Consider the following 114,600-nt stretch of genomic DNA (forward strand, 5'->3'; position numbering starts at 1 on the left):
CTGTGAAATCGCTGACTCCACGAGACACATCACACGTCTTCTTACAACTTATATTGTATGGATTTTTACCAGATATCGTCCAATTTGTTAACATAAAACAACAATTTGACTTAATTCTCATTTAAGAAAGACACCAAAAAGAATTGTTCTTCACTCTGCTCCTTTAATTTTTTTTAAATATATCAGTGTAAAATGTTGAACATGAGGGTAACAAAGAAGTTTACACTGTCAATTTCCATTAGTCCATAAGTTCTCGTTTGATTTTAGTGTGAGAAAATAAATGTTATTAAATGTGTGTAGTCGGTTTCTTCAAGCAAGAGCTTATCATGTGTTAAAATTGCTACTATTCTCTTATCTTGAATGCAGACGTTTGCTGCTCATTATGATGATAAAGTTCCTGAAGATTTAACGGATGCAAAATGTTATTGCTATAAAGTGATTAGCTTTTTGGAAGAACGACAAGATACTGGGCTACGATATCATTGGATCGAGACACATTTTCAAATGTATTTACTCTCAAATATCTGCGGCTCTAGTTTCTGAAAACTCTGTGTGCAACTTGAAATATCTGTGGACAGAATGTTTGTAAACTTCTTCCTCCTTTAGCCTTTTAGCATTAGTGCTAAAAAGCCACGTCCAACTGTCTGTGTATTTCTTTATTTATTTATCACAGTCATTAAAGTCAGCTAAAAAGAGAATTAAATCCTGCGAGATCCTGGCGATGACTGAGGGCGGGAGGATACAGGTAACTTTGGTTATTGCTCCTGATGATAAGGTTCCAGGGTTGAGTCAGTACTTGGGTGACTTAGGTCAGTCTGTCAAACTGAGCCTGAGAAACCTGGGTGTTGTATTTTTTTTTTTTTTTTTAGAATCCCTTATTAGTCCCGCGAGGGGAAATTCAACCATTCACACATACTGATGGGAGTAGGCATGCACACTTGCGCCAAGTTCACCATCAGGAGCAATCAGGGTGAAGTGTCTTGCTCAGGGACACAACGACACAAGCTTGTCTGGAGCTGGGATTGAACCTGCAACCTTTTGGACTGCAGGCAACCACTCTACCATCTGAGCTATGTCGCCCCTATTAAATAATGAATAATGAAAATAATAATTGATAATGAAAATAATAATTGATAAAGACATGTCTCTAGTTCAACACTGAAGAAAACTGACCACAAACTGCTTCAACTGAGAAAAATCTATAAACTAGGAGACTATGAAATGTTGTCACAGCATGATCTGGAGCTTGTAATCCATGTGATTGTGTCATTTAGACTATTGTAACAGTTTATTTTGTGTCTAAACAAGAAGGATCTGTCTCGCCTGCAGTTCATACAAAACTCTGCAGCAGGAATTCTGAGCCGCTCTAGTAGAAGAACTCACATTTCTCCGATCCTTAAAACTCTTCACTGGCTGCCAGTTTCTTTCAGGATCAATTTTAAAATTCTGGTTCTTACTTTCAGATCTATTCATGGTCAGACCTTCCATCATTGATCTGATCCAGACTTACACCCCAGCTTGGGCTCTGAGGTCTGTGGATCAGAATCTACCGATGGTTCCTGAACTTCCGGACCAGAGGAGAGAAATCCTTCCAGACTGTTGCTCCTAAGCTTTGGAACCATCTCTGTGTTTGATGATCTACTGACTCCTTCAAGAAACATCTGAAGACCTTTTTTTTTTGTTCAGGCTTTTCCTTGATTCTCTGAGACTCCTGTGTTTGTCTCGGTGTTATCTTGACCTTTTAAGCATATATTATATCGGGTATTGTTTTGATTGTTTAAGCGCTTTGTGACCCTGGTCTGGAAAAGCGCAATATAAATATTTCTTACTTACTTACTTACATTTTTGGTTTGAAAACAAATGAAAGCAGTTATGACTTCGTCAAGAGTCATGTGTTCTGTAAACAGAGTCAAGTACTATTGATGACATTCTCTTACTGTCTTCCTCTTAACTTTTGCAACAAATAACTGTTGAGAGCTTCATCTGTTGCAGTGCATTATGGGAATAGCATCTCAATTGCTTTTAACACATTTAAAATAGACATGCCAAGGGCTGTTTGTCATTTTATCAAGCGCCGAACATTCCCTGCGGTCCTTGGGTTTGACACTAACTCGAGGCTTCTCATTATTTACATTTATCTACGGTGGCCCACGGGGATGTGGAGCGTCTCTAAATATTATCACGTTATAATGTTTGCTTCCCAACCACATCTTCATGAAACATATACATATTTAAGAAGCCGCTGTTCTTCAGAACAACTTGTCTTTCCATGCCAGCAGAGAGAAAGTGTTCTTGGCCAGGTTGAGCTGAAACTCTTTTGGAGATGATGAAACGCTCTGGGACGCCGAGAGATATTTGTCTTATGTCAGTTGTCAGTCACAGCCCCTCCTCCCCTCCACCCTGTAAAAAGTTCTGGGTTCAGACTAAAATGATGAAGTGGGTCCTCCTTGGCAGCGAAGCTCCTACTGTTTTGATAATAGAGAGTGTTTTATAAGATTACACAGAGCTACGAGGAGAGCTTGTGTGATGTATGGATGCAGGCGCTGGAAGTTAAGTGCAGGGACGCTAATGTCTCCCTGTCCTGGTGAATTATTTGCATAATACACTTTGGAGATTATTAAGAAGTCATTGAGTCGAGGGTTGCTGATCCGATCATTCCAAAACAATATGGTGAAATGAAAAGAAAAGTACAAACTCTAAATACCTGAGCTAAAGCTACTGTATTTCAAGAGTTTAAGTCCAAGTTTTGCTACTGTTTATTCACATTTTTTAATCTACTACAACAACATACAAATCTCTGAGGACTGGCAACAATAATCAATACTAATCATCGTGTAGAGAATTGAAAAGGTACCTTTTGTTTGTCTTTTCTTTGATTATGTTCCCTCTACTGTCTTAACAAGGGCTTAGCAAAAACGCAGCACACAATCGATTAAGAAAATCAATAAACACTTGAGTAACTCAAGCAAAACACAAAGTTCTGTGACAAGGTCGGTGTTGGCTTTGTAGAAATCCTTTTCTTCTGCTTCTTTTTTGTTTTTAGCTTTCTACAGCATCTGAACTCAACTCACTATATCATCCGCAAACATTATGGTCCATAACATTTTTAAAAGCAATGATACAAGTAACCCCTAAAAAGTTGTGAATGAGAAATAAAAGTTGAGATACAAATATGATGACATACTAATACCTCCAGATACCAGTAAGATGTGATGATTATACCTCTAGATACGAGTATGATGAGATACTAATACTGTACCTCCAGGTACGAGAATGACGTGATAATAATACCTCCATATACGAGTATGATGAGAAACTAATACCTCCAGGTACGAGTATGACGTGATAATAATACCTCCATATATGAGTATGATGAGATACTAATACCTCTGGACTAATACCACCACCACCACCATAGATATGGATGGAAGGATGGATGGATGGATGGATGGATGGATGGATGGATGGATGGATGGATGGATGGATGGATGGATGGATGGATGGAAGGATGGATGGATGGATGGATGGATGGATGGATGGATGGATGGATGGATGGATGGAAGGATGGATGGATGGATGGATGGACGGACGGACGGATGGATGGATGGATAGATAGATAGATAGATAGATAGATAGATAGTTTTTCCAGCACACAGCAACACGGACGATAGATTCATAAAACAAAAACAAAGTGCAATTAAAAGAAAGAACAAGATGATACAATCTAAGTCTAAATCTAAAGAACCTAGATCAAAGAAAAATAACAAAGAAAAAAGGATACAAAGATTAACATGGAATAGAATAACATCACTCCACTCCTGCCCCCAAACTCAGAATTATACAATCTAATAGAAAAAGGAATAAATTAGTTCTTGAGTCTAGTAGTGTTGCATCATGGGAGGAGCATTCATGAACTCCATCTGCTTCTCTGCTCACTGATGACAGTGTTCAAAGGATGATGTCATCATCCATGAGAGACAGTAGTTTCTCCTCCTTGCAACTGTCCCCAATGAGTCCAGCTTCATCCTGTTATCAACCTTTTGACACTCATGGATCTGCATCTGGATCTGGAGGCATTATTATCTCATCATAATTGTTTTTTGAGATATAAAACAGTGCAGTTACATTAAAAAGATGCTGCACAAGATTTAGCACAATGCTACTTTACATCTGTAGTCCTCAACAAAGATGCAGACAGTTTACATAATACATCACATACAAATAAAGCAAAAACACAATAATATAGCAAAAATCATTATACTTTAAGCGTAGATTGCATTGTTGGAAAAAAATCTGACGAGATAATAATATCTCAAGGTACAAGTTTGACCAGATATTAATATCTCTAAATACGAGTATGACGACATAATAACATTTTTAGATATGAATATCGCTAGATACTAGTATCCTGAGACAAAAAATAATTACCATCATATCAGCTCCAGGGCTCCGTATGAAACAAAATAATACAATAATATATAATGATGGAGTCTACTTAGGTTAGGTTAGGTTAGGTAGAACTTTATTGATCCCTCAGGAGGTCTTCTTCGGGAAATTGTTTTTTTCCAATTAGCACACAGCAATACAGCAATTATTCATAAAAATTAAAATAATATAAGAACAAGAACAAAGATAAATAAAGAGAAAGAACAAGATGATACAATCTAAGTCTAAAGATAAAGAACATAGATTGAAGAAAAATAACAAAGACAAAGGATACAAAGACTAAAATAGAATAGAATACTTATTCATGCAGGCTTTTCCTTGATTTTCTGGAACTCCTGTGTTGTTCTCAGTTTTATCTTGACTTCTAATATATACATTGTATTGAGTATTGTTTTGATTGTTTAAGCGCTTTTTGACCTTGGTCTGGAAAAGCGCTCTAAAAATATAAATTACTTACTTACTTACAAATTTTTCACATTCACTAGTTGATTCAGTACTCTGCAGCGAGAATTCTGAGCCGCTCTAGTAGAAGAACTCACATTTATCTAATCCTTAAAACTCTTCACTGGCTTCCAGTTTCTTTCAGGATCAACTTTAAAATTCTGGTTCTTACTTTCAGATCTATTCATGGTCAGGCTCCTCCTTACATCACTGATCTGATCCAGCCTTACACCCCAGCTCGGGCTCTGAGGTCTGTGGATCAGAATCTACTGATGGTTCCTGAACACGCTTCAGGACCAGAGGAGAGAAATCCTTCCAGACTGTTGCTCCTAAGCTTTGGAACGATCTTCTCTCTCTTTGCGCTTGATGGAGTCTACTGACTCCTTTAAGAAACATCTTAAGACATTTCTATTTGTTCAGGCTTTTCCTTTATTTTCTGGAACTCCTATTGTGTTATCAGTTTTATCTTGATCTTTTAAGTATAAACTTTATTGAATATTGTTTTGATTGTTAAAGCGCTTTGTGACCCTGATCTGGAAAAGCGCTATATAAATAAAAAATACTTACTTACTTACTTACTTATTATCTCATCATTATCGTATTTCGAGGTAAAAGCATCCCAATACTTATATCAAAATATGAAAAATAATCATGTCACCTCCAGGACTCTGTACAGAACAAACAAAATAAATCGTACGTATTTCACATTAAAACTATCTCAGTTTCAGTTTCAGTTTATTTAAAAGGACAATGTGCAGTTATATTAAAAAGATGCTGCACCAGATTTAGCACAATGCTACCTTCCATCTGTAGTCCTCAACAAAGATGCAGACAGTTTACATAATACATCACATACAAATAAATACACAATACACAAATACACAATAATATAGCAAAATCATTATACTTTAAGGGTAGATCTCATTGTTGGAAAAAATTCTGACGAGATAATAATATCTCAAGGTACGAGTTTGACTAAATATTAATATATAGCTGTCATACTAGATACGAGTATGACGAGTTATCTTGACTTTTAAAGTATATATTTTATTGAGTATTGTTGTGATTGTTTAAGAGCGTTGTGACCCTGGTCTGGAAAAGCGCTATATAAATACAAATTACTTACTTACTTACTTACAAGTATTTCACATTCACTAGCAAATCTTTATACTTTGATTGCATAGTTGGAATAAATCTCTCTCTTTTTAAAAAAAAATCTTAATTACACGCTTTGCTTTTGTCAGACGGTCCCTGGGCCACAGTAGTTGATGCTCGAGCAGCTCCAGTCTCTCAGTCCGTCACCGACGCTGCCGCCGCCGCCGCTGCCGCTGCCGCTGCTGCAGTCTCTCTCTCAGCGGAAAGTCTTCCCACATCCACCGGACCTGCTGCTGCTGCTGGGGCGCTATGATGTCCGTCTCTTGAAAAACGACGCCCCGAGGAAAACACGCCGTGGACATGAGCACGTCTGCCCGGGCGCCCGCCAGGACGATGGGGAACCGGAACCGTCACTTCACCGACGAGCAGACGAGAAAAGGTGGTGATGCGGAGATGCTAACGTTAGCCACACACAGCTAGCGGGGGTTTTTCTCGAGCCCTGTCTGTAAACCCCCCTCCACACACGGGACTCCCGGGAGCCTGTCAGCAGGACCGGGAGCACGATACCGGGATAGCTTTACAAACGAGGCTCGTATTTCGACTCGAATTTTACGCCTTTTTGGCTCCTCCGTTGAACAACCATTAGCTTCCGTTAGCCGTCAGTGCTAGCTTAGCATTAGCTTAAAAAATGAACTTGGTATTCCGTGTGACGTCACATCTCCATGCAGAAACCCGGCGGAAAACTACTGGATTCCGGCAAGAAAAACGGCAATAATCGCGATTTATTGTTGTTGTCTAGGCTCGGAGAGTGACTGGTGTGGTTGATCTTAAGGTTCCCGTTTCGATTCCAGACACCTTTTTTATGTTACGTGTCTCGGAGGAACCTTTAAAACTCCGACCGTTATTGATGGTTTCAGTGGAGCATCTTCGACATCTTTATAAGAAAGAAAACATATAATTGTGAATTAAAATAAAACGTATTTCATCGCTATTTAACAACCCAGTCATTCAGATGTATACAGTTACTGCCTGGTGATCATAAACAAGAGGAATATGAAAGTGAATGTTCCTTTTAAATCCACCCTCTGCCTGACTTGTTATTCCAATCGCCTCTTTTGCAGGTGGAATATCAACAAGGGTTCCCGCGGATCCTTGTAAAGTCTTAAAGTGATAGCTCAGCCCCAAATTTAAATTGCACTTATTTTCTACCCACCTTCATGTCGCCTAAAGGTTGGGAGTAAATCTGTGTCTTTTTGGATGTATAGGCAGAAGTTTAAAAACCATATGAACGTTGCTGACTTTTCCTCCTCCGAAAAAAAGACACTTAAAAACAAATAAATACCTCCATAATTCTCGTCTACAACTTGCCTCTTTTATAGAAGCTCGGACATGAGGAATAGTCCTGAAAAAATTACACCGGTCTATATTTTAAGCTTGTTTTTAGTGGAAGATCCAAGTTTTTTTCAGAGTAATTCCTCTCATGTCGAGGCCTCAAAAAAAGAGGGACGTTACAGACGAGCAGTACGGAGGTATTTGGATGTTTATTTTTGTGTCTTTTGAAGATGAAAAGTGAGCATCAGTGGCGACCATCATTTGTGGTCGTACATTTCTGCCTGTAACACCAATTGGATTACTCTTAAAAAAATAAAAATAAAAAGGCGAGTAGAAATAAGTTAAAATTAATCCATTTTATTTTTTTTATTTGAATGCTTTATTACGATGCGTAGTTCCAAAAGAAAATAAACTTCAGACAATTAAACAAAACCAATGAGATTAGAGGAACAAAGATGGCGATAGTAAGTAAGTAAGTAAGTCATTTTTATTTGTATAGCGCTTTTCCAGACCAGGGTCACAAAGCGCTTAAACAATCAAAACAATATTCAATAAAGTATATACTTTAAAGATCAAGATAAAACTGATAACACAACAGGAGTTCCAGAAAATCAAGGAAAAGCCTGAACAAATAAAAACGTCTTAATATGTTTCTAATAAAACAATAATGATATGAACCCATAAGTCCGAAGATTTAAAAGTAATAAAATTCATGAATCTAGAAACAAGGCCTTAATTGATATTAAAAATGTCTTGCATCATTTTCTTGACGTCTAAAAAATGTGAACACATTTTAAATAAAGTTTTTGTTCAAAAAATCTCAAAATAACTGGCAAAATTATGTGTATAAATTGACAAAGAAAATAGTGGAACCAGCAAAATTTTGTAGCAACTTTTGGAAATATATTTGAGAAACAAGGAATGTGTAAATTTTATGAGAATTTTCTGTCCAACCAACATTTTTTCGACTTGTGTGAGACAGGAAATTGTGCAAGATTGTTTTTTCAAACTCGTGCTCAATAGTTGACGTGTTTTTTTTGTTGCAATTTTGATTGATCGTCGAGTTGGTCTTCAACTTGATTTCCATTAGTTTTAAAAGCCCTGAATTCTAACTTTCCTTAAGCTGTAGCAACCTGATCAAGCGGCTGTCTGATGGAAACTAATGTCCCGTGCAGTAAGACGGTAATACAAAAAAAAATCTGCTCTCATTACTGGGAGCAGTTGTTTGGTGATTGATGGAGGATGTTACACCGACGCTTGTACAACATGTATCATTAGGGACGCCGGCGGGACTGAGAGCTTATGTGACTTTTTGTTGCTATGACGAGTCTGTTCTTGGCTCCTTCGTAAGTGATACCTGTGGTCTTTTTCATACCTGTCTTTCTTTAGGGGAGTCAAATGTCACTCCTTGAAATTTAAGCCATTTAGGACTTGTTGCTGTCGTAGAAAAAAATGTATAGGACTGGAGGGATACAATATTTCACTCTTTAACACGTACGTACATCAGAACAGGTCCTTCAAACTGTTGCTATCACAGCATTTGTACTGATATAAGTTAGTTATTTGTTCATGGGTTCATTGATTGTTTTTTTCTTTTACACTAGGATTCTGTTAAACATTTACCATACTTGACTTTAATAGATGATACACATTTTTCTGCACAATTTATACTTGTTGATGATTATTTAAATGCTCAAATTAAACTGAAAAAACCTCATGTCCACACACCAGTCGTTTTGATTTTAGACAAACTGTATAATTTCCATTTTAAAACCTAAACAAACGAATTGACACGCATGCACACAAACACTATAATCTACATGGTAAAGATTTGTTAAAATGCAACCAGCCTGTACTGGTTAAACATATATTCAACAAAAAAAACACAAGAATCATTTCACTTAAGTCTGACACAATAATTTTTAGAGCTGTCGACTGTAATGCAATTAATACCTATTGACTCTACCTTATGACGGCACACTCGTCAATGTGTGCAACTGCCGTCTCCACATTAACACCCTAAAGTCTAAAAAAAAAAGTTTTTTAACCTGATTTTCTTACTGCTTGTCATTTGGTTCCCACAGCATCATCATGACTCTCTCCTTTCCGACGAGCCAATCCATCCTTGAGGGACCCCTGCCATTTCTGATCCGTGGAATACAGGACGCAGGGATGAGATAATATCGCACAACAACCAGCCGGTGCATGCTGCTACAACGTCACCCGTGGCATTTATAGACCCACCCACTCAGGCCCCTTGACCCTGCCCCCCCCCCCCAACCCTCGCCTCCTGGTGAAGATAATTTCAACGGTCACAAGATGACCACACCGGCTCTCCTGCCGCTGTCGGGCCGCAGGATACCCACGCTGTCCCCGGGGGCCTCGTCATTCCCTCACCACAGGGCCACTTTGAGGCTTTCGGAGAAGTTTATCCTCCTCCTCATCCTCAGTGCCTTCATCACGTTGTGTTTCGGGGCCTTCTTTTTTCTCCCGGACAATTCCAAGCACAAGCGCTTCGATCTGGGCTTGGAGGACGTGCTCATACCCCACATTGACCCGCCCAAGGAGGGGAAGCACTCGTCCGGACAGGTCGTCATCCACGGACAGGGGGCACATGATGAGCATAGACACAGGTGAGAAGGAACTTTCCTCAATAATCTCTTCGACATCCTTGTTAATGATTATTCTGTGGAGGATTTCTCTCGCTGACAACTGCTCATCTTTGAATTAAATCTGCTGAGCTTTAAGGAGCCTACGCTTCTGTGAAGGACGTTTAAAGCATGTCACTCACGTTTGTTCTTTGCTTAAAAGGTGTGTACAAATGGCTTCTTGGCAAACGCCCTCTTTCCTAAAACCAAGGATACAAACAAACAAAATGAGTCATGAGAAAGCATGATTTCTGTTCGCATTAGTCAAACCTTTTTTTGTTTCTCCATCTTTATATTACTGGACTGTCAGAAAACCAATACCTAGTTTATACCAGCTGTGTAAAGATGCACTTAAATATCGCAATGTTTTGTCCCCTGATCCCAGATTTTATGTCAACAGTGTTGAAATTAAATGAAATATCGGTTGAATTTAAACCTCCGGCCACTAGTTGGCAGCATACGCTAGTTGAGCCAAAAAAATGAATAAATTGTGTTTACTAAGCTGTGACAGTTTTCCAACAACTAAATTCTTTATAAGAAATTCAATGTATTGTTGTTCCACTAGTATTTCAATTTAATGCAATATATCATATTGTTGCCCCTGTATCGTGCTGCGTATTGTTGTCACAGTTTTTTTAGCATTATCATGTAATCTTTTAATAATCTTTTTGCGATAAAAAACATAATAGAAAGTATATAACTGTTCTATTAATATTTTACAAAAGTGTTGCTAATTAAAGTCTCACTATATCCAGTGAAATTATGATGCTTCATATTATTGTTGTTATAATTGTTATATTCTTATTATTTTAGTTTTCCTTCAGGTATCATGTGCAAATAGCTTATTGTTGGAAGATTTTCAATATCTCCATTTGCTCAGGCTTGATTATTATTGTTTTTTTAATTTCTTATGGAGCAAACGTTTGGCATGAAATTACCTGTGTGGGGCAAAATCAGAATCCATTTTTGATCATGAAAATGAGGTGGTTTTGAGCATCTTAATTTAAGAACCTGTCATGAGGCAATAATTAAAACAATAAATAATCATTACACACCCTCTGAGCACCAGCCCACTGGTTAACTTAGGATTTACTCATGAGAATCAGGAAGTCATGAAGTGTGTTTCGAAAACAAAATTTGTGAAGGGTAATGCTGGCCGCCAGCGAAGCGGTTGAAGAAACTTTTCCAGATCGGTCTCCTGCATGCATGTGTGGGAGGTCATTTATTTCACAGAGTGCTTGGCATACTTTTCGTCTCTCACTGTTTTACACCAGCAAGCAGCCTTGAGCTCCCATAGATCCTGTGGTTTGGTAAGATTTTCCAAAACAAATCTGAGCTTAAGACCTTGTACAGAAACTTGTGTGTACAAACTTGTACAAAACTCTGCAGCGAGAATTCTGAGCCGCTCTAGTAGAAGAACTCACATTTCCCCGATCCTTAAATCTCTTCACTGGCTTCCAGTTTCTTTCAGGATCAATTAAAAAAATTCTCTCACTTTCAGATCTATTCATGGTCAGACCTTCCATCAGTGATCTGATCCAGACTTACACGCCAGCTCGGGCTCTGAGGTCTGTGGATCAGAATCTACTGATGGTTCCTGAACACGCTTCCGGACCAGAGGAGAGAAATCCTTCCAGACTGTTGTTCCTAAAAGCATTTATTTTAGCTGTACATTGTTTTTGTTTGTTAAAGCGCTTTGTGACTCTGGTCTAGAAAGACGCTTTACAAATAACGTTTGCTTACTTACTTACTTACCTGCTTTGGAAAAAAGATGCTCTTGGTCCCCTGAGATGCAAATTGAGATCAGAGTGTTGACCAGAGCAGATTTTTGTTTTTCATTAATGGTGTCTCTAATGAGTTTTTTAGGGTAACAGATGAATTCCTCTTGCATATCCACCCAGCAAGTGTACACTCTGTTCTTTTTCGTGTGTGAAAGTTCTCGGGTGCAAATTGAGTCCAGTGTTGTTCAAATAAATGACAAGAGCAACGACAGTATTTTTTGAAAACCTCTTTCAACAAATAAGAACTCAGGGATAAACTTCTGAATTCAAGAAATAAAAATATGGACAGTTAGTTTTGACAGAGATTTCTGAATCTATGCTATGTACGAGTGGATTTTCAGTTTGTCAGTTTACATATATTGGTGATTTTCATGCAATCCTACACATCTTTTCTTAACCTAATCCTACAAGATGGATAAAAAATAGCAGAGAAGAAAAATCCTATTGTTTCTGCCCCATATTTTAACGTTTCTTTCTCAGTAAACAAAACATTTGCTTCATAGTTAGTTGATGTTTTGGTTGTTATTACTGACTAATGTTATGTTATTGGTTTAGGTTAGGTAGAACTTTACTGATCCCTCAGGAGGTCTCCTTCGGGAAATGTTTTTTTTTCCAATTAGCCACAGCAAATACAGCAATTTTTCATAAAAAAAATAAAAAAATAAAATAAGAACAAGAACTAGGAGAAATAAAGAGAAAGAACAAGGTGATACAGTCTAAGTCTAAGATAAAGAACATTGATCAAAGAAAATAACAAAGGATACAAAGACTAACATAGAATAGAACATCATGATACTTTTTCTCCACTCAGTGTTTTTCCCTAGATGTTGTTGTCTTTGCCTTTATACTATTTCCTAGTTATCCTTAACCAAACAAGTCCTGTCCTACATTGTCCCTGTACCCTTATTTTTAGGATAAGCACCCCCATAAACGGGGCACTAGAATTGAGTATTGAAGTGTAGACGTGTGTCCATGTATTGGTTATTTACTGCAATATAAGGAGTGACAAATACCAACCCTAGTCCAGAAGCACCAAGAAATTATTTATCATAATCTGGCTCCATACTGTGTATTTGTTGAGACACGATGCTTATGGCCTGAATAAATACATGGACTGTCGGTATCGACCACTTTTTAAGATGAAAGTTCACATTTGAAAAGCAACAATTGCCTTCAGTTCCTCACCAAGTATGAGCAACTTCGCCGCTGCTTGTCAGAATAAACGGATTAGTGGTTTAGTAGTATCAGCCAAATGAAGATCTCTGAATTTTAGGATTGTGATCAAGGTTTAGCAATTAATCCATCAGTAATGAGCATTCACGCTGGGCGCTCGCCAAACTGCCCCGCAGATTCAACAGGCTTGCCATCTGCCACCAAATAAAAAATGTAATTTGGTCGGTGGAATGAGGTTTTAATCGGTGAACTATCAGTCTTAATGGAGACTAATCTTTCAGAACATACTTTGTCGGCTCAGGTGGACAGAAGTGTTTTTAAATAAACAAGTTTTTTTGTTTTCATTTCATCAACACTAGCGCTGGTCAGGGATTATATTGTGTGCTATAATCCCAGATGAAGGATTAGCCCTTTTGCGGTATCTTCACAAATGATGTGGAAAATATCCCTTTACAGATGTTATGTGAGCTCAGTTATCCTTCTACAGTTACAAGTTTTTTTGTCTCCTGCCTAATTGAATGTTCTTTAGGATGAATACTTGAGGGTTATTGTGCCTTTCTCAGATATCCATAGACCGTTTTCACTCGGTGTAAGATTCTCTGATTTGAAAGAGGAACTCGGTCTCTAGGGTGACAAGTTTGTCAGCAAACTGAATACAAAATGTTGCAAGAAGGGGTTTAAATGTCCACCTGTCACGACTCAATACTTCGTCACTTCATCCTGAGGCATGAAATTGTTCAACTAAATCCCTTTGTGCAAAGGATTTCACTCTCGAATTGATGACTGACCCAGTTTTTTTTTGTTTATATGTAACCAAAGTGGGAAAAAGTGGACGTTTTAACAACAATGCAGGAGTTCTACACAAGCATATTACAGAAAACTTTGTTGTACTCCACCCAAATGCTTATTCCTTTAAAAGAAACAGGCATTTTTATAATTCCGACTGACAAGTTTATTTATTTTGTTGTATTAAAGTCTGCAAACTATTGTTACTATTGATTGTGCTTTGCAAAAGTCCACAAATGAGGGAAGTTTAAAGGATTTTTTTTAACAATACGTTTTAGTGGAAAGTATTTTTGCTTTAGCCATTAATTGTTTAACAAAGCTGAGAAAATCATTGTCTTCAAATCAACTTTTTCTCATGTTCCAGACCCTTCAGAAAAAGGATGGTATTGGGTTTGAACATTCATAAGAAAATAGGTTTTTCTTGACTGGGGATTTTTTTAAAAGGGAGGTGTTGAGCAATGGGGATTTTATGTAAGTAGGTTATTTTTATTTGTATAGCGCTTTTCCAGACCAGGGTCACAAAGCCCTTAAACAATCAAAAAAATATTCAATAAAGTATATACTTTAAAGGGAAAGATAAAACTGATAACACAACAGGAGTTCCAGAAAATCAAGGAAAAGCCTGAACAAATAAAAACGTCTTAAGATGTTTCTTGAAGGAGTCAGTAGATTGAAACTTGACTAGTGCTGCTTGCATCATATGAAGCTACATGTTTGTCATAAGCTCAAAGTCAAAGTAATGACAAACATGTCTCGCGGTTTCCTTTCAGATGTTTGTGCAGCTGCTGAATGACAGATCCTGCTTCAATGCACACATTCTACAGCATTATTATTCAGTTCCTTTTTTCAATTATCCTGCCTTTTTGTGGCTTTTTCTGCAGTTTTTTTTGCCCCCCCCAGGTAATTGTCTATTGTTGTATAGTAGTGGTAAAAACATTCTGTGCTGCTAAAATAATTAAATATATTTTTTAACAATTATTATTGAGGTAAAACAACATTTTTTCGTCAAAATTTCCTGTTGTTGTAAATGTAAGAAGAGAGCGACCAGGTTTAGTTTCCTGAAGGAAAGTCACAAATTCAATCTGATTAATTGTATTTACATTAACACCCAAAGCCAACGGTGTCAATTTCTCAGGTCGTGTCATTGTTCCGTTGTCATAGCTAGCATGTCGGCCATTAGTTTTGTAAGGCAAATCATTTTCCTTTCGCTCTTTGATAACGGCTGTAAATCCACATCCAAGGCGTCCGGGTCGCACCGTGCCTGCACCAGTGTCCCCTTATTTATCATAGTTAGATCCCATCTTGGATATAATTCTGAGCCTCCATGCTTCAGTCGCCTGCCAGCCTCAATTTGAATGTCTAGCACTTGCTTGTTGAGATGTATGTGAGACTTTACTCTCACAATCCCCAGGTGCTTTAGAAGGAGCTACTAGCCCTGCACAGTTGCAAATGTCAATCTGGATCAATTTGAATGGAAGCAGGATAGTAGTTTGTGGACAGCATGACTCGTGACTCCCTGGCTTGCTTCTTTTTAGCCTTCATGTGGTCAACTTTGCTCTCAGGATAATTAAAATGATGTTAACGTTTAGTTTTTATGCCTCTGAACTTTTATCAATTCACAATTATTGTGATTATTATGCTTTCATTTACTTAAGATTTTTACAAATTGTCCTTTAAGACATGCATAGTTTGCTTCACACACTTGAGATACTGATCTGGGAAAAGGAGTATCTGCATGACATTTACACAGTTTTGTAGGCAGTAATTTACGAGCCAATTGATGGTTTTCAAGAACATGCTGTACTGTGAACATGTATTTGACTTGTTGCAATTGGTTACAGTTTTAAGTTGACATTTTAACCACCAAGGGATTGTCTTCGAAGGGTAGTTTGTGAAAGGGATGAAAGAGAATATAGTTGTCCAACTTTATATCGAGAAAATGTTTTTATTGCAGGAAATATGTCAGCCTGAGGGACACTTTTCTGGACAACGGATCTGCTCTTGTTATTTTAAAAGCTTTCAGACAGTGTTTGGTTGTCACTGAAGCGGGTTCCGACCCAACCGTGGTTCTTTTGGCTCAAAGAAATTGGAGCTAATGTTTGTTTGATACAGGCTGGGTGACGGAAAAAAACGTCATTTAGTTTCGTGTCTTTAATCTTGCAAGAACCAGCATGGATGTTATTATGATTTAAACGAGGAAGTCTCTTCTATATTCATTGTGTACTGAACTAAGTCCACTCATGTTGTCATCTATTTACGATAAGAGGTACATTTGGTTTCCTGAAAAGAAATGTTCCTTTAAAATTCCAGGATCACCGTGTTCTCTATATTCTTTTCGTAAAATTTCACAAGATGAAGGGTTTCCATTCAATATCAGAAATCTCTCTCTGGGGCCAAGAACTGAAAACAACATCTATTGAGAGAAGCATTTTTGACATGTATTTTTTGTTGTTTTTCTGTCTTGAGCAGCCCATTGATATGAACTTGCAGTATGTCAAGGGAACAAATGGCTTTGCTGTGAGAAGTCTAGAGAATGTGATCAAGGCTTATCTCCTCATTCACACCGGTACTAAGATCTTTTCGCAGCATCTCATTTCCTTGTCTCTCGATCGTGTTTAGTTTTGTTTTTTTTAAATCTTTTTACTGGTGTTCCCGAGCACAGACCCAGCTGCAGCCTCTCCCACTTGCTGAAGATCCATTCTTTTGTAACCTCACGTACAATGGAGGAGATCATACGCGTTAGTGGCTCGGTCTTCTTGTTTTCTACAACTTTTGTGAGGGTTTGTACACTCTGCAGCCAGTGATGAAGTTATGAAGGTCTTAAGTATTGTGATTAAGATGAGTTGTATAATATGTTTACATCTTAAATGATTGACAACTGAGCACTGCTGACTCGTGCGGTGTCACATCTACTCTAGCAAACTGACACACTATAGAGAATGAAGAAGTGAAATCTGTAACAGTCTAGTTTTTAGCCAAATCCTTCCTTATAATTTGGTTAAATATAAAGTGAAACCGAACGACTAATCTAAAGACTTGTTTTTAAATAGACACAAATGAGTGTATGTTTTCCATCTTCACTGCCTGACTTCCAAGTTGGCAGCACATCGTTTCTGTTTAAAGCTGAAGGGCAAAGGATTTATTTAAATTAAACCCATCTGCTAATGCCGAATCATCAGGTTTTAAATTATTTATTCTAGACAAAGGCAACAGAAATGTGCTGTGGGCTAACACTGGGAACATTTAATGCAATTTACTGGTTATGAAACACTTGAATATCTTATTCAAAATGATTGGATAAGCTGATTTAAGTCTTTACCTGTATAGCTATACATCTCTTACTGTGAGAAGAAAGTGTTGAAGATGTTATAATATCTTCATAGACTCAAACATTTGTTTTTTTTTGGTGACTTGGAACATTTTATTTTGTATAGCTTGAAGACCAATATACAATCTCTAAACTTCATTAGAGAAAACACCATCCATTTAGAAATGATTCCCCTGTTAAAGTGCATGAATATTCACATTATGCTTCTTTGAAGTTGGAAAAGCGCTATATAAATAAATATTACTTACTTACTTACTTACAAAAGAGCACCAATGGCTGCCTCGATGATGTTGATAGGGAAGTACAAAGTAGGTCAGAAGGAACCGGATCGAGTAAAAAAGCCTATGACGGAGTTTCCTAGAAACTGTGGAAGTGTGTCAGTGTCTGAAGCAGCACATATCGATGCTCCAGACATCTTCAAAGAATAAAAACCTCAACATGTAAATGATACCAAATAGGAGATGGTTTGGCTGACTGGAAACTATCTGGTATCACAACAGTTAAATGTTTCTACTGTAACTACAGTTAAGGATAATCTAGCCTTTGCTAACGTTAAACGTCTCTTTCTTCGTAATTTTCCAAAATTTTAACTTGTTGTTTTAGCTTAAATACTGCAGCATAGCGACAATAGAGCACGCTAGTGATGCTAACAAGGTTGTCACTGCCTAAAAGAGTTGGTCTGAGCAACATTACTTAAAATGGCAGCGAAAGATCCAATATTGGCCCCGATCCTCTTTAAACCTACAAATGTATTTTAGATAAACCAGAATATTACTTAAAATAACCATCGTCTGTGAAGGTTTTTGACTTTCCATTGCACTGATGGATGTTTTTGTATCGCTCATTAAGTAAAGAATGCAAAAAATTTCCTTTGAAAGTTTATCACTTTATCAAAAATAAACCTTTACATTTGATGCAGCCCATAGATATAGACAACGTTTTCTGTTTTAGTGTAAGTATATAAGTAATAGTCATTTGTAAAGTGCCTTTCTAGACCAGGGTCACAAAGAACTTTAACAATAAAAACGATTTAACACAGTTAAAATATATACTTTAAAAGGCAGAGACACATACAGACAAACACAGTGACATCGTTTGAGTTCCTTTTTTCCTCCTCACAGGTTGGTTTGTGCCTCCGTAACTTTTATTTAAGTGATACCAGCGCAGGTCGCTCTCTTATGTGCGACAGGCAGCATTCTGCTCGACGGCTCAGAACACAACTGTCGTTCGAGGCAGCAGTGAAGCAAAGATGGTGGGAAAAGAGAATGACTTTTCAGTCGAGAGGCTTTTCATCATCTCTGCCGAGGGCTAGTCGACCCGGAGTGAAAACAAGTGATGTTTGCATTTGCGTGCGATGGAACAACAAAACCCTCGGCGTAAATGTTGACTATAAACGTTCACACCCAGTTGTTCACACACGTCCACGGAAACTCATCGAAACCACCGACCATGTATATTCAGAACACAATGTTCTGGATATGTTCATGTGAGATATACAAAATAGATGGGCAGTATCTATGAGGTTAAGTGTTTTTGTTACTTGCTGGTGATTCTCTTGTGTTTTGGAACAGTTGATACAGAAAGAATAACGTTTTTTTTAATCGAACTGTGTATTAATATTTTGGCTCTTTCTTACGCCGAGCAGTACTTTTTTATGTTTGACAAAGCACATCGCATATTCCCTTTTAGGTATAAACTGTCCATAATCCTGCATACTTCTGTCACTTTAATCTTGACACTCCTAATTTAAAATTGATAAAGATGATTAATTAAAGCCTCTCTGAGCTACACCGTACAACTACACGAGAAATTCCGCTTTATTATTTATACTTTTAGATAAATATGTCAATAAATAAGAAATGATGCATTTACTTGATCCATATGAAATGATCAATCCAAAGCTTTTTAAGAGCAGATCTTAACAGTTTGCTTCTAATCAACCAAACTTCCATTTTTCTTTCTCATAAATAATGTCATCATACTATCCATCTAGATACTCTTAGTGTCAAGAGAGTTCAACCTGGTGGAAATAATTTACACGCTTTTTTTTTGCCTGATGATTACAATTTTGCAGACAGGGCTGACATTTGTGCTACTTTGTTTTAAGTTATTTATTTAGTAGTATCTTGTGTCTATGCTTTTTTTTCAAGTCACTGTGTTTAACGCAGGACTTTTTTTTTTCTTTGAATGGTTGTATCAGAAATGACTGAAATGTGACAGATCTCACTTCACTGTGCCACAGTTAATGTAATAGTTTAAAATGCAGTAGTAGATTTCTCCTGCTCATACTGTGGCCATAGACGAACAAATGAATGACAAATATGCCATAGCAACAGAGTAATGGGTGAAAAAAAACTTGCATGAGGACATCAAATGAGTGCTTTGTCACCCGTGATGTTGCTATTGCACGTCTACTCTTGTTGCCATGGTTCCATTTTTACAAAGTCCTTAATGCCACGGCGTGTACCACCAGACTTGTGTTGCCACCGTTTCGTCAAGCAGTTGCTATGGAAAGACCATGACTGTGCAAAGCATCAGATACTCTTGTGTCGGCGACTGAGGAATTCTTTTGTTATAAAAGACGGTGGTCCTGCCATTAAAGCTGACTTTAACTTGTGCATTAATTATTCATATGATTAAATTACCTTTTACAAAAGTGCAAGTGTTATATGGTTTTACACAGAAATCGATCGATACCAATTTCCTTCTTGTCTTGTATCTGAAGGTTTGGTGCAAGACGATTTTAAAAGTTTAATTTACTTTAAACGTAGCTTAACATGAGGAAATGCTTGGAAATTAATTCTGGGTTATAGTTATTTGTTCTTTTAGACATTAAAAGGAATTTTTCAACGCCGATATGTACCTCATGCTGCTCTTTTAATAAACATTTGCAATGTTGCTTAAGGCTGGCATTTATGATGCAATTACAAACATTTAATTTGGAATTCAATCAATTAAAAAAAAATCTCAATAATGTAACGATAATAGTCTAAATACGGATATTTGCAAAAGCATTCGGAGGTGATGTTGAACAGAAGTGAGGAGCCCGAGGTGATCACATCATTGTTCACTTCTGTCTGTACTCGTCTTAGGTGGCATTTCAGCCGACTGGTAATTGTCATAATGACATGTTTGACATTTGGGGGTACAAATTGAATCGGCAACAACCCCAGGGTGAGACCGATAATGACTGGTGTAAATGGAAGACAGGGGGGGTGGGAAGGGCGAAGGAAGCAAAATGTGTCTTTCTCCGTGGATTTAGCTGGAAGGCATGTAAGCACTCAAACAATTTGAAGGTTACTGTCGGTTACACCACAGATTTACTGTTGTCGTTATTGTAGTACACTTTACTCAAAGCCCTTCTGTAGCCCCCACTCTTGATCCATCGGGGATTAGTGTGATGCTTGGATTGAAAGTTTGTTGTTGTGATTGTGTTTTGTTTGAGCTGTTGCCTTGAGTGGATTGAACAGAACAAGAAATCTATTCTTTATCTAAACGTCATTAATCTTGGATGACAATACCGAAATAATAGCCGAGGCGGTGGAAACAATAGATGGTATTGTGTATTGATGGAAGTATGTGTTTTGCTGTGTGAACTGAGAAATGTTGTAACTTGGGGTGTTTTCGAAAAATATTGATCGTGGTATTCTTCTCACAATACAATAAATTCAATTTTATTTTAAGTGTAATATCAATACAAAGTTATCTCAAGACACTTTAAAGTTTGAAAAAGACTTCATTGGAGAAAAGCCAAAACAATGGTTTCATAATTATTTTTCATATTTGGCTTAGAAATAGTATTTTATGTTGCCATAGTTCTTTTATGGTTTAAAGTTAAGTAAATTGTTTAAATGAAATGTATTTTATTTACAATTATCATGAAAATATTCACTCTGTTCATCTTTAGATTGGGTTTGAGTCCCACTCGTTGGATATTTTAGCCTCTAATTTTGATTAAATTCACATTTTTTATGTGTCCTTCCATAGATGAATTCAGTGCAAGTCATCAAACTTTCCGGTGATGACAAAAGTATTGTAATAATTGTGTTGTGTTGTAAAAAGAAATGTGTGTGGTTATGAACAATTCCCAATATATTTATAAATATATATTTCGATTTTTTGTATTGCCTTAAATTTCTCATTTATTAGTAAATTACATGCTGTAAAAGGTGTGAGTGGTCTAGAGGTTGGTAAATAGTACTATCATGCAGGGGGTCAAAGTTCACTAGCTGAGAAGGAACAATTCTAAATCACGGATGTTGATTTTGGAGATGTCTTGAACTGAGTAAACGCTTCTTTTTAGGCTACAAAATCAATTGGCCTCTTTTAAAGGAATGCACTTAATCTGTGCTCCAGACAGAAATATCAATGTTAAGAGTGGAACGATTTCATTTTATTTGACGACATTGTTAAGCCTCTCATAAATAAATAAAAAATCCCGGTGGCTAATAATGTCTGCCTCATTTAGACGAACACAAGCTGACAGACTATCAATGGCTGCAGACATTAGGGTCCTCCAAAATAACCATCCAGTCAACAGCTCAGTTGAACAGACTCGATAAAAAAATGAACAGTTTGCACGGAGGGAGGATTTATTCCCGGGCTGTTATGTTATGCTACATTAATTTTAAGTGAGTGTATATGCAGCACAATAATCACCCATTAAAGCCGTCTGTGCTGAAACTGTGCCGAGACTCGCTCACACCACCAGCACCGTCTACACACACTTTTGAACGCATGTTGCTGTGAAGCAGTTTTCTCACGCCATAGGTGTGCGGAACACAAATTGAACAATCGAAGAACCTTGCCAGCCCTAAATGGAACAATACAGCTCCATGTTACATGTGATGGATTAGCATTCTTCTATCGTGCAATCCGCACTGCAGGATTTGTTGGAAACCATTACAGTCATGCATGCTCGGCTGCATGAATATTTATGACGGGTTTCCTTGGTGATGTTGCGTAATTCAGAAGCTGTTTATTTTGGTCTGTTGTTTTATCCACATTCTGAAAGTGCGTTTGTGTCATGTTTTCTTTAAGGGCTGCATATTGAGTCTGGTGAAACGATGCGTAACACGACACATGGGCAACAAGAGGATTTGTTGTAATACTGTAGTTATAAAGATATATTTGTAGTATTGTCGAGTACTTGTGTGGTGCAGAATTTACAGACCACATGACTCTTGTCGAAGTCATAACTGTTTTCATTTGTATTTAAATTTGCATGCCCAAACATCAGCTTTAAAAGCTGCTGGAGTCCAATGTATCCTCCTGTCCTCAGTCATCGCAGGACTCTTTTGGGATTTCCTTGTTACTTTAGCTACTGAGGGCTTAATGCTGCCATCTAAAAGTTGAATTGCAACACAAAAATGAACTAACTGTGAATATTTGCATGTTAATTGCTAATAAATACTTTATGCACACTTTATTGAATATGAAGTATTAATCATAAAATAACTACCATCATTATAAAATATGATTTTTAAGGCCAGAACATTTTATTTTGAGGGATAAAATCAATTCGATATTGTCAAAAATATATTTGATATTTAAACGTTTAATATTTATTCTTATTTATTATAAAAGTATTAGGTTTTTTAGCTATGCAACTAATCAAACTGTAATCTTTGCGGGTGTGGACAGCTTTTATTTTGCAACCTTAAGATTCCGTTTTAAGGTAATTGTTTTTAATTTGAGCGACGTCTGAGTCACCGTGCAGCTCAGTGGAAAGAATAAATCACTTCCTGCACAGCACACCTGTCTTAACAGGTCATCTGCGCGCCGGGCTTTATTTAGCCGGTCTCGATTGATGGCCCCGTGAAGAGTCGCAGACCTGATACAAGCAGGAAGTGAGTTGTTAGTGCCAGCTCGCGACGGCTGATTTAAGTGCCCAGATCTTTTTTTTTCAAGCCAACTTCAGGTCTTGACAAAAGCTCTTCTTAAAGCCATCCAGAATGAGTGAAGATTATTCCTGCAATCCTTAAATGTTGTCTACAGGAAATCCACTTCAGCCCCTTTCAAATCCTATAAACTCGATCTACGAGTGGTGTTCATTGTCGCAAACATTCTAATGACACATTGTGTCGTGTGACTCACGGTTCTAAGCTTGTATTTCCATGAGGGTTTTGGTGTAATTGAAACAATTCTCGACTAGCGCTCTTTTTTTTTTCCTTCAGTGCCCCGTGGCTGGAACATTTAAACGCTGTAGAGCAGTAAGTGTAGCGACTTCATTTAATGCTTTACTTAAGCGATTAAACCCATTACGTGAAACCCTTTGAACTTCTTCTGTGTGTGGAACATGCTTTTTGATTAAATATGTCATGCCTGTTTACTTGCATGTTATTTTACATGTAAAACGTAAGCGTTCCTGTACAGTTTTGCTTCTTCTGTAACCTAGTTTTTTCTAACTTTTGGAAACGCAACATGGTCAAAGCGATCAGCAATTACCATATATTTGGTCAAATTCATAATATACTTGTCTGAAAAAATAATTGCATTTAACGTCAGCATTTTACGAAGTAGCTATTGTGCATCTGGAGATATAGAACCATTATTTACCGTATTTTCCAGACTATAAGTCGCAGTTTTTTTCATAGTTTGTCCGGGGGTGAGACTTATACTCTGGAGCAACTAATGTGTGAAATTATTAACACATTATTACCGGTATATCATTTCACATTTTCGACGTAGAAGAGGAAGCGCCGCATCTTCTACCTCCGGAGTTAGTTAGTTGTTTAAAAGTGACACCGAGGATGAAGTTTTCATTGGATTTTAGTTATTAGGAGTTACACGGATGGTTTGGTAAACTTCTTAGCATGTTGTTTATGCTATAGTTATCTGAATAACTCTTAATATGTTATGTTAACATACCAGGTTCTCAGTTGTGTCATGTAACGTAACATACAATTATTCAGCCTGTTGTTGCCTCTATTCTATTTTTATTTTAAATTGCCTTTCAAGATGAAATGTCTGTTCTTGGTGTTGGATTTTATCAAATAAATTTCCCCCAAACATGCAATTATACTCCAGTGCGACTTATATATGTTTTTTCCTTCTTTATTATGCATTTTATGGCTGGAGCGACTTGTACTCCGGAGCGACTTATAGTCCGGAAAATACGGTAGTTCTTTGGAACCCAATATAGATCACCGACATAGCCAGTGGTAAACTGGACAGAAATATGTTTTTGTCTTGTTCGTCCGGGTAACGCTTTTCCAAGAAGTTCCAATTAGTTTCAAAGAACTGGTCTCGTCCTCTCGGTCGCTGAGCTCCCTCCCGAGGAAATTCAAAAACATCCGCATCCAGGCTCAGGCGATGGTGACACCTCACTTTGACAGTAAGAGCTAAAGACACCTTCTACGGCTAATGACCCTCGAGAGGTGAATCACCCTGATGGGTTTCTATGACCCGCACACACACCTGGCCCTCACACACCACTTATTTGGAACTGAAAAAGCCTCTCGGTCGAGAGGTGGAACGTCTTCCCCGATGCTCTACACAGTCCCGATGCCCTACTTCGGAACTCCTTTGATACATTTATTTACCTCGAGGCGGCGCGTCTGTCGTTTTAAAAGAGGAAACCAACTTTATATCCAGCTTGGAAAGTGCATGTGTCAAGCTTTTGCTCCAGATGTCCCATTAAAACAGCTTTCAGACTGCAGCTGACAGTGTAAGATGCATATATATGTATAAACAAACAATCATGTGCAATAATCGGAACATGTTTTTTGAGAGTCTTGAAACAACTTTGTTCTGACAAGTAGGATTTGGGAAATAAGATTATATGAAAAACGACAATCTTCACTATGATAGATAATGTTTATTTTGTGAAATGTATGTATATTTTTTTATATTTTCTCACAGAAAATAGATGTAGAGTCTGGAAAAGAGTGTCCTAATACAAGATGTTTTTGGAAATATTCAATGGCACATTTTCAGTATATTGATAATTATGCTAAAAGGTTCCTTTTGAATTAAATACAAGTAAAAAAAAAAAGTCTAAAGCAGTTGTTGGTGTAATGATGAGCTCCTGCCATTACCGTGTGATTATTGCTGCTCACGTCTCACCAGTTGCTGGAATCAAATACAAATGTTAAATTAGTTGATTACTTTTAATGGCTCCCACCGGGCGTCGCAATGATTCATCCTAATAAGAAGTGCTGAGAGATAATTAGAATTATTATCTGTAAGGTTCAGGTGTGACTTTTCTTTGAATCCACATTAGTTTCAGGGAGTGAAGCTGTGATAAATAAAAGTAGCTATTGGCAACTAAGAACTCCCGGAAGTCAAAAACTATTCAGACTGTCAATGTTTCTCTTTTTATAGAAACATAATTAATTTGACCTGAACTCGATTCATCATTTTTCTGCCGTGACTTCTAGCAAGTGAGGTTTTTATCGCATTCCCTGAGAGGCTCTTTTTTCGTTCTTCACCCAGATTCACACGAGTTGGAGTCGTGTCAACAGCCAGCGGCATGTAACGCCATGTGAAACCACAGATAATGTTTCTTTATCTCCCTCGACTGAATCGCCTCTTCACGGTCTTCACCTGTTCCATTTCCTGCCGCTGAGAGGCCGACTCAAGACGTGCTTCCCCTCAGAGGCGGCAGCTCTTCTCATGATGGTTTTTGTGTCGGCAACAACAAGTCGAAACTTAATTTGTATTAATGCACACTTAAAATATTTTTTTAAATGCGACGCTGTTTATGATTGCAATGCGCACCTAGCTTAAGGGCTTGCATAGTTCAAAGCTGTAATGAAAAGAAAAATAATTTGATTTATCATGATTTTTATTATTTCCTAAGGTGTGTTTGATGATTATTTGTATCCACCTTTATTCTTGTTTTGAACATGGACCTAGTTTCAGATTAAGTCAGGTTTTAGAATTCAAAAGCAACATCAATCAATGTTGTGACACTTTATTCCCTCAACGCGATCCGTCTTGGTAGACTCTTAAAGGGCAACGGTGTAGAAAAAGGTCGGCCATAAAGTATACTGTAGTCGAGTGGCATAAAGTACAGTGACCTAAATTGATGTTTAAATGCCCCTTCATAAGGATACTTGATGTATACTATGTCACAGCCTTGAATTGTGACCTGAAAGCAATATTTTCTTCTCTGAAACTGATAATGACACGTTACTGTGTTTTTTCTTTTGCAAAAAATCATTAGAAATAAAAACTCAATATTAATACATGTAGCAAAGACTAGGAGTTATTTTGGAGGGTGATACATTTCTTAACAAGAAGGATCCGTCTCACCTGCAGTCAATACAAAACTCTGCAGCGAGAATTCTGACCTGCTCAAGTAGAAGAACTCACATTTCTCCGATCCTTAAAACTCTTCACTGGCTTCCAGTTTCTTTCAGTATCAACTTAAACATTCTGGTTCTTACTTTAATCTGATCCAGCCTTACACCCCAGCCCGGGGCTCTGAGGTCTGTGAATCAGATTCTACTGATAGTTCCTGAACTTCCGGACCAGAGGAGAGAAATCCTTCCAGGCTGTTGCTCCTAAGCTTTGGAACGATCTTCCTCTCTCTTTGCGCTTGTTGGATCTACTGACTCCTTCAAGAAACATCTTAAGATGTTTTTATTTGTTCAGGCTTTTCCTTGATTTTCTGGAACTCCTGTTGTGTTCTCAGTGTTATGTTGCATTTTAAAGTATTGTTTTTATTGTTTAAGCGCTTTGTGACCCTGATCTGGAAAAGTTCTCTATAAATAAAAATTACTTACTTACTTACTTACATTTACCACTCATTATATAGGTACTAGTACTATAACATATTTTAGGACACAGCCTTTCATCTTTTAAATATCTGCATTAAGTGCCATTGTGTCAAGAGAAGTAGATATGGACAGTGAGTCAAAAACAAGTTCACATTTATTTTATCTCATTTAAGTTCGGGACAAAGATGGATGACAAAGTATTTTAGAAAAATGACATGTTCATCACCAACATGCACCGTGTTAGAAAAGAGTACTTTTGTTCGAGTCGATGCTCTCAGATCTACCGAGCTCGGCTATTTTCGACCACCAAACGTAGAAGCTGAGGAGTAATGATTCTCCGAAAGGTCTGCTCCCGCTCTCAATAAATTCTTAATAACCGGCGACTGACTTTCACGCCTTCCCTCGTCGTGCGTCTGGACTCTCGGTGGTGTGCGTGCACTCGCGCTCGCTCGGCGTTTTCGCTGTGTTGTAATCGTGCCGCTTTGTTCTACCTGTCAATCCCACCCCCCACAGGGAGGAGGAGGAGAGCCTGAGGGACAAGATCCGGGCGGACCACGAGCGAGCGCTGCAGGAGGCCAAGGAGAAGCTCAGGAAATCACGCGAGGAGCTGCAGGCGGAGATTCAGACGGAGAAAAACAAAGTGATGGAGGACCTGAAAAAGAAGGACGCGGGGCCCAAGCCCTTGCCGCCCGTCCCGATGCCCAAAGTGGTCGGAATCAACGACGGCGAACCGGTGGAGCCGGGCGTCAAAGAGAAGCGGGACAAGATACGAGAGGTGAGACGAACGACGTTGTTTGTCTTGATCACAATTACACAAACCATTAAAAGTATTTATTTTTTGAGGTTCATGAGGTTTGCCTCATGAGCTGTAAATTGCTGTTCCGTGAAAACGACTTTACATAAATCAGCTAATATCATCGGAATAATAGCCTTTTAGTTGGTCGCGCTGCACTGAATATCTAGTGCGATCTGCTGGTGTCGGTGCCAGCTCTTATTGAAGGCAACAGAGGGCCAGACAGAGTGCCTGTGCAGAATGCAGATGGTGCTATCTCTGGTCCTGCTCTCCACAGGCACCGAGCCAACCTTAAGACCGTCTCCCTCAGTCAGCTCATCCCCCTCTTTTCGCTCCTTCCTTCTTGCACGATTGTCCAATACGATCAATCCACTCTTTTCATTCAAACCCAACTTTTGAATCTATTGTATTTTCTTATACCATGTAGTTGTTGTTGTACACAGTGAACTAACAGTATAACAAAAACGACCAGTGCAACAAGAATAACAGATATTTGAAGTGAAGTATTTTGAAGTTAGAAAAAAATTTATAAAAGTATTCGATATGTAAGTAAGTAAGTAAGTAAGTAAGTAATTCTTATTTATATAGCGCTTTTCTAGACCAGGGTCACAAAGCGCTTAAACAATCAAAACAAAATTCAATAAAGTATAAACTTTAAAGATCAAGATAAAACTGATAACACAACAGGAGTTCCAGAAAATCAAGGAAAAGCCTGAACAAATAGAAACGTCTTAAGATGTTTAACAAGTACAGATGAATATGAATTATGGGATGCCTACACAAAAGGCTACTTGCTGGCTATAGTTTTATTTTTCATCGTCAAATGATAACAATGGTCCTCAACAATAAATTAATGCTTGGTATTGTAGTTTTCCAATTGTCAAAAACACAGGAAGGTTGGTTCAAAATCAAAGTAGATTTTAATTTATATTGTGATCTACAAAAAGCCAGTGATTAAGCTCAGCTAAGGAACGTCTTACCTATAAGGTATTTGATGACGAGAAACATAATTGAGATAGATGGAACCTCGAAGAATGAAAATAAAAAAATAATTCTTCCTCTTACTACCCATATCCCAATTTTACAATACAGATCAATTGTTTTTGTGTGTCGGAGCAACAAGCCGTTGCCCTTAAGCGTCTGTCCTCTAAGTGTACTTTTGTGGGAAAGGTTAAAAAGTGGTTTACCCTTAAGCAATTCAAGAAAAATAATTATATTACACCGGTTAACATTTTCCAGTCACTGGAGACAAAACGATACGTAATAAATATTTCAATGAGCAGACACTCGACTAACCTTGATTTACGTATTAAGAGTCGCACATATATAATTGATAACATTTGAGCGTCGGATGGAGGGTAAGTGTGCGTAGATGGAGGATGTAGACCAGACCATCTGAGCGAGCATATTTATAAGCTAGAAAAGCCTGACCAAAGCACCTGCTCTCACTGAGGTAAACAAAGCCTTGACATTTTCAAAACCAAATTGAGAAGATGGTCATTAAGACCACAATTGAGTTAAGCATATCTGGTTCCTCTGTTTGAAGGTCTAAAGACTCAACTGGATTATGTTTGTGTGGGACATTGATTTGCTTGAAGCCTCGCAGTCCTAGTCCATTCACGATCTACTCACTACAAACTGTATTTATATTGACTCAAATCTATGGTCATTTTATGAATGAGCGCTGCATGAGCTACAAGGTTTGTTTTTTTGGTTGTTTGGCAGTGAAACAACGTTCCCTGCCTCGCTAAAGTTCAAATCTTCAGGATTAATCTGAGCTGTTATTGAGAGATACAGCCTCGGTCTCAAGGTCCACTTTTGTAAACATGACGAGCGACTCGTTTACATAAAAAGTCAATAAAGAGGCGCTAGAAGTGCAACCAAGCGTCGGACTAAATGGGAGTCGGAGACACAACATCAAGCTCTCAAGTTGAAGAAAATTCCAATTTGACTAGAAGTCGAGGCCCAGATTTGAAAGTGAAGTGTGCACGAAGATGAAGGGGAATAAACTTAAGGATCTGATTAGAAGTCAGTCCAAGTAACTCCTGAAACTAAAGTCATACTTCCACACGAGATAAAGAGCTACACCTCTCTCCATCTTAAGCAGATTCTCTTATCAGTTCCCAGCAACCACTGGGGTCCCACTGGTACGGTCAAGTCGTGTTTGATGTAAACACTTTTTAAGACTCTTAAAAACCTTTTAGAAAATTCAAAAAATAAACTTTGTTTGATAAAAACTATGAAATCGAGGCCTCTGTTTTCAATACAAGCATCAAAGGATGCATTGTGATGAAACATCTTATAAATTGAAATGGTTTGAATTTCAAACCTGAGCCGCCGTCCTCAAAAGACTCCCTCAATCCTTATTTTGAATTCTTATTATCAAGAATACAGTTTTACAATGTATTTAAATCCACAAGACTAAAAATGGTTTCCAATGACTTGCTTCTTTTTTCCTCGAAGTTTCTTTTTTAATCCAGGGATTTCTTTCTGCAAATAACTGAAGCACATTAAGGCTTTCTGAATCTGCATGGGAGGGACTTGAAGCTTGTGGAGAAAAACTGCTCCTTATGGCTCCAGGTTGATAATAACTTTGACCAATTATCCAAGACATTCAGTCCTTCCCATTCGCCGGCACATGTTTTACCATTAAAAAGAGTGAATAACACAAAAGAAGGAGCAGAATCTCCTCCTCTAGACCTTTTTAAATTCTTCATTCCATGTAGTTACTCCGGAGAAAAGGGTGACTCACTGCAGATAAAATGAGGTCTGCGTGTCTCTCCTGTTGTCCTAAGTTTATTACTGCTTCCAAAACATCACACAGAAGCACAGAAAGTTAATTCTTTGTCTTCCCATGATGCCACCACTTCAAGGACTCGTAATGTGCTTCTAAGCAGCACACCAGACATAATCACTTTACTTTATGATGCGACTTTTTTTTCAATCCATCCCACGCATTATGAGCAAACTTTTAGGAAAGCAACTCATTTATTTTCCCAAACAAAAACTCCTTTAACAGCAGGCTGTTCCGAGTGCCTTGTAATTGTTGCGGCTCAGCTGACACTTTTACAAAGTTCTAAGTGAAACAAAGTAAGATTTTACCCAGAGTTTCAAATAACTGTTGTTTTACAGGCATCACTTAGTTCATCATTTGTTCTTGAGTGTTTAGCCATGAAGTTTTGATTTGTGCTGCGTGTACAAACCATTTTGTCACCTGATGCACTCTGTTATTGCTGTTTATAGATTCCTACGATAAAACTACTTTCACATGCTGTTATGTTAACAGTAGAAAACCTGACCTAGAATAAGAAAATGCAAAGTATAATATATCCATCAAAATACAAATGTTCAATTTTTGTCCCTTAAAGCAACAATATGTAGCATTTTCTGATTATAAATGATTTCTCACATTTTCTGTACAGTCATGACTTGTGTAGTAGATAACTCTTGTTAAATGTACACACAAAAAATTGGGAATAAAAAACTGAAAACTGAAATTACATTATTCTGACACTGTGGAGTTGGATAAACGTATTTTGAATGGAATGGCCTTTGATTATATGTAATATGACAAGATAGTATAGTTAATATAGTTAAGTCATTAAGTAATTATTATTTGTGAAGAGCCTTTTACAGACCAGGGTCACAAGGCACTTAAACAAAACGTTGAAATGTAAAAAACACATTTTTAAAGGTCAAGACAGTAGTTTTTGTCTTGTAGGAAATAATTCTAACAGTTAAAAATGGAAACTATACTGGGAATACTCTGAAGTAGTAATTAGCACGACCGCCATACAGCAAGAAGGTTGCTTGGAGTTTGTATGTTCTCCCTGTTCTTGTCTGGGTTTACTCCTAGTACCAAAGTCTTCTCCCGCCATCCAAAACATGCATAGGTGGATTGAAAACTCTGTAGTATCTTCTTGAATGGTTGTTTGTATCCGTGAACCCTTTGACAGATTAGTGACCTTTTCAGGGTGTCCCCCCCCACCTTCAGACCCCAGCGAACCCGATAATCGGTAATAGAAAATAAATGAATGTGTAATACTAAACCCAACACTGCAACAGTCTAAATTAAAGGTAGGTTGGTGTTTACTTTACACTCTTTTAGAAAAATGTTGTTTGCAGAGGTCAGTTATGGTCGCCACTCATTATATATCATCTTGATGTTCGTGTCCACGATGCATAACATTAATGCTCCATTGACGTCCTTCCACATAGGTTTAGATCTTAATGAATCAAGATGCCCTTTAAAATGTCTCGAAGTCGATAATTTGGCTTCCAAAAAACACACCATTGAGATTTATGGAAATGTTAAATTTAATGGTGCAATATTTCCTGTGAGGAATAATCTTGACCATCTCACAGATTGTCTATTATAAGTACGATTTACTCTGCTTTCAGAGAGTAAAGTGCTTCACTGTTTGTGTTGTGTTACCCTTTTTTCCAAACACATTTGTTTTTTGAACGAATCCCTTGTTTTACTTTATTTTTTTAAATGCTATCCTAATAGCATATAACCCCTTACAATCTTGGCAACGCTTAACATTGTCCAATTTATCTGCATTACCTTTAAAGATGCTCCAGGTTCTAGACCCTTTATCGTAAAATTCTCCTGGGATTTCGCCTATTAGGGTGACACGGTTGTCCTGGAGCCACATTGTCAACTACACCCCTCCGTTGTCAGGTCTTGGAAGAATCCCAGTGGTTCTCGATTTCATTTGTCCCTCGAGACAAACGGAGATCGAGGCACTTTTCCCAAAGAAAACGAAGTAAAATTGATTTCATTTTGTAATGTAGATGTGATAAATGTTTTACATTTGCTTGTAGATGTACTGAAGTGGTCAATATCTGCGTAACTTATTTGACTTTATTTACCTGGAGATGCAATTTTGTGTATCTCACTTTCTTTGAAGACTGTTTGTTAATTTTGATAGAACGTTGAAGTGGTGAATTGAAAGAAGATAAGAAGTCACCTGTCAGAAAAACTGTTCACAATGTTTCACAGACAAATCAGTTCAATAGCAAAAGATTCAGAGTCACACCAGTAAGAGATTGTTTCTTCACTCTAGAGGAGACAGCCAGAACCAACGCGGAAGTTAGCTCGCACCGACTGTCCGACGAAGTTCCAGCGTCCCTCCCTTTTTATTCAGTTTGTTCAAAGCAAAACACATTTTGGAGGGGTTACATCAAAAGCAGTCTCCTCTGCTCATCCCCCCTCCCAACTTAGTTTGACCTTAGTAAGATTCATTGTGCAGGTTACATCACAGCATTGGCATCAGCAGTTCAAAACAGTCTTACAGATAACACTCAAGGTTAGGGAGCATCCCACAGTTATCTGCTCTTTCTCACCTTCCCCCTCCCAACTCGTTGCCTGTTCCTTCACTTGCCCTTGCTGACCCCTGATGGGATGTATCTTGTGAGGAGTTTCAAAACACATACACATTGTGCTTCAGGCAATCAGTGGTTTCGAACACATATGCATTTGTGGTGAAGAAGTGAACACATTAATATTGTGATAACGTAGTAAGCAGTTTAAGACACATTAATATTGTAATAAACCAATATTTCTTTCACATCACCTCAACTGTTGAGCGGCACAGATTTTCCTGTTTGTTATACGAAGAATTTCTCTGTGGTTTCCTGTAGATTATGAAAAACTCTTATCTTACTGTTACTTACTGTTAGTGTGTTGGCATCGCTGAATACATAATGCCTCGGTGGGTTCAGTGGTCAGTTTTTAATCAAAAGACTGGAGTAGTGATTCTGACGCCTGCGGTGTTATGCTAGGTTATAGCAACATGAAACGGATGAAGGAGTCCTTGAGCTACAGGAGGCTTCCAACCAAGATAAGGCATTGGCTCCCCTGGGGCTTGGCTACCTCAGAGTTGATGTTATTCATTGAAAGAACCTTTAGAGGTTGTTTTGTTCCTCATTTTGAATGTTTGAATTTTCCCAGGCAGGATCAATAAGGAGAATACAGGGCAGACCAAGCAGAAGTACTTTGGGCTGCGGATATGTTGGGTCCGTCAAAAGGAGAACCTTTAAATCTGAAACCTGAGAAGGAAAGACTAGTCTTTGAGACGGTGGTATCCTCACGTAAAACCGCTGATCAGTTTTTGGTTGAATCCTTTACCATATTTTCTGACTATAAGGCGCACTAGATTATTTATTTATTTCAAAATTAGGACAAAGAATATTCATCAACATGTCAGCATAAAACGACAAAAAAATATGGTAATCAGTGGTTTAGGGTTGAAGATTATAAATCGAAGAATGACGTCTAAATCTTGGCCCATTCATGACAGTATTTTTAAATGCCGCGTTATAGAACTATCTTCAAGGCTACACTTAGGAAAAAAAAAATCTGCTAAATTGCTTGAAGTAAAGTCGTTTCCACAAGCTCAACTCTGTGGACCTTGAAATAGCACTAATCATCCTGAGGTCTGACAAGCAAGACATCCTCACTTTGAAGAGGCACAAAATGTGTCCAGTCTTTCCGATCAAACTTCACATTTGTGGATTCACCTTCCACATTCCCGTTTTTTTTAAAAACTGGCCTACATTGATGTCTTTTACCTCCTGACAGACCCCACCTTTACAATAAAATGTGGGAGATGGACCGAGTGTGTAAAAAGCGAAGCCTGAGCCAGACGCGTGATAAATACATTTCCTCCAGCAATTCATAGATGGGGCGACTCAGAAATGAGCCAGTCGCTGCTGTAGAAGAATAATGGATGGACACCGCGACCATCTTTCCAGTGTAGCCGGAGCCAAATAGAGCAAGGAATGATTTATGCATCGTGATGGTAATGTCCGACAACACTGATGGAACATGCGAGCACGAGAGCATCTTTATGCATGAGTCTCGACTGGAAACTGATCGAGATAAAGTCACCTGTGACACGACTGCTGTTTGACTCTCTAGTCACCTTTAGTCTTGCATACCTCAGCCTCTTTTTCATTTAATCTGAAATTGATGTTGAATTGCAATACATATTATAGAATGATGAGTTCTTAAACAAAACCAAATGATATCCACAGTATGTCATTTCAATATAAATTAAGATGGGATATATTGGCATCACATTCCTGTGAACTACTTTAAAAAGCTTGTTTAAAGCTAAAAAGGCTATGTCCTGTACAATTACCCAATGTAAGGAATTTAATAAATACAAAAAACATATGTTCTTTGCTTATTTAGAATGGAGATCCAAAATTATTCCAACCTAGATTTGCAAGTACGGAAAACAAACTAAGTTTAAAGTTAAGTTGCAAATGAGAGAAGAAGACATTATAAACTAGGGCTGCAAATAATAGAATTTTCACCATGGGGGAAAAAAATAGATCGACATAAAAAAATTGTCTCACATTTTTGTTGAAATATCATTAATATAATATGTATGTTAATGTAAATAATTAACAAATATTTTTATATTGTAAGTAAGTAATATTTGTAGAGCGCTTTTCCAGACCAGGGTCCTAAAGCTCTTAAACAATCAAAACATTACCCAATAAAATATATACTTAAAAGGTAAAGATAACACCGAGACAAACACAGGAGTCTCGGAGAATCAAGGAAACGCCTGCACAAATAAAAGTGTCTTCAGATGTTTCTTGAAGGAGTCAGTAGATCATCAAACACAGAGATCGTTCCAAAGCTTAGGAGCAACAGTCTGGAAGGATTTCTTTCCTCTTGTCCTGAACTGTGTGCGTGGAACCATCATAAGATTCTGATCCTCAGAGCCCGAGCTGGGGTGTAAGTCTGGATCAGATCACTGATGGAAGGTCTGACCATGAATAGATCTGAAGTAAGAACCAGAATTTTAAAATTATCCTGAAGGAAACTGGCAGCCAGTGAAGAGTTTTAAGAATCAGGGAAATGTGAGTTCTTCTACTAGAGTGGGTCAGAATTCTGGCTGCAGAGTTTTGTATCAACTGCAGGCGAGACAGATCCTTCTTGTTAGGACATGAAAACCAACTGTTACAATAGTCTCAATGACACAAATGCATGGATTATAAACTACATTTTTATATATTTTGATTATTTATTTGAAAACGTTTTGCTTTTGAAAATTCCAATTTGGTCTTGTGTTTGAAGATCAGATCCGCATTAATGAAGTGACTATTGTAGCAATATCACGATGAACATTGTTGAACTCATCACACGAGTGATGATGCACAGGAAAGTCTGGGCACTAATAAGAGAGCCGTGCCGAAGGCTTATAATTGATGAATTTGGCAGCCATTGAAATTCATCTGACATTATTGAGCACCTCTTAATTCACTGTTGACGTAAAGAATGATGCCAATTTAATTTTCTCTAGAGGTCACCATCAATATGACGGATGGAGCTCTTAACTTGGTGTGGTCTCCGGAGCTACTTTCATCATTAAAGCGTTTTGAATTAAAATAAAAAACAAAGAAAACTTCCTGATTCCTCCTTCTATTGCCTGAAACAAGTGTTGGTTGTCTGCATGAATATTTCTAGGACTTGATACCCGATTAGTATTCCAAGGTTCTTTTTAAATAATCACTTGCCAACATTGTCAAACACTCGCACTGTTACATTCGTCCTTGGCGTGTGAGGCCACTTCAGAATGTGATGACTCGCCGACACAGATCTGACAGAGTCGTCCCCCCAGTTCCCTGCTGTGTATCGATTTGATTTAGCTCGGTGTCCAGGCGGTACGTCACGGACGGGCCGACGGGCCGGGCTGACATCGACTCTCCTGGCCCTGTCTTTATGAGCTTGGCTGTCGGCCTGATCCAAGGAGAGGAAGAGATTGAGGTGGATCCCAGCACTTGTCCTTACATGGCGACATAAAGACGCGAAGCAGTGAGACCGAGTCGAGCAGACAGACGGGTCGAGCGGACATTAGCCAGTGGAGGTTCAAGGTGAAAGAATGCTGGTGTTTTCTTCAGTGTTTGCTGCTGGTTTCTTTGACCCCTTGTATCTGAAGCATATTAGATCGGTTTATCCCATCCTTGACTTGTACTTTCAGCCGAACTTATGCAACACATTCTGCTTCAGCCACCTCCAGTTCTTCGTCCTTTTTAGCAAATAAAATCTCAGGACAAAGTCTAGAAGGCATATTTAACGGCCGGAACATTTTGCTCAAGTACGGTACTCGAGAAAGATGTCGGAAATGTTTGAAAAGAGGGTTTTAAATGGCTTTTTATAAAGTCAAAAGGATCATAGGATGGAAAGGTTCAATGTTTTATAAGCAACAATTTACCCAAACTACTTGAGGAAATATATTTTTTATGATTGTTTTGAAGTATTTGTATTATGCCTTTTTTGAGTTTATCATTTCGAAATCAGTTTCAATTTCAGAAATGTTTTGAACATTTAATGTTTAACTCATTACACTTAAGAAGTTTATATATTATATATATTTGTTAGAAAACAATATTCAGTGAGTTCATACATTTTCTCATCTCATAGACCCCTAAAAAAAAGGATTATAGTGGTACTTATCACGTGATTAAGTCGATTTTTCAAAACGATAGACATGACAGTTTCCCTGACAACATACTTTATGATATAGAGATTATTCTTTAGGTAAACTTGATGGAGAGCCTTGTGTTAAAGAGAAACAAGCTATTGCTGCTTAAAAAAAGCTTCCTTTCAGGCAGTATTAACCAACAACAACAGAAATTGTATAATTTAAAAAACGTTTCTCTACCAGTACTGGTCTAAGGACCGGTTGTTGGGAGCCACTGTTGTATAGAAGAAGTAGTACCTAGTAGTCCAAACATATAAAATGCATGATGAATACATATTTTATTGCTATGAGTCACAATTCCCTCAACTGCAAAAAAAAATAAATTGTGCTACTCATATTGTAGCAAGTTTATTTATCTTTAATGAGAGTAAAAAGTAAAGTTCCAAAAGTCTGATAAGTTTTTTAAATTCCACACAATATTTAAAGTTTGAACTTTATCATTTCAAGTCAACTTTTCTTTAAATTTCAAGCATCAGATAAAATGTCTTTGAACGGCTTTGTCTGCCCTTCTGGATATTTATTTTGACCAAGGTTAAAGCAAACTTAATTTAACCCGAGTCTAAATATGGCAGACACACAGTTGGCAGAGACGACTCAGGCCTGCGATGACAAAGATATTAAAAAAGGAAAATCCCCTGATCCCTATAGAATCCAACGGTGACACGCTGTTCCGTGCGGGAAGAAGATTGACTCCTCAGCGTCGATTCCACTCGAGTTAACACCGCAAACCGTCTAAAATTGAAAGTGTATTATCAGTCAAATCATCCTTCTGCCGTATCATCTCCTCTCTTTACCCTTGAAGCGAAAGTTCTCAGCATCAACTTATCTCGACTTATCTTCCCGTAGATCGGTTCCGTCAGACGGACTTTTGTGTACATGACAGGTGGCGACCGTTATCCAAAACGCTGCTTCGGTTTCATCGTGAAACTGGAGAGTCACAATGATGAATTGAGTTGAAAGTAGACGCACTTTCACACATGCCAACACATACACACCGAGACACAATGAGGGATACAATTTGCAAATGTTAATGCAGGTCACAAAACGGGCCTGAAATACTTTTGGCCTAAAGGGTTGTGGGTGTACTTCGACAAGCCTGGTCACTGAGAGCAATTGAAAAACGCAAATCCCTCTCATTCGTGATGAAATTTTATACAATAAAACACACATAAAGTCACACTCAAGTCTTTCACCCATATTCTCATGGATATTTTTGTAAAAATATACAAATGATTCAATGATGTTGTAGTTGCAAGTTTTCTTTTCATATGTATTTTATGAATGGGGTAAATATGTTATTATTTTCTAGGAATCATAATGTATGTATTTGCAGACTCTTTCAAATTGTGGTTGCCTGAAAGTAAGATCAGTTGGCTACTTTTCCATCATGCTAACTTGTTTATTTGCCTGTAAACATTTTTGTATTTGCAAAATCTAGACGTCTTTAAAACGGGTCAAATTACTAATATATAGTATATATAATTTTAGAATATTTTATAATTTATTTATTTTATATAATTTATTTTATTTATTTAAGAAATTTAATAAATACATTTAATACATTTTATAATTTATTTATATTTTATAGAATTTATATATAATATAATGTATCATTAAAGCGTCTTCTTTAGGCTTCTAACATTTCAAGTTTATTTTTAATCCACGTTGGGCTCTTGTTTTGCTTTTCCATTCACTCATTAAAAAGGCTTGTTGAATTTGTTGCACAGATATGATTTATTTCCGTCTGGTTCCTCAAAACTTTATTCCGAAAATTGCTACTTTACTGAAAGCGATGTTTCCTGGTTATCCTGATGAAAGTATTTGTTTGCTATAAAAGTATCCAGTTTATCATTCAATAAATCTAACCGTCTGTCACTCCACCAGATGATGAAGCACGCCTGGGACAGCTACAGACAGTATGGATGGGGTCACAACGAGCTGAAGCCCCTCGCCAAGAAAGGACATTCCACCAATATCTTTGGTAAGTCCAACACAGCCCTTCTCCTCCATCCTTGTCTCGACTTTATCCTCGCGTCGCCGTTAATCTCTCTCGTTCTTGCACGGCTGCACAAAGAGCCATCTTGGTTTCAAACAAAGCCTGTTTGAAAAGGTCACAGGTCACAGACGTCACTTTAGGGACAGAAAATACAGTGTTAATTGATTTGTAGTTGATTAGAAGCTGCCGTTTTTTATTCAGAAAATCATTCACGTGTTCAAGTAATTCCAATGTTCCACTTCTGCACGATATTGATCCCAGGTACATAATTAATGCTTACCAATATAAAGCCTTTCCGGTTGTGTATGAAACACACGATGGAGCTTAACCGTACAATAGAGTTTCACTCAAGGGAAAGCTTTCTAATAATAATGATAATCTCTTCTGACATGCTTGACTCGACTCAATGTTTAATATGATCCTGGAGATTTGTGTTCTATTGGATTGTTTGGTTAGCTTGGCTGCATGATGGGAAATTTTTACAAACTATTTTTCTTTCCTTTTCCTCAATTTGACCCAATCTCCTATAATTCACTACGATTATAGATATTTCCTATCTGATGATGTACTTGAACACACCATTCGGAGGTTTAAGAAATAATAAGTTATACAACACTTTTTCCAAACATGATCCGAAAAAGTCTTGATGTAGTTCTTGGTTTACTACAATGTCTGGGTGGTTTATTACTACGTGAATTAGCGTCAATGTCTACATGTGTAAACTGGTACACGGATATCAAATCATAAACTTTAAGAGAAATCGATAATCTTTTCCTCTTCCATGTTCATTTATGACCAATCTATTCAGGCCTGCAAGTGACTGCTTTTGACCAATGAGGCTTGAGCGATTTGGTCATGTGATGTGTTACTCCGAAGGTAGACTGTGGTTTCAATAAAGAATGTATTGACAGCCATGACTCGTAACATTTTATGTTCTGTTGTTAAAAGATAAAACAAGAACAACAATAATGTGTTGATTCTTGTAAGAAAAAACAGAATTGATACTTAAAAGAGATAATGTTAAATGTTAGAGATAATCTCCTTTGTGTTACCAGTTACACAACGGTTAGAAGCTTCGGTTACCCATGTAAAAAAAAAAAAGTTTAAATGTTGAAACTTTTAATTTGGATTAATGTTTGATTTTAGCGTTAATATGTTCTGTATTGGTATTGGTATTTAGTTAGCTTAAAGTTAGATTGTTAAGTGTAAGGTTTTTTATTTATTCCTCACATACTTTTTACTGTATTGTTGGAACTCAACTCTTAACTCCTTCTTATTTACAGTAATTGCACAAATGTTATAGCATGTTCTTATTATATAATATATACTGTATACTGCATATATATATATATATTTCTATTATTCCATTAACTGGAAACCGGAACACAAAATCCCCACATACTGCACATGATTTCATGACTATGATCTAGAAAAAAAAACTATGAATGACATTCTAGCTTTTCCATTTTTCCAAATGGCTAAATTTAAAAACTTGGTGCAAGCGATTCCTCACAGTTCAGGACTAATCTTTTCTGAGAGCAGAGGCTGGAGTGGGAGCAGAAAGTCCCGAGGCTCTTATTGTGGCACCAGGCTCAGATAACCTCAAGTTCAGTGTCATTCCCTTTGTTTTTTTCTCTTCCTTTTCTAAGCGAAGAATGTGAAGAAGTGATCTTAAGCGCTGATACCAACAGCCTTTGTCACAAGAGGAAGCCTGGATAACACGGAGCCTTGTTAAGGGGAGTTTGTGCAAAGTTGGTGAGGAAAAGTTCCCGTCACAGCCGGTGACGCCTCATTTAGCCGCGGCACAGACATGGATTGATAGAATCTCTTATTGTAGCGGTCCTCGATGTTCTGTGGAATGATCTGTGACAGGCTGGATTTAGACAGATTCACTTGGAAATGTGTGCGAGCGAGGCAGACACAAGGTGAAATGGTATATACAGTCTCTGTTAGACCTTATGACAGTGACATGTGAATCCAATAAGCTCTCCAGCGATTGTTAAACATCCACTTATCGTCGATGAGCAGAATTTAAAAAGGCAATTAACTATTTTCACTGTTTGACTTTTGACTGGTTGACGGGTTTGACCTTTCTATATGTAGATCTTGACCTTTGGTTGTACCCCATCGGTCAAGCAGCATTGACATTCAAAGTGTCTCGCCCTGCCTTTGATCCGTCCCGATGACAGACGGCGACATATGGTCCGTGAATTCGGTGTAATCTGACCCATTTGAAAATATCGATTCCCAGAGTCCTGGACGCTGAAGTGACTTTGTTTGTCGTGGACAGACGGAGCTTTCGCTGATATTTAATCACAAGATATTTATGAGTGGCTGGGGATCTGGGTCATTCTGTCAGGATTTAAATGTCCAATATACCAATAGTCAGATTATGTTTTTGGATTACGTTCCTAGATTTGAAGATCGTGGGCAGCATTTTTTACACAGTTGTGTACGAGAGAGGTTTGTTTATAGTTTTTTATTATTTTAATCTAAGATATCACAGCTTTTAAAAACTGCATGTTTATATAGAACTACACAAATAATATATAACTAACTGACAAGATGTGATAAAGATGCATTAACATCTATCGAAGTAAATCAGGGAAAAATGCTGTCAAGGGGCCACATTTGATGGTCTTTATGTGGACTTCATAAGGAAAGACTAAAACTAAGAAAGGGTTAAACTATTTTAAGTTTTTTTTGTGGACTCTACAGGTAAATTGCTCTTCATTTTTAGTCGGTTAAAACAAATCGAGAGGTGATTTAAAATATATATATAAAAAAAGAGAGATTTACTGTTATTAAGTATCTTTTCTTTACTTTAAGTCTTATATTAAGGGTATTTTAAGTTAACAAGTTAAGTTATTTTTCCAATTCTTTATTTTTATTATTCCAGTTTCCCCATTATATTAAATCAAATTTTCTTCCTCTCCCCTGTGTGTTTGAGTTCTTGACAATAATAAAAAATATTATTCAAATTATTGTTGAATGATTAATTCCTCATGGAATGATTGGATACAAATGCTATTCTCTGGTCCCCGCAAAACACACAAATGAATACATCAATATATCATCAGAAGCTTCTGTTTATAGAATTAATTGGTGGTATTCTACATTGGGAATGTCTTCGGGGAATAGAATGAGTGAACAACAAATTGGTTATTTCAATGGTACATTTTTTAAATTCACAAGAGAGTTTTTCCACAAGCTTCAGTCTTCAATCCTTAAACCAGATCCTCAATCTCTGTGTTTTAAACTCTTTAAACTCTCTGTTTTTGTTATGGTTACACCCTCCCTCCCCCCCCCTCGATCCTTCTCAATAAACAATATGATGGTGTCATAATTTAATCAGGTTCTGACATTGCAAAGCTTAAAAAAAGAATCTGGCGTTTCTACCGCGAGTCTCAAAGGGATGCGTGAGCTCCTCACAGCGGTCCAGAAATACTTTATCAGATAAAAATCTCCTCCGCCGTGAAGCTATTGAGTCACGCTGCCAAACACTCCTTGGCCCGGAACGTGGTTTTGATGTTGATAAAAATGTCCAGTGGATTTCCTGTTGGGCTTAGCGTGACCTTATAGAAGTGATTTTGTGTGTTTTTAATCTTTCCTGCCAGAGCACCACCACCGGTGAGTCAGAGCCTTGCTCCGCGTGGCCATTAGTGCTTTATTGTTTCCGTGCACAGGCTCCGCCGTCTGATTTTAATCTGGCCCTGCAAGTCCAGAGACTCTTCGTTCTCCCTGTTTTGCTTTCGCTTCTGAGAACAGCTGGACGCGCTCTCGGCTAATGATATCCGTGGCTGCCTCGGGCGTACAGCTGCCTGTTGGGAGAAGGTTGTGGAGATCACGTGGAGCAGAGATGAAAGGTATACCTGGTCGCTCTGTCGGGGTGAAAGACTCACGGCTCACACTCTCTGCTCAGTTGTGGCTTTTACTTCGCCTTTTTTCGCGATTGATGGACTTGTATTCATCCCACTAATTTCTCTAAGTCAGTTTTGTGTGCCTGTCTTTTATTTCTGTGTTCCATTTTGCAAGTTGGCATCCATGGATCCCGGGGTCTGATCCTATTACCATGATTCCCTGGGATTATCTGCATCCAAGTGATTTCTGCAGAAACCCTAAAGACAGACTAAGACACTCTTGGTGAACATTCAACTAAAGTTCGTCATAGTTGAGAGAAAAACAACCAATATTTTATGTCTTGCGGACTTTTAGACGAGACCAAGACTTGAGAACGTCTAGACCAGGGGTAGGGAACCTGGTCCAGAAAGAGCCGCAGTGGGTGCAGGTTTTTGTTCCAACCGATCAAGCATGTACAGTTTAACCAATGAGGTTTCAGCTGAACAAGCAACACCAGACTGACAATCAACTGATTACACTCCTAAGACACCTGATTGGATAAAATGTGTCCTCCTGGTCTAGACCAAGACAAGAAAGACACCAAAGCATTAGGGCGTCATTAAACTAGTGGTGTGGAAAGTAAATCAACACACCGATACACAACCGTTATTGTCAATAATGCGTATTTTACGTTATAGATTTCATGTTTACTTTCATTAAAAGGGAATGATATCAAATAACTTACTGATCTGATCCAGCCTTACACCTCAGCTCGGGCTCTGAGGTCCATGGATCAGAATCTACTGATGGTTCCTGAACACGGTTCAGGACCAGAGGAGAGAAATCCTTCTGTTGCTCCTAAACTTTGGAACGATCTCTGTGTTTGATGATCTACTGACTCCTTCAAGAAACATCTTAAGACATTTTTATTTGTTCAGGCTTTTGCATGATTCTCTGAGACTCCTGTGTTTGTCTCGGTGTTATCTTGACCTTTAAAGTATATATTTTATTGAGTGTTTTTTTGATTGTTTAAGCGCTTTGTGACGCTGGTCTGGAAAAGCGCAATATAAATATAAATTACTTGCATACTTACTAGGAAGCTTAGGATGACCCCTTGAGTAAATGTATTACCTTAAAGTCGTCTCAACCAGTAATCACGGTCACATATACTTCAAATTACAATGTCATGAAAACTAATCTATTGACTACTGACGATGCATATTTTACTGTCGCAAAGAAAATGGCTTTGCCTTTCGGCCTCTGTCCTTCTCCCATCAGTGGAGCCAAATGTTCCAGCAGGAAACAGAAGGATTAGACTGATGCTGAGAGGAGAGGAATTACACAGCGACTCCCAACAAAACAACTTATGATCTTTCGAGTTGTTGCAGCCATTATTTACTTTAAGCGTGAAGGTCAGCGATGTCACTGAGCAAATGTAATTAAAAAATGTTTTTATAGTTTACTAACTTAGAAATATGCTGATTAAGCTCAATGCTAAAAAACACAGTAGTTGTTACCAGGAATGTAAAAACCACAATAACGTCTTTTGGCTTCGCAGATTAAAAAAGAAGAATCTTGTAACATCCTTAAAGGGCAACTAATGTTTTGATTTCAGTGTGTCTTAAATTCACCTTGGACGTCTATTGTACTCATCAGTATGTGTCTGTTTTTAGAAAACTTTTAATCTGAAATATTTACATTAGAAAATGCTTAAGCCCCGCCCACTGTAAATGAGATACTATCTCGTAAACAAGATTAAAATCTTGTTGTTTTGTTGGGAGTCAAAACAACAAGATTAAAATCTTGATTAAAATCACAAGATTAAAATCTTGTTTACCCCAACAACACCCTTTCTGCTTGGATTTGTTAAGCATGGAGTTTTGTCACCGCGCATCATCAATCCTAGGAGTCTCCACATCCAAAAGACTTGTTGTATAAACAAAGTGGAGGGTGATTACAGCTGGCTGGAGTAGGTGAAGCCATTATTACGTCATAATGGACTCCACTCCCGTAACCTCTCGTTCGCCCAGATTTCAGAGCAACTTTATAAAGTAATAAGTTCAAAAAGGTCATGATGATTACTGTGTCTTGGAGAGTCTTCTCATTGAAATATAATTTGAGCCTCTCCTGTCTTATAATTTATAGCCTCTTTAGTGAAACTCCATTTTTCCACTATTTAAAAATCTTCATGTACTTCATACTACTTGTTGATCGACTACGAAATAATCATTATTTGTCTGCTCTCCTTGGAGTATATTTTAGTTTATTTACTTTTTTCCAAAAACGCCTTATTTTAATATAGGCCCTGGCCAGATAAAAATACAGCAAAGTAAAGTGTGCTACTGTGGGGTACGCTTATTTTCGATAACTGCAATAGCTTATGGAATTTCATTAAATAAAGCAAACTTAATCAAATGCTCCACTGAAGAGTAAAAAAAAAAAACTGCCATTGCAGAAATGCAGATAAGAAACTTGACCCATCCCTTTAAAAAATATCTATGAATTAAACATGAATGTTTATTTTAACACACTTATTTGTGTTAATCAATCTTTTTAACGACGACTCACTCCTAGAAAAAGGGTGAGGCGTATTATTTTGAGATCAATATAACGTTTTTGATTGGTTAACAATGAGGAGGGACGAGTCCAGACTTCACAGTCCCACTCTGAGGCTGAAACACAGCAGATGTTCGGGTCTGTTGCCAAGGGTTTTGGTAACTGGTTGTGTAATAGAAGCCAGGCTAAGATAAATTGGCCTGAGTAGGTGCCTTGGCATTGTCTCTGCTCATTATGGTGTGGGTTGAATCACCACAGGGCAAAAGAGGGAAGCGATGCTCTTGAAACTTTCGCTGCAGAAAGAAAAGAGAAACAAAAGGCACCAGAATCTGAAATGGCAACAAAAATAGCATTAAAGTTGCAGTAACCAAACTGTTTTCTCTTTTTTTTAAATAACAATAGTCTTTTTCCTTCTGAATACTAAATCATGTATTATGTTTGTCCTTGATTCTTTCATTGTTGGAATAATAAACAACAAAGACTGATCCTCCAAGGGTTTAGTAGAATCAGACGATGATAATTATCTGCTTAATAACAATATTTTATTAAAGAAATAGAAGACGAGCTTTGAAGAACACGAACCCATCATCAGTCATTAGACACAATGTTGCTTGTATGCAAGATGTTATACATGTATTTTAATAAATTCACACAAAATGACGCAGATAAAGTCAGCATTCAGCAACAATTAACAATAAAAAACAATAAAAAATAGAAAAATAACTGAGTTAATAGTAAGTTTTTATAAAAGTAAATATTGTGGTCAGTGAAATGGAAAAGTGTAAATAAGGAGCAGAAGTAATAAGTACTGTTTCTCTCTCTGCTCATTTTAAATATCTAAAATATATATTTGATCAATTAAGGTATTTGCTTGTCGATGAAATGTAGATGTATGCAAAACAAAACTGCCTCTATATATTTTTTTTTCATAAATAGCTGGTTGTAGCGTAAAATTAAACCTTAAAAGAAATGGAAGATGCATATTATTTCCCATTGATTTAACCATCCTTCCCTAACATAATGCTCTCCCATGTTAACAGTTGTTCAAGTATTGAGTTTAGAGAGTGGATGACAATAAAGGAAGATATTCCAGACACTCCTCGGCAACAGAAGGAATATTATAGAGACGTTTAAGAGCCGAGTCGGGCAAAATGACAGAGTGGAAAAGGGTTAAGATTAAGTCGAAGCAAAAGGCTTAAAAGCTACTTTGAAATTCTATAATAAATGTGCATTCGGAATGGAAATGCAGAGATGAAGAGTCGATAAGGGGAAAAAGGTTGGACAGTGATGAATGAGGACAAACAGATGCCTGAGAAGAGGGAAGAGAAGTGAATAAGAACTAAGGATGTGACGAAGCTAAAGGTGGATAACGGTGATTTTCTGAGGTGAAAGTTTTAACCATTTAAGTCCAGTGAATAAAGTGCAAAACCCGTTGTTTTATTTTCCTCATGCACTGCTTAGTATAGTTTAAATGATGTATTTCTTAGCACATATTATACAACACAACAATTCTCAAATACATAAATACATACATGCATAAAAACAAGGAGAACAACCACCAATTTAATGCATTTAAATCCTCAAATAAATATAAACCTTTACCTGAAGTATAGTTTCTGATATTGATACAGCTCCACAGAGAATACATACGACTTAAATTGCAACCATCTTTTAAGTGACATTGAATTTTCGTCCGTCATCTTCTTCTTTTTTCTTTCTTTTTTTCGTGTATTTAACAAGACTATATAAGCATGAGCTCCAAAAGCAGAAAAAAACCCGTCATACCTACGAAAAGAAATCATTAAGAAGTATTTTTGAGCACGACTCCCAAAACTGCTGTATCCAGCCATCCGAGACCCTGTCACAGTCAATAAACAAATAAAGTCCCGAAACTTGACTCCACCTCATATCTTAAGTGTACATCCAGTGGATGCGACTGACAGAAGTGAAATGGGGAGATGATTTGTGTTCAGTCACGCCGAGGAACTCCGATCCACCAGTAGTTTTGGGGGAAATCTGTCAAGATCTGGCTGCCGGCCCGGCCTTTTTTTTTTCCGTCAACCCGACCTGCCTGTCTGCTGTAGTTTACGAGTGATTTAGTGCTTCCCCGCTCTAATGATGATAACACGGGTGCTTCGTCTCTCCTCCGAGCTGAGGTTCAGATAAACAGGCTCTCTGGAAAGCTTCGGAATTACAGAAATACTTACCCGGATAAAGAGCTCGAAGGCGGGTTTTCAGGTCGTCAGCAGGAAAACAATTGAAGAAAAAGCATCGAGTGTTAATGTCAAGTTAAATGTGATTTGATGTCATGAAGTCTGATCCTCTGTCTGTTGTCTATTTAAAAATGCATTTTCTGCATTTTGGTTTTGTTGGAAGAGTTGAGAAGGTTTGATTCATTCTGTTTCATAGTAGATTTCTCAAGAACATTTTTACTTGGGACTGGTAGCAGGAGATACTTCGGATCAACCATTTTACCCTCAATCCTTGTTTCACCTTGTTTTCTGTTATCAGTTTCTTTGTACCTCAGATGACATTTAAAATAGTGAACAAATATACTGATCTGTTCTTTGTTGTTTACAATTTCAAAAACAATCTATTTAACAAGGATTTAATTAAAAAAAAACTGGATAGAACATTAAGATACAATAATAAATGTGCATGGCCTTTTTTGCACTCTCATATATTTCCTGCCATTTTAAATATCTGCTACTACAGTAAGACAGTCCTGAAGTATTTTAATAAACCATACAAATTTAAAATGGATTAATGTGATTATGAAGGGTCCACAAAAGTCTTCTGTGGAAACTTTATGACCAGCTAGATTATTTAAAAATGCAATAAAGCTGTTTAAATAAGTAGATTAATAATAGTAATAATATTAAAAATTCATGTTATTATAAAAGGCGCCTTCCAGAACACACAAGGAAAACATGCATACAGATTTAAAAAGACGGAGAAAAGTTCAAATGTTTTTCTAGAACTACAAAACAAGTATAAAACAAGAGTTACCGTGAATAAGCCAAATGTTGATATGAAAATATTAACCAGTCAGAGTAAGTTATTTTTAGTTTGCACCACAAAAACTCACTTCATCCATGTGTGTTTTGCAGGAAATTCCCAACTCGGGGCCACTATCGTGGACGCCCTGGACACGTTGTACATCATGGGCTTGCACGATGAGTTCAAGGATGGCCAGGATTGGATCGATCAGAACCTGGACTGGAATGTTGTAAGTCATGTTCATTTGTATCGACTCGCACAATAAATCAACACGCAGTACTTGGAAACGAAGAAGAAATGCCGTTTATTTTAATATGCCTTCCGTATGATAATACAGTACATATTAATTATAATTTCTTCTTATTGTTGTCGATTTTTTTCTGTTAGTTTACTTTGTACCATCTCTATTGAAAACTCCCCTCATGGATTTTACTCTCCACATTCTCCCGTGTTGGATCTTTTGTTCGTTTTTCACCGAGGTGGTCACATGACGACTCCCAGGCAGGTAGAGAGGATCAAACCGTCTGACACTTGGACGGTTAATTAACCTCGGGGCCACAGCGACCTGCTCACCGGGAAGAGGTCTGGGGCGATGAATTGAAAAGGACAATGGGATAGAAGGAGATCTAAGGGGTTTAGATTGAGCAGAGGATGAAGGAGGAAATGAGGTCTATAGAGATGGAGGAACCATGCAGGCGGCATTAATGGCATGAAGGACAGGCAGAGAGAACATTGAACGCACTCGCATGGATGTTAATTTATCATCTCTTTTGCTGTCCTGCTGAACTTTGACAATCCATGATGTATGTCTGCGTTGAATTGTGCAGGTGTCAGACACTTGTCTGAAGGGTTTCTAGACTTTATTTCCCAACTCGCCGAGAATACTTGCTAGTCTGCAGTTGTATCGAGCTGTCGGCCGAACTGTTATTAGGTTTGGCTTCTGTGAGAAATCAAACATTTGTTCAGCTCGAGTTAAAAGTCGACGAAAGTCTGAGTCTGGACCACAGTTCTAAGATTCACTTTGTCCAAAGGACATGTCGGCAGATAAATATATACGTCAATAACCATTTTTATTAAATCTTTAAAAAGGATACGACGTTTTTGACTTTCTCCAATAAAACTGGAAGAAAAACCTCCACATTAGGAAGATTTTTGGGTTATCTTTAGGTATTCTAAGATTAAATAATCTTGATAGTCTGTGAAAATTACATTTAAGTAAGTAATATTTATTTATATAGCGCTTTTCGAGACCAGGGTCACAAAACGCTTAAACAATCGAAACAATACTCAAAAAAGTACATACTTTAAAGATCAAGATAATACTGAGAACTTTCCTGTAATCTAATAAAGCACTATTTTAACCAGTAGTAACCCGACCACTAAGGGGCACAACCTGTTTTTTTCATACTTCATGAAACTACGTGATAACAAATAAGAAGCAGACAAAGGTTTTCTTAAGCCACTTTTAATTATTATTGTTAATATTTGCTTGCTTGTGTGGTTTCAGCTATTTAAAATGCAATTTATCTTGTTTTACTTGTAGCTAATAGTTTAATTTTTTTGTTTTACAGCTATATCATTTATAAAAACTCAGACTATCTGTATGTAATTGTAGATGTAAAATGTATAAATCATCTTGGATATAAACTTAATCTGACTTATTTAATTTGATAATGTGTTTTTTTTAGGTTAGTTAGTTTCAAGAGGATCTTTGTTTTTCTCTTGGTTGTAGCAATGCCTCAGAAAAACTAACCATTTTTCTTCCGCTGAAAAAAAAAAAGGGTTGACTCTTATGTTAATAATACAGGGACTTTTATTTTGAAAGACTCGCTTTAATGTTCATCGACCGTCCGATGAGTGAAGCCGACATGCGTGCAGCTCTGGCTCACATCTGGATTTTCCATTTCAAATGCTCAAAGTTAATGGAGCAGAAAGTGTATTCTTGGTTCGAATGTTAAGCCAGATTGAGGCTAAACATACGATGGTCTCCATGACGGTGGAGGTTTTCTTCGCACACGTTTGTCGACCATGTAATAAAAAGGTGAAATATTTAGGTAAAACTTCAGATGACGATGGACATAATAATGATTTTAAAATGGCTGTGTTAAATTCTGATAGTATACACCTGAGTGCAAAGTTTAATAATTGTAAAATTTTCTTCTGTAATGTAAAATTTAATTGTATTTTCTTCAATTATACAGGTTGCTATTTTGTATCTTGCACCCAAATAAATAAGTCGACACAAACCACAGTTAACAAGTGAAGTTCAAGTATAATTTACATTAAATGTATCCTCTTAAGGTCGATCATTTTCACCCCCAAATATAATTAAATTAGTCCGAGGTTGTCAAACATCAACGGTTCAAAGATCCAGCAAATTAATGGAGTCGAGTCACCGATGCGTCGACTTAAGGTCTGATCTGAGAGCAGCAGAGACGGAGAGATAGATTAATGCAGGCTGTCAAAGGGGGAACGCCGGAGCCAGGTTTGATGTATCGGATTTAATTTTGCAGCAGTTCGGGTTCCTTTCAGACCCGGGACACAAGAAGTCTTTATCAGATTTAGTACACAAAACTCTCTTTTCAGCGTGTCAGAGGGCTGTAACCGTCGCTGATACAGCTTTCAATAAAGTTTCTCAAAAGTTCAGTTTTCATTGATTTTCGTAGTTCTTGAAGTGAGCAGTATCTTCTTCCTCCTCAAATATCGTGACATTTAGAAATGTCAAGTTTGAAATCTGTCGTCGGTTTACTTGTATTAATATTTTCGGACCATCTCTCCTTTTTTATTAAGATTTTAAGATTTGCGAAGCCATTTTTGGTACCAAGGTATTTATAGTATAAATGGTTCTTAAGATGAATGTAAAGAGCAGGGCAGAGGTTCACGATCAAGTCAGATAAAAGAAGATTATACAACTCTTATCTTTGTAGCTTGTAGAACAAACAATTATGTTTTCACATCTATTTCTGGGCCTCATTTTTGTCGTCTTGTGATACATTTCATCTCCAAAAATATATGATTATCATTTAAAAGTTCAATCTCAATTAATCCTACAGCCCTCATAAGAAGAGAAAACATATTTAAGTACATTTTAAACGTATAATTCGTATAATATTTAACAATAAAAACAAAATAAATGTATATTAATCCAGGTCAAAGGACTTTCTCATCACACGTGTGCGATTTGATGGAAAAAACTCGGTCCTTTTGGGAAAAGTGTGGGCTTATCTGGACAAAGTGATGGAGATGATGGTCGTTCCACGACAAGTTCTCTGTTCTTCCATCTGTCGGATGATGACGGAGATGTTTTATGACACAGATGGGATCCTGGGTTGGAAGAAGAAACGCATTCATATCGTTGCTCCGACAACACACCGCGGGACTGCATCTGTAGAGCAGCTGGATGTGGTTCAGACGGTGTAATGAAGTCACGATGCATTAGTGTGGACATGTGCGCTGTCTATTTATATTTAACATTCATCATTTTCATTAAACAAACACCTGTTGGAATCGTATAAACACCTGGGTGAGTCCTTGGCTTCGTTTTCTCGTCTGAGCGATAATGTAATAATAAGAAATTCTAGTGAACACGAATGACGGGAATAAGTTAGCTTGACTTCTGAATCACCTAAACATCACAAAAATGGATTTTCTGAACACAAACTTGTAACTCTGAATTATTACGAGTTAGATTAAAACTTAGATTTAGATTAAGATTTGACTAAAATTTAAAAAATGGCTTTGATAAAAATTTTAATGCAGGCCCAAGACCCCCATTAAATTTAAATGCATCCCATTTTGTTTAAATTCAAACCATATGTATAAGATATTAAGTAAGCTATTGTGCAATGAGAAGCAGAAAGAATACCCATGAAAATCCAAATATGTCCAATAATATTTAAATCTATACCCAATGTAATAAAGATGTTTTCCTTGATTTCATCTCGGCAATTGTAAGGTTCTTTTTATCGGAATATTTGGTCTTCAAATGTTTTGTTTATACTCACTGTGTGTGTATTTCTGCTCTTGCATTGTGAAAACATTAACAACACATTATGCATAAGATTTTGTAAAATATGAGACTATTGTGACTCATAACAAGGTTTATGAAGTATTATGATCGCTGGAATTATTGCAATATAAATCCAGCGATCATAATATTTTACAAAGTTACAGTGTAATTAATGTACTCTGTTATGAATAACGTTGCATTTGGTTGATTCACAATCTGATCCTTTCGATCCGTCACACATTTAGAAATAAATCTTATGGTATTCGTCTTTGCATAAGATATTGTTCCCACTTAACCTTAAAGCCCACCACTTCATTAACCTTGACATAAGCTGATGTACATGATTATAAACTGTCATAACTGCTTCTATAAATTCTAATACATGCTTTATACTGTCTTAAGTACTTGCTCATTAAACACTTGACCTTCTCAGACAGCATTTGCAGGACTTGAATTTCAAAATCTATCCCTTTAAAGGCGATTTAATATAGACGATCTGTTAAGATTAATAAGTTATGTTTGTTACGCTTTCCACCCACCAATGCATGAGCCATTAAAGTGATGCTGCTTTGAAGATCCAAATGGTCAATGAAAACTTGCTCTTCCAGATCATAATGTTTTATCTCTGTGGTTAAATGAGTTGGTTTAAGAACCATATCGATGCTGGACGACTGTATTGTCAACCTTCTTATTCTGAGACTAGGGAGCCAAGAGTCGACCACAACATGGGAAAAAAAAGGGCCTTTGGCTCGATTGCCGGATGAAAACGCTCTGCAGCTGCCAGTCATGATGATAATGCTACGTCCAGAAGTACTTTTCTTGTCCCGCAAGAAAAGCTTTCTTCTGCCAATGATGATAGTTTTTAGAATGGCCGCCAAGGAAAGGACCGCTGTTCTCTGAAAACGCTCTTTTGCACGCTTGTTTTCACAGAAGAGATTCATCATCTCATGGCGAAACTAAACCGAAACATGGACACAAAGCTTCTCAAATAGTTGCCCAGAAGAATGAGGAATGGAATGAGGTTCAGACGCAGCTTTATGGAATCTCTGTTGTGCATTTCTCGTCAGGAATTTGTCCATTTCAACAGTTTAAATTATGGGAATAGTTGCCTTAGAAACTTTATTATACATTATGCAGACACAGCAACATGCATAACCACGTTTTAAAATCCTGTATCCGTCCTGGGAAACTGTTATTTCCCAGAATGCAGATGGAGGGAAGGGTCGTGCAGCTGTGTGTTCGTGTCAAGAATGCAGTGTTTGTTGTCACAGCTGGCAAGTGTGTAGCTGGCTTGGAGTGCTGCAAACACGCACATCTACAGTAGAGAAATCTGAATGTGGAAAATACAAGTCTTTGTATTCTTCCGCTTATCCATGGTGGGTCGCGGGGGCAGCGGCTTCAGCTGGAAAGGCCCACCATCGTCTAGCTATACATCCCCCCAAGATAAAAAATGGGTAGTACTGCCTTAGCAAAGATTATTCGTCTCATCATCTTTTGTTTGTATGTCAAATGCGTAAGTAAGTAATTTGTATTTATAGAGCGCTTTTCCAGACCAGGGTCACAAAGCGCTTAAACAATCAATACAATATTCAATAAAGTATATACTTTAAAGGTCAAGATAACACTAAGAACAACAAAGGAATTCCAGAAAATCAAGGAAAAGCACGAATATAAACGTCTTAAGATGTTTCTTGAAGGAGTCAGTAGATCATCAAACACAGAGATGTTTCTTGAAGGAGTCAGTAGATCATCAAACACAGAGATGGTTCCAAAGCTTAGGAGCAACAGTCTGGAAGGATTTCTCTCCTCTGGTCCTGAACCGTGTTCAGGAACCATCAGTAGATTCTGATCCACAGACCTCAGAGCCCGAGCTGGGGTGTAAGGCTGGATCAGATCACTGATGGAAGGTCTGACCATGAATAGATCTGAAAGTAAGAACCAGAATTTTAAAGTTGATCCTGAAAGAAACTGGCAGCCAGTGAAGAGATTTAAGGATCGGAGAAATGTGAGTTCTTCTACTAGAGCGGCTCAGAATTCTGGCTGCAGAGTTTTGAATCAACTGCAGGCGAGACAGTGAAGATGAGACAGTGAAGATGATTCTGCTTCTAATGCTGAAGATATAAAACGGTCCTTAGTCATGAAAAACCCTGTTTAATTAGACACTAAATGAAATTGATTCCTCTTTTATTGGTTGTTCAAAGTATATTCAGACCAGACCAGCCGACGTATAGATGAGTGTGCTGCTCAAAGTGAATGATCAAGTTCACTTTATTTCCACCCAAGTACAGTTTAGTTATATCTTTTTTTTCTTACCCGTGGCAACACAACACATCATTAAATGACGACCAAATATAACTTTAATAATCCTTATTAACTGTGAATTGTTCTCGATTGTAAAAGCGCTTTGTGACCCTGGTCTAGAAAGGTGCTTTAGAAATAACCGTTACTTACTTAATTACTTACTTATTCACCATTTGATATTCTCTTAATAAGACCATTGTTTGCCCTTTCATCTTGTCACACCTCCACAGTAGAAGATAATCTCACGAAGCACCTTCATCCAGACGGTTTTAGAAGACTCCTCAGACTCGTGAGATCTTCTCAGCCGATCATTACAAATATTGAATTTCTAGTAAGCAATTGAGTTCACGAGTTCCCTGAGACTAATGTGTGTGTTTTGTTGTGAGTGTGTTGAGCGAGGTCAGCACTTAAGTTTGTTTTTATGTGTGGCGGTGAGATCCTGTGAAGATTAGACCTGCTAATTAGCTTTGCAAACAAGGGAATTGGGGTTAACACGAGTTCTTCTGGGTGTCCTTGAACCAGGTTATTGGCAGCATTACTGTATCTGTAAACTTTCTTTGCTTTTAACTGTGTCTTCGTAATGCTCGTATTCATTTACTTGCTTAATTATTCTGACATATCTTTAATTTTTGTCCCACAGAATGCTGAGGTTTCTGTGTTTGAAGTGAACATTCGTTTCATTGGGGGACTCCTGGCAGCCTACTACCTGTCAGGACAAGAGGTAAGGTCTTACTTTAAGTTACTTTTCATGCTTGTTACTGGAGGTGTACACAACGGTGAGGCATGTGTACTTTATTGACCACAGCAACATTATATAAAGACAAGTACAACAACTGTATTCATTCATAAATGTTTCTTGAATATATATATACAGGGTTCTAAATGTACGTAAATTACTTAATAGTAATAAACAATTTCCCGAAGTAGACCTCCAGAGGGATCAATAAAGTTTGATCTAATGGGTGCTTTGTGTGCCGGCGCAAGTCTTCATGATTAGGAGGCGTGGAGTAATACTACAGAATCAGAGAGTAGTACTACAGTGACTCGTGGTGGGGTTACATTTTTTTTAACCGATATTTTAGCACTGCTTACTACATATAATTAGTTCGAGGAAATTAGATGATTTAAGTGCGCCTTATAGTGTGATCTGTTATGTTGTCTCTACTTTAGTACACATTTGAAATGGGTCTGTAGTGATTAATAAATACATATTTGTTGTCTAACTACTAGAAGGGCTTTGCTGTAATGTGATTATGTTGAGGGTGTTTGAATTGAGACAGAATCCTCTAGTGGTCATACAGTGCAGCTGCTATAGAAAGTTGGCATATGTCAGTTAAATCTCCAACGTGTGATCTAACTTTTAATTAAGAAATGTAGCAACTCAAGAAAGTCTCATGGACACTAGGACAAAATATTATTTTTCTTATTTAGTCACTTGATTCAATTCATTTATATAATTATTTTACATTTTATGGAAACCCCTTCCAATTGTCCCTTTCAATCTGGTCACATACCACAAAACTGTTCAAACACAAGTCCTTTTAAGTGGCCTGTAGGAGGGTTGAATCAAGATTTAAGTAGATCTTAATGTTGATATGGTGATGTATAAATAAGGCAAAGTAGAATATGAGGAAACATGGAGAACCAACGATGACAAATATACAGGAAGGCTTCCAATATAAGAAAAGCTGATGTGGAAGGAAAAAGTTCTGAAGGGATAAAGAGGGCGATGATGAGGTCGGCCCGCGAGCAAAAAGCTTTACATATTTTGGCCTGAGTTTTGACTCCCCTGTCCTAAATCTTCTGACCTGATGGTTTGAACTTGAAACTAATTTAGATGTATGTATATGTGATAAATTCATTCTTGAATGGTGGTCACATTTAAACCAGGGTCTCCTAGTAGAAGCCACATTTAAATATTATCATTATGAGCTAAATTAAGATAGTACTTGAACTTCTAACCTAACAACAGATCCTTATTAGAGCATCGCTTTAGTCCTTCGAATATAATACACTTCGTTAAATATTCATGAAATGATGTCCGATAAAAAAAAACGATGAACCAGATTGGGAAAGTATCTTGCTACAGGGATTCACAACCACTCGACGTCTTGATAAATTGCTATCGAACCTCTTTGAGGTGGTGGTGGTGGTGCGGGGGGGCGGAAATATGAGGATAATGAACAGTGATTTAGAGTAATCTGAATTAAAGCAACATTAACCCAACTAAAAATGGATTTGTAGTAATTTGTTTTTTTTACGTACAACATCCCACCTCCGCCTCTGTCATTCATCAGCTCACGCCCGAGTTTAATACCCGCCGCCGGCGGAAGGAAGGAGGTGGGATGGAGCTGTGAGCAGTCGAGAGGCGACACTAAAGCAGGATGAATGAGTGGAGGAGATTTGGAGGTGACACTTCCCCGCAAAAAAAGAGCATAGCAGCAGAAGAATAAAGATGGCCCTAAAGGTGGAGAATGGGATCTCATTAGACGTGTCCTTGAGCAAGGCACTTGACCCCCAAACCGCCTCAATCAAGCATCATGGGAATACATTGCCGGCCCCCCGGGGGGGAGAGTGACTCCGTCTGCGAGTGAGGCTGCGGTTCCAGTCTCGAGTTGAATTCTTAAAGAAAAGGGAAAATGGTCAAGGAAGCCTGAAATAAGAAGAGAGTCGTGAGCTTTAAGAGTGATATATTACAGCGATAAGCATCGATGCCAGTTGGCTGCGAGCGATGCCGGTGGGAATAAAGCTGTGCCTGTAGGAGGGAGATTTGTTTCTGACTCATAAGGATGTTGAGTAAGTAGAGAATGTGGGAGTGGTCAGAAGGAGTGAGTCCTGGAATGAACAGAAGAAATGGCACATTGACGTCAAGCAAAAATGACTTTATAGTTTTATACTGACTAGAAAACATTCTATAGTTTTGTGCGACGGAGAGTAGGTTTTATCGTTGGGTAATGTCAAGCACTGAAGTCGCAACGAACACAAACAACAATCAATATTAAAGTATGATCATCAATAACCTTTCCTATTTTTATCAAAAGCTCATAATGTAAAAATGACCTAAATTCTTGGTTTTCAAAAGTGTTTATGTTTGTGTCAATACTAAAGCAGCTCAGAATATTTAAGAGAAAAGTATGTTTCTTTAATACTCCTGAATATGATATAGATAATGAAGCGCCTCAAAGTAAAAAAACAAACAAATAAAATAGTCTATTCAGGAAGGAAAGGATGATGTTTATAAAATAGAAAAGGGAAAGCGAGAACATTTGTTCCACAGCAGGGACGGGAACGAGATAATGATGGCAAAGAAATCTGAGACAAAAGTGTTGGGTTGAAGTTCGGCAGGGATTTGTGGAGACACGGATAAAGAAGTGGGAACAGAAGGGAAAGGAAGGCTGTGAGAAACTTTAATTAGGCTTAACAACAGAAATGTGGAGGTAAAATGAGAAAAACGTACACAGGAAAACTACAGCAAACGGAGTTTATAGTCATTAGTTGGCAAATGCATCAGTTTTTCTCGTTTACTGTCTGAAATAACATCTGTTCCTCTTGAAGTTATTTTGCTTCTCCGCTCATGCCGATGACAGACTGTCGGCTCTATATTCTCTGTTCTTTTACCAACATCAACGTGTTACTCAAAAGTATTTAATTTCTCCTCCAAAGCTCGACTCTTGAGTGAATCCACTGGCTCCAAGTTTGGTCGCGAAAAGTCGCTTCATTTTTCTGAAGCAGTCGTCAATATTAGACTCGCAGGATTTCATTAATGACATCCAGACATGCGCTGTGTTTTCAGAATCGTTCTATCTTGACAATTAAAAGCACACAAAACCCGTAAATTTCTGTTTTATAGCTTGTTTTCACTTACTATGTGTTAGGCTTTGATTTAGTGGTTGTTGGAGTCTTTTTTGCTGCTGAACGATCACATATTCAGCGTCCCTGAATTATTCATTTATATATTTATAATATATTTATAATATATATATATTTTTCAAAGTCTTTTCCTTTGTGTGGTGTGGGAATTTGAATTCTGCAAGTCACATTCCAAGAATACCAGAAATGTAATAAAGTCCAAACAATGAGTCAGTATCTAGGTCACAAACTGGAAATAAGATAATTGGAGTGTTATTGCAGAATTCTTCCCCCAATATTCTCAAACTTGCATAAACACATGGTTTGACGAGTTTCTTCCCCAAAGATACTGTATCTGCACATATTGAGGTCACCCCGAACAATTCCAGCATCTCACACATTCCGAGAACTGTAAGGATTTGTTGCCCCGTCCTCATCATATGATGCATAAAAATGATTTATTGGTGGAAAACGTTACGCTGCTGTGACATGTGGGATCATGTCGTGGTGTCATCTTATCTAACAACATTACATATGTTAGGAACAATGGTGATGTTTCAGGTAAGACAATGAAGAAAGAGCTCAAAAGAATATTAAAAAAAAGATATGAATGGATGAGACGTACCAATTTAGCTTAAGTGAGGTCCATATTGAAGTTTTCCATGCAATATTTGTGGATGCCCCACATTCTCGTATGATTTACATCAGATGTTTTCTTGCGTGAGAGGGAATAAAACCCAGTTCTATTTTCAGCCGTCCTCCGGGAGGCAGATAGTTTGGTTCTGTCCAAACGCCTGATAGTAAAGACTTGACTAATAAAGACTTGGGGCTTGTACGGCCGACTGACTGGAGCGGTTTGCTTCTGCTCCGTGAAGCCTTTATCGAGCAATATGTGCTGGCGAACACTGGCTTATATTTGCAATACCACGCAAAGACCATATGGGCGATGAGTTCACCGATGGTGTAACAACACAAACGAGTTTAGAAATTACACTAGACAAGCCTTTCCTGTCTCTCCTGCTGGCCCTCGGGACCTTTTGTCTGTTCACGGTTGCTCAGCAAAATTTCACAGTCCACCACTAAATCCATTTTGAAAGCTGCTTTTAGGTATCAACACTAATTTAGGAAGAACAGTACATCATTTGTGCATTAGGATGTACTGTAGTGCCTGAAGTATTTTGGGTCAGTTTTTACTGGTGTCTTACTCAATCACACAAGGGGCCAAAAGTATAACCAAACCTTCTGTAACAGGAAATATAAGTCTGACTTTGATATCGTCTTTACCATATTTTCCGGACTATAAGTCGCAGTTTTTTTCATAGTTTGTCCGGGGGTGAGACTTATACTCTGGAGCAACTTATGTGTGAAATTATTAACACATTATTACCGGTATATCATTTCTCATGTTATTTTCACACTAAACCGCAAGAGGGCGCTCTAGGCCTGTGTTGATAATTTCGACGTAGAAGAGGAAGCGCCGCATCTTCTACCTCCAGAGTTAGTTAGTTGTTTAAAAGTGACACGAGGATGAAGATTTCATTTGATTTTAGTTATTTGGAGTTACACGGATGGTTTGGTAAACTTCTTAGCATGTTGTTTATGCTATAGTTATCTGAATAACTCTTAATATGTTATGTTCACATACCAGGTTCTCAGTTGTGTCATGTAACGTAACGTACAATTATTCAGCCTGTTGTTGCCTCTATTCTATTTTTATTTTAAATTGCCTTTCAAGATGACATGTCTGTTCTTGGTGTTGGATTTTATCAAATAAATTTCCCCCAAAAATGCGACTTATACTCCAGTGCGACGTATATATGTTTTTTCCTTCTTTATTATGCATTTTATGGCTGGAGCGATTTATAGTCCGGAAAATACGGTAGTTTTCTGTTACTAAACCCTGGTATCGTTGTAGTTCACGATGTACATATGAACATTGATCTATTTGGATTTTGAGTCCCACCTTGAGCCCGCCTTCGGTCAGACAGTTGATTCTTAGAAGGGCCAGGAAGCCTGAGATCATTAGGATACCTACACGGCAGGAGAGCAATTACCGGTCGTGTCAAGAACCCACTCTTCGTTTCCACCGTAATTAAGGTATGAGTAAAGTTTGCGTCTGAGTAAGTACCAGTGGTTGTCGAGTGTGTAACTACTACTGCGACCGGTCCAAATGAATCGCTGAAGTGCGTCTCTGGCTCGAGTGTTTGTTTCCTACGGTATCAGAACCAGCAGGAAAGATCAACGAGACTCTAACGCAGAATGAAGAGCTCGGCTCTCGGATAATTAAATGGAAGTCTTTCCGGGGTACAGTCTTAATAACGTGCTTCAACCAAAGGTTTATTATTCTCTCGACGTCCGCTCTGTGGTCTCGGTCTCCTACAACGGCAGTATTGATATCCCCGTGTGGATTAGCCGGATTATTGACCGAGAAAAGGTCATGTTGAAGTGTCAGATTACAGCTTTCCTTGTCACTACTGACGTAGATCACAATCACTCGGCAGACTGCTTCAGAGCGCCTCGCCGAGCCACCGGTTGAATTTCAAATAGGCTTTTTTTTTTTTTTGTCGACAGGGATCATCCCAGAATGTCGACACTTCCACGCCTCGTCACAAAATGACAACTCACCCTTTTTCTGTACATCCAGACATGTCGGCGACTTGAGCCCGAGCTACTGTTAATCCCCGAGGAGTTGGAATCTGAAGAAAAAATATTGTTTTTATCTGCGAGCTGAAGGTCTGAATGCTCAAGTGGGAAGAAGCTACGACGACTGTCTGTTCAGGATAAGACAATCCCCCGTGGAATCTGTCGAGTCCGTCACAATTATGACGTGCTCTCATTGTGTTTCATGTCTAATCCCCTCCGACTTCACAGTTATTTCTTTGTGGATAATTGTCTCCTTTTTTTTATTCACGAGCCACGAACATGATGATAAAAATCATCACACCTACGTTTTCAGTTCAGTCTTCACAATTGCAGAACTCGCACCTGACATGTCTTGTGTGTGGGCGACATAATGAATGCATTTTTAACACAAATCCTATTAGGGATTCTTTATAAAGGCAGGGAAATGCTCACAGGATACACATTAATTACAACGCCTGACACAAAAACACCGACGCACACGTCTCCTGGTGGCCCTTTGGGAAGAAAGCCGTCATTTTTTTTCCTAATTCTGCATTATTATTTGAGCCAATTATGTGTTGTGATCTAAAAACATGTCAGCAGAGCGAGGAAGGAACGCTCTCTTCATTACTAGGATTTATTTATCATGTCATTGTATGTCAGTTTAAAGAGGATACATTAGACGGATTCATTCTGAGCTATCGGGGAATTGGCCGCGGTTGCAGTTTTCCTTGTTTAATAGCCGGTGATGAACTTATTAAAAAGCTTATTTAATGATCTGAGGAAACAAACGTTGCATCACGTCTTAAACATATTCATACAGACGCTTCAATGTACTACCTTTGAGCAGTTAACCTTTGTGTTAGTTCACAGGTCATTTAACTGAACAGAAACTTTTTTTTTTACCAAGTTACATACTGAAGTTATTAACCTGAAGTTAGCCTAAAAAGATAAGATATAACTTTATTGTAGAAAATAGATGTATATATGTATTTAAGATGAGTTGTCACAGCAGAAAGTTCACAGAAGCAATTAAAGATACTGTGATAAAAAGCAATAACAATGACAATTATAAAAATATTTAAAAAAAATACTCGACACAACCACAACAATAAGAGGCAGTACAAGTTCATCACAGTACAAAAGTACTGTGAGGAGATGGGGGGGCGGAGTTATAAACACTGCTTTTATTAAAAGTTTTTAATAAACATGTATTTAAAATGGCTGATGCTAAAGGATTATAACACAAGATGCAGTTTGCTAACTGTCCATCAAACCAGCTCAGGAACCTTAGTGCAGATCTTTATTGTACGAGAAACAAAAAGGCACATTTAGAAACGTCCAATTCATTCTGGACGCCAGCGACTCCTCTACAGCTCCCTCGTCCTTCCTCAGAGCTCCACATAAACGCAGCGCAGGACGGAGGAAAAATCGTAAAAAGCGTAGAATCCCATCGTCAAACTGCCCGGGACGTCTCCTCCGACGGGCAGTTTTGGCTCTCGTCTCCGTCCAGTGACATGGGCGTTACGGCCGTCGATAAATTAAAGCGTTTAGAACTCTCAGTGCGGCCAGAAAACCGTCTTCGGATTAATGACGGTGTTTACGGCGGCGCAGCCTGTCATGAAGGCCGCTGGCATTATGACCCTTGACATGGTTGAAGCCTCGACAGCGAGGGCACCTTGAAGGATGCTGGCACATGCTTTATATTCGCTTCACAATAGGCTCCTTGAATCCTTTAAACTTAAACCTGTAGATAAAAACGCAGAGATTTTGTTCATTTACAAAGCAATCAAGAAAAAATACTCAATTTAAGAAATCCACGACCCTGAACCGTCTTGGAATAGATACGGCATCGTCTTGTTTTTCTCAAATCCCATGGAGAGATTTAAATAGAATAATTAAAACGTGATGCAACACAAATTGCCATATGTTTTTATCACTTATTGTGCCTCTTATCCCTCACATTTATTTTTGTCTTCTGACAACAAGACCTGCTACTTGATCTAATTTTGGATCTGCTTGACTTCATTTATGTTCCTGCCCTCCTTCATTCTGGTGCATTTTTCTGTTTTGACTCAACCTTTTACAGTCTCGGGTAAATGTCGCAGTGCAACACAAGTTTTCATTTCCTTTTTTTAACACACTCTAGCCTCAATAAAACTTCTCAGAAGGATTTCGCAACAGAAAGGCAGTGTTTGTTAACATCTAAATGTTAAGATAGAACCGACTCTGTCTACCCGTCTGCTGTCTGTATCATGGATATTATTTAATTACATTTAATTTATTTGTATTAATTATAATATGCCATTTATGTTAATGTATGTTATTTCATTTTAAAATATTGTTTTAAATTCATCTCTTTGTATTTTATCATATTATTTCATTATTTTATTCTATAACTCTACCACAAAAATCCTGTGTTGTGTTTACAATAGTCACAATAAAAGTTTCTGATTCTGATGATGTGTCATAAACTCATTAGGTTCATGTTTATGAAATAAATTCTTAAGCAGTTTTAAAGTTCTAATACAAATGGTATTATAAAATGTAGGTTAACATTGTCTCTAAAATAAGCATTTATCTTTCACAGCGCTACCTTTTCTTATCACCTACTCAAATATGAGCTAAAACTGTTGCCTGGCAACGCTATATTTTAATGGTCTCAGCATAAAAAAATGTCATAAAGTTGTTTTAATGCATATCTCTTAAGACTTCAGGCACAACTTATTGTATGGATACCTTTTTTCATTTTGATTTGATTAGTCTTTCATTTTTTAATGAATTTCCTTCAGACCCTGAGTTATCACAGTTATTTCAGCCATTATTATATAAACAAGACGAGATGAGATTGAAGGATACACACAGTTCTGTGTTAGATAACAGGACCTGACGAGCATTAAAAGCTGCTGGTCTTCCCACACACCTGCTCTGTTGGGCCTAATCTACCGTTGGAGAGACACCATGGTCACTAGTGAAGTGTTCTCTGTCAAAACTATCCTCGAAAAACACACATTTAAAATGCGTTTGGACGCGAATGCAATATTAATCGTTTGATTCTGTTCACGTTAGTGTAGTTAGGAGAGAGAATATGTGAAGTGGACGTGAACCTGCTTGATGGATGCAAGAGTAACAGCAGCAGATAGTTCTGTGTCTGCAAAAGTACAAACTTCTGTCAACCTTAAACCAACACGTCGAGTTTCTCCTCGTCAGTCACTTCAGATTAGGCACCGGTCGTGAAAACTGAAACGTGCTTTCCGCTCGCTCGCTCGACATGAGTTGAGCCACAAGATTTCATTTTCAGACGCAAGGTTTTTATTGTCTCACGTCTCCATCGGCTTGAAACGCGTCTTTAGTGTTTCTGGCGGCGCGAAGCCGTTCAAAGAGTCGTTGCTATTTTAAGAGATCGTTACGGGGCGTAAAGTGGGCGGACGTCCCGATTAATTGATTGAAGATTAAGTCAACACCTTTTTTTTTTATTTGTCTCCGTGTAGATGTTTAAGCTGAAAGCGGTTCAACTGGCGGAGAAGTTGCTGCCGGCCTTCAACACCCCCACAGGGATCCCGTGGGCCATGGTCAACCTGAAGAGGTACGTACTGTAGGGATCGCAAACTCATTGTGTTGAGTATCTGCTTTGTTTTTATATTTAATAGTAACAAAAACAAACAAATGTTTGCTGGTTTCTCTGCAACAAGTTATCCCATGTAGAGTTTGTGTTTAACTCGGTTTCACTTGTTTATAGGTTTATTTTTTTCAGTAAACTTGACCGAAATAAGTATCACCGGCTAATTTCAGAGAAAAACTGGCCTATTTAGAAGAAAAAAACCTTCAGAAAGTAATAATCAATACCACCACAGGTCCTGGTCCATGAGCATAATTGTCACCGGGCCGCACAACAAAAAAAAAAAGTATATCATTTTTGTTCTATTAAATACTAGCTAAAGTACCCAGAGTTGCACAGGGGAAAGTTGCAAAGACGATGTCATTTAGTGATAAATATTCTATTTTCCCTTTTATATGCTTGCATGGACTTGGAGGTTGCTAGAGCGATTTTTGGACGATCAATGAAAGATTCCGATAAATGACGCGGAAGCTGCTTAAGGCTAAAATAAGGTTAAACGTTGGAGGTCTTGTGACCTTTAAGGGTCTGTAACTTTCTTCATGTTGGAGCTACTGTGCTCCAGTTTAGTTTTAAACCTTCCTTGGAATGAGACACAGAAAAGGTGCTCATGCGCACCAATGTACCACCAATAATTCAGACTGTTTGGACGACTAAGGTCAAAAAGGAAAAATCATCTTAGATCAGATGCGTTCAGTTCATGGAAGTCATTTTGAGTCTAAGAAGATTTCTGTAGGATCCCTGGAGCATCAGTGAAAGAACCAGGTTGACTCAAGTGTCCTTTATATACGGTACTTACTTACTTGTATAAAGATTCAATTCTGAAGGGCGTTTTGCTTTAACAACAACCTGATTTTCTCTCAGATAAAATGAGCCTGTGACTCTTGACATGTCAAGATGCTTGTTTTTGTCTTCATGAACAATCTTGTTGGAGAAAGAACTCGGTGCATAAAAAATACATCTCATTAAAGAACTTATTTTTCTGGAGGTCTGGTCACGAGGTCGGGGAGTTTTAAAAGTCTTCATTAAGATGAGCTTCATAATTCGACTCAGTCAAGTGCTGGTATATAGTACAGCATAATGCTTTAATTAAAAGTGTTTTTAGCTCGGAGGACGATAAACAGTGACATGTCGACTAAATCGATGAACTCCAAACACTATGGATCAGAATAAGAAAAGTCTTAATAACCGTTTAGTGAAGAAGCGAAGTGCTTCTCCTTCAATGAGCCCACCATTAAATCATTCCCTCAAGTAAATGCTCCATTTGTTTGCAAATGTATTGGCAAAAGTTAATAGCTGTTCTAGACATTTTTATTGTCATTTAATCTGCTCTAAATGAGCAAAGACTGTTTGAACGTAGGGTCTGTATTAGAGTCACTGAGTACATCCTTCATTATCGTGCGGAATGAACGCAAACTGTATTGAGTCGTTGTCTTAGATGTTTATGAAGAGCAGCGAATGGACTCACGGTTAATATGTTAGCTCATTTTAAAATGCTCCCTCCATCTCAGTAATAACTCTAGCTACTTGTAAAACGTTCTTTCTTTTTTTTTTAATCACCACCTTTATGTTTCCTCTACCTCCAGCGGTGTCGGTCGTAACTGGGGTTGGGCGTCTGCCGGCAGCAGCATCCTGGCCGAGTTTGGAACTCTGCACATGGAGTTTGTTCACCTCACGTACCTGACGGGGAACCCAGCCTATTACCAGAAGGTAACACTATATCTCGCACTGAAGACATATTTAGCCTTATTTTACGAATGAAATCATTCAATATTGTTTCCATATGAAGCACTTTTGTTTGGCCTTGTTGACTTTTGAAAGAACATATTGCAACTTTTCTCAAAATATGTCAAAATGCAGCTTGTAACATCCATACATGCAAATTGACTGAGCTAACTATGACCTAACCTTGTTTAAAAACTGTTGTTTGCAAACACTCTCTGAGCATAAGTTTAGTTAAATGTGATTTTTAAATGTTATTGCAGCTACATTTTCCACTACATTGCTCAATGACTCTGGATGGGACCAAACATTATAATTTCTTTATGAATCAATATGGAACTTAAACACAATTTAACTTTTTCCCTGATATTCTGTTCGCAGGTCATGCACATCAGAAAGCTGCTCGCCAAAATGGACCGACCCAACGGTCTTTACCCGAATTATCTGAACCCTCGCACAGGCCGCTGGGGGCAGCGTGAGTACAACGTTTGTCCATTGAAGCTGGAGGTTGAACTGAAGGTTCACATAACATAATTCAGAAGTTTCACTGATCCAGGATTTGTCACGTCTTTTTTATAACAACGAATTGGAAGGAATTCAACAGCCATTAACACTTCACGATGATGGAGACCGAAGTCTGCTAAAAGGACTAAACCAACTAAAATACACTGTGATTTAGCCTCTGATATTGTTTACGCCTAAAGCTAAAAGTGATCTTCATATAAACATAAGCATGTGTTGATTATCACTTGACTGGTGCTATGATCAGTTTTGTCGTCGAGATTATTTGGACAGAATGTTCCGGAGCCTTTCTATCAACGCAAATTTGCAACCGTTGATTTGAGGATCTTCATCAGATCAGCGGGATCTTTTCCTGTTCATTCTAGAGCAGAAGTCTAGACCATTTTTGTAACACACACCGATTACATTTCCACTTCAGCAAAACATAAAATAGCATGAATGACGATAAGATAAGAGCATGAAAAAATGCAATAACTGTGAATCTATAGGAGCCTTGGCTTCTCTGCAACAATTTGGCCCCATTTAAAGGTATAAAAACATATATTTTTTTGAGTAAACTTACAAGTAAACAAACATAAATCGTTGCAAGATTTTCAGGATATGTTACTTCATAAAGAATCCAGTCTTTTAAAAAAAAAAATAAAACCGCTTTCAGACATTAATAGTCAAGGCAGAAATTAAATAAGTACATTTTTCTTCCTCTGCATCAGTAACTTTTGCTCGAGGGATCAGTACCAGGCATCGACCCAGTGGCGAGGGACCAATGTTCTAAAATATAATTTCATAGGTTTTGAAAACTTAGACTAAAACCCTGGAAGATGAATGAAATCCAAATCTAAACGGCCTCTAAAGATCCTTGAGGAGGAGCAGAAAACAAAGGAGTGTAAGAAGAGTGATGAGAACAAATGGAAGGAAGAGAGAGGTTTGCAAGAGAAAGGGATCAACATATTCCTGGTGTATTGATTCCATCCTGGCGGTGTGCCCAGGGTCATCAACAACTCAAGGAGAGAAGTCAGATGTGGAATGACATGCTTTTATCTATTCGCTGCTCGCCTTCGTTCTTTTTTGACGATTCAACATGAACGTCAAGACGTGCTGAACATGCTCCGGGAATATAAAGCCTGCGTTTACTTGTTTAAAGAGATGATCTGATCTCATTTATATTGATCTTTTTTTTTAAAAGAAGCTTCTACTTTAAGGACGAATGTGCGGTTAAACGTTTTAATGTGTGAGATTCTTGAAGTACATTCGCGGGATTTTAGCGAAGAAAAAATAGGACGTAGCAGATTTACCAACACTTCTCCCAAGCCTCGGGCGTTCACTTTGAACGATGCACAGCCGAGGAAGGGAAGAATCTTGTTCGACAAATCAAACATTCTCAAAAGTTAAAGTACATTTTAAAAAGCTTCCCATTGGCAGGAAGTGGAGTGACAGGCGTCTCGATGGAAGACGAGCGTAAAGTGCATCGGCTTCAGGCCGACCCGAGTCGAAACAGACGAGGGTGTGAAACGAACGACTCGGTGATTGATGGACGACTTCATTAGCAGATGGATGCTTGACTGAGTGAGTGAGTCGTGTGTTTATTTGCCTGATGGACGCTGAGCATGTGGGTGGAAGGCTGTCGCTCTTCTTCTTCTGTGCGTGGAGCCGTGGAATGGTGGCGTGGGTTGTAACAAACAATTGTCCTTTATTCTTTACGCCTAAATGATGCCCCAAAAACAAACAATTGACTAATCAAAGGGTTTTTATTTAGCGTTGATTGTATTTTTGCCGGACGTGCGGATGAATCCGTGAATATTGTGATATAAATGTTGAAATAAGTTGAAATAAAAGTTTAAAATGCTAAATAGAATTACTTTATACTGGTAAATTTGAATAAAATATAAAAGACAAGTTTTTTGGCTATAAGAAACAATTTTATGTGCCCCAAAAACACACAATTGACTTATTAAAGGGTTTTTATTTAGCGTTGATTGGATTTTTGCAAGGATCTATGTATAAATCGGTGAATATTGTGATATAAATATTTGAATAGGTTTAAATAAAAGTTCTATATGCTTAATAAAAATCACTTTTTACTGTAACATTTAAGTAAGTAAAATATTTTTTAAAAGTTTGTTGTCTGTAAGAAACATGTTTATGTAAGTTTTCTCTGATCTCAGTCAAATGGCCCCCTGTTGACCCTGAACCCCAGGTTTGCTTTACAAGTTCAACATGTTGAACCACTAATCTCAGTACAGTTCAGAGCAGCGATGGTTCGATGAGGCTTCATGAAACCGCTGAGGTATCATGATACGGTGTCTTCATTTTGAAAGGCCACTAGATGGCGCTCTCTGCTTTATAATGTTTGGCTCTGATCTTCATCAAAACCATCATCGTTTGCAAACTGATAGTGACACTTATAAATGAAGCCAATGTATCATGACACCTCACCAGCTGTTTCATGAAGCCTTACTGACCCATCACTGGTTCTGAGAGTAAAATATCTTTTCAATTGTTGATCATCAACAATTATTAAATATGTTTAAAGGGCACCTGATGTGAAAACCCAACTCTCGTGACTTATTTACATGTAAATGTTGAAGTCAAAATGCAGTAGTTCATTCATTGTGACGTTGCTCTGTTTTGAAGTTATTACTTAATAAAGTTCTCTTCCATCTGAAATCTCGCCAAACAAGATTACGGTTTAAATTAAACATTCTGACGTCACTCTGGTGCAGGTGTCCGCCCCTAGAAGACATAAATCAGTTAAGAACCTACATGTTAATAAACAAAATAAATATTTATGTAAACATGGTGAGAGTTACTTCTGCCTTTAGGTGTTTTTGTAATGTGTACATTAAGCAGCAAACCTTATTTTTAATATTCGTTTTTAATGTACAAAAAAGGAGTTTTAGGGGTGAGTTTGCAATTTACATGATTCCTTGAATGCAACTCGTGTTTTTGTGACCAATCAGAGCAGAGTGGGCGTGGTTGCTCAGACGAGATTTATTCTCAGGCAAAACAGTGCATTTTAAGTGGGCGGGGCTTAAGCATATTTTCTAATGTAAATATCTTTATTAAATTAGAGTTGTGTGCAAAAATAAACTAAGTGTAATAAAGGTCCTAGAACAATTTAAGACTTAAATCAACACATTAGGTGACCTTTAAGACAAAACAAAACATGATGGCTGTGACATCATATAATGTATACATTAAAATACAAACATAAGCTGACATATGAACCAGAAGCAGTTGTAAATCTAACGACCGATTGACTATTTTCACGATTCAAAACCCGAAAACAAACACGGTGCATCGTTTGTGTCGTGAACGGAAGCGGACGAGCGTAAATGTTGCTGAAACACTCGCACGGAAAGCGAACACCTATTAAATGGAGATAAAGCCTTCATCGCCCAGCGAGTCAACTACCCACAAGCCCCATGGGCACCGGCGAGCAGCACTTTGCTCACAAGCCGTGCCGTGGCGTCGCGCCAACAGCACAGGGGAATAAAGGACAGGACGTGGACGGGAGGCTGAGTCATGGATCGATGGAATATCTTAAACAAGACCAAGCATGTGGGACGAGCTGCTCATCGTCAGATTAATGCCATATTGACAGTGTCTTTATTAAGGTAACGGGTCTTAGATTAAGATATGAAAGGACAACATCATCAAACTCCTACTTCCTGCTACATCCCGCTACTTCCTGTATTCGTCATGTGACCTCAACTGTATGGTTGCGTTTGATTCCCCGTATCTATGTGATGCACTTCCTTCTAGTTAGAAAAAATATCTTTTGCAGCGAGTATTCTGAGCCGCTCTAGTAGAAGAACTCACATTTCTCCGACCCTTAAAACTCTTCACTGGCTGCCAGTTTCTTTCAGGATCATTATAAAATTCTGGTTCTTACTTTCAGATCTATTCATGGTCAGACCTTCCAGAAGTGATCTGATCCAGCCTTACACCCCAGCTCGGGCTCTGAGGTCAAATATTCAAGCTCAAAAAATTAACTGAGTCCTTGGTTCATTATTTCTGTTTTGTTCAAAGTTATTGCCAAAGCCCAAATATAACAACAGGTTATTTGATTTGATTTTAACATTAAAGATATGCATCAGATTTCATTGGCATATCACAATTTAGAAAACATTAATATTGTAAAACACAACACAGGAATTTTAAGTGGTGTTGAATGAATTAAATATGAATACAATTAGATGAATTAAATACAATAAAAATTAGTGACTCTTACATTAAAGTGGGCAAATAAACATTAAATAAACCGCCGCAGCATTTCTTCATTCAGTCTACTGCAGCGATCCTCACCTGCAAATTTTAATTTTTAAATTAATCTGTCAAAATGTAAGAATTTTCCAAGACCTTAAAACTAGTTTAAATGGTTAAAAGAGTCTGTCGTGCCCACCGCTGATTGTTTTGATGACGTAGGCGGTTTTGCGTAACTAGTTATTGGTGTTACAGATTTGGAGTTTTTCTGCGATACATAGGATCCTGTTTACAGTGTGTTTTAGTGTAGGTTTTGCTAGTACTGAAAGGAAGATGACCTAATAGTTGATAAACTCATCGGTTATGTCGTTATATCGTTCGATGAACACTGGTTGTGCGATCATATTGCAGTCTTCGCCAGGCCTCACAAACACCACGACAAAAACAATCTTTGAAAGTTTGAAAGGAAGTCTGGAAGCTTCACACTACGTATGACGCCGCGATACTGTTGCGATCACTTAGCGTTCGAGGCGAGGCTAAATTGTAAGACTTTCAAAGCCACTTTAAATAACCACAGCCGGGGAATAGGATTTGCATACTTCCCCGTGACTGACACTGATTCAAATGGGAATGCCACATTTCATTTTCCCTCACTTTTGGGCAACAATGAGAGCGAAGTGATGATGCGTGACGGCGCTATAGTTCAATCGAGTCAGGGATCTGAATGGGAAATGAGAAGAACACAATCGGCTGAAAAATGAAAATGTTGAACGTTTCTAACATCTTCAAGAAGAGGAAACGGATGACAGTGTGTAAATATATATATATATATATATATATATATACGTGTGTGTTGCTATTTATGGGTTAGCATTGATGATTAGTCTGTTGACAAAAACACTAGCTAGTTGTTGTTGTTTGTATCTGTTAAATCTGAAGTGACCAATCACAGCTGATATTTATGTGTTAGCAATTAGTGTTAGCACTGTTAGCTATACACACAAACACACTGATCTACACAATTTGTTGCACTAATTTGAGATTCATGTGTTAGCTGCTAGCGTTAACACTTTTAGCTACACACACGCATTCTTATATTAAATGTATTGTGTTATTTTTGAACTAATTTCAGATTTTTCTGTTAGCTGCTAGTGTTAGCACCGTTTGCTATGTAGACGTCTACACATACAGTACACAATTCATTGTGTTTTTATTTAACTAGTTTGAGATTTAAGTGTTGGCTGCTAGCGTTAACACTTTTAGCTACACACATATATACACAATCTATTGTGTTTTTATTTAACTCATTTGAGATGCTTGTGTTAGCTGCTAGCGTTAGCAGTGTTTGCTATGTAGACACATGCTATATAAATAAATCTTACTTACTTACTTACTTACACATGTACACGAGTCATTGTGTTTTTGTTTAACTAGTTTGAGATTAAAGTGTTAAAACACTTTTAGATACACACACACAAACACAATCTATTGTGTTTTTATTCAACTCATTTCAGATTTCTGTGTTAGCCGCTAGCGTTAGCACTACTTGCTATGAAGACACACATACAGTACACAATTCATTGTGTTTTTATTTAACTAGTTTGAGATTCATGCGTTAGCTGTTTGCGTTTTGTTTAACTTGTTTTCTTATAAGATAAGATTTTTTTTATCCAGTTTATTGGTCAAAATAACATCTAGAACAAATGGAAAATAATCACCAGATAATTGTAACTTCTTAGCTAATCATAACATCACATACCCTCGTCTTATTACATTTTTAAAAAAAAATGGAAAAATGCAGCAATATACACACACACAAAAAAAATGGTTTCATTTCTTAACCAATCAATCAATGAAATGTAGCTTTTAGAAAATAAAAACGTGTTTTTCTGAGCATCATAAAACATGCAGGACACACATTAAAAGGTTGGATGTAACCCTGGTCCTCCTCAAGAATGTTTAATATTTGAGTTAAAACATCTTTTCACGCCAGTGAGTGTCTACCTTGACCTCCAGACTTCTCAGGGTAATAGTTTTTCAATATTCATATTGGCAGATAAAAAGGTTTGCGCCTCAGCACGGCGTGTATTGACCGCTTCTACTAAAAGACTGTTTGATTTTCTGGGGGGGAAATGTGTCTCTTTGCATTTGAGCTCCTTCAGCTTGGACTTGTTTTTTTTTTTTATTTGACTTCTCGGCAGACGTATAATTGGCGCAGACTCACTACGTGACCCTCGAAACCTTTTGATTTTTTCCGAGGAAACGACGGCGGGAGAGAAGCGTCGGGTCTGGTGTGGGATGTGAAGATGGAATTGTGTGGGATGTGGTGGAGAAAAGAAGGAAACGATTCCAGAAAGATTGAGTGAGAATGAAAAAAAGAGGTTCACTCTTTGGTCTCTGCCTGTTTCTCTAAACTCAAACAAATATATCAAATAATTAGCATCTCTATTGCTTAGCAACCAGACACTACAGAATATAACAACAATCAGGTCTGACTCATCACACAATTGTTACACTTTTGTATTTCCATTAAAGGAAAGGTTTTCGATAGTGAATCACGAGTAATTGATGTCTTTTTTGGTTTCTTCTTGTATTGATGCTGTATTGTTCTGCTATTTTCATGCTATTTTTTGTAAATGATGTATCTATATATTTATAAAGCGCACAAAGGAACTGCATTGACGAACAAAAACAACGAAAATACACGTGCCAGAAGGTTAAAAGATATACGCTCTGATTTACTGCTTTATTTTTCTTAGCGCATTGTAAATATTTTATTCAGGGAAAGTTTTGACATTTCTGAAATATCCATTAATATAAAATCATCATGCATGTTCTGCCTCTATACCTCATGTTTAAAACTCGTATATAATGATATAGATTACTGTTGTTGTTGATGGTGACAGAGGTCAAAGGCTATAGTAATTAATATTTATAGAGCGCTTTTCCAGACCAGGGTCGCAAAGCGCTTAAACAATCAAAACAATACTCAATAAAATAAATACTTAAAAGGTCAAGATGACAACTGCAGTTAATAGAAAACTCTGCAGCGAGAATTCTGAGCCGCTCTAGTAGAAGAACTCACATTTCCCCCAGTCCTTAATACTCTGCATTGTGCTGCCAGTTTCTTTAAGGACTCCTTCTTTTTACTATGTCCTTGTGATCCTGGTCTGATAAAAGCCACTTTACAAATAATTACTTACTCACTACTTTAAACTGGTTCAAGCTAATGTTGTTTTTACTAAATCCTCTGTACTTGGTGGTACACAAACGTTGTTGTGATGCCCTATTTAATATGTTTGTGCTAAAAAAAGCTTGGCATTAAAGAGGTAATGTACAGAAGCTTCACCTTCACTTGTGCTCACAGACAAGAACGGTCACATTCACACCTGGAGACTCGCTGGTGAGATTTGCTCAATAACACCAGATGAATAATTCATCCACTATTATCTCTCCTCGTCTTTGCATATCCTTTCATTTACCTTGGGGTATGGTAATCGGCGACGAGGAAGGAATTTCCAAATAAAGCTTTTCTCTGAAGATCGTGTAAAAAAGTATAGTGTACTCAGGATTAATTGTGTTTGTTGTGTTTATGCGTTCACCACACAATGACATCATGATTAACAAAGTGCAGACTTGTTATTCTTTGATACCCATGGGTCAAACTCAGGGGCCAAACTTGACCAGCCAAGTCATTTATGTGGCCCATAGAGCTTGAAAATAAATTAGTAACTAACATAATGTGCAATACAAAATGTGTCTTGTGGTTAAAAAAAACAACAACTTTATTTTATTTAATCCACCAAACATAAAAATGAGGATAATGTGTGTAAATATTTTCTGGCCCAAAGCTTGGACAGAGTTTTACATTTAACTGCTCGTCTGATCTTGTTCCTCACCTTTACTTAAATCATTGTGTTCGGTGAAACACTTTGATGTTTATGACTTAAGTAGCTACAGTTATTATGATCGTTCATTAAATAGTTTCTGTCAAATATTGTAGATTAGATGGACTTAATTTAATGGACTCTAATCTAAATGATTTGAAAGAAACTATTTAATGAATGATCATAATTCTCAGCCACTTAGACTGTATCCTTCTATTTTAAATTTAAAACCGATGTTCCTGGTACAAATGATATAAAAACGTTGAATAATAAACCAACTTTACTTTGTATCTTTATTTTAGGTACTTTACAATTTAAAAAAGCTGATTTAAAAAAATAAAAAAAATGAACCTGATGTTGAAACTTAAAAATATATATATATGATAAATTAGCTCAGAAATGACATTTGTTTTACATTATTAATATTAATATATATATAAATAACAATATAAAACGCTATCATTTTGGCGTGACCCCTATTCATGAAGAAAAATCCGACTTCCTGCTAAACAGTTTATCGAAAAAGGTAAATATAAATAAAGAAAACATTTGAAACCCTTGTTTGATTGACACAACTTTTTAATGTTATAAATTATGTAATAAAATATCCCCATTAATGATGTTTCTGTTAACAAACACGTGTGTATTAATAATTGTCAACTATCCCACTGTTGTCGTTTTATTTGATCAAAGATGTTTCTTGTTCACATCCATGATGGTCTTGACGTGTCATGACACAGACGATGTCAAAGGAAAAGATACTTTCGATGTCACATGAAGATCCATCTGTTGACGCTCCGACCTCCTGCCTCCAGATCACACCTCGGTGGGCGGACTGGGCGACAGCTTCTACGAGTACCTGCTGAAAGCCTGGCTCATGTCGGACCGGACGGACGTGGAAGCTCGCAAGACGTACGACGACGCCATCGAGGTATCGTCGCCGTCTCGTTTCTAACGGTTTTCTTCCAGTCCGGTCTAAAACATCAACGGCTCTAAGCAGACGTAAACAAGCCTCCGACAAGTCCTTAAGTGTAATTGTCGGCACTTAACCTGCGGACGAGGTCTGGGTCAGTGTTTCCAGAGGAGACACAAGGAGACGTCAGTCATGCGTAATGAGATCAGGTCACAGCTGGAGCCACTTTCACTGCAGATCCTCGGTGTCAGGCCTTAGAAGTGAACCTGAATATAAACGGATATATTTTTATAAAACCATAAATGTATATTTCCAATGATTTATTTAGTTTAATTTAATTTCTTTTTTTCTTTCTGTACTACAAGTACTTCTGAGTATTTAACAATTATGAAAATCCTTGTTGTTTTATCATCAAATGTACTTTTAATGAAAAAAGAAAGAAAACATTTACCATCAATTTCTTTTTTAATTGTGTTGCTGTTTTAATGCATTTTTTTATGTTTAAAATATAATAGAACTCTAGCTCAACTTTTTCATCTTTTCATTTGTACTTTATTTGCATTCTGTTGCCATCGTTTGCATTTAAACCATTTAAATATACAAATCAATACAAACTTTAATTAACTTGTCCGTAAACACCTTTTCCAAGTATTACAACTTCATCAAAGGCTATAATATTTGTTGTTACTCCAAAAAAAAAAATCAAATCTAATGATAATGTTTATTTAAAAATACTTCTTTTTTTTATGTATTTAGTATTTATATTTAATAACCTTTCAACATTAACATTGTAAACAATAAACCAACTTTCCTTCCGTGTCTTTATTTCATTTACTTTATCTTAATTTTGTTTTAATTTTCTGAAATGAAATGAAGGATTAAAATATCCGATGAAAACGAATGCCTGGAAAATAAACCTTTCTTTGTTTTACAGAAAGTAATTTCAACTAGAGCAACACAATTAAAGAACTCTATTAAAAGCTACTATGTTCGTTGTAAATTATTAATACATTTGGTTGCAAAAAACTAACGAGGAATTCACAAAATTTCAATAAAATATAATGTCAATATAATTGGAAACAGGTATAATTGGTATAAAAAGTAAAGAAAATGACAAAACAGAATAAAATCACCCGCGGAATATTAATGAATATCATCATCGATGACTAATATTATTGTCAAAGGCTAGATTTTTGTCCGTCAAGTCAGTATAGAAACAGAATTTCAAAATCCTGCGTCTCTCACTGAACTTCTTTCGCTTCAGGCGATCGAGCGACATCTGGTTCGTAAATCCAACGGCGGGCTGACGTTCATCGGCGAGTGGAAGAACGGTCACCTGGAGAGGAAGATGGGTCACCTGGCGTGTTTCGCCGGCGGCATGTTCGCTCTCGGCGCCGACGGCTCACCGGACGACAAGGCCGGACACTACCTGCAGCTGGGAGCGGAGATCGCTCACACCTGCCACGAGTCCTACGACAGAACAGGTACTGCTGGTGTTGAAGCCTTTGGAACGTGTTTTCAATAGGGCTGCATGATATATGGAAAATATATAGATATCGCAATATTGCATGTGCCAATATTGCGATATCGATATTTTTAAAATATATTTTTATTGTATAAATTAAGCATTTCTTAAATCCGCACTTCGACCAATCAGTGTCAGGTTCTGTAAAGTTGTCAATTTGTACTTCTATGTCTCGTTGTCGTTTACGTCTCCGTCCGTCAGTGAACTGTGCGTCGCAGCTGCTCGGTTGCTATGGCGACATGTCTTGCCGGCGCGCTGACTTAGCTCAGTATATAGGCGGAAGTAATACTAACTTATGATCTAGTCAAACACTAGTGATCCAGTGAAGTAATACTAACTTATGATCTAGTCAAACACTAGTGATCCAGTGAAGTAATACTAACTTATGATCTAGTCAAACACTAGTGATCCAGTGAAGTAATACTAACTTATGATCTAGTCAAACACTAGTGATCCAGTGAAGTAATACTAACTTATGATCTAGTCAAACACTAGTGATCCAGTGAAGTAATACTAACTTATGATCTAGTCAAACACTAGTGATCCAGTGAAGTAATACTAACTTATGATCTAGTCAAACACTAGTGATCCAGTGAAGTAATACTAACTTATGATCTAGTCAAACACTAGTGATCCAGTGAAGTAATACTAACTTATGATCTAGTCAAACACTAGTGATCCAGTCACTCGTCTCTTTCAACCTCCTTTGTTAAAGCAACATATCGTAAGAACTTTTAATCTCGTCTCAGGTGTTTTCTTATAAGATCGTGAACTTCCAAACAAACCTGTCCGTCTTCACCGCATGCTAACGAGCTAAGTTGTTAGCGTCATTTATAAAGTGTTATGTGTGCGTGTACAAGGAGGTGGATTTATTATTTATTTGGTGATATCGCGACGCGCCGGCGGCTCCTCTCTGATGTCGCTCAGTTTCGCAGGAAAACCGATGCAAGTTCGCGAAACTGAGCGTTATAAGTGATATTTTTCTACGATCATGTCGGCACCGACGCGCGAACCTTCAGTACTCGCACTTAAATATATATACCGTATGTTCCGGACTATAAGTGGCTCCGGAGTACAAGTCGCTCCAGCCGTAAAATGCATAATAAAGAAAGAAAAAACATATATAAGAACAGAACAGAACAGACATGTCATCTTGAAAGGCAATTTAAAATAAAAATAGAATAGAGGCAACAACAGGCTGAATAATTGTACAGTATGCTTACGTTACATGACACAACTGAGAACCTGGTATGTTAACATAACATATTAACAGTTATTCAGATAACTATAGCATAAACAACATGCTAAGAAGTTTACCAAACCATCCATGTAACTCCTAATAACTAAAATCAAATGAAATCTTCATCCTCGGTGTCACTTTTAAACAACTAACTAACTCCGGAGGTAGAAGATGCGGCGCTTCCTCTTCTACGTCGAAATGATCAACACAGGCCTAGAGCGCCCTCTTGAGGCTTAGTGTGAAAATAACATGTGAAATGATATACCGGTAATAATGTGTTAATAATTTCACACATAAGTCGCTCCAGAGTATAAGTCGCACCCCCGGACAAACTATGAAAAAAACTGCGACTTATAGTCCGGAAAACACGGTAAATATATTCAGACCCTCCTCCGTCTCACATGTTCCTTGTCCTCCAGTGGTGAAGCTCGGACCCGAGGCCTTCAAGTTCGACAGCGGCCTGGAGGCCGTGGCTGTGCGGCAGAACGAGAAGTACTACATCCTGAGGCCGGAGGTCATCGAGACGTACTGGTACATGTGGAGGTTCACCCACGACCCCAAGTACAGGCAGTGGGGCTGGGAGGCGGCACAGGTGAGACCTTCCTTCAGGTGTGATCTGAAACCAGACACTCATCACATGACACTTCCTCCATGATCATCTAACGTTTTCTACTGGAACAATCTGAGCTTGTTTTCTTGAAACAATAATGACGGCAGAAGAAGAAGAAACGTCTTTGAAGACGACTTCACTTGTCAAAGAGATACTAGTTAATATAATTACTTTGTATGTAACTATTGTATTATAAACCAGTAATGTTCTTTATGTACGTTACTTTTTTAATACGGCTTTAATAGGCATGACATGGACCCAGGAACCATATGCAGACCTTTGACTGGACTGCGAGGTCTATAGGGACAAAGATCCTGGTCTAGAAAGGCGCTATATAAATAGACATTATTATTATTATTATTATTATTATTATAATGTATAAAATTGTATAATAATTTAATAAGGATGTAAGAAAATATCCATTCGCTTTAATATCACCTTTTTTTTATTTATACTGTATCGATATTCACTGTATGCATTTATAGTTTTCTAATATTTTGATCATCAAATCATATTTAATTTTTTTAGCATAGTGATTTAATGCTTCATATTTCAATAAAGTGAGTATAGGGTGACTGAGGACAGGAGGATACAGTGACTCCAGCATCTTTTAAAGCTGATGTTTGGACATATTTTGGTTTGAAGACAAATTAAAGTAGTTACGACTTCGTCAAGAGTCAAGTACTGGACAATACTACACATATATACTTGTTACTACACTATCACAACACCAGAGTCAAGTACTGTACAATACTACACATATATACTTGTTATTACACTATCACAACACCAGAGTCAAGTACTGGACAATACTACACATATATCCTTGTTACTACACTATCACAACACCAGAGTCAAGTACTCGACAATACTACACATATATACTTGTTACTACACTATCACAACACCAGAGTCAAGTACTCGACAATACTACACATATATACTTGTTACTTCACTATCACAACACCAGAGTCAAGTACTCGACAATACTACACATATATACTTGTTACTTCACTATCACAACACCAGAGTCAAGTACTCGACAATACTACACATATATACTTGTTACTTCACTATCACAACACCAGAGTCAAGTACTCGACAATACTACACATATATCCTTGTTACTACACTATCACAACACCAGAGTCAAGTACTCGACAATACTTCACATATATACTTGTTACTTCACTATCACAACACCAGAGTCAAGTACTCGACAATACTACACATATATCCTTGTTACTACACTATGACGATATATCGTATCGTTGACCCTGTATCGTGATACGCATCATATTGACGAGAGTCTTGACAATACACACCTCTAGTATTATAGCTCTTAATATAACAGGTTAAGTTTTTCTTTGCATTATAATTTTATTTTTTGAAGTATTTTTGCCCTTAAACTAAAATGGTCATAATTACATGTCAATCCTTTTTTTTTATGGTCTTCAAGTGAAATGAATATTTACCAATATATATTTTCAGATCAGGTTTATAACTTCCTTATATTGTAAAATCATGTCGACCTCTTGTTAGTTTTCATGTCGTTGACAAACATGACGTCACAGATCTATATCTACAAGATTCCAACCAGAGAGTCGTTTCCGTAGATCAACCATAAGTGATCCGTCCATGTTTTCACACCATCTTCCTCTCTTTTAATCTCCCACATCGACACCTGTGGCCTCGATTCCCTGCTCGTCTCTCGTCTCGTGCTCGTCTGCTGCGACACACCTGCCTTTATTCCTCACCCTCTTCCCCCGACCTCACTATTCAAGCCACTGGATTCCACGTGTGTGTGTGTGTGTGTGTGTGTGTGTGTGTGTGTGTGTGTGTGTGTGTGTGTGTGTGTGTGTGTGTGTGTGTGTGTGTGTGTGTGTGTGTGTGTGTGTGTGTGTGTGTGTGTGTGTGTGTGTGTGTGTGTGTGTGTGTGTGTGTGTGTGTGTGTTGGTATTTACCTGAAGGTGTGTGTGTCTGTGTGTGTTGTGTTGGTATTTACCTGAAGGTGTGTGTGTGTGTGTTGTGTTGGTATTTACCTGAAGGTGTGTGTGTGTGTTGGTATTTACCTGAAGGTGTGTGTGTGTGTGTGTCTGCGTGTGTGTGTTGGTATTTACCTGAAGGTGTGTGTGTGTGTGTGTGTGTGTGTGTGTGTGTGTGTGTGTGTGTGTGTGTGTGTGTGTGTGTGTGTGTGTGTGTGTGTGTGTGTGTGTGTGTGTGTGTGTGTGTGTGTGTGTGTGTGTGTGTGTGTGTGTGTGTGTGTGTGTTGGTATTCACCTGAAGGTGTGTGTGTCTGTGTGTGTGTGTGTTGGTATTTACCTGAAGGTGTGTGTGTGTGTGTGTGTGTGTGTTGGTATTTACCTGAAGGTGTGTGTGTGTGTGTGTTGTGTTGGTATTTACCTGAAGGTGTGTGTGTGTGTGTTGGTATTTACCTGAAGGTGTGTGTGTGTGTGTGTGTCTGCGTGTGTGTGTTGGTATTTACCTGAAGGTGTGTGTGTGTGTGTGTGTGTTGGTATTCACCTGAAGGTGTGTGTGTCTGTGTGTGTGTGTGTTGGTATTTACCTGAAGGTGTGTGTGTGTGTGTCTGTGTGTGTTTGTGTTGGTATTTACCTGAAGGTGTGTGTGTGTGTGTCTGTGTGTGTTGTGTTGGTATTTACCTGAAGGTGTGTGTGTTTTGGTATTTACCTGAAGGTGTGTGTGTGTGTTGTGTTGTGTTGGTATTTACCTGAAGGTGTGTGTCTGTGTGTGTGTGTTGTGTTGGTATTTACCTGAAGGTGTGTGTGTGTTTACCTGAAGGTGTGTGTGTGTGCGTGTGTGTTGGTATTTACCTGAAGGTGTGTGTGTGTGTGTTGGTATTTACCTGAAGGTGTGTGTGTGTGTGTTGGTATTTACCTGAAGGTGTGCGTGTTTGTTGGTATTTACCTGAAGGTGTGTGTGTGTGTGTGTGTGTGTGTGTTCACCTGAAGGTGTGTGTGTGTGTGTGTGTGTGTTCACCTGAAGGTGTGTGTCGCCCAGCTGTTCCTCAGAATCCTTCTGTAAACACTGATCCTCCTGCAACAAGGCAACACGCCGGAGCGTCTCTAAAGCTCACAGATGGTCGTTTTCCTCGTTACGTTAATGTTTAATTAGCGTGTGAAGCGACGCCGTGTTGGTCGTGAACAGACGTGAAGACTCTCTCCAGAGCCGCTAACCACTCGTCCAGTACATTTGTTGTTGAGGAAATATTTACTCTTTTCTGTCACTGAAAAAACAAAACAAACCCTTTTGTCTAATTTTTTGTTGTATTTTTCTTCTCTTATCATCTCCGCTCACTGCTCCACCTCCAGGCCATCGACAAGTACTGCAGGGTGAGCGGCGGCTTCTCGGGGGTGAAGGACGTCTACTCTTCCAACCCGACCTACGACGACGTGCAGCAGAGTTTCTTCCTCGCAGAGACTCTCAAGTAAGTCGTTAAACTCGTATTTAAAGTTGACAAAATAATCAAAGAGTTAAAAATCATCACCACTGTCCCTTTAAAAAGAATACACGCTAATATAAAAGCTTGTTTGAACTTGACTTTTATTGAATTAACATAATATATAACGTAATTACTGGACCAAACGTCACAGTTTTAACACATTATTTTAGTTTAACTTCTGAATTATAGGTTTGTTACTAATAACCCACAACACTGTGCTTCCCCCTGCTGGCCGCCTGATGCAAACGCATCTCATTGTGCCACTTATTTGGGAGAAAGTGAATATTTACTGCACTTGCTTGTGTATTATAAGCGTTAAATTAACAAGTTATGATAAATTTAAGATAACATTGTCAGGTTATTGTGAATAAAAAGCTTTGATTTGATCCATTTTATTTTCGCAAATTTAAACGAATGCATCCGAGTGCGTTTAAATGTGTTTTCTTGTTGTAATTCTACGTTAAACTTCAACCGGAATCTCTGAGAAACATGTTTGTAAAAGGATTTTCGCCTCAGATGTCGTACAAAGTTAGACGAACAGAAATAAATATATATTGTTATTAATGACGTTTTAATATCCGTTCGCTCTTTGTCTATCAATTAATTGAAAAAGAAACAGTTTTTAGTTTTTTTCCAGCGAGCGGATCTAAATTAAAGGCAACTTTTCGTTAAAACTATTGAGATTTATTCACCAAAACACTTTTGTTTTCACTCCCGCCTCGATCCTCCCTCCTCCCTCGACCTCCTCCCCCTCATCCTCCCCCTCATCCTCCCCCGTCAGGTATCTTTACCTGTTGTTCTCCAGCGACGACCTGATGCCGTTCGAGAGCTGGGTCTTCAACACGGAGGCTCACCCGCTCCCCGTCCTGCACCTGGGCAACATCACGCTGCCCGGCAGCGAACCCGCTCAGCGGTAGACTCGACCGAGACCCCCCTCCTCCTCCAGGGGGCGCTCACGACCCGCTGACTCCCCCCCCCACCCCCCCCTCTCACGGACATTTAAAAAAAACACAAACCAGCACTGGATAATCTCACTCTGAGCTCCTGGCTGCTGCTGCCAGACTGCACAGATCCAGCAGATCCAGAGAGTCCAACCCCTCGCCCCCTGACCCCCCAGAGGGGAACACCTTCATCGTCTCCTCCTCTTCATCAGGAGCTCGGACCGAACCGGAGACTCCGTTTCATTTCTTTGCCATAATTTCTCTCCGACCAAACAGTTTCCTCTGGAGCGACTGAAAGTCTCTCGAGGAGGAACATTTGTTTTCAGACCCGACAGGTGAGTTCTTTCTTTGGGGTCCTCGTCGCTGTCGTTTATCTACCGGGCGGAATCATGTCGGGGGGGACGGACACGGGGTTGAATCGAAAAGCCCCTCCTTCCTCTTTGCACCTGAAGCCCCTTCATCAGATGAATTTTAATACTCATATCAGAGGAGGGTCTTGTCGTGTGACGACCGGACCCTCCATCAACGTGGACCAGTGGACGTAGAAGAGCAGTCGACATCTTCTCCGTCGAATCTGCTGCTACATCTCCCACCTCCACCTTCCCTCTTTCTTTTTTTTATCAAGCCCATCCCTCCAGCTTTTGATCGACACCTGTTTCATCATGATTTTTCTTTTTTTTTTAAGCACCATGTCGTGAGCGTGTGGTGGTTCGAAAACCTCTGCTGTGAAATATTTGTTTGTGCACTTTGTAAGAGAGGATTGACGAGCAGGATGTTCTGTTGGAAGCTGAATAAATGACATTCATATGTGCCACATCTTCTCTGCATGCGTTCATATCACTTTGGAAATGTTTTTGGTTCACATTTCAGTTTGAATCACAGTCATCGCAGTCTTTTTAAATGTCACGCAGCGGATGAGTTGATCAAATTAGTTTTTATTTACAGATACAAGTGTGGAGTGTAGAGGATCTGATATCATTAAAGGGCCTTATAATGTGATTTTTTTTTTTTTTAAATGTGTAAATTATGTTTTTTAAATTGACTAGAATTAACTGACCCCGACCTTTCCCACTGTAGAATGATCTTTATTTAAAATTATAACATGTTTGTGTGTATTTCCAAGACAAGAAACTGTGAATAATGATATTAATAGTTTTTTAACGTGATCAAAAGAGGAGATTTGACAGATTTAAACTCAATTTAATTCCTTTTAAAATCTTAAAATTACTTAAATCTGACAGTAACGTTGGGTTTGTGCTCAAATCTTTTTTTTCTTTTTTTTTAAACTAACAATCTTGAGCAAATCGTGTCAAACCAGCCAAAAATCCCAAATGTTTAAGGTTAAAATTAGACACTTAAACAAATTCGACTTTTATTTTCTGTCACATTTCTGACTTTTTCTCGTCCCTGAACAATCAAACAAAGACTTCCTGATACAAAAATCCTATTTCCACGACACTTGATTTAGAAAAATGTATAGATTTAGATATAAATATTGTCAGGAGCCACTGGCGTCTTTTGAAAAGTCTTTTTAAATTTGTTAGATTTTGTCCATTTGAACAAACTTTTGAGAAGTTTGTTTGAGTCTATGAAGTTATTTGATCGATCGTTGCTGCTCTCGACACAATTGATAAACGAGACGTTTGATCAAAGAAACATGTCAGTCAAATATTTAGTCACAAAATAAACATGTTCCAGTCATTTGAACCTATAACAGGGTTTTCCATAATGTCTTAAAACCTTTTAATATCCAACAAAAACCAAGGCCTTAAACCCTCCTTCTCTTAAGTCTTAAGAAAAGTTTCCTGAATATCTTTAAAAATGAGCCACAAACCCACATGAATCAAGATGTTCTCGGCTCCGCCCGAATCACGTGACTCACGAGGCTCCGGATTAATTCTTACAGTTTGTGTTGAAACGCGATGACGCCGAGATTAACGTCTCCATCCGGTGTCGCCACAGTTCGTCGTTGCAAATCTTTACTCCGTGCGTCACGTTGTATCAGAAATGAATCTTAAACGTGAAAATCCCGAAACTCAATGACGTAATTCCATAATATTCTTCCCATTAAAGTAGATTTTTGGAGACGTCTTTCGTTCTAAAAATCCAGGCAGTATCGTGTTTGATCTGGTTTCATTTAAATTCTTAAACCATTATTAACTTATCTTTAAAATCCCCGACGCATCGTTCTCTGTTCCCAGCAGATTTCGGAACCTTGCTCTCCATCTGGTTTTCGAGAGCTCGTTCCCCCGGAGTCGCCTCTCGGTTTGAGAGAACTTTGTTGCCAAATACTCTTAAAGTAGAAACACGAGTTGCCAACGATGGTCGAGTCGTGTCACCAGATTTAAAAAATAAAACGGTTAGAAAAAAATATGCGTAAATAAATACTTATATATACGTGACATTTTAAAGGATCGTACAGTCATTTTTTGGTGTATTTTTAACTAAACTTTCGAGTCCAGAGAGCCAAATATTGGAGTGTATTTTCTACGTATTTTAAATTTTTTCCTATTCAAATTGTTGCACAACATGATGAGGTCGTTATCTTTAAGATTCTTGAATCGAACGTGTGAAGAAGTTTTTGATATATAAGTTAAATTCACGTTTATTTATTTTATTAAACTTTAGTTTAAGTTTCAGTTCATCCAGAAAAATGACGAGTGAGTTTTTGTTTTATTATAATTCTTTACTGGTTTTACTTCAGACATGACTTATTTCTGACTTGATTTTTCAATGATTTGTATTTAAATAAAATGTATATAAATGATATTAAACATGTTGTTTTTTCACTCTTGACTTTTTTCTGGATGAATTAAAACTAGTTTCTTCAACATCCTCTTCATCCATTAAGACACGCCCCCTCGCCCTCCATGAACCTAACCTCCTCATGACCTCGTTCCCCTCCTCGTCTCCTCCAGCGAGAGGCGTCCGCGAGCCGCCGACCAGTCGTCGTCGTCGTGGGCGACGATGATTTTGGAAAAAACCTGAGTGTTCTGTATTTGTATTTTTACTTAACTCGAAAATGAAAGTATCTGTAAATATGTTTAAAAGTCCAAAAACACAAATTCAATAAAGATGTTACAAAAAGCTTTTACATGTTGATTTGTGATCTTGTTGACCAAAGCCACGCCCACCCTGCTGTGATTGGTCGAGCATGAGGGTTTGTTGTCGCGCGTCATCAATCCCGGAAGTCTCTGCCTCAGAGGGACTCTTTGTATAAACAAAGCGAGCGTGATTACAACTGGCTGAAGGAGGAGTGAATCCATGATTGCGTCATAATGGACTCTCGTAACCTCTTGTTCGCCCAGATTTCAGAGCAACTTTATAAAGTAATAAGTGGAAAACATGGAGGTTTGTCACCGCGCGTCATCAATCCCGGAAGTCTCCGCCTCAGAGGGACTCTGTATAAACAAAGCGGGGGCGTGATTACAGCTGGAGGAGTGAAGCCATGATTACGTCATAATGGACTCTCGTAACCTCTCCTTCGCCCAGATTTCAGAGCAACTTTATAAAGTAATAAGTGTAAAACATGGAGGTTTGTCACCGCGCGTCATCGATCCTGCAAGTATCCGCCTCCGAGGGACTCGTTGTATAAACAAAGCGGGGGGTGATTACAGCTGGCTGAAGGAGGTGTGAAGCCATTATTACGTCTTAATGGACTCTCGTAACCTCTCCTTCGCCCAGATTTCAGAGCAACTTTATAAAGTAATAAGTGGAAAACATGGAGGTTTGTCACCGCGCGTCATCAATCCCGGAAGTCTCCGCCTCTCGAGGGACTCGTTGTATAAACAAAGCGGGGGCGTGATTACAGCTGGAGGAGTGAAGCCATTATTACGTCATAATGGACTCGTAACCACTCGTTCGCCCAGATTTCAGAGCAACTTTATAAAGTAATAAGTGTAAAACATGGAGGTTTGTCACTGCGCGTCATCCATCCTGCAAGTATCCGCCTCCGAGGGACTCGTTGTATAAACAAAGCGGGGGGTGATTACAGCTGGCTGAAGGAGGTGTGAAGCCATTATAACGTCATAATGTACTCTGGTAACCTCTTGTTCGCCCAGATTTCAGAGCAACTTTATAAAGTAATAAGTGGAAAACATGGAGGTTTGTCACCGCGCGTCATCAATCCCGGAAGTCTCCGCCTCTCGAGGGACTCGTTGTATAAACAAAGCGGGGGCGTGATTACAGCTGGAGGAGTGTAGCCATGATTACGTCATAATGGACTCTCGTAACCTCTCGTTCGCCCAGATTTCAGAGCAACTTTATAAAGTAATAAGTGTAAAACATGGAGGTTTGTCACCGCGCGTCATCGATCCTGCAAGTATCCGCCTCCGAGGGACTCGTTGTATAAACAAAGCGGGGGTGATTACAGCTGGCTGAAGGAGGAGTGAAGCCATTATTACGTCTCAATGGACTCTTGTAACCTCTTGTTCGCCCAGATTTCAGAGCAACTTTATAAAGTAATAAGTTCAAAACATGGTCATGATGAGAAGTTACTGCGTCTTGGAGAACATCTACTACATGTGTCAGGAGAGAAAATGTTCCTGAGCTGAAAGTACTTTCGGATCCTAATGAACAGAATTTAGATTTTGAATTATTTTTACGTCAAGGATGGTTTGTTTGTGTTGAAACTTTATTTCTAAAGTCAAAACCCTCTAAAGTTAAAACGAGACGCTGGATCTCTTACTATAGATTCCGACACCGGAGCCTGTGACTCACATCTCTGGAGTAAACGCTGCAGCGTCGTCGACTCATAACGTTCCTGGCGAACCTCTCGCGCCAAGAGAGTAACCGGAGCTGAGAGAATCTCACGTGTCGCTCCCGAGAGACTCCATGTGTCTTCCACAGATCGCTGAGATCTTCCTATAGGACGATTGGAATCCTTCCCGGATCGACTTATTGCTCCCGATGAAAAAAATGCTGGAACGTTTTCAGCGTGATTTTTATTCTCGACATCTCGACTGTCAAAGACTGTGATTCAACGATGATTCAACGATGATTCAACGATGAACATCTTCTCTCTGTTTCAGTTTTTTAACCAGTTAGTTACTAACTTAGTAGTACTAGATAAATAGAAGGTACTTTTCAAGAGTTACAAATGCATGAAAACAACAATTAAAAAAACCAAAATGTACATTTTCTTGAGCAGTTCAATCTCTGAAGGTTCTTCATTTTCGGTCCATTATTTCCTGATCAGGGTCTTCATCTACTTTTCTTTGAACCTGGATCTTCATTCCTAACTTTCTTGTTCCTCACATGTTCACACGACTCCAGCAACTCTTGAAGGTTCTTTATATGGACGAGAGGTTTTGTTTTTTTCAGTTCTAAAGTCATTTTTAATTAATATTTATAATAAAAAGAAGGTAAAGTTGTGTGCTGGGCCTGCAGGTGATTCACTGAGACATGAAGGAAGGAAGGATCCATCCATCATTACTGTATATGTCAGGATAGTTGAAGGAAGGAAGGAAGGAAGGAAAGAAGGAAGGATCCATCCATCCATCATTACTGCATATGTCAGGAGAGTTGAAGGAATGAAAGAAGGAAGGATCCATCCATCCATCATTACTGCATATGTCAGGAGAGTTGAAGGAAGGAAGGAAGGAAGGAAGGAAAGAAGGAAGGATCCATCCATCCATCATTACTGCATATGTCAGGAGAGTTGAAGGAAGGAAGGAAGGAAGGAAAGAAAGAAGGAAGGATCCATCCATCCATCATTACTACATATGTCAGGAGAGTTGAAGGAATGAAAGAAGGAAGGATCCATCCATCCATCCAACATTACTGCAAATGTCAGGAGAGTTGAAGGAAGGAAGGAAAGAAGGAAGGATCCATCCATCCATCCATCCAACATTACTGCATATGTCAGGAGAGTTGGAGGAAGGAAGGAAAGAAGGAAGGATCCATCCATCCATCCATCCAACATTACTGCATATGTCAGGAGAGTTGAAAGAAGGAAGGATCCATCCATCCATCCATCCAACATTACTGCATATGTCAGGAGAGTTGGAGGAAGGAAGGAAAGAAGGAAGGATCCATCCATCCATCCATCCAACATTACTGCATATGTCAGGAGAGTTGAAGGAAGGAAGGAAAGAAGGAAGGATCCATCCATCCATCCATCCAACATTACTACATATGTCAGGAGAGTTGAAGGAAGGATCCATCCATCCATCCATCCAACATTACTACATATGTCAGGAGAGTTGAAGGAAGGAAGGAAGGAAGGATCCATCCATCCAACATTACTACATATGTCAGGATAGTTGAAGGAATGAAAGAAGGAAGGATCCATCCATCCATCCATCCAACATTACTACATATGTCAGGAGAGTTGAAAGAAGGAAGGATCCATCCATCCATCCATCCAACATTACTACATATGTCAGGAGAGTTGAAGGAAGGAAGGATCCATCCATCCAACATTACTACATATGTCAGGATAGTTGAAGGAAGGAAGGATCCATCCATCCAACATTACTACATATGTCAGGATAGTTGAAGGAATGAAAGAAGGAAGGATCCATCCATCCATCCATCCAACATTACTACATATGTCAGGAGAGTTGAAGGAAGGAAGGATCCATCCATCCATCCATCCAACATTACTACATATGTCAGGAGAGTTGAAGGAAGGAAGGATCCATCCATCCATCCATCCATCCAACATTACTACATATGTCAGGAGAGTTGAAAGAAGGAAGGATCCATCCATCCATCCAACATTACTACATATGTCAGGAGAGTTAAAGGAAGGAAGGATCCATCCATCCATCCATCCATCCAACATTACTACATATGTCAGGAGAGTTGAAAGAAGGAAGGATCCATCCATCCATCCATCCATCCAACATTACTACATATGTCAGGAGAGTTGAAAGAAGGAAGGATCCATCCATCCATCCAACATTACTACATATGTCAGGAGAGTTAAAGGAAGGAAGGATCCATCCATCCATCCAACATTACTACATATGTCAGGAGAGTTGAAGGAAGTAAGGAAGAAAGCGTCCGTCCATCCATCCATCCATCCATCCATCCATCCATCCATCCATCCATCGCTTCTTAACACGATCATATCAAACTGTCAATGTTTGTGTTGCCGTTGCCACGGAAACATCATGGAAGCTCTGGGATCAGTGGTTTCTGTGAAGAAATGATCGTTCGATACATAAACGAAGACACTGAAGCTTTTAATGCGAGTTTTCAGCGAGTGAGTCACAGCAGCAGGTGGACGAACACACACACACACACACACACACACACACACACACACACACACACACACACACACGCAATGAGGTTTTAATCCTCAACAGGAAAACATTGCGTAACTTTCTCACTGTTTGTCGAATCATTCTGACCCGAGACACGCAAGAAGAAAAACTCATGACCTTCAAATATTTCTGCCTCAAAACCACCAGATTTTATCTCGGGTTCGATGATAAATCGTCATTAAACGTCATTTATTTGTCAGACTTTTTACTTTGATGGTCGTTAACTTTAAAGTTCACTGATCAAAGCTCTGGTGTTTGAACTTTTCTACAATAAAACCTCATTTAATTTAAGAAGAACATTTTAAGGGACTTTATCTTCAACCAGTTCAACAACAAAACAAGTTTTTTTTAACAGACGGAAGAAAAGTTTTCAGTTTTTGAGAAATTAACTTTAGTTCTTTGACTTTTAATTCATTTTTATTTATTATTTATTTGACTCGGGATATTTTCATAAAAAGTTTGTTTTGCATTTAAAGAGGTTCTTTTCTATCTAAAGATTTTTTTTCCTCACAATTATTCATTGATATTTAAGAACATAGAATAAAATACTCTGAGATAAATAAAACAAATGTCAAAAGAATAAATCAATAAAATACGATTCAAGACATACAAAATAATCACACTTTTCTCTTTAGAAAGTCAGAAAACGAAATTGTCTGTTTAAAAGTTTTTAGAAAAGCGTTGATGCTACGAAACATAATTGATTTTTTTCATGTTTTTATCGCGACGTTCGCTCTTGTGTTGATTTTGACTCGTAAACTGAACTTAATCTCACGACTCGAAGCGAAGTCCAGCCTCGTCTCGGTTGAAACTCTTGAGTTTAAGTCGACAAATATGATAAAGCGCTCGTCGTGGCGTCGATAACTTGTGTTTTCTATATAAATAACTCCATTAATTCAAGTATTTAACTGATTATTCTCTTTGTTTTCACCCCCGGTGTCTTGAAACATTGATTCTCTGCTGACGACACGTTGGTCTCGTCTTGTTGGTCAACGACGGTTGATTCTCGACGACACTGTATTCGTCACGAACACAGAAACGTCATCAAAACGAAGCCTCGAGTAACTTCTGGTGAAACAAAGACTTTAGAAACTAAACTGTCTTTCATTTCCTTAAATCGTTTGTTTCAACTCACTGGTGTCCTGCACATGTGCTGCTATAAAGCTTGTTTTTTTGCTTCTCCGGTTCAATCGTGAACATGTTTTTACTTTAAATCCTGGTCAGATGTCATCGTGGAGGAAAATAAACAAACCTTCAACATGTACAGTTTGAAGCTGAGTGTGTTGTTTGTTAATACTTGTGTTTCTTTTCCCCGTTTCTCAGTCGTAACCCTGATCAAAAAACATCTAAATAAGTAAGTAAAGGTTATTTGTAAAGATATTTCTAGACCAGGGTTACAAAGTACTTCAACAATCAAAAACAATACACAGTTGAAATATATACTTTTAAAGATCAAGACACATAAGACAAACACAGGAGTCTCAAGAAAGTTAAGATAAAGCACGTTTATTGTCACCAATCCCTCCATACCATACATATCGCGATACAGTGTCAAGGATACAATATATAGTGATACTGTAATATTAAGTATATATATATATATATAAATATGCGTAGTATTGTCCAGTACTTGACTCTGGTGTTGTGATATTGTAGTAACAAGGATATATGTGTAGTATTGTCCAGTACTTGACTCTGGAGTTGTGATAGTTTAGTAACAAGTATATATGTGTACTATTGTCCAGTACTTGACTTTGGTGTTGTGATAGTGTAGTAACAAGTAAATATGTGTAGTATTGTCCAGTACTTGACTCTGGTGTTGTGATAGTGTAGTAACAAGTATATATGTGTAGTATTGTCAAGTACTTGACTCTGGTGTTGTAATAGTAACAAGTATATATGTGTAGTATTGTCCAGTACTTGACTCTGGAGTTGTGGTAGTTTAGTAACAAGTATATATGTGTAGTATTGTCCAGTACTTGACTCTGGAGTTGTGATAGTTTAGTAACAAGTATATATGTGTAGTATTGTCCAGTACTTGACTCTGGTGTTGTGATAGTGTAGTAACAAGTATATATGTGTAGTATTGTCCAGTACTTGACTCTGGTGTTGTAGTATTTACAGACCACATGACTCTTGACGAAGTCGTAACTGCTTTCATTTGTTTTCAAACCAAAATATGTCCAAACATCAACTTTAAAAGCTGCTGGAGTCACTGTATCCTCTTGTCCTCAGTCACGGCCAAATTTTCATTCTCCCTTCAGAAGAATCCCAGTGTCTTGAGTAAAACATGTGGAGACACTTGGAGATGATATCCTCGGATCTTCTGCTACAAACGAGTGTAAAATATAGAATTATTTTATTTTTCCGGAACAATTTCTCATGTTGAAGTTTCAACACAAGAGTCACAGACGAGCAGTTTGAAGGTATTTTGATGTTTTTAAGTGTCTTTTTGGACGAAGATGAAGACGAAGACAACTGAGCTCCAGTTGCTACATTAAAATGAACAAACTTTTGTCTGTCTATAACTAAAAGAAAATGTTGATTTATCGCTTTTAAAGGCGTTATTTACTTGTTGGGACTTTTTTCACCTTCATTACCTTCGTGTGTAAATAAAAATATAACCTTTGCTTGTTTACATTTTAAACGTTTAAAGATTATTTTCAGGACATGTGTTATCATTCTTCTTGTTGGTGATGTACACACATCGTTACACAAACACACAAATCAAATAACACTCATAACCCGGAAGGCGTGGATTTCCCCTTTTTTCCAAAAACATCTAAATAAGTAAGTAAAGGTTATTTGTAAATATCTTTCTAGACCAGGGTCACAAAGTACTTCAACAATCAAAAACAATACACAGTTTTCAGCAGCACAGTTTTCTTGTTGAAGAATTATACGGGGGAGAAAATATATACTTCACATAGTGGTGTAAACTTGTTTGTTGTCACCAATCCCTCCATACAATACATATCGCGATACAGTGTCAAGGATACAATATATAGTGATACTGTAGTATTAAGTATATATGTGTAGTATTGTCGAGTACTTGACTCTGGTGTTGTGATAGTGTAGTAACGAGTATATATATGTGTAGTATTGTCCAGTACTTGACTCTGGTGTTGTGATAGTGTAGTAACAAGTATATATGTGTAGTATTGTCCAGTACTTGACTCTGGTGTTGTGAAAGTGTAGTAACGAGTATATATATGTGTAGTATTGTCCAGTACTTAACTCTGGTGTTGTGATAGTGTAGTAACGAGTATATATATGTGTAGTATTGTCCAGTACTTGACTCTGGTGTTGTGATAGTGTAGTAACGAGTATATATATGTGTAGTATTGTCCAGTACTTGACTCTGGTGTTGTGATAGTGTAGTAACGAGTATATATATGTGTAGTATTGTCCAGTACTTGACTCTGGTGTTGTGATAGTGTAGTAACAAGTATATATGTGTAGTATTGTCCAGTACTTGACTCTAGGGTGTTGTGATAGTGTAGTAACAAGGATATATGTGTAGTATTGTCCAGTACTTTGGTGTTGTAGTATTTACAGACCACATGACTCTTGACGAAGTCGTAACTGCTTTCATTTGTTTTCAAACCAAAATATGTCCAAACATCAACTTTAAAAGCTGCTGGAGTCACTGTATCCTCTCGTCCTCAGTCATGGCCAAATTGTCATTCTCCCTTCAGAAGAATCCCAGTGTCTTGAGTAAAACATGTGGAGACACTTGGAGATGATATCCTCGGATCTTCTGCTACAAACAAGTGTAAAATATAGAATTATTTTATTTTTCTGGAACAATTTCTCATGTTGAAGTTTCAATACAAGAGTCACAGACGAGCAGTTTGAAGGTATTTGGATGTTTTTAAGTGTCTTTTTGGACGAAGATGAAGAAGAAGACAACTGAGCTCCAGTCGCTACATTAAAATGAACAAACATTTTTGTCTATAACTAAAAGAAAATGTTGATTTATCGCTTTTAAAGGCGTTATTTACTTTTTTCACCTTCATTACCTTCGTGTGTAAATATAAATATAATCTTGGGTTGTTTTTTAAATGTATTTTAATTTTAAATTTATAAAATATTTATGTTTAAATAAATACATTTTAAAGCAGGAATATTCCAGATTTTTTTCAGGACATGTGTTATCATCCTTCTTGTTGGTGATGTACACACAACGTTACACAAACACACAAATCAAATAACACTCATAACCCGGAAGGCGTGGATTTCCCCTTTTTCTGGTCTAGTTTCCTTACATGGCAGGAACGTCAGGACACGACTGTGGGTCTCCCCCCCCCCCCACACACACTCACACACACACACACACACACACACACACACACACACACACACACACACACACACACACACACACACACACACACACACACACACGTCACACACCACTGTGACAGAAACTAAAGAACCAGATAAGAAACAAAACTTTCATGTTGTCGCCTCCTGACGTCAGTTGTGCGACTGTAGCTGCGAGTCTTCGTCTGTTTACCTGTTGACTCGTCATGTTTGAACTGTTGTGACTAACAAGGTTAACGGGTGAGTCAGTGTTTGACCAGTCGTCGCTTGGAGGCCGTGTTCGATTAACCAGCGACGCATCAGAGAATGAGTCATAAAAGTTTATTTTCATGTATTTACAAGTGTTTTTTTTTTCTCTTATCTCGAGGGTTTTGAATGATTGGACAACGAACGGTATAATAATAATGTTCAACTAATTATTCATCAAACCTGACACTTTTTTACAAATTTTAACAACATTTTCGTTCCCATGTATGGCTGTTAAAAAATATATCAATATGACGAATATATACGGCAGTATTTAGGTTTCTATTATTTTATGGTTTACAGTGATGAAATAAAATAATTCCATTTTTTTTTTATTTACATGAGAATATTCTTGGTTTTTGTTCATTTTTCTGTTGCAATTAAACCTCTGACAGCTAGATGGCAGCAGTCATTACGTCCTCCACAGCTAAAGGAACAAAAAGATACCAAAGATGACTGAGGACGAGAGGATACAGTGGACAAACGTAAATAGTTTAAACAAATTCAAAAAATCAAAAACTGAAATAATATAATTATAAAGTTATTTATTATTCAGGCATCGATAGTGATTTTTAACATTGACAATTACTAACGATATTTTTGTCAATATATTATTTTAAAAATGTTTGTAACGATGTCAACAGTGATATTTTTAATTTAAAGTTACTTTTCTTCAACATATACATTTGAAAAATACATTAAAAGATGTATATATATATATATATATTCTAAATAAAATTTAAGTTAAAATCAGTTTATGCAGAAATCTTCTTAAAACAAAAAAAAAAGTATATAGTATTTTTTTCTATTAGTAAAACAATTTAAAGTCATGTCCCGCGGGCCACCTCTGGCCCTACAACATGACCATTCATGTCCCGTTAAATACTCTCCTGGAGTTTGTAATTTATGACTCTACTCAACCTCCCACAATGCACTGCAATATTTGTTTATTTAAAAGATCCACATTTTAAAATGAAATTTCAGTTCTCAACACATCAATATCATCATTTGTGACTTATTTAATTTATCTTTTTGTGTTTAAATGGAAACAATTTGAAAAAAGATCAAGTATTTTTCATGTGAGCTGAACAAAGTGTGTAGTTTGACTCGACATGGATCAGCAAACAAAACAAAAACTATGACACTACTGACTCCTTTAAGAAATATCTTAAGACGTTTCTATTTGTTCAGGCTTTTCCCTGAATTTCTCGAACTCCTGTGTTGTTCTCAGTATTATCTTGACCTTTAAAGTATGTACTTTTTTGAGTATTGTTTTGATTGTTTAAGCGCTTTGTGACCCTGGTCTGGAAAAGCGCTATATAAATAAATATTACTTACTTACTTACTTACTTACACAATCAAACAAGAAGTTGCGAAATATTGTCGTTTAGCAACACTACGCTAAGCTAAGCTAAGCTAATGCTAACACATCTTTTGTTTTAGGATATTAGAGAAAAAGCGTTTTTTTATTCCTCGTGAAAATAGTTTCAAAATACTTTATTTAAAAAAGGTGATAAAACTCTTTACGGTTCAGGTTTTGAATGTTAGGTCATAAAAAGTGCATTTTAATGTCTGGTCCTCGGGGAGTCGAGCAAACAACCATCTGAGTAAATCAACCGCGAGTGTTTTCTCAAGCAAACGATCTGACGCTTGAAGTGGAAGAAAAAAAAAAAAACCCTTGTCGGTTCGAACCTGAAAACACGTCTGTGGATCAGAAACATCTGCAGCTCAGAAGGTTCTGCTTCGTGGAGAAGAAGAAGAAGAAGAAGAAGAAAGATCCAGATTTGTCGCGATGACATCACTGAGCCGTGGCTGCAGCTGTCGCGTCTTGAGTGAGTTTTCACGGATCGTTGCCGAAAACTCAGGAGAAATGACTGCGTGGAAGGAAAGAAGCTCCTGAGATGTTCGGTGAGTCATCTTCAGATGGTCGTGATGTCATCAAAGATGGACGACACACTGACTGTTTTCCTTCACTCATGATCCATGATTTTTACGTCTGGAAACGTAGTTTTATTTTTGTGATTCGGTGAAAAAGTAAAGTGTCTATTCTCTCAGAGAGCGCAGACCTCTGCCAAGCAGCTCATTCTCACCTAATCTTGTTGACCTACATTTGTTTTGTTTAATTTTTTAGCATTTGAAATGTATTTAATTCAAATTAGGTGAAAATTAAATGATGGATAATTCACTCCACTGGTAATAACTTAAACTCTGCTTCTGTATCTTTATTCTTTTCAACATTTTGGGTTTATTTATTGTATTTATTGGTTTATTTTATGAAAATGTTTTTGACAATAAACGTTTCCTATTGTGATTATAATGATTAAAAATGTTTTAAAAACTTCTCGTGTTTCTCTGATGTCAAATTTCAAATACAATGTATATATTTTAACCTAAATAATATTATTTAAAATTCTTCGTAGTATATTTTTCATGTTTTCAGTATTAATCATTATTTATTTTCACATTTTATTCTAATTTTTAAAGAATGTATAACCAAGTCATAGAACAATTATAATTATCACGATACGTATATTGTAAAAAATATAAATATATATATATATAAATAAATACGTAAACGTGCTTCCGGTTTGACGCAACTTACAGACTTTTCTTCACTTTTCATAAAAAAACCTGAATGAATCCAATTTTCATTAAACAATTTTTTTCTAGTTTCCATCAAAGGTTTAAACTGAAATCATGGATAAAAATAACGGAAAATGAAACCGTTAAAAAAAAAAATGAAACTCGACGTCATCCGCTTCGAGACGCTCCTGGTTACCACGGCAACAGAAACCTCAACGGACCAATCAGATCGTCGCATTGATCCACCACGTCTGACGATGACGCTCCAAACTTCACTATGACGTCTCCACGTCCGCCTGTTCCGGTTTCAACTGCGTCACAGTTTATGAAGCAAAAACAAAAAAAAAACATCAACGTTTGTCTTTTTTTATAAATGAATCGTTTAACGGTTTTTTTTTTCATCCGGGTGTTTCCACGCGCACGCACTTCCGGGTGGGTGGTGCGGCCCCATAAAGGGGGCGTGGCCTGCGCGGTTAGTGCAGCAGCAGGTTCGAGGCTCGTCAGTCCATGTGAGGAGGATCGTTGTAGCTTCAGACGAACTTCTTTAACTTCTTCTTCTTCTGTTTCTTCTTCTTCTTCTTCTCGCTCCTCACCACCAGGACCACGACTCTCCAGGACGTACGTATTTCCTTCCTCACGCTCCTCACGAACACGTTAAAAACTTCCTAATACTCGAGGAAAAAAAACTGGTTTAATCCGCTTTTTTTTTTTAAAAAACTGCGATTATTATTGACGTTTAAAATCCACAATTATTATGGTTTTTAATGTGCAAACTTCACCTCTGGAGGTGACGCTAGCGTTAGCATGTCCAGTCATGCCGGGCAGAGAAAGTGCTTAGTAATGGTTTTTCTGACTCGCTCCGTGTTTGGAAAAAGTGAAAAAAAAAATAAAGTGAAAAACTTCGGAACCGGAACATTTTTTTTCTGATTATTGATCGAACTCACCTGCGACTCTTTTCACCTTTTTTTTTAAATTAATAAATATATTATTTAAAAATATCATCAATACAGCTGGTTCCTACCGCGTGTTCTAGAAATATATATTTTATTTATAAAGTTAAATAGTTTTAAAAAAAGTTAAATTTTATAAAGTTAAAAAGTTGAAGTTAAAAGTTTAAAGTATTTTAAAAATGTTTTAAAAGTTTTACTTTTCTAAAAATGGCACGTGATTAGATACTTACGCAAGTAACTTTACGCACTTGACGTGAAGATTCAAAATTTGGCGTTAAATGTTTAATGTCGCAAACATACGGTTAAGTTTTATGGCGTTAAACTGTCAATTTATGACGACACAACTATTTAAAAAAAAAAACACAAATCAAACGCTACACAATTGTATATTTATGTTAAAGTTACGTTTTGCATTGACTTTTATACGTTAAGAAAACTAGATTAAAAAAAAGAATAATTTAAAAAAAAAAAGAATGAGTTGCGTCTTAATCTAGTTTTAAATTTTCCAAAAGTCAAGTTGACACAATGATTGTATGAACTTCCACGAGTGCAATGATAGGATCCAGATTATCTGAAGGTCAACGTGTTTTCAAAGCTGTTGAATAACTTGTCATCTGGACCATTCTTTCTAGTTAAATTGTTTTAAAATGGTTTTTGTATTGATTTCTTTCTCATTTAAAAAAGTTAATGTTGCTTTTATTGACCAAACCTGTCTCTAATAAAGTATCTATATTTTCCTTGGAAAGTCAAAGTTTGAATCCTAAATGTGTTTTTTATTTATTTTTTTAAAGGGATAAATGTAAACTGTGAAACGTGTGATTTAAATAAATAAAAAAAGCAGAACTGAGACAGTTTAAGTGACGTTTGAGCAACAATTTCAAACTCAATTTGGCGTCAAGTCTTTGAATGGATCCAAAAATAAAGTATACTTTTGTATTTGTCCTGCTGGTGTAATCTGATATTAACTCGGTTACTGCAGTCAGTGGGGGGCGGAGCTAATGGACTGTACTTTTATGTCGGAAATATTTTGTCGTCGGGATCAGATAACATTAGTGCGTTAATGATTTCTACTGGAGAGACTTAGGAGATCTAATCCTAAGTAGCACTGTGTATCGTCAAGTCTGGAGATATGATGCTTATCACGATACAAGGTCAACAATAAAATGTATAGTTGTACTGTAGTAACAAGTATATGTGTAGTATTGAGTACTTCACTCTGGTTTTGCAGAATTTACAGACCACATGACTCTTGACGAAGTCGTAACTGCTTTAATTTGTTAATAAACCAAAATATGTCCAAACATCAGCTTTAAAAGCTGCTGGACTCACTGTATCCTCTCGTCCTCAGTCATTGCCCGGATCTCATTGTTCTTTTAGCTGCGGAGGACATAGCAACTGCCGCCATCTAGCGGCCAGAATTTTAATGACACAAAAGTGAATAAAGGCCATGAATATTTGCATATCCTCTCGTGCTCAGTCATCGCCGGGATCTCGCTGTTCCTTTAGCTGGTTCTGCCATCTGGAGGCCGAAAGTTGAATTGCAACACAAAATGAACAAATGCGGTGTATATTTTCATATTAATTGTAAATAAAAATTTCAATTAATTTAATCTCGCGTTATTTGCATTTACCCCCTAAACTAACTGATCAAACTAAAGTGTGTTTTCAAAGAATACATTTAAATGTATCCATATTTTCTCATACTCTGAAAACTTTGTTCCTCCTGAATTGACAAGAATTTACTCCTAAATAATCTGTTCATTTGATAACATCTACTCGACTGACTGATCCTCTTGTCGACCGCAGTGACTCTTAAACTCGGCGAGAAGATGGAACACGCGGAGCTCCAAGGTAGCGCCAACAGCGTCCTGTCCTGGGAGCAGGTGAGCCGCCTGAACGAAGTCCTCACCGAGGCGGTCCCGGTGCACGGCCGCGGGAACTTCCCCACGCTGGAGGTGCGCCTGAAAGACATTGTGGCCCGAGTGCGCTCCCGCCTGGAGCTGAGCGGCATCGCGGTCAAGGACGTCCGTCTCAACGGCTCCACGGCGAGCCACGTGCTGGTGCAGGACATCGGCTGGAGCTACAAGGACCTGGACGTCATCTTCAGGGTGGACCTGCCTCACGACAAGGAGTTCAAGCACATAAAAGACGTCGTGCTGGGCACCCTGCTGGACTTCCTGCCCGACGGCGTGAACAAGGAGAAGATCACTCCCATGACCCTGAGGGAGGCGTACGTCCAGAAGCTGGTGAAGGTCAACACGGAGCAGGACCGCTGGAGCCTCATCTCGCTCTCCAACAACAACGGCCGCAACGTGGAGCTGAAGTTCGTGGACAAGATCCGGCGGCAGTTCGAGTTCAGCGTGGACTCGTTCCAGATCGTCCTGGACTCCATGTTGTCCTTCTACGACCTGGCGGAGACGCCCATGTCGGCGACCTTCCACCCCACCGTGACCGGCGAGAGCGTGTACGGGGACTTTGGGATGGCGCTCGGGCACCTGAGGGACAAGCTGATCGCCACGAAGCGCCCGGAGGAGATCCGGGGCGGGGGTCTCCTGAAGTACTGCAACCTCCTGGTGCGGGACTTTCAGCCCGCCAACGAGGAGGAGTTCAAGGCCCTGGAGCGCTACATGTGCTCGCGCTTTTTCATAGACTTCCCCGACATCGGCGTGCAGCAGCGCAAGATCGAGGCCTACCTGCAGAGCCACTTCGTGGGCGAGGAGACCAGCAAGTACGACTACCTCATCATCCTGCGGCGGGTGGTGAACGAGAGCACGGTGTGCCTCATGGGCCACGAGCGCCGGCAGACCCTCCACCTCCTGTCCCTGATGGCCTTCCGGGTCCTGGCGGAGCAGAACGCCATCCCGGACGCCTCCTCGGTCACGTGCTACTACCAGCCGGCGCCGTACGTCAGGGACCACAACTTCAGCAACTACTACGTGGCCAATCAGAACATTCCCACGTGGCTGCCGTGCAACTGACGGGCGTGTGACGGGGATTGTCTATTTTTGGAGAAGAAGAAAAAAAGGAATAAAAAAGAGAAAAAAAAAGACGAAAAACTCCCAAAAATGATGATTGTGGCGACGCCGCCGCGTTCCTCTTCAGGCACAAGTGATTCTATGAAGTGTTTTGCTTTGGAATCCTTTTCTCATTCCTTATCTACAGACGTGTCCATTTGAAAGTGATATATTTTAAGTGTTGACTTTTTTCTTTTTGTTACTCTTTTTGAACTTTTGTGACGAAATCTTTTGGTTTTCACCCCCCCATGAATTTTGGAGAAAAGAAATGTCAGACTTTGTTTTTCTTCTATTATATATATTTAAAAAAAAATGTGAAAAGAAAGAAGGAAAAAATATTTAAAATGGGTATAAAGAAGATAAAGGTTAAAGGGTCATTGCCAAAAAAAAAAAAAAAATCGTAGCACCGGGGTTATGACGGGAGGGTGGTTCACTGATCTTGAAATACTCACGGGGTCATCTGTGCCAGAAGTGCCTTTTTCTAAATGATGCAACAGATTTTTTTTTTTCTCACTGTGAACCTCAGTGCAGGGTGAGCCCCCGGACCCCCCCCCCCGGACACCCCCCCCTCCCAAACACCCTCATTGGTTGGCTCTCGCCTGCACTTCCCAGTCCGCTCAGGTCCCAGAGTCAGGATTCTTGGCCCCTGAAGTACCTCGCTGCTGCTTTTAGCTCCCGAGTCCACGTGGGTCATTCGTGTGACGACGGGTCAAGGTCGACCTATTGGCTTCAGGCCTTGAGAGTAACGTTGGTTGACGACTTCCTGTCCCTTCAAACGTGGGGGTCCCGTTTGCCCTTTAAAGCCCTCGTGGCCCGGCTTGAAACGGGATCCTCCTCTGACGCAGCAACGGACTATAATTACCCCCTTTTTTTTATTTTTTATACTTCCCCGGGAGGAGGGTCTGTCGCCCTACATGTGCTTGAACCTGGTCACTTCTAGGAACACTGGGTCACAAATCCCTTGTGAGGGCATCGTGAGACCACTGACTGCCCCCCCCGTCCCCCTTCGTTTCCTCCGAACCTTTGACTTTCTATTTGCAGCCAGAACTAATATTGGCTGTTCAGGCGACTTCACTCTCAGACCGTGACAGCTGCTGCTGCTGCTGCTGCTGGTTATGTGTGATAACCCGGGGCAGCCTGTTATCTATGGACGGCCGGTTTACACCCACTCCAGGTCACGCCCGGTGCTTTTCGGGGGCGCCGTGTACTGGCTCTGCTCCAGGGTGCCACGCTTGCCCTCCGGAGTCAAACCAGCAACACCTGACGCCGCTTTTTTTCTGGGGAAAAGCGAGTCACCTTTTTAAAAAGTTTTATTTCAAATCAGAAGGGAATTATTGGTGTATTTTAAGTTAAAATAAGATTTTATTTAATCACTATTTTTCATCTACTGGACTCTCTTTTCCCAGTTAGTTTCCCTCCCGTCCTGTCGTCTAAAAAATCTTCCGGCGTCGGTCTCTGACCCGCCTTCTCAGGCCGGGTCTGGGTCAGAACATTGTCAGTAGTTGAGGGAGTTGATCCGACTCTCAGGGATTTCACATGATTTTCGGGGGGGGGGGGGGGTCTCATTTGAACACATGGTATTTGTTTTTTCAGAAAAAAAGTGTTCCTGCCTTGTCGGGTGTTTTTTGGCTCGTCATGTGATCGTTCATCTCTCGAGTCGGTTATTTAAAGTAAGAAAAAAAAAAAAAAAAAAAAAGTGACGCCATCTTGGATGTGAACCTGTATCACTTTTTTTTCCTTCCTGACTGAAACCACGTGCCTGTGATGATGGTTCCTACATCACTTCCTGTGTCAGGGACGTTTGTATTAACTTTATTTATAAGGATGAAGTGCAGAGTTTTTTTTCCCCTTTCTGTTGGTTCTGCTGTAAAGTTGTCAGTGTTATTATCCTGCTGCTTCTCTCCTCCTTCTCATCCCTTCTTTTTCTCTGGGTCCATGTAGGGAGGTGCCCCCCCCCCCCTTCAAATGCTCAGATATAGTTTTTGTTTTTCCTTCCGTTCGGAGAAGGGAGAGCATCGGAGAAGGAAGTTTTCCTCTACTAGGAAAGTCGTGGCTCTTCTACGGGAAGAGTCCTTTTTTTTTTCTTCTTTGCGGCAGATTGTGTTTACGTTCGTGTGTGTGTTTATTTGCATGTGTGTATGAAGGAATGCCTGTGGAAGTTAAAAAGAAACAAAAAAACAAGTGACTTTTTTTCCCTTTTTTTTCTTTGTGGAATAGTTGACGCGACGCTTCTTGTCGGCTTTGGTTCTGACAATCATTGCTATTTCATCTTCAGCACTTTTACCTCACTTGAGAGTTTCCTTTGAAGGGAAGAAAGTACTTGTACATCAGGAAAAAATGTGCTTAAAAAAAAAATAAAGATTTAAAGAATGCATTGTTTCTGTAACGTTTCTTTTTTTTTTAAATACATTTTCATGTCGTTGAACATCGTCTCTTGGGAATACCTGGGTCAGGTGGAAACTACAGTGTTTTTACTGATTTCTCTCGTCTATTGAGAGGTTGAATTAAATATATTTTAAAATAATTAAAATAAATTGAGTGTACAAATTATTAAATTCAATTAGAAAGTGTATATATTTTAATTCAGTATTTGTTTTATTTTATTCAAAGTCTAAATTACAATGTCATTAAGATGTATAAATATTTCATATTTATTTTAAATTATTCAATATTTTAGTATTTAAAAAAAATTCAACCTGTTTCTAGAATGATTTAACCATTAAAAAAAAAAAGTTAATTAGAAATGTTGTTTTTTAATTGTTTTTAACAAATTAAATCCAGTATTTTTAAATAAGTTTTAATATGTTTTTATACTAACATTGTATAGGCTTATAAGGATAGGAATTAAATATTGAATTTAGAAATTTAAATTTTTAATTATTGGAATTTCAATACCAAACGCAAAAGTTTTTTTTAATTTAAACGTTTTAACATTTGAAATGGTTTATTTCTTTTTAAAGCATTAATTTATTGTTTTTAACCAATTATTTAATGTATATATTTCTTTTACATCGAAAGACTGATTTATATTTTTATACTAACATTTTATATACTGTATAAAGCTAAGAATTAAAAAAAAATTGAATCTATAAAATGTGCTTTTGAATTATTGCCATACAAACACAATTATTCAACAAAACAAATGTAAAAGTAATTTTAATTAGTTTTTTTTTAACACAACCTTTAAATGTACAATTGATTGAATTGGACCATTTTAAAGGAGGTTTCAACTTCCTGAACTCATTCAAATCTTGTCAAATGAGAACCACTGTCTCTGACTCCGAGTCTCAAACCACCCAGAAGTGCAACGACGTGATGAAAAGTTCACGAGCCAGTAAACGTGTGGACGCAGGAAACTATGAATTTACACATTCGATTAACACGCGTGTGGAGACGAAACCTTCAGCAGCTCTGCCTCCACGTGGTCTCGCCGTTACAAAGACACTGTTTTTATAAGTTAAAGGCAGCTGGTGACATCACTCCAACCTTTACAGGAGCCGAGGTCTCAAGTTTCAAAGTTTCTTCAATCCGAGCTTTTTTTTAGTTTTTGCTAAATTGGGTCTAAACGAAACGCTAGCACCCCGTAACATGAATAATGAAAGTGTAAAATTGTGTTTTTTGTTTTATTAACGACTGAAGTAAAGATCATTTGTAAATTTGAATGATATACTTGCTAGCTTAGCTGGTCAATAACTGCTTTAACTAGTCATTTTCATGTGAAATGTACCATCACGTACAACAACAAATATAATATTTATATATAATATATGTATATAATAATACAACAATAAATACTGAAACTGTTCAATTTGTAAATTTTATAGTTTTACTACTGTCATTTGAAGTAAAGATAATTTGTAAACTTGAATGATAAACTTGCTAGCTTAGCTCGTCAATAACTGCTTTAACTAGTCATTTTCAGGTGAAAAGTACCACCACGTAACACAACAATAAATACTTAAACGCTTAAAAATATATATATTTTTTATTATTATTTTTAGCGGACGTTAAGGCAGGTTTAAACTTAATGGTAAACCAGCTAGCGTAGCTAGGCGATAACAATGTTATCTGAAGTCATCACGAGAAGTTGAGCACCCCGTAACACAAAATAGTAGTTTTTGTAAATAAAAGTAAAGATAATTTAAATACTGAATGATGCTAATGTAGCTCGTCAATAACAGCTTTAACGGCAGTCATTCTGAAGTGAAACGTAGCACCCCGTAACACAACTATTGACAATAAAACTCTTAAAATTGAGTTTGTTTTTTAGCAGAAGTTAAAGCAGTTTTTAACTTGACGGTTTACGAGCTAGCTTAGCTAGTCGATAACAGCGCCATCTGCAGTTGGCGCTATTCATTGTGAAATGAAATTGAACACCCCGTAACACAAAGATTAAAACTTAAACTGTTAAATGTTTATCTTTTAACAACTTTTATTTGACGCAAAGATAAACTGTTTTTTTAAACTTGCTAGCTTAGCTCGTCAACAACGGTTTTAGCTGCAGTCGTTAAAATATTAAATTAAACCCGTAACACACATGATAATGAAACTGAAATGCTATACCAGCTAACTAAGCTAGTGGCTAACAGGATATCGGGAGACAATCCGAGCTAAAGTTTCAACAAAATAAACAAAGCTGTTGAAAATTAGGTTATTTTCTCCACCTGTGAAATAAATATAATTTCTTAACTTAATGGTAAACTTACTAGCTAAGCTGGTCAATAACAGCTGACGTTTACCACCTCGTAACACTTTGTTTATCAAGATCAGATTAGAAAAAGTTAAAAACTAAAGTTTAATTTGATTCAAAGAAAAAACACATGTTGGTTAAAAAAAAGGTTTTGTTTGTTAGTTTTAATGTAGTAAGTTAGTAAGTTAGTGAAACTCGTTCTTAGAATGAATTTGTTTCATCCAAACTACATTTTTCTTCTCTTACTAACGTGCGACTGGACCTGATGGTTCTTTGATCCAGAGCCGCTGACTGGAGCGAACGAGGACAAAAGACGCTTCTAAAGGTCAAAGGGTTTCATTGGACAAACATGGGTCACATGACCGAGAATAACATCGAATCATTTCTGTTGAGGTTTATTGAAAAAAAAGAAGATTTTGAGTCTTTTTTTCTCTTTTGCTTAAAACATCCAAGAAAACTGACTCTGACTCTGACCCTGACCCTGACCCTGACTCTGACTCTGACTCTGACTCTGACTCTGACCCTGACCCTGACTCTGACTCCTGACTCCTGACCCTGACTCCTGACCCTGACCCTGACCCTGACTCTGACCCTGACCCTGACCCTGACCCTGACTCTGACTCCTGACCCTGACCCTGACTCTGACCCTGACCCTGACCCTGACTCCTGACCCTGACTCTGACTCCTGACCCTGACCCTGACTCTGACTCCTGACCCTGACCCTGACTCTGACTCTGACTCTGACTCTGACCCTGACCCTGACTCTGACCCTGACCCTGACTCTGACTCTGACTCCTGACCCTGACCCTGACCCTGACCCTGACTCTGACTCTGACTCTGACCCTGACCCTGACCCTGACCCTGACTCTGACTCTGACTCTGACTCTGACTCTGACTCTGACCCTGACCCTGACCCTGACTCTGACTCTGACTCCTGACCCTGACTCTGACTCTGACTCTGACTCTGACTCTGACTCTGACCCTGACCCTGACTCCTGACTCCTGACTCTGACCCTGACCCTGACCCTGACCCTGACTCTGACTCTGACTCTGACCCTGACCCTGACCCTGACTCCTGACCCTGACCCTGACTCTGACCCTGACCCTGACCCTGACCCTGACTCCTGACCCTGACCCTGACCCTGACTCCTGACCCCTGACCCTGACCCTGACTCTGACTTTGACCCTGACTCTGACTCTGACCGTGACATTGACTCTGACTCTGTCTTGAACCCTGACCCTGACTCTGACTCGGACCCTGACCCTGACCCTGACCCTGACCCTGACCCTGACCGTGACATTGACTCTGACTCTGACTCTGACTCTGACTTGAACCCTGACCCTGACTCTGACTCTGACTCGAACCATGACTCTGACTTGAACCATGACTTTGACTCTGACTCCGACTCTTGCAAAGCAGCACCTGCTCCTCATGAAACTCACCCAGAACCACAACCAGAGTCCAGTGACCTCGAGGTCTTCAGGGACCAGAAGTGAAACGATGAGACACATAAACACATTTTAAATAAATCTTCAGCTGGTGTTTCCTGCTGCGAGTCTGCAGTGATAGAAACTTAATCAAGTTACTAACTCGGTAACTAGTTTAGTTAGTATACAATATTGAATTACTAATACATTACAAATTAATGTTCTGTACTTCATGAAGTAAATTATGTGTTTTTGTTTGATTTGAGGTTCACGGAACTTCACTGCCACAGTCAAGAGTCGAGGGTTGAGGTTTCACGACACAGTATCATACACTTATAGTGACATCTAGTGGCCTTTAGACACTGTATCATGAAACCTCAGCTGCTGTTTCATGAAGCTTCATGAATGTTTCACTCGTGTTGTGTATAAATATTTTAGAATCTGTTCATGTTTAACTTCTCAAACACAAGTTGATTTACACACACACACACGCACACACACACACACACACACACACACACACACACACACACACACACCCCCCCCCACACACACACACACACACACAGACACGCACACACACACACACAGTCACACACACAGGCACGCACACACACAACCAAGCACACTCACATACAAACACACGCATTCTCACTCACTCACACACACACACACACACATTCTCATTTACACACACCACGTACGCACAAACACACACACACATTCTCACCCACACACGTACGCTCGCATGTGTGCACGCACACACATTCACACACCAAACCCCCCCACACACACAGTCACATGCACACACACTTACACACATGCATGCACTCACACACAAACAAACTTTCACACACACATACACACACGCACATTCGCATGTATGCCCGCACGCATGCACCCATAATCACACACGCACACAGACGCGCACACACTCACAAAAACACCCAAGCACACACACACACACGCACACACACACACACACAGACACACACACTCTGACATTGTCGTGTCGACAACATTTCTGGAACAAACGCTGATAGAATAACGACAAAGGTTCAGGTCACAGGATTCAAACACAAGTTCACGTGTCGTCACTTTAATCACACAATAGTGTGCGAGTCAAATAAATGTCGTACAGTCGAGTCAGAAGATGAGGAAACAACACTTGTGTTGAGATGTGAGCAGGTGGTCATGATGCCAGGAAAAAAACACCTGTTGGCGAGATAAACTACGCTAAACTACGCTAAGCTACGCTAAGCTACGCTATGCTATGCTACACTAAGCTACGCTATGCTAAGCTAAACTAGCTTCACTCTGACATGACACTTAATATTGAATTTCTTTTTAAAATGTATTTTCCTTTTTAAATAATATTTTATTGAATTTTGATTTGTTTCCCTTTTTTATTTAATTACATTTTTTTCTATTTAATTTCTTATTTAATTTGGTTTTGTTTCCTTTTTTTAAAAATGTATTTAATTGATTTCCTTTTTAAATGTAATTTAATGTTTAACTGAATATTTTATTTTTAATTTAATGTAATTGTATTGTATTTACTTATAAGACTTTATACTTTAATTACATTTTTTATTTCACTTTTTAAATAAATGTTATTTCTTTATTTTAACTTAATTTAATTTAATTTATTTTATCAATAGTAAAATCTCAGATGTTTTATTATTATTTTATTTAATCATGTATCACATGATGTATCATGTGTGTTGCTGTTAGGTTCTTTGTGTAGAAGTTGTGTAGATGTTGTGTAGATGTTGTGCGTCTTTCCAGGAACAGCAGTTTTCTCTCTATATATGACTCACAGCGTGAAGTTCCAGCAGACGTCGTGTTGTGAAGCCTGTAAATATTTTACGACTCTTGTTGTCGAGAAAACGTCTTTAATCTTCGCGTCAGACGCCTCGCTCGGCTGTGTCCCGGCCAGCCAGGGGCAGAGGCAGCTGTGTCCACTGACCTCGTCACGATCTCGACCTCGTCTTGAAGGACGAACGTTCATCTGCTGAACTCGTGTTTTCACCAGAAACATCCAAACATCTGTTGAAACAAATCTGTTTTCCATTGCTTTGGTCTGTTTCAATGTGTAGCAACCATTAAACAATACTGAGCAGAAACTAGTTATTTTATTGATTTTAGTGTAAATTATTATGAAATCAACGTCAAGAAAGAGTTACATCCTTCAAAATATATCTGGATCCAGATGGTAAACCTGAAACACAAATTAAAGTACTACTAATGTTTCAAAAATATACCTGGATCCAGATGGTAATCCTGAAACATAAATTAAAGTACTATGAATGTTTCAAAACATACCTGGATCCAGATGGTAATCCTCAAACACAAATTAAAGTAATACCAATGTTTAAAAATATACCTGGATCCAGATGGTAATCCTGAAACACAAATTAAAGCACTATCAATGTTTCAAAATATACTGGATCCAGATGGTAATCCTCAAACACAAATTAAAGTAATACCAATGTTTAAAAATATACCTGGATCCAGATGCTAATCCTGAAACACAAATTAAAGTACTATCAATGTTTCAAAATATACTGGATCCAGATGGTAATCCTCAAACACAAATTAAAGTAATACCAATGTTTAAAAAAATACCTGGATCCAGATGGTAATCTTGAAACACAATTTAAAGTACTATCAATGTTTAAAACTATACCTGGATCCAGATGGTAATCCTCAAACACAAATTAAAGTTTATGTAAATAGATCTTGAGAGTATTATTAAATATAATTGTATATTAAATACCTGTCATTGTTATTCAAGAGCTTTTTTTGTCTATTTTTTACAAGTTTGTTAAAAAATGTTTAAATATGTTTCCTGTTTGTTCTTTTTTTGATGGGTTTCTAAAAAAGAAGTGCATTTGTTAAGTGTTTTTGTCAAATGATCCTTAATGCACCAGACAAGAGAGAGTGATACACCCTTCAAAAGATTCCTGGACCCAGATGGTACTCCTGCCACATAAATAAAAGTGAAAGACGTGTCAAATGATGCGATTAATCAGGATTAATTAATCACATTAATCTGATGTTAATCACAAATTTTACTGTTTCAATTGCATTTTTGTGAAATCTTTATATTTTTGTGGACATTGATTGGTTTGGTCTGAATTTTTATTATTTTTTAACTTACAGAACTTTCTCTAGACTTGATGTTTTATTAGTATTTTCCAAGGATTAAGACAAAAGTGAACAACATGAACAAATGAACGTCGTGTTCGCGAGGGAATAAAAAAAGGTGAGAAAGCAACAGATGAAACAAATGAGTCTGGGAAGAGTGGAAGCTGCTCAAACATCAAAGGCGAGTCCAGGAGTTTGACAACAGGATCGAAGTCCGACATGTGAAGAACCTGCAGCTGAAAGTCTCGCAACGTTTCCATGCGAGTCTGCACGCATCAGGGGTTTGTGTCCCAGAATGCCTTGCAGCAACAACCACAGTGCAGCGAACAGCTGCTAATGTTCCGGAACCAACGAGTCACGATTGAATTGAGTCACTTGAACATATTTGGTTCTGCTTCAGTGGAGATTGTTTTCTTTTTGGTTTGTTTTCAACGGTAATCAAAGCATTTTTTTAAACTAAAATCAAACCATTTTTCAACTATAATCAAACAATTTTCAACTATAAACAAACAATTTTCATCTATAATCAAACAATTTTCAACTATAAACAAACAATTTTCAACTATAAACAAACAATTTTCAACTATAATCCAACAATTTTCAACTATAATCCAACAATTTTCAACTATAATCCGACAATTTTCAACTATAATCCAACAAATTTCAACTTTAATCAAACAAATTTCAACTATTATTGAACAATTTTCAACTATAATCAAACCATTTTCAACTATAGTCAAACAATTTTCAACTATAATCAAACAATTTTCAACTATAAACAAACAATTTTCAACTATAATCAAACAATTTTCAACTATAATCAAACCATTTTTAACTATAAACAAACAATTTTCAACTATAATCAAACAATTTTCCACTATAATCAAACAATTTTTACAATTTTTTACTATAATCAAACAATTTTCAACTATAAACAAACTATTTTCAACTATAATCAAACAATTTTCAACTATAAACAAACAATTTTCAACTATAATCAAACAATTTTCAACTATAATCCAACAATTTTCCACTATAATCCAACAATTTTCAACTATAATCAAACAATTTTCAACTATAAACAAACTATTTGCCACTATAATCCGACAATTTTCAACTATAATCCAACAAATTTCAACTTTAATCAAACAAATTTCAACTATTATTGAACAATTTTCCACTATAATCCAACAATTTTCAACTATAATCCAACAATTTTCAACTATAAACAAACTATTTTCAACTATAATCAAACAATTTTCAACTATAAACAAACTATTTTCAACTATAATCAAACAATTTTCAACTATAATCAAACAATTTTCCACTATAATCCAACAATTTTCAACTATAATCCAACAATTTTCAACTATAAACAAACAATTTTCAACTATAATCAAACAATTTTCCACTATAATCCAACAATTTTCAACTATAATCCAACAATTTTCAACTATAAACAAACAATTTTCAACTATAATCAAACAATTTTCAACTATAATAAAACAATTTTTCTGACAAACAACATTAGTGTTTATATCACATGTCTAGTTGAACCTGGAGTGAAGAACCTCTGCAGGACTCGAGGCAGGAAGTGGGTCAGCGGGGGGGCGAGGCTCAGGATCCACCAGGAGGTCTCATTACTGCTTTAATACCTGGATCTCAACACATGCTGCAAACAAAGAGCAGCTTTGTCGCCTCCGTCACCGAAGCTGCTGCTCATCACATCATCGTCAACCTTTAACTGCTTCATCCTGTGTTTAAACCTTTACTCAAGTAGTACCTCGAGTAGTACCTGCTTCGTGGATCAGTTACGACATCTATTGACGACTGAGGAGAACATTCTTATCGATCCGGGTCAAAGTCTTCATCGCTCGCCTGCACATGATCTGCTTCGGTGGAAGAAGAATCGTTTCTTCAGCAGGAATGTTCTCTTGCATCTTAACTCCAGATGTTCTTTCTTCCTCGCGATTTGTTCGGATCAATATGATCAGGATCGATGTTAGAAGCTTTTCATTTAACACGCGAAAGATAAGAACAAGAACAATAATGATTAAAAAACGGTTTAGAACGAAATTAAACAAATAAAAATAATAAAAACAGGATTAAAATTCTATTCTATTAGCTTCCACTTCCTGTCATTAGCTTCCACTTCCTGTCATTAGCTTCCACTTCCTGACATTACCTTTAACTTCCTGTTTTTAGCTTCCACTTCCTGTCATTAGCTTCCACTTCCTGACATTACCTTTAACTTCCTGTGATTAGCTTCCACTTCCTGTCATTACCTTCCACTTCCTGTCATTAGCTTCCACTTCCTGACATTACCTTTAACTTCCTGTGATTAGCTTCCACTTCCTGTCATTAGCTTAGACTTCCTGACATTACCTTTAACTTCCTGTCATTAACTTCCAATTCCCGTCATTAGCTTCCACTTCCTGTCATTAGCTTCCACTTCCTGACATTACCTTTAACTTCCTGTCATTAGCTTCCAATTCCCGTCATTAGCTTCCACTTCCTGTCATTAACTTCCACTTCCTGACGTTACCTTTAACTTCCTGTCATTAACTTCCAATTCCCGTCATTAGCTTCCACTTCCTGTCATTAACTTCCACTTCCTGACATTACCTTTAACTTCCTGTTATTAACTTCCAATTCCCGTCATTAGCTTCCACTTCCTGTCATTAACTTCCACTTCCTGACATTACCTTTAACTTCCTGTCATTAGCTTCCAATTCCCGTCATTAGCTTCCACTTCCTGTCATTAGCTTCCACTTCCTGTCATTAACTTCCACTTCCTGACATTACCTTTAACTTCCTGTCATTAGCTTCCAATTCCCGTCATTAGCTTTCACTTCCTTTCATTAGCTTCCACTTGCTGTCATTAGCTTCCACTTCTTGTCATTAGCTTTCACTTCCCGTCATTAGCTTCCACTTCCTGACATTACCTTAAACTTCCTGTCATTAGCTTCCACTTCCTTTCATTAGCTTCCACTTGCTGTCATTAGTTTCCACTTCCTGTCATTAGCTTCCACTTCCCGTCATTAGCTTCCAGTTCCTGACATTAGCTTCCACT

General features: G+C 38.0%; 2 protein-coding genes across 2 annotated transcripts; both read left to right on the forward strand.

Moving 5' to 3' along the window:
• The first annotated feature begins 6,174 nt into the window (after positions 1-6,174).
• man1a2 (mannosidase, alpha, class 1A, member 2) lies at positions 6,175-84,680 on the forward strand. The gene is made up of 14 exons (XM_087803905.1): positions 6,175-6,421; positions 9,399-9,947; positions 27,269-27,530; positions 38,939-39,035; positions 48,557-48,675; positions 55,397-55,477; positions 64,719-64,813; positions 66,430-66,553; positions 66,947-67,040; positions 75,993-76,108; positions 77,355-77,574; positions 79,275-79,447; positions 82,795-82,910; positions 83,707-84,680. Exons 2-14 carry the CDS (start codon positions 9,634-9,636, stop codon positions 83,840-83,842), a joined length of 1,947 nt encoding a protein of 648 aa, XP_087660031.1. The 5' UTR covers positions 6,175-6,421; positions 9,399-9,633; the 3' UTR covers positions 83,843-84,680.
• Positions 84,681-98,808: 14,128 nt separating this feature from the next.
• tent5c (terminal nucleotidyltransferase 5C) lies at positions 98,809-104,631 on the forward strand. The gene is made up of 2 exons (XM_087804304.1): positions 98,809-98,913; positions 101,052-104,631. The coding sequence occupies exon 2, from the start codon at positions 101,075-101,077 to the stop codon at positions 102,221-102,223; it is 1,149 nt and encodes a 382-aa protein (XP_087660430.1). The 5' UTR covers positions 98,809-98,913; positions 101,052-101,074; the 3' UTR covers positions 102,224-104,631.
• The last annotated feature ends 9,969 nt before the right edge of the window (positions 104,632-114,600 follow it).

Source organism: Callionymus lyra, chromosome 12, assembly GCF_982586985.1.
Source record: "Callionymus lyra chromosome 12, fCalLyr1.hap1.1, whole genome shotgun sequence".
Taxonomy (NCBI): domain Eukaryota; kingdom Metazoa; phylum Chordata; class Actinopteri; order Syngnathiformes; family Callionymidae; genus Callionymus; species Callionymus lyra.

Bases quoted from the DNA above. Each gene is read 5' to 3' on its own strand.
- man1a2 (XM_087803905.1), top strand. From the start codon at position 9,634: ATGACCACACCGGCTCTCCTGCCGCTGTCGGGCCGCAGGATACCCACG. The intron at 48,676-55,396 runs GTAAGTCATGTT...TTTGTCCCACAG, and splicing joins AGAACCTGGACTGGAATGTT to AATGCTGAGGTTTCTGTGTT. The intron at 79,448-82,794 runs GTGAGACCTTCC...CTCCACCTCCAG, and splicing joins GGGGCTGGGAGGCGGCACAG to GCCATCGACAAGTACTGCAG.
- tent5c (XM_087804304.1), top strand. From the start codon at position 101,075: ATGGAACACGCGGAGCTCCAAGGTAGCGCCAACAGCGTCCTGTCCTGG.